The 141,216-nt window shown below is 53.5% G+C and overlaps 1 protein-coding gene across 2 annotated transcripts; it reads left to right on the top strand.

The window, feature by feature from the left end:
- Positions 1-64,219: 64,219 nt before the first annotated feature.
- Positions 64,220-127,771, top strand: ADARB1 (adenosine deaminase RNA specific B1; the record flags this gene model as incomplete). 2 transcript variants are annotated; one of them, XM_080696207.1, is made up of 10 exons in its annotated part: positions 64,220-64,266; positions 80,999-81,066; positions 85,035-85,972; positions 89,043-89,157; positions 90,855-91,023; positions 92,261-92,409; positions 95,627-95,795; positions 103,720-103,905; positions 123,188-123,359; positions 127,592-127,771. In XM_080696207.1, the coding sequence occupies 9 exons, from the start codon at positions 81,039-81,041 to the stop codon at positions 127,769-127,771; spliced, it is 2,106 nt and encodes a 701-aa protein (XP_080552333.1). The 2 variants fall into 2 exon arrangements, with proteins under 2 accessions (XP_080552333.1, XP_080552332.1); XM_080696206.1 differs by lacking the exon at positions 64,220-64,266 and having other exon boundaries at positions 81,039-81,066; positions 92,261-92,421; positions 95,609-95,795.
- Positions 127,772-141,216: the final 13,445 nt, after the last annotated feature.

Here is a 141,216-nt window from a genome sequence, read left to right as displayed (position 1 = left end):
GGGCACCCTCCTCCCCGGGTTCACCGTTAGGCAGCCCCAGCATGGGCACCACGGATACTTCACAGGTAATGGACACCCACCGGGATGTGGGGTAGCCCAGGAGGGAGCAAAGGGGAGGACAGACAGACCAGCCACAGCTCTGCAGGGCGTGCACCTTACTGTGAGGCCAGAGACGGGGAGCTGAGTGAGACCTGCGCTCTCGTGGAGGTAAATTCATGTCCCACCCGGCCACGGTTAACCTGAAGCTACGTCGGAGGTCACGGCGTTGAGCCTGGGAGCAGGTCCCTGGGGGATGAGGAGAGCCCGATCGTCCTACGTGGGAGCCTTCACAGCTGAGGAGGGGAGGCGATGGGGAGGCGTGTGCGTGGAATCGGGTGTCAGTGTGACCCGGAGGTGTCGGCACCCGCGCGTGCTCCAGGCACAGAAGCAGACGCCAACGCATGTGACCTGGAGGTGTCGGCACCGCGCGTGCTCCAGTCACAGAAGCAGACGCCGATGCATGTGTGCGTACACCTGCTTCCTGACCGTCCCTGGGGCCTAGAAGCTCGACCAGCTACAGCAGGCCATCCCAGCACCCTGCACCCGGGACACAGCGGCTGGGGAGGGGTGCTCAGAAAGGACGGTGTGTAGGGAGGGCTCCCGAAGACCACAGGAGGACGGCGGAGACACTGGGGGCTTCCAGTGCCCAGGACAAGATGGGTGCCCCGCTCAGCCCGCTGACGCCAGGAGGCAGCAATAGACGGCAGGAGCCAGGTCAGTGTGCAAGGAGCAGGTGCAGCCAGTCCCCGCAGGCAGGTCCGCACCACAGGCGGCATCTCAGGATGGTGCTGGGACGAGTGGGCGAAAGTTGAGAAACAGGATATTTGCAGAGTACCTCTTTTCCGGGTTGTTTATTTATTAAAAAGGGAAAAGTAGTAACTTGAGAGTGGAGAGGGCCGTGGACACTGCCTCTGCTCGTGTGAGCCCGCTGCCCGTGCGCTGAGCAGGCTCCTGGTCTGAGCAGAGGGGACCGTCAGTACCCGGCCAGCACCCCGCACAGAGTCCAGGTCAGGGGAGCCAGGAAGCCGGGAGGCCTCAGTGCAGCGCGGGCGGGAGCACCCGGGGGCAGGTGGAGTGGCTGGGTTCGGGTGGGCTCCAGGGTGCTGACCACGGTGCTGGCCTCTCCCAGTGCCCACGGCACAACACTACTACTCCCCGGGGAAGCGGTGAAGAGGGGGGGCTCCTAGATCTAAAAAGATAAAAGCCGAGGCAGGCAGAACAGAACGTGAGGAGGTGCCCAGAGCCTGTGGTGGAGTGGAAGGCCCACCTCTGCCTCCCATCTGCAGGAAGCCTTGTCCCTGCCCGGGAAGGTTAAGAGCGCCTTCAAGGTTCCTATGAAGGTCTGTGCGCCTCTGGCTCCGGGCACAGCTCTGCAGAGGTCCTCCTCTACCTGGCGGGGGGCAGGCACAGTTCTTTCTCTTGTTTTTGTGCGTGTGTGTGTGCGCGCGTGTGTGGTACTGGGGATGGAACCCAGGGGCGTTGTGCCTCCGAGCCACATCCCCAGCCCTATTTTGTTTGGTCTTTTTAGTTTTTGAACTGGTCTCACGGAGTTGCAAAGGGCCTTGATAAGTGGCTGAGGCGGTCCCTGAACCGCGATCCTTAGGTTTCCGCCCCCTGGTTCTTAAATAGGTCCCCAGGGGCAGGGGGCTTCCCGCGGAGGCGGGAGCCTCAGCTGAGCAGGGTACCAGAGGTGCCTTCGGGCCTCACACCCCCAGCAGGGCATGAGTATTTGTTTTTTTTTTTTTTGCGGGTCTGGGGATGGAACCCAGGGGCATTCAACATCCAAGCTACAACCCCTGTTCTGTTTTTCATTTTTGATTTTGAAACAGGGTCTCGCTGAGTTGCGGAGGGCCTAAGTAGCTGAGGCTGTGAACCACGGTCCTCGGGTCTCAGCCCCCCGAATGCTGGGATCACGCGCCGCTGCCCCAGCGGGGATCACGCGCCACCACCCCAGCGGCCTGAATGTTCGCTAGCTTGGCTCCTAGCTAAGTTCCTTGGTCTTTGGAGTTTCTTTTTTCTTTTTTTTTTTCCTCTAAGAGATGTTTTAAATTTTGATGTAGTGCCGGGCATGGTGGCGCACGCTTGTAATCCCCATTCGTGGGAGGCTGAGACAGGAGGATCACACAGGTTCGAAGCCAGCCTCGGCTACTTAGTGAGGCTCTCAGCAACTTAGTGAGGCCCTGTTTCCAAATAAAATATAAAATAGGTCTGGGGGTATAGCCCAGTTAGAAGACCCCTGGGTTCCACCCCCAGTACCACAAAAAAACTATTTTTTGACGTAGCCAGATGTTTTACGTCTGAGGTGTACGTGCTGTCCTCGGTCAGTCGCCATTGCTTAGTTTCTTCTAGTGGTTTTGTACTTAGTTTTCAGTTGGCTGATTGGTCTGCATGACACTAACTTTTGTGTGGTCTGAGGCCGGCCTGTGTCCCCGCCGGCTGGCCTCTGCCTCAGCCGAGTCTGTTCTGCGTCCGGGGCTGGCGGCTGCGGCGGTGCACTGAGGTCCTCCGGGTCCCCGTGCGCTGTGGTTTCCGGTGTGCGTGTGGCGCTGCCTGTCGGCGGGCCCGTGGCCTCAGGACAGAGGGCCCGGTCGTGGCCACAAGCTCCTCTTTCAGGTCGGGGCTTCCCCTCCTTCCTGGCCCTGAGCTTCTGGGCCCCTGCGGAGGGTGGCTCTTGGAGACGTGGTGCCAGCGGCCTCGTCTCGGGTCCTTCCCCGTGCTGGGCTGGCGCTAGCTCTCTGCTGCCAGACGCGGTGTTCTTGGGGTCGCCCACCTGTGTTCACCATGTCACCCTGTCTTTCTGGTTCACCACGGACGGCAGAGAACCTAGAAGATGGCCAGCGTCCCCTCCAGTCTGCCAGCACGGCAGGTTTCCTAGGAGGCTTCTTGATGTCAAACATCCCTGCCCTCTGAGGAAAGCCCTGCACTTCACGCACTGCACGGTTGCTGCTGACTTCAGCGCCTCTGGGTCTTCAAAATGAGCTCCTCCCCATTCCCCAGCCCAGGTGTCTTTTCTTTTTCACGAGCTACGTGTTACAGACAGCAAGATGCGCGCAGTGGTGCAAATGTTTAGCCGCTGCGCTGGGGGAGTGTGAGAGCTCCGACTCGTGGCCCGGCCAGTTCCAGGGGTATGAATACTCACGGTCTCTATTTCGAGCTGTGTGTGTGCTCAAGGCTGGCTGGCAGGAGCCCTGACAGCGTAGCTGCTCATAGGTGGGGGCAGTAGAGCTGGCCCCCGGCCGCTTGCCTGTCCCTCCCCTCCTGAGGCTTCACCAGGCCAGGCCCTCGTGTGGGCACCCAGGTGACCCGGGGTGGCCGGCCGCGCCCTCCAGTGATGACCCGGGCTGGCCTCTGTCCCCTCCATGCTCACTCCGCTCTGAGCACCCACAGCCCTGCCCTCTCTTGGCAACCCCTGTAGCCTCCTCAGGCGCAGGCAGCGGAAGGGGTCGAGAGAGTGACAGCATAGGTGCAAGGTGAGGGGCGGTCACCTGGGGCGCGCCGCGCATCCCCGCCGCTCCCTGTGCTAGTGGAGGGTGGACCTTGCCGCGGCTTCTTGACTGTCTGCTGCCTACTCTGCACCGCGCACCTGCAGGGGCAGCCCCGCCCCTCCCTCCTGGCCAGCTTCCAGGAGCTACGTCCCTCCCCGGTGGTACCTGACCGCCCCTGCCAGGCTTGTCCTCACCCAGATAGCCGCTTCTCCGCCCCTGGTATTGTGTCAAGCCGACCCTAAATGGAGCGGATTTCTTCCGCTGCTTTGGCTTTGCCGGTCCCTGCTTTGATGCGGGCTGACGTGTGGCCCCGCTGTTATGTAACTCCACTCTCCCCGCATCCTTGGAGGGGAAGGGCAGGCTGCTGAGCCCAGCTTTCCTGTCTGTCAGGGAAGGCCAGCCTCCTCAGAGGCGCAGCAGTGCGGTGGGGGGCTTTGGTGATCTGGCATGCCGCTGGGCGAGCAGCGGGATCCTGGTCCGACTGCAAGGGAGGGAGAGGCATGGTGGGTTGCTTCCAGCCTCCCCGTGACTGCCTGCCTTCTGGCAGCTCCCAGCTCCAGGGCCTGGTGCGGTGGTGTCGGAGGGGAAGGAGCCTGACACTGGCAATGTGGGCTTCCCCAGGAGGGGTGCAGAGGACCTGGGGGGGCTGGGCCAGCAGAGGGCTGGCTGGAGTTTGCCTGCAGCCACCCCCAACACACGCACGCACGCACGCCATCTGCTCAACTTTTGGCCATGCTCAGCGCTTCCGCTGTCTCGATCCTCTGCAGGACTGATTTGTCTTTCATTTAGACACCAGTATTTTATTGTGATAAGGGACCTGGCTTTGCTTTACTTATTCCCATAACTTGGGAGAGCCTAGAGGTCAGCATCCTCCTCCTGCCCTTTCTGGAGGAGGGTGTGGGGGACAGTGTGTGTCATGCAAGGCTGGGGCTGACATCTGAGGGGCCCTGCAGGAGTACAGGCACGCCCCTGCCCTCCCGTGTGCCTCCCGCTGCTGTGTGTGCATGTGTGTGTGTGCGTGGTGCCTAGTGACCGGTGACCTGACCTCGAGACCCTCGTTCCCCACCACGCTGCGCTCCGTTGGTGAGAGGGATTCAGATTGCGCATAGACACGTTTTCTCCTGCACGTGTATGTGTTTTCCGGCTTGCATTTTGGAATTGAGGCTTTGGAGGTTTGCCGCTGTGAGGAGCAGCCTCGGCCCGCAGGCCCAGTCCCCCGTCCAGGATCCGCGAGCCCCGTGGAGAGTGCCGGGCCCCGCTGCCTCCTGTGCTCTCACGGACTCACACAGCTGTTTTGTGTGTGCCTGGGCATGCAGGTCACCTGACTACAGCCACTGCGGCAGCAGCTCCATGCAGGAGCCGCAGCTCCATGCAGGAAAGCAGCGTCTCCGAGTCCTGAGGATTCTCCTAGCAGCAGCCCGGGGGGCGGGCAGAGCCAAGGCCCAGGGTCTGACTCCCACCCTTTACCTGAGTAGTCAGTTCACATGTGGTCTGTAAAGCGTTCCCTCCTATCAAATAGGAGCTGTTTGTCACACATATTTTCATGTTTTATTTTTTCCTGAAGATAGGGCCCAGGTCCTGTGGATGTCAGAACATAGTGTCACACCTAGATTTCTAAGGTTCATCTTTTTTTATTTTTTATTTTTTTAAATTTTTTGGTGGTACTGGGGTGGAACCCAGAGGCCTTCTACCTCCAGGCTATACTCCCAGACCTATTTTATATTTTATTTGGAAACAGGGTCTCACTAAGTTGCTGAGAGCCTCACTGAGTAGCTGAGGCTGGCTTCGAACCTGCGCGATCCTCCTGTCTCAGCCTCCCAAGCGCGGGGATTACAAGCGTGCTCCACCACGCCCGGCTCCACCTTTTTTATTTTTAAATAAAAATAAAGGCTTGGTGCCTGTGGTGGGCTTGGTGCCTGTGGTGGGCTTCCCCCGCTCTCTCCCCACTCCCCATACAGGATATGGAGACTGACCTGGGTGTTCTCGCATAGACACATCGTGGATGGAAGCGCGGTCCGCCCTGTGCCCGTCCCTCCTTGCCCCTCCCGTCCCTCCTTGCCCCTCCCTGGCTCCCCGGCTCCTCCTCCATCATCTGGAGCCCCTGGTGTCCCGTGACTCCCCAGTCTCTGCCGGCTCGCGGCGAACGCGGCCCTTCAGCCTGTGCCCGGGGCTCTTGTTCAACACAGTGCTCTCGGGTCCTTCCATTCTTCCTGCAAATGGCATGTCGTTCTTTTTGACTGCGGAGTAGGATTCCGTTGGGTGGATATCCCATAATCTTGTAATCCATTCACGTGTCGATGGACACCTAGGTTGGCTCCATAACTTGGCTGCTGGGGACTGCCGCTGTAAACACGGGTACGCATGGATTACTGTAACATTCTGGTTTCAGTCCCTTTGGAATGATACCCAGCTAATTAGACACTTCAGATAGGAAGAAATACGAATAGCCAATAAATATTTGAACAAATATCAACATCATTAGCCATTAGGGAGATGCAGTCAAAACTACGCCAAGATCCCATCTAGCCCGCCAGAATGGCAGTGCCCAAGAAGTCCAGCCACAGCCGTGCTGGTGAGGGCGTGGGACTGGAACTCCCCTGCAGGCCGGGGAGCGCTCTCGGTGCTGCCATGGACCAGGGTGGATCCTCCGCACACCGACCGCTCCACCGCAGACCCAGACACACTAGGTTGTCAGTCCCTCGGCTGCCGCGAGGGCACTCTGATCGTGGGCCACTGGAACCTTCTGAGGAATCTGGATCATCCCCTGTTTACACAGGAGGCACAATGGGAACCAGGAAGCCGGATGCTCTGGAGCAGGTCACCGAGGAAGGAAGTGGCCCAGCCCCGCCGCGGGCCTGTTCTGTCTCGGCTCGCCTCCTCTCCTGGCCCGGCCCTGTCTGGCGCAGCCCAGTGCTCGCGGCCCACGGTGGCACCGGGCTTTTGGTGGGGCTCCTGGGGCTCCCTGGGCAGTGGAAGACTTTGCAGACCCAGGGGACAGCAGAGCTCTTATCACTGCTCTCTCTCTCAGCCTCATCTTCCTCCTTTGGGGTGGGGTGTCTTCAGGGAGGGGCCTGGAGAATGCCGGGTGGTGTCCAGCTCCACCGAGGGGCTGGGGCCTCCTGCACTGCAGCCCAGGGGCTGCTGGGACACAGCCTTTTTTCGTTGTCTTTCTTTAAGTATTTTATTTTGATACTGGGGATTGGACCCAGAGGCATTCTACTCCCAAGTTCCACCTCCAGCCCATTTTATTCTTTATTTTGAAATACGGTCTTGCTAAATTGCTCAGGCTGGCTTTGAACCCACGACCCTCCTCTCTCAGCCTTCAAAGTGCTGGGATTACAGGCATGTGCCACCATGCCTAGTGATTTTAATATTATAAAAATGCTCTTTTCATGAATGGCCTTCTGATGATTTCATGTTGGAAAGTGAGACTCTTGAGAAATAGGTCAAATTTTTTGTTCCTAAGTACAAAAAGTAGTTTTAAAACCTCACCAGTAGTGGGCCTCAGCGGTGCTCGGTGTGGGTTGGGGTCTGCTGAGGACCTGTAGGTCTGGTTTCTGCCAGGTGCTGGTTGGTGTCTTGTCACAGCCTCCGAGGGTGTGAGGGCCGTGAGCGCGCTCATCTAGAGATGTGTTGTCTGAAATCACCTTTCAAATGAAAATATTCGAAAGCTTTGGTTTCCCAGGACGTCCTTGGATCTCAGGTTGTGGGGGTGGGCTATAGACTTGTCCATACAGGGTGGGCTGTATCCAGCACCCTCCAGTCACCATGGCAACCTCTGCAGGTGGATTCAGCTGGGGACCCTTGCTCAACCATCCTGGAAGAGAAGGCAGCTCCTAGGAGGGAGGCCGCAGTCCTGGCCTTCCTCGCTGTGTTCCCTGGGTCTTCTGCTCCCTCAGCCGGGGCCGCTGCCCTGGGCTTTGCGAGGCTGCTGCGGCCTGTGCTCGGGCCTCAGATCTGACGTGGCTCCCTCAGGCCTTCCCTCTGTATCACTTTCCTGATGTGCAGAGGGCCCTGTGCGTTGCCTGCATGGGCTGTTCCCTGTCGGGCTGAGCTGGGCTCTACAGCAGGATTGTTTGAGGTTCTGTCCCAGGCCTCCTCTGCTGTGTGCAGGTCGGGGTGGTGTGCTTCCAGCCCCCCAGGGACCCGGGGCTCCTGCTGTTCACGTCTCAGGGCCTGCGCCCACTCTGCCATTCCTGATGCAGGCTTCCTGTGATGCTCCGGCCCCAGGGGTGGCCGTAGCCCTTCTCCCTCCAGCCTGATGTTGCAGCAGAAAGAAGGGGAATGGAGAGGGGCCTGTGTCCATTAGGAAAGCCCAAGCCCCCATTGGCCACAGGAGTACACCGGCCACCTCTGCACCTTTGGGTGTCAGGGCCGGGCTCTGTGCCCCGCACTGGGGCTGTGCGTGAAGATCACTGCGGGACAGCAGGAGCCAGCAGCGAGTCCTGGTGCCTGATGAGAGACGTAGGCAGCGGGTGCTGGGCGCCCATGTAGCACCCACTCCCAGGACTTGTTGCGAGAGGCACACAGTGGACAGACAGCAGAGATCTGGTTGTGGGCCCTCTTTCAGGAAAGACCCTTTAGAAAACGTGGCTGTCTGAGGCTGGCAGAGCGGAGCAGAGGGGCCCAGGGCTGGGCCTGCAGGGGAGGGGAGTGACTGGGCTGTCCCCAGGACCCAGAGGGAGGAGGAGAGGCCCCTCCCTGCTAAGGGAGGTTTTGGGCATCTGGTGGAGGAAGCAGGGCGGTCTCCGGGCATCAGCAGCCGGCCTCGCTCGCTCGCTCGGGTGGGGCCTCTGCCTGCTGCTGCACCTCCTCCTGCTGATGGACACCCTTCCTGTGAGGGCTGTGGCTTGGGGAGAGCTGGGGGGGGGGAACTCCGGGAGGCCCTTTGCCCCTTCCAGGGAGGACTCATGACAGGGAGCCCTTGGGGACTTGGGAGGAGTCCTTCCTCCTTTTGGGGGCAGGGATTTGGTCCCCTGGCCCCTCTGTAGCGCCCTGCCCTCCAGGGCTGAGTGGCGAGTTTGGCCTTCTGGGAATTTAAAGAGAACTTGTCTGTGGAGGGTCGGTCTTTCTCTCTGAGAACAAAGCAAGCCAGCTCTCTGGGAGTGTGTGGGGCTGCTCAGCCCTGGAGTCCAGGGTCCTGTGGACTGTGCCCTCCCAGCTCCAGAGCTAATGGAGGTGCCCATACATTTCTGAGAGGAGAAGCCCTGGCCCCTGGTGGGAGTGAGCTGGACGCTGTGCTGCGGGACCCTGCTGGAGGCCTGGTGCTGCCGTGGGGGTGGGGTTGCTGGGACAGAAAGCTGTGTTCATGGCTGCACAGAGCTAGCAGGGCCCTGGCTGCGCCCGGCAGCAGGAGGACAGGCCGGCGGGCGGGGCTGGTTGCAACCGGCCGACTTGGGATGCTCCAGGCTGCACCGCTGAGTTTGCTTTCCTGTCCTGCTCTCCTGTGCCCCTGGCTGGGGGCTCAGGCAGCGCCTCTGGCCCAGCTCTCCAGGCTGTCCTACGACTTCTCTGAGTTTTCCCTGGCTTCCTCCTCACAGCAAGGGTCACTCCACTCCACTGCGGGAAGCCTGGTGTCGATGGCCGCCTCCCCAGATTCCCTCGCTGCCACACAGGCCCCTTGCACCCGCCCAGGTATCTGCAGGACAGGCACCACCCTGCCTGCACTTGGTGGCAGGTGCTTGCCCCCCCCCCCACTCCCAGGTGCTGTCTGCTCGGCTGGGGGTCCTTCCTGCCCCTGCTTGTCAGAGGACCCCTGCTGTCACCAGCCCCCACTGTTTATACAGAGGTGTCCTCTAGGCTGTCAGTGAGAGGCGGCCATGGGAGGGGCTGGTGGTCTGCCCTGAGTCAGACTGCTGGATTTGAATTCTCTCCACCTGCCTCCGACTAGCTGTGTGATCAGCCTTTATTATTTAACCAGCTGGGCCTCAGTTTCCCCATCTGCAAAACAAGATGCCTGTACCTACCTCATCACCATGAGGATTGGGTGGCTGTCTGTGGCAGTGTCCAGTAGGCAGGACCTGCTCGGTGAGTCCTGTAGGACAAGAGGCGTGACGTTTCATCACACCGGAGAGCTCCTCCTCACTGACTGCACACTTGTGTACGGTGTGTCCCTGGGGCAGACTTCTCCGGTGTGGACGGGGCCAGCTGGCAGCTTGCTCCTGACCCTCACTGCCTCTACCTAGGAACCAGAGGGGCCAGGGTGTGCCTGGCCAGTGGGACCAGCGCCCAGAGTCCGCTTTCCCTGCAGAGTTGAGCCCTCCCTGCACTGGGCCTGCTGGCCTGCCCGCGGGGCTCGTGCTCCCTGCAGGTGGAGGCCCCGGGATGCGGTTGGAATGAGATGGAGCATCCTCACTGGCGCCCTGGCTCAGGTCCCTGAGGTCTTGGAGGGCGTGTGCTTCCTGCAGGGCAGCCGTGTCAGCACCACCTCTCCTGCCAGGTGATCAGACGATCATGACCGTCCTGGGTACCTAGTATAGAGCCTGTTAAGTCTTTTTACTTCACCCAGTACGCCTCTGTAAAAGGCAGCATGCCTCTACGTGGCTGCAGATCAGCACCATAGCATTTTATTTTTGGGGGGTGGTACTGGGGTTCCTGGAAGCCCTTCTACCTCCGGGCTACACTCCCAGACCTATTTTTTTATATTTTTATTTGGAAACAGGGTCTCCTAAGCCAGCGCGCGCGGCTGGCTTCGAACCTGCGCGATCCTCCTGTCTCTGCCTCCCAAGCGGGGATTACAGGCGTGCGCACCACGCCCGGCTCAGCAGCATAGCATTTTAAGTTCTATCAGTCAAAGTCCGTCACTGCCGCAGTGTGCAGCTCACCAGAGACCGTGAGAGGCGCTGGGTCCCCCACCCCGCGGGTGTCTGGTGTTCCTGGGGGCCCTCCCGGTGTGGGGTGTCTGCAGAGGGGCCGGCCCCCATGGTCCTGTGGGGTGGGCCATCTAGAGCCCACCTGAGGCTTGGCCCCACCTCCAGCGTGGACGCAGGAAGATGGATACCTGTAGAAACTGTGGTTTGTGTGTCCTGACTTGCCTTCTTTCCCCTCACATCCACCTCTTAAGATGTTTAGGAGTTCACTTTTAACTTGGACAAACAGTTCCGCGGGCAGATACAGTGAGGGTCCATGGGAAGTCAGGTGCGGGGAAAGCTCCCGGGCTTCTGCGGGCGGGACGCCTCGCATCCTCTCTGCCTGAGCGCGCGGCCTCCCCGCGACCCCAGGCGTTGCAACTTTTAAGTTTAATGAACTAAAGCAAATGTCAAAATGCCTTCCCTTGACTCCTGAGGTAGAGCCGCGGGTGCCCAAGTTCCCACGCCTGTTTCTAACCCAGTAGGACTCCACTCTCGGTGTCTGGGCATCCCAGGAGGCCGTGGCCGGCTGCGGCTCCTCTTTCCCGGCCCACGGCCCCGGGTGCGGTCCACGGCGGGAGTTGCCGCGCGGCGCCGTGGCGGGGCAGGTGCGCGGGAGCCCAGCGTGTGCGCTCCGCGCCCGTGCGGGGCCTCGGGCGGGAGGGGTCGAGGCCCCGCACCTCGCCTCGCCTCGCCTCGCCTCGCCTCGCGGGTCGGCCGGGGGCCAGCGCGCTGCCCGCGGCTGCAGAGCCTCACCCCGCCCGGTCCCGCGGCTCCACGATCGCTCGCTGCACCTGCACGCGCGTTGCCGGGTCCTCCATCAGCTCCTGCCCCTCGGCAGCCCGCTCCGCGGCTGCCGGTCCTCTGCCCAGCTTGCGGCCGCCCTGCCCTCCTCCCACCCCCCTCGCCGCCCCAAGGCCGGCCTCGTGCGAGCGCCCAGGTCCCGGCGCCCAGGTCCCAGCCCACCCGCCCGCCCAAGGCCGCGTGGCCGCGCTGCTCCTCCGGCCGCGTTCCTTCTCCTCCTCCGGCCGCGCTCCTCCTCCTCCTCCGGCCCGCGCTCCTCCTCCTCCTCCTCCTCCTCCGACCGGACTCCCACTCCTCCAGCCACATTCCTCCTCCTCCGGCTGCACCCACTCCTCCTCCTCCTCCTCCTCCTCCTCCTCCTCCTCCTCCTCCTCCGGCCGCGCTCCTCCTCCTCCTCCGGCCCGCGCTCCTCCTCCTCCTCCTCCTCCTCCTCCGGCCGGGCTCCTCCTCCTCCTCCGGCCGCGCTCCTCCTCCTCCTCTGGCCGCGCTCCCACTCTTCCTCCGGCCGCGCTCCCACTCCTCCTCCGGCCGCGCTCCCACTCCTCCGGCCGCGCTCCTCCTCCTCCTCCTCCTCCTCCTCCTCCTCCTCCTCCGACCGGGCTCCCACTCCTCCAGCCGCATTCCTCCTCCTCCGGCTGCACCCACTCCTCCTCCTTCTCCTCCTCCTCCTCCTCCTCCAGCCGTGCTCCTCCTCCTCCGGCCACGCTCCTCCTCCTCCGACCGAGCTCCACTCCTCCAGCCGCACTCCTCCTCCTCCGGCTGCGCCCACTCCTCCTCCTCCTTCTCCTCCTCCTCCGGCTGCGCTCCTCCTCTGGCTGCGCCCACTCCTCCTCCTCCTCCTCCTCCAGCCGCACTCCCACTCCTCCGGGCGCGCTCCTCCTCCTCCTCCTCCTCCTCCTCCTCCTCCTCTGGCTGCGCTCCTACTCCTCCAGCCGCGCTCCTCCTCCTCCTCCTCCTCCTCCCACTCCTCCGGCCGCGCTCCTCCTCCTCCTCCCACTCCTCCGGCCGTGCTCCTCCTCCTCCGGCTGCGCTCCTCCTTCTCTGGCCGCGCTCCTCCTCCTCCTCCCACTCCTCCGGCCGTGCTCCTCCTCCTCCGGCTGCGCTCCTCCTTCTCTGGCCGCGCTCCTCCTCCTCCTCCCACTCCTCCGGCCGTGCTCCTCCTCCTCCGGCTGCGCTCCTCCTTCTCTGGCCGCGCTCCTCCTCCTCCTCCTCCTCCCACTCCTCCGGCCGTGCTCCTCCTCCTCCTCCTTCTCCGGCCGCACTCCCACTCCTCCGGCCGCGCTCCTCCTCCTCCGGCTGCGCCCACTCCTCCTCCTTCTCCTCCTTCTCCTCCTCCTCCTCCTCCTCCGGCTGTGCTCCTCCTCCGGCCGCCCTCCTCCTCCTCTGGCCGTGCTCCCACTCCTCCAGCTGTACTCCTCCACCTCCTCCGGCCCGCTCCTCCTCCTCCTCTGGCAGCGCTCCCACTCCTCCTCCTCCTCCTCCTCCTCCTCCTCCTCCTCCGGCCTAGCTGCTGCAGGGGGTGGGTCCTTCCCCTGGTGCACCCAGCACAGACCGGTGGCCTCCAGGCCCTGCTGGCCCCCAAGGGGACACCCCCCCCCCCGTAGAGCGTGTGCTTTGGCCTCTGCGGAAGTGAGCGTGTTGTGTGTGATGGTAAATCCGATGCTTTAGTAGAATCTTCCTTACTTTGGCTTGGTCCCTACTTGTCAACACAGGGTTAAGATAATTTAAAAATTTTTGGAAAATAATGCAAGCAGTCCAGTCCCACCCCCTGGCCCCCAGCTCTGAACCTGGGGACACCTGTTCCTTGAGCGTGCCTGGGAGCCACCCTCAGGAGGAGGCGGTGGAGTCCAGCACGATCACAGGACCACTACCAGTATATCTTTAGTGTCTTAGTGATATAAAATAACTTTAATAATTTACACCTACAGAACACAGCTGTTAACTTTAGAACAAGGACTCCATAAATGGCAGACACTGTCTTCTGGTCAAAGACTTCTTCAAGCAGGATACATGTACTGTCGCTTCTATATACAGTGACGTGAATGGAGCCAGGCGTGGTGGGCACTCGGGAGGATCCCGGCGCACGATATCCTCAGCTGCTTAGCGAGGCCCTCTGCCACTCAGTGAGACCCTATTTCAAATAAAGAATAAAAATAGGACAAGGGGTGTAGCTCAGAGGTCGAATGCCCCTGGGTTCCATCCCAGACCCGCACGCACAAAGTAATGTGAAAGGTGCTATCAGTATTTTATGTCTCCGTCACTTACCTACAATTGGGTTTTGAAACCATTGTGTTGGTCACTTGCCAAGACATAGTGTTCAGGAGGAAAAGTCAAGAAAACATAAAGACCTTGAGTCACATTTCCTTTAAAATTGATAACATAGCCAGGCACAGTGGCATATACTTGTAATCCCAGTACTTGGGAGGCTGAGAAAGGAGGATTGCGGGTTTGCATCCAGCCTCAACAACTTAGTGAGGCCCTCCTTAAAAATATATGGCAGTGGGTGTAGCTCAGAGATAGAATGCGTCTGGGTTCAATCCCCAGTACCACAATAAATAAATAAAATTTATAAAATGAATTCTTTGCAACATCTTTACATCAATCAGATTTAACATAGATATTTTCACACTGTTAGGTGTTAGGTAAATACACTGATTCAATTCCCGCTCTCCCCCTTCTCTCTGTGTGATACTGGGCATGGAACCCAGGGACATTCGACCTCTGAGCTACATTCCCAGCCCTATTTTTTAATTTTTTATTTGGGAACAGGGTCTTACTAAGTAACAGAGTGTCTCACTAAGTTGCTGAGGCTGGCCATGAACCTCCGATCCTCCTGTCTCAGCCTCTCAAGTACTGGGATTACAAGGATTCACCACCATGCCTGGCTTCAGTTTTCTCTTTTTCTAAGATTAGTTTTAAGGATATAACAGGATAATTTGTTGACTTGATTCCCTATGCAATGAATGTCCCATATTTGTTATATAGTAAGAAATTGTACTTTCATAAAATTGGCTTATTGTAAATGAACAAGAGACAGATGTTAACAATATTAAAAATATTACAGTTAAGCATAATAGTTTAGTCATGGCAGTCTAACACCCAGTAATTAAGAGAAACATTTCAGATTTTTTTTTCCAGTGGAAGTGGAGGTAGGGTCTTACTCTGCTGACCGTGTGGACTCAAATTTGCCATCCTCTTGCCTTGGCCTTCTTAATCGCTGGGATTACACAAATACATTTTGGAAATGTGCGACTGTATGCCCCTAAAAGAGCATATAAAACAAAGAGCAAGGACTCCTTGGAGAACGGGCAGGTGCTAGGACTGGGCAGGAACACACAAGGTACCCCCACAGCACCAGCTGTGCCAGAAACGGGGAGTGCCCAGAAACAAAGCCTCAGCCCACCCTGATGGGCACCCGGGTGGGAGCGGCAAGGAGCCGGGTGTCCCGGGAGGACAGCCTGGAGGTGCCGGTGTAGCCCTCCACGCTTCCAAGGCCGAGGGTGAGGCAGCGAGTAGCTCCCGGCCGGGAGGAGGCCGAGGAGACGCGGCGTCAGGTGCCGTCCTGGGGGCACCCAGGAGCTGACTAGCATGGGTTTCAACATCACAATGTCATTGCATTTCAACTAAAAGAATAATATTGGTTCATTAATTATAGCAAACATACTGATAGAAGACTTTAATAAAAGAGAAACTGGATAGAAGGGTCTGGGCGTGGTCATTGTTCTTTTTAAGATAAAGTGGAGCAGCGTTTAGGGGCAGTCAGCTCCCAGATGCTTTCAGTGTCCTCACCTTCTGCTGCAAATGGAGGTCATCTGACTCGTACGTTTCCCTGGTTTCCTGGGTGGGTTTATCGCCCTTGGTCTTTGCCTCAGCAGGATATCATCTGGCTTTGCAGGCTGAGTGGGAGTGTGCCGTTCCAGTCAGCGTTCCCGAGGTGGCAGCGTGGGACACCTGACAGCCACGGTCAGAGGAGGAGGGTTCGTTTGCTCACACACAGCCCGAGAGGTTGCTGAGGCTCAGTCCACGTGAGGCCAGGTCACCTCTGCAAGCTCAGGGCAGGACCAAGGGAGCAGAGCAAGGGGAGGGGGTGAGGGATGTGTGAGCCCCAAGGCCACACCTCTAGTGGCCACGTCCTTGAGCCACACCCTACCACCCAGTAAGCCCCTTACCCCGGGGTGGACTTGTGCACAGATGACGCTGGACCCCATGTGATTCATCTAAAACATTTTGCCCTGTCAACACATGAGCCTTTCCAGGGGACGTTTTATATGCAAGCGATAACACACACACACACACACACACACACACACACACACACACACACACTTAGTATACATGCCATACATATGTAGAGAACCAACAAACAACAGAACCCAGCACATCAAGGCCCAGGAGCTTCACGTGCATGGGTGTGTCCTTGAGCAGTGTATCTGCCAGTTGATATATTTTTATACTTTGCGTGAGTGACTTCCATTCACTACAGTCAATTGGGACCACCACTGTCTCCTCTTGTTTCCTTGAGGCTGGAGGCCTCAGCCTGTCTTGGGTGGCCTGGACACAGCCTCGGAAGGTTTGGGTGGCCTTTGTGTGGTTGTGCGTGGCCCAGAGTGGCTTACGGTGGCCTTGTAAAGCCTTGGAAGGTCTTAGGTGGCCTTGGACGTCTGGGGTGGCATTGGGCGGGCGTGGATGGTCGTGCGTGGTCTTGGAGGCCTTGTGCCCTTGGTTGACTGGTGTTGGGTGGCTTTGGGCAGTCGTGGTCGGGTTATACAGTCATTTTTGTGCTATCAGGGATTAAACCCAAAGACATTATTCCTCACACCTACATACCTCTGGCCAGCCCTATTTAATTTTTTTTTTTTTTTTTAATGTTGGAACAGGGTCTCAGTAATTTACAGAGGACCTTGCTAAGTTGCTGAGGCTGGCTGCGAGCCTGGGGTCCTCCTGTTCAAGCCTCCAAGTACTAGGATGACAGGTGAGTCCCTTCGTGCCCGGCTCCTGGGCTCCTGTGGGTGGCCTTTGGCAGGCGTGGGCATCTCTGAGCACTCCTGCTGGCCGTGGGCAGTCTTAGGCAGCCTTCAGTGGCTTGGCAGACTGCAGATTTGAGCGGGTGGGGCGGTCTCGGCAGCCTTGGGCGGCGCTCGGTGGCCTCTGCTTTGCAGTCTGGCTGAGAGGATTCGTTTGGTCCCAGTGGATGCACTTCGTAAGAGCTAGGTGCTGCGCTGTTGGAGAAGCTTGGAGTCTGGAGTGCTCTGGGCAGAGGGCACCTATGAAGGAGCACGGCCAGAGAAGCTGATTCCCACTGTACACATTTGTTTACTTACTTTTGTGGCACCAGGAATTGAATCCAGAGACATTCTACCTCCAAGCTATACCCCTAGACTGGGTTTATTTGTTATTTGGAAACAGGGTCTCACTAGGTTGCCGAGAACCCTGCAAAATTGCTGAGGCTGTCTTCGAACCTGCCATCCTCCTCTCAGCCTCCCAAGTACTAGACTTACACGCGTGCGTCACCACACCTGGCTCACTGTGTGCCTTTAACTGGACATCTGGGATAGAGTTAGGTCCCAGGAAAGAAGTGGGGAGAGTGTGGCAGTGGAGGTGCACCGGGGGTCAGGGCACCCCTAGTGTAGCTTGGAGGTACAGAGGATGGGGGCTGGGAAGGGCTGGGGGTTCCTCAAGGGAGAGTCCTCGGAGCTTTAGATGAAAGTCCTGTCTTTGCGGACCGGAAGCTCCAGCACAGCCAGGGCGGTCTGCTTGCGGGGCTGCGTCGGGAGTGGCACTGGGAGCTCTGGAGAGTGGGGCCTAGCCTGGCCGCATCTGGGTCCCCTGGCCACCCACGCCACCTGCTCTCCCGGAGAGCTGCCCCCAGACACTCGGGAGGACTCGGGGAGCCAGCTCCTCACTCCCGAAGCCTTGGTGGGGTGGCTGCTGGCTGCGGGGGCCTGGGCTTCAGTATAGAGCAGCTGCTCTTTTCCCAGAGGGAAAGACTCTCGGATGGACCACCCCCCCGCCCAATCCTGTGAGTGCGGAAGACGCGTCCATAAGGTCAGAGGGAAGCTGGGCAAGGCCGCGGGTCTGGCCTTCCTTCCTGGCTGCGGCTTCTGCGATGGTGGAGGCGCCTTGCTGATGGCTTGGACTGTAATGTGGGACCGTGTGCGCTGTGGTGTTCTAGGGGAGCGAGCGTTTAATTTGGCCTTTTAAGGGAGATGGAAGAGGCAGAAGGCCTGGTTTCTCTGCTTCCTTGAGCTGCTCTCGGTTGGTCCCCATCTGTTCCCGCTCAGCCTTGGAGGTTCTCAGATCATAGTTAATCGATTATATTTAATGAAACAGCCCCTCTGAACGGGCCCTCAGGACATACTGAATTATTTCCGGCGCTGCAGAGATCAAAGCATTCTGCCGTTGTGTTGCTGTTGCAGTCCGTCTTAAAATCTGCCTCATACGTACGAACCTCGTCCCCTCACCCACGGGGGACCCTTCCAAGACGTCGCACGTGCGTGGAACGTGGGTGTGGGAGCCCTGCCGACGTGCCGCGCGTTCTGTACACACCTACGACAGGGTTCAGTTTGTAAGGCAGGCGCAGTGAGACGCCGACAGCTGTACTGCTCATGAAGTAGGGCAGCGCGCCACGCACTGCAGCCCGGCCCCGTGGGGGGGCCTCCCTCCATCCCGCCAGTGTCTCTGTCGCGCCCACCTTCCTGTGCTGATGGGGTGAGGTCGCAGGGCCTGCATGGTGGGGCGCGCGAGGTCAGGGACGTGGCCGTGACGTTGCCGAGGCTGGGCCCGGGGTCACTCGAGCACCTCCTGCAGCCGGCCATGGCCCTCTGAGCCCAGGTGGTACTGGACGACGGGCAGGCGGGTGCGCTGGACAGAGGGGTGACTGCTCCCGGCAGGGTGCGCCAGAGAGCGCGAGATTCCCTCCCGCTTCTCAGAACAGCGTGCGATTTAAGATTTACGACTTGTTTGCTCTGGAACTTTTCATCAATGTTGTCAGACCGTGGCTGACCTCGGGTGGCAGGACCCCTGGGAAGCCGCGGCTAGAAGGCGGGCATGTGTCTGAGTGGACGGGGTCGGCCGTAGGCCGGCGTGTGAAAGCGAGTGGGCCCTGTGGGAGCGGGCGCTGAAAACACACAGGGAGCCCTGCCCTGCTCACGGCCTGGCCGGCTGAGGCCTCGCCCCGTCGGGATTCAGGCTAGAATCATCTCTTTGCCATGCTGATCGGCTCGTGCTCTGTCGTCCTGCTCTGGGACACCCGGGAAGGACGTTGAGCGAAGCGGAGACTCTCCTAAGATGTCGCTTCTGGTGCAGGACCGCTTGCTTCTCAGCAGGCTGTCAAACGTGCTCTCAGACTCTCATATTAATAGGATTTAAAGCTTTGGGAGCTGTTTGCTTTCTGCCCCCGCCCCAGCAGTGTTAATGCCGTTCCTTCCCTTGCAAGCGTACCTGGAACAGGCTCATTAAGTTCCACGGGCGGTCTCATACAGGTTCCTTTCTGTGCTTGGCCGTGTGGCCTGCTGAGTGTAAGCCCTTTTGTGATCTGTAAGAAAGCTCCGTGTTCAGTTGTGAGGTTGTGCTCAGCGTCGCTGCCTGGACTAGTACCTCACATACGACTGTAGCCTTCACACCGTCCTCAGGGTCCACCCTCACTCCCTGAACCACTCTCAACACCTGACCTTCAGTCAGCAAAGGCAGCACTCGCCCATGCCGAGATGCCCGCCACTGCCGTGTCCGGGGCCTGGGTCTGCACTCAGGGCCCAGGAGGATGCTGGGAAGGCACAGGCCCCTGTGTACCTCCTGCCCCCTTTACCTTAATAAGGAACAGCATGGGTGCTTGGGAGGCCGAGACAGGAGGATTGTAGGCTCAGTGACAGCCTCAGCCATGTAGTGATACTCTTAGCAGCCTGGCAAAACCTGTTTCAAAACAAAAAAAAACAGCCGGGCGTGGTGGTGCACGCTTGTATTCTCTGTGCTTGGGAGGCACAGAGTGACAGGAGGATCACACAGGTTCAAAGTCAGCCCCGTTGGCTTAAGAGACCCTGTTTTCAAATAAAAATATATATAAAAATAGGTCTGGGAGTGTAGCCCAGAGGTAGAAGGGTTTCCAGGAACCCCAGTACCACCAAACACACACACATACACACACAAAAAAACCATAAAAAGCCTGGGGGTGGAGATCGGAGGTAAAATGCAATACCAAAAAAAAAAAAAAAAAAGCCAGGCATGGTAGCACACACTTGTAATCCCAGCATTCCAGAGGCTGAGACCAGAGGATTGCAGTTCAAGGACAGCCTCAGCTACTTAGTGAGACCCTTTGCAACTGAGTGAGACCTTGTTTCAAAATAAAGAATAAAAAATAGGGCAGGGGGTGTAGTTCGGAGGTAGAATGCCCCTGGGTTCCACTCCCAGACCTGCAAAAAAAAAAAAAAAAAAGGAAAAGCAACAGAGATTAGTCAAAATAGCTAAAAAGGAAAAAAATTCCAGGCAGGACTCCAAAAACGCCTGTTGCTTCACTTTTCACACCACGTCAGTGCTGTCTGTAGCGGCGAGGGGCTGTGGGCAGGCACGCTTGTAATCCCTGCGCTTGGGAGGTGGAAACGGGAGGATCGCGCAGATTTGAAGCCAGCCTCGCTGGCTTAAGAGACCCTGTTTCCAAATAAAATATAAAATAGGTCTGAGAGTGTAGCCCGGAGGTAGAAGGGTTTCCAAGAACCCCAGTACCACATACACACACACACATACAAAATCACATGCAAAAGATATTGGCACAGAAAACCTTGTATATGACCAAAACCCAAACAACGAAACACTTTAAGATCAAAAGACAAAAATAACCGTAGTGAGAAAATCTTTGTAAATGTTTATGAAATCTGGGGAGAAAAGTCCAAGTCCTGGCAGAGGCGGGAGGAGCGCCCCTTCCCCGTGGCCTCCTGAGCCAGTGCCAGCCCTCGCACAGTGACAGCAAGGGGACGACTGCCCTCCCTCGGCTGGGAAGAGCCCGGGCCCTGGCTCTGTGCCTGCTCCGTGTGCTTTCATGGGCTCTGTAACCACAGCAACGGTGGCGGTGCCCTGCGCTGCTCAGGCCGTGGGCACCAGCCATATGAGCCCTGGTGCTTGGGGACCTGATTCTCCCCAAGCACCTGCGTGCTCAAGCTGCCATGGGCTGCCTCGCCCTCACCCTCACCCTCGCCCTCACCCCTCTCTCCGACGCCTGGGCCTTGCTCCCAGAGCTGGGCTGAAGAGTTCAGGAGTTTCTCCTCCACTACCTTTCTTTAGGACGGCTCCGTGTGTGTTGTGGATGCCCGCACACCTGACCTGAAGGTGTTTGGACAGATCAAAGGTGGAATCGGTTAGAAGGGCGTTGTGGTGACCTCAGCCCTGGACTGCCCAGCTGCAAGCAGTGACCGCCCAGGCCCGCACTCCCCGAGGAGCTGGGCCTCGCTCAGGAAGACTCGGGCACAGCTATGGCCTGCAGAGCTGGCGCCGCAGCAGCGCGTGGGTGCTTGGGCTTGTGTGCAGTCCCTGGAGGCATGGCATCTCTGGCGCCTGCCAGCCTGCGTGTCTGTGCGTACCAGGACGCCGCAGATCTGTCACGAGCTCTGCGCCTTGGCGCGTCGTGGGCAGCTTCCACCTGTAAGCTGCTCTGGGGGACCTGGCTCAGACTCAGTTCCCACCTCGCCTGTCCACGGTGGCTGGCCTGACTCCGCGTGTCCCTCAGCGCGCTCCGGCTCCCCGGCACAGAGGCTCTGCGTGGTGGGGCACTGGGGCAGGACCTGCCCTCCTTGCCCCGAAGATTCCGAGCTGGTTACAGAGCTGGTGGACGTCTGGCGGAGTGTGTTGTGGCGCCTTTGTTGGCCGTCCAGTTCTGCATGAAGAGCAGCGTTTTGATATGCCTCTCAGCACACTTACGGGCTTTTTGTTCAGTGCTGGAGAATGAACCCAGGGACACTCTACCTCCGAGCTACAACCCCAGACCTTTTTATTTTATTTTATGTATTTCTGTGGTACTGAGGTTTGGACCCAGGAACATTCTACCTCTGAGTCACAGCCCCAGCCTTTTTTATTTTTATTTTGAAACAGAAGTCTCACTAAGTTGCTGAGGCTGGCCTTGAACTTGTGATCCTCCTGTCTCAGCCTCCCAAGGACTGGGTTTAAAGGTGTGCACCAAGCTGAGGGTGGTGGCGTACACTTGTAATCCCAGCATTCGGGAGGCCGAGACCGAAGGACAGCCTCATGGACAGCCTCATGGACAGCCTCATGGACAGCCTCAGCTACTTAGCGAGGCCCTTTACAACTCAGTGAGACCCTGTTTCAAAAAAAAAAAAGACTAGAAAATAGGGCTAGCCGGGCGTGGTGGCGCACGCTTGTAATCCCTGCGCTTGGGAGGCGGAGACAGGAGGATCACGCAGGTTTGAAGCCAGCCTCACTGGCTTAAGAGACCCTGTTTCCAAATAAAAAAATAAAATAGGTCTGAGAGTGTAGCCTGGAGGTAGAAGGGCTTCCAGGAACCCCAGTACAAAAAAAAAAAAAAAAAAAAGAAAGAAAAAGAAAAGAAAAAGAAATAGGGGTAGGGAGGGGTGTAGTTCGAAGGTATAATGCCCTGGATTCCATCCCCAGTACTACCAAAAAAAAAAAAAAAAGGTGTGCACCACTGCACCAGGCTTGCCTCAGGTTTTAGTTAACAGAAAGCCAACTCATCCTGGCTCTAAGCAAAAAACATCCATTCGCCCCTGCGGTTTTCCCCTGGAATTCTGCCCTAGTCACCGAGGCCTGGGTGTTGGGCTGTGCGGAGGCTTCGGGGATGGTTAGGGAGTGTCAGCCCCGGGGCCGTGTTCGCACAGTGGGGTGTGAGCACGCGTGCACCCCTCAGCCGCTCTTGGAAGCCTGGCCTCTTATTTTTAGCTTTCGTCCTCTGCCTCACGAGCCAGTGCGGGGAGGAAGGAGGCTCAAATTAGCTGGCTCGCCTTGTACTTACTTCCAGTTGACCTTTTCATTTCCAAAACTTGAGAAGAAGATGGAGACTCTGCCCCGGGTCCTTTTCTTCCTGGCTGAGAAGTCCTGGCTGCGGAGGGGCTGGGGCAGCTCGGGGCGGCTGAGCTTGAAGGAGGCCGAGAACAGCGCTCTGCACCCTGGGCTCCTATTCCTTCCTCGTTTCCAGCTGGTTTGGAGAGCAGCACAAGCCGCTCGGGCTGGGCTGGAGGTGGGCTAAATAACGGCCGCTGCTGGGAACCTGGATCCCTGAGATGAAAGTCTTGGCGATGGCCACGTGGTGCCTGCGCACGTGGATGGACCTGTTGGGAGTTCTGGCCGCGGGCGGCTGCTGACATGGGCGGCAAGTTTAACGTTTCTCCTTACCGTCACCCTCAGGAGCCTCGCACAGGTCATTGCTTTTTGCCATTGTTTAAAAGATCTATCTGTCAGTGCGTGTGTGGATCAGGCCTCGAGGGCGGTGTTGTATTGACGAAGGCTCCCTCCTGCAGACGTGCCTCTCTCCGGTGACCCTGCGTCTCTGAGGACCTGGCCTGGCTTCCCAGCAGTGACTGCCGAAGCAGGTCATGTTTGGGAGAAAGTGCCCAAAACACAGGCGTGCAGCTCGGGGAGCGTGGAGAGCAGCCCCCTGCCCCCGCCCGGCCGAGACACGGACTGCGTGGCCCAGGCCTCCCCAGGCTCCATCAGCACTGGCCCTGCCCAGTGGCCTCTGTGGCCACAGGGTTGTCACTAAACTGCATCCTGCCACCGGCCTGTAGCTGTGTGTGTGTGTGTGTGTGTGTGTGTGTGTGTGTGTGTGTTACTAGGGATTGAACGAAGGGCATTCTACTGAGCTATACTTCCAGCCCTTTTTACTTTGAAACAAGGTCTCGCTAAGTCACTAAGTTGCTGAGGCTGGCCTTGAACCTGCAGCGTCAGTCTCCTAAGTACTGGGATTACAGGTGTGCGTACCGCGCCAGCCTGTGCTTGTGTTTTATTACCTCAGTAGACTTTATTTTGTCCAGCAGTTTTAGAGCCACAGCAAAGTCGAGCAGAATGTCGAGACCCCATATAGAATCCCCACCCAGACACGCACAGCCTCCTGTGTCTGCGCTCCACTCGAGAGTGTGTCTGTGTGGTGCCAGGACGAGTGTGTCTAGGCTCTCCTCGGCTCTCGGCCTTCCGTCTGGCCCCCAGGCAGGCCTAGAAACTGGCTTGTGCCCTCCGAGGCGAGTTATAGGACTCCTCTCCTCTCCTTTAACATGCCATAAAGAAATACTGTAATGGGACCTTGTGGGATACAACTCCCAAGATCCTCTTCATTCCAGGGGCTCCTCCCTGCACCCAGGAGGAAGTTGGCCATGTTGCCTGTGAAGGAAGTCTGTGTAAACGCTATGGAGGGGCGGCCTTGGGAGCTGGATCTGGGGAGCCAGGTAGAGAGGCCGCAAGAGGGTGGTCCTCCCTGTCCAGGCATGGTGCATACAGGCCGGCTTGGCCTCTGTGGTCTTCATGGGGCTGGGACCTGAGTTGAGAGTTTTTGAAGGTTTGATTACACTGGAGGGAGGTCAGGCTGTCCTGCGTGGGCCTAGCTTTGTAGGTTGGGTGTGTCTGGGTCTCCTCGGCTGAGTGGCTGCTGGCTTTAGCAGCATCGCTGGTAAAGCAACCTCGTCCCGGGGTGGCTGATACTGTTGGGAGGGAGCATCTCTCTGTAGGAGCTGAGCTGAGCTCCCCCTGGGTATCTACCCATTGAGACTGTGAGGCCCCCGTGGCCGGCACCACAGTTAACCCCTTCCACAGAAGCCGACATGCTGTCTGGGGAGATGGGCCAGCAAGCTTTGGTTCAGATAGCAGAGATCAGAGCAAGAGGCACTTCCCAAGCTTCGGAGCTGCCGGCTCCTTACACACAGGCGCTGTGTCCAGGAGAGCCGGAGGTGACCATCTTCCAGGGGCACGCAGCATTCGAGCTAGTCGGTCCCTTCCCAAGGTCACGTGGTGGTCTGACACTCATGGTGAGAAGGGGCCGGTGCTGCCGCCTGGGGATTCTGGGTGGGCCGTTGGGCTGCATTCAGCCCGCTGCTGTGGGCCAGTGGCAACCTGGCTTCCTCTGGATGCTGCCTGGTCGGGAGACTGTTGGCGCTGTGCTGATGCCGGTTCACCCAGCTCATCCTGAGACACGAGGAGTCAAAGCCCGGGAGAGGTCACAGCGGGAGTGTGGGGACCCCTCGCACCCTCGCCTCTTGATGGAGTCGGCCATCGGGGGACATGTAGGTGCATGCTATCGAATTCAACACCCCTCCCCTCCTGCACCCTGGGATCTCAGGTTTTACACGTGCGTAGACGGAATGGTTGTGACGCCCCTTGGCTCTGTACCAGTCCAGCCCAAGGATTCTTGCGGAAGGCCTTGCCGTGTGTGCCCGCTCCATAGGTGCAGGTGTGTGAGGAGCCATCTGCTCTGACACCCAGAGGTGCAGCCCTGCGGCCTGGTGGAAGACACCTTGTCTCACAGTGGTGGGCCGTGGGCGAGTGCCTCCCTGGAGCCTGGGCCGAGGGTAACCTCCAGATGGGTATACATTAGCATTTAAGGGTTCAATGTTTCATCCCCCGTACCCCCCAAAATATATAAAGATAAAAATATTTTATTTTCCCCAGCAAAGTCAGGTGCTGGAGAGGAGAGGATAGGAGAGGAGGGAGGGAAAGAGAGAGAGAGAGAGAGAGGGCGAGCACGTGTGCGTGTGTGTGCGTGTGTGTGCGTGTGCCTGTATGTTGGTTCGTTCCAAGGCTTTGCTTCTGTCAGCCTCTGTACCTGAAGAACTGCGTGGGTATCTAGGGGTAAAGACACCGTCCAGGAGCGCCCTGTCTCCAAGCTACACCCCCAGTCCTATTTTATTTCACTTATTTTTTGTGTCACTGAGGATTTCCCCAGCCCTGTTTTTAAATTTTATTTGGAAACAGGTTCCCGCCAGGTTGATGAGAGCCTCACTACTTGATGAAGCTGCACCTGATCTGGGATCCTCCTGTCTCCACCTGATCTGGGATCCTCCTGTCTCCACCTGATCTGGGATCCTCCTGTCTCCACCTCCCAGGTGCTGGGCCTAAAGACAAGCGCCACCACGCCCAGCTCCTATTTTATTTTTATCTTTTTTTTTTTTCTTTTTTGGTGCTGGAGACGAAGCATTGAACCCAGAGCCATTTTACCTCCAAGATGCACAGTCAGCCCAATTTTTTTTTTCCTTGAGACAGGGTCACACTAGATTGATGAGAGTCTCATTACTTGCTGAGGCTGTCCTTGAACCTGTGACCCTCCTGCCTCAGCCTCCCAAGTACTGGGATTACAAGCCTGTGTCACCACGCCAGCCATCGAGGAACAGGCTTTTGTTCATCTTGTAAATGGGTGATCTTGGGATTGGCCTGGCCTTGGCTGGGGGCCTGGACAGGGCCGGGGCTGTGCTCCCAGGCGCTCTCCCTCCACCATGTCTGGCCTTCGCCTTGATGGCTGTGTCTTGGGAGAAAGCTTCCTGATTCCCGGGTTCCCTCGAAAGCCTCTCCACGCCCCCGTGAGCTGCTAGTCCTTCATACCCGGCGTGTCACCTGCCGCACAGGACCTTCGCAGGTCATCCTTTTTTCTTCCACAGTGACAAATAGCTTTTATTTTGTTTTGTTTTTGTGGTACTGGGGATGGAACCCAGGGGCATTCTACTTTCGAGTGACACCCCCAGCCCTATTTTTTGTTCTTTATTTTGAAACAGGGTCTCACTGAGTTGCAGAGGGCCTCATAAGTAGTTGAGGCTGGCTGTGAACCTGCGAGCCTCCTGTCTCAGCCTCACAAAGGCTGGGATGACAGGCGTGCGCCACCATGCCTGTTTCACAAATAGCTTTTTATAAATTCTGACTTTGTATGCAGTCGTACCCGGATTCCTCCACATCTCCCCGCCACCCCAGCTCACTGAGGTGTGGGTGATGGTACTCGGTCTCCACTCTGGATGACTCCACCTCACCAGCACTATTCCTCCCGGGCCGCTCACCTCCTGTCCTTTGTTGTTTAGTAAGAGCGCGCCCCTCCTACTTATAGAAAGACTTGCTTTGTGAAATGGTGTGTCTGCTGTGCCAGCAGCAGCCTCAGGCATTTGTGTTAGTGTGTCTGTCGTCATCTGTCTGTCTGTCTCTATCTCTATCTCTCTTTCTGTAGTACTAGGGATTGAACCCAGGGGCATCCTACCTTGGAGCTATATCCTTAGCCCTATTTTAAATTTTCTCTTTTATTTTGAAACAGGGTCTCCCCAAGTCACCAAGGGCCTCACTAACTTGCTGAGGCTGTCCTCGAGCCTGTGACCCTCCCGTCTCAGCCTCCCGAGTACTGGGATTGCAGCGTGCATCCCACGCCCAGCTCGGTGTCCGTGGATCAAATCACTTTCTCTCGTGTTGGATCCGGCCTGGCGTTTTGTTCCTTGGGGCCCTGGTAGCTGAAGGCGATGCTCCCTGTAGCTGCGGTGCTTGGTGGGCGGCACCACCCAGGCCTGTGGAGATACGCCTGGCCTGTTCGCACCGGCAGGGAGTCGCCCACGGTGCCTTTCTCGGGGTGTCCCGTCGGCTGTGACGAGGCCGGGCTAGCACTGCTTCACCATGATGGGTGTACTCGTGCTGTGCTCTGGGCCTTCTGCTCCTCTTCAGCAGTCCTCTGCTGGGGAGAGTGCTCCACAATGAATAAATAAAAAATAAACTATCCAAAAGCCTGAGTGGTGGCAGTCAGTCGTAAAGCACATTCCAGGAACCAGTCTGCGTGAATTGAGCTAAGATTCCCCCTCTCAAGCAGGGGGTGGTGACACACGCCTGTAATCCCAGCACTTTGGAGGCTGAGACAGGATCGCAGGTTCCAGGATAGCAGCTTAGCAAGGCCCTCAGCAACTTAGACACCGTTTCAAAACTGAATGCCCCAGGCCAGCCCCAGTGGGCCCCAGCTGTGGCTGGTGTCTTTCCGTCCTCCGGTCCCTCTCGTGGCCACCAGCATGGCTTCCCCTGGCGTGCCTGAGTGTTGGCTCATGTGGACATCAGCCCAGCTCCGGCTCTCAGGTGTTCTCAGTGGTGTGTTTATATTTATATCAGCAGGGGCTAAAATATTTGTAGTCTGTTTCTCATCTGTCATTTGGTTTCCTGAGCTTTCTTTAGAAGTTTAAACATTTTACTATACACAGACAACAGACTATTACGATGATGCGAACGTGCCCTACCGTAGAGCCACGTGCCGTGAGTGTGGTCCTGAACCATGGCGCCCTGGCCGCCAGAGAGGTCCCCGTGGCAGCCCGTGGCGGCGGCTGCTTCTGTTGCGACGGTTCCTCATCTCTCACGGCATCTGCTTCTTGGGTTCTGTTTCTCTTTTGCTGGAGCACCTCCTTGGCCAGCATACAAGTGGAACCAGGGCCGGCGGGCTTCTTGGGTTCTTGTGTCGAGTTTCAACTTGCAGATTTTTGTTCCTGTGCTAAACTGATCACCCGGCGGGGGCTGGAATTCTAGGTTCATGTCATTTTCCCTTTGAACGTAGAACGCATTCTCTGTTATTTTCTGGAGTCTTGTGTTGCAGACAGGAAGTTGAGGGTCTGCCTTGTTCTCACATGGGCGGGCCTCCTCTGCCCAGCTTGGCCCCGCCTCTGGGCATGGAGGGTTGGATTTCTCCTCACCCTGACCTGCTTCTCTTCTAGGCCTGAGTCTGCACAAGAGGTCTCCTCGGGGATCCTCAGTGTTATAGTTAGATACACACTGTCCCCTGAAGAGCTCATGAACTAATGCTCAGGGCTGATGTATTTAAGTCAGTTATATTCTGACCAGTGTGTAAATCCATTGCGATGGATTCCTGGGTTGTCACCGGGTCTGCTGGGTGGGGTTGGAGAAGATGGGTCTGAGGTGAGGCCGTAGTGACTGTGACCTGAATCCCTTCCTTGCTGGCTCTATGGCTTCTGGTCCCCATGATGTGAGAGCAGAGCCTCGCTCTTTCCGTCTGATTCCTGCTGCTATGCCCTGGGCTCCGCAGACCCCACCTCACATGGACTGAACCCGAAATGTCAAAAAAAAAAAACTGTAAGCAAATAAATCTTCCTTCCTCTCAGTTGTGTGGTCAGTCTTTTGGGTTATAGCAGTGAACGTGTCGACGTAGACACTTGGCTTTCCTTTGATACTTCTCAGTTTGCATGCAGGAGAGGGAGCCCCACCCCACAGCCGCTGGTGTCCTGGAGGAGCCCTTCCTGCCAAGGTCTGTCCTGGCGCTCTGCTCTGTCCCGTCCCTGTGATTTCATGGGCTCTGTGCCTTCAACACACGCTGAGCTTTCTTGTCCACAGCTGAGATGCGTTCATAAGTTTTCAGCACGATCATGGTTTATTCACTACCATAAAGTGCCAGGTCTTCAGCAGAATAGAAAGAAGATATGCCCCTCACCACCACTCTGAATCCAAAGCCTTTAGCTGGCTCCTGGAGGTTCCGGATATTGGGTCCTTGATGGTGGCTGTTCTCTTTCCAGCAAAAATGCTGCTCGATATTATCCAAGAACTGAGGAGAAGAACACAAGCGGTTCCTGTGGATTTGTCCGAAGCACATATAAACCCTTTAGGAGACATGGTGTGCTTTTACGTGTAATTTCTAGTTATGTAAGAGTACTGCACAGACTTAAATATAGCAGGGTAATTTTGTTACGCTTGCTTTCATAGTTAACAAGTTAAATTTCCTATGCTCTTGGTCAGCTCATCTCCAAGAAACTCAATGTTATTACCTCAGCAAGAGTGGAGTGGGGCCGGGCGTGGTGGCGCACGCTCGTCATCCCAGCATTTGGGAGGCTGAGACCGGAGGATCGCGACTCGCAGACAGCCTCAGCTACTTAATGAGGCCCTCCGCAACTTAGTGAGACCCTGTCTCAAATTAAAGAATAAAAAATAGGGCAGGGGGTGTAGCTCGAAGGTTGAATGCCCCTGGGTTCCATCCCCAGACCAACCAAAAAAAAAAAAGTGGAGTGGGATCTGCATGCCTGTTCCACAGGAAAGATGACTCAGGATACACGTTACTGAAGGGTTATGGTGGAGCCCGGAGTGATGGCGCAGGCTGCAATCCCAGTACTTGGGAGGCTGGGACAGGAGGATCGCAGGTTAGAGGTCATCCTTAGCAATCTGGAAAAGCCCTCAGCAACTTAGTGAGACTCTGTCAAAACAAAATAGGGCTGGGGGTATAGCTGGGAGTTAGAATGCGCTTGGGTTCAATCCCTAACACACACACACACTCACACACACACACACACACACACACACACGCACGAGCGCGCGCGCGCGCACACACACACATGCACCCGCGCGCATGCGCGCACACACACACACACACACACACACACACACACTGCTGTTGGCAGACATCCACGCAACCCACTTGACCCTGATGAGGCTGTGGTTAAGTGATGCGCTCACGGCCGAGGTGGCAGGCTGTCCGTGACAGCGTGAACAGTCCTTGGCGAGCAGGTGTCCTCTGCCCTCGTGGTGTGACCTGCACTGGGCACGGCAGGCCTCCATAGCTCTGCTTGGGAAACCCGCTTCCTGGAGTCTAGTGGGGCCTGTGACTAGTACTCCAGGTGCGGTGAGTCCAAAGCACAGAACCTCACGAACCTCACGGCTCCCACCACTGGCCCTCAGGTGTGCTCCAGAGAGCAGGGCAGGAGATTTCGCCGTTCAGCACTGGGGGCTAGGTTTCAGGCCAGCCTGGGGCCGGCTGGGGCTGGAGGCACGTGGGCCACGGGCTCTTTTGAGCATAAAGCTGAGTGCGTTTCCCCTTGACAGGCGCTCCTGGCACATGGACGAACGCCCCACTTTGCACGTGACTGTTGTCTTCACCAGCTTCCCGAGGCCTGCCCTGAAGCCCCGTCTCTCGAGGACGCGGGCCCTCGCTGGCAGAGTGGGGCGCTCTCCCGGGCCTCCCTGGGGCGAAGGCGGTGTCTCCCCCTGCTCCACTCTCCGAGGACTCCCGCAGTTCACAGCTCCGCTGAGGGAGCTGTGAGGGGGGCTGGGTGGGCCTTTAGTCTTTAAAACAAACCTTTGGCTTTGTTTTTATCAGCACTTCATTTTCTGTTTCTCTCTTTTCAGTCATTTCTCCATAGGTAGCATGTGTATGTGTGTGTGTGTGTGTGTGTGTGTGTGTGTGTGTGTGTGTGTGTTTGGTACTGGAGATGGAACCCAGGGGCATTCTCCTCTGAGCTACACCTCCAGCCCTGTTTTTTATTCTTTATTTTGAAACAGGGTCTCACTGAGTTGCAGAGGGCCTCACCAAGTAGCTGAGGCTGGCCATGAACTGCAATCCTCTGGTCTCAGCCTCCCGAATGCTGGGATGACAAGCGTGCGCCACCACGCCTGGCTGCACGTATATTTTTGAGAAAACGGCTAAGTTGATCGTATGATAGAAATTTACAAAAACACTGGTATGAATTACTGAGGAATCTGGAAGGATGCTCGCTCGGTAGAGATGTCACCGTCAACATGGCACCTCGTTGTTCTCCAAGTGTCAAGCCAGCCGTGCGTCCTGTGCATACAGTCAGCTTCCTGTCGTGCGCTCTCTCTCCTGGTTGCTGGGTTTAAACTTGCCAGTTTCAGCCTGTGGTTCTCGTGTCTGTGTGCATAGGGCAGCTGGCCACTAATCTTCACCTTCTGGGAGGCCTGGGACAGGTTTTACCAGGGGCGGCAGCAGGCTGGCACCAGGCCCTGCACGCCTGGCGGGCGGGCGCGTGAGCCCCATGCCCTGTCAGACAGGTGCGCTCTTCTTCAACTCACTGCATCTAGCATCTATGTATCTCTGTCTGTCTTCACAGAGTAAGAGAAAGGACAGAGGTCGTGTGCCTGGGGAGGCTGAGGTCCTGCGAGGTGGGAGCCGGGGGTGGGTGTGCTCAGCCCCAGGAGGCCTGAGGTGGGGTGGCGGGGTGTGTCCCCAAGGCAGGAGAGGCCATGAGAGGGCTCAGCCCAGCCAGCGAGGCAGGAAAGAGAGACAGGGTCCTCTCTCCTGGCCTTTGGTTCTGCCCAGGCCCTCAGGGACTGGTGGATGGAGAGTCTGCTGAGGTCCACCCGGCTTGCAGCCAGGCCACAGGATGACTTCTCTGTCTCACTTTCTGCCTTCACTTCTGTTCTTCCAGAACAGCTTCAACCTGAGCCCGAGCGGCCCTCTCAAGTTGGTGGAAAGTTAACCCTCACGCTGATGTTGGAAACCGCAAGTGGCCCTGCCCGGTGCTGTTAGCGCGGTGGGGATCTCGGGCCAGAGTGCCTGCGCCTGCCCTGGCCGGGCCTCAGAAGCTTGCCTCTTGTCCTTGTTTGTCACTGGAATTGGGTGGAAGGAGCTCAAGGTCTGTTTCTAAAAGCAAGAAAAAAGCCATGGTAAAAATAATGTAGCTGCCAGGCATGGTGGGGTATGCCTGTAATCCCAGCCTGTGGGAGGCTGAGACAGAAGGATCACAGGTTCCATGATGATCTCAGCAAGACCTTGAAACAAAAACACAAGGGCTGGGGGTGTTGCTCAGAGATAGAACGCCCCTGGATTTAATCCTCACTACACACACACACACACACACACACACACACACACACACACACTAGCTGATCATCCCTTTAATGTGGAGGAAATTGGCCCCGTGTAACTTCATTAATTATGTAGAAGGAGAGCCTCAAGCCAGCCCAGTAAGATTCATTGACATCTGTTAGCATAAATGGCCTCTGTGCAATAAACCACCTGTCAAGTGTGAGTTAGAGGCCAGGACAGAAGCCCACCTCGCAGGCCGAGCCCCCAGGCCTATGCACCTGCCCAAGGGTGGGGGCTCTGCAGGGGGCGGGACCTGAGGGAGGAGAGGCCGGGGCTCCAGCTCCCCGGCACAGGCTCCCTCTGTCCACGCCTCCCTGCACCCGGCTGACCCGGCTGACCCAGGTGTGTGCTGCCCGTGGCCTGGCCGTGCCAGCCTTCACTCAGTCAGCCTGTCCCTGCGTCCCTCCGCGTCTCTCTGTGTCCGTCTCCTCCTCCCTGTCTGTCTGTCTCCCTCTCTGTGGGAGTTTGGAGCCCATTTCTGGTGTTGGGAGCTTGCAGTCCCCAGAACTGATTACGAAACGGGGGGCTGTGGCCAGGTAGGGACCATCCACCTCTTCACTGAGATGTTTTTAATGCTGGCTGAAGCTCTAACTTCCTGGGAAGCATCAGATTGCTGAAAGCTTGAAACGGTGTGTTTTCTCAGGCCATAGATACTTCCAGTAATGTTCACTAATCCACTTAAAAAAAAATAGGATGAGGGTGGGGCTTGGCTTAGCCACAGAGCACTTGCAGGCTATAAGTAAGTAAGTGAGAGGCTTTAAAATATAAAACAAAGTAGTCTTATAAAGTGATAATACATGATGCTTTATTGTGTTTGGAGGCATAACCGACAGAGCTGCATGTACACACATCTGTTAGCATCTAGTGGACAGTGCACTCCCCCCGGCCGGACGGCGAGAGCGGAGGCTGAGGGCCAGGCCCCTGCCCACCTACCTGCCCACCGCACACCCGGCGGGCCTGGGCTCCGAGGCCTGGGCAAGAGCAGCTGGAGCTCCCTCTGCAGGCTGGCGCGCTCGGCGTACTTGCTCTGAGACCCATCCGTGTTACTTCTGAGCATCTTCTCAGGAGGGAAAAGTATGTCATTCTTGACTGCTCAAAACATAAAATGCGTGTAATTCAGTCAGCGGGACAAATGGCAAAATATGCTTCTGTGGGTCTGTTCAGACCAAAGTGCAGGGAAGGAGCGGCTGGCCAGCAGACGCGCAGAGACCCAGAGGCTCGGCAAGGTCAGCCCAAGGACACGCCACAGAGCGGGGCGGGTCAGGTTCCTGGACCTGCCCCACGCTCTCCAACGTCTCGCAGCCTGTTGGGAGCACAGTCAGATGGCAGGGACACCACACGCAGCCCTTTCCTGTCTGGAGTTACATCATACTAGCAGTGCTGCGTCGAGCCCAGGGGTGCAAGGAGCCTTTTGCCGGGGAGACCCCTTCCTCCATCCTCTTCCGGTAGGACGAGTGATGGGCAGGCGGACACCGTCCCCCCTTCTGCTGCCGTGGCCCAGGGCACCCTCCCCACGTGGGGTTTGTGAACCACCTGCCCCTCTTGGGCCTCATGTTCACTGACCTCTACCGCGTCCAGACGTCACCCCTCCGCCTAGTTATGAAGCGACCCATCTGGCTGCGGTCTGCTGTGCCGAGGGCGGGCCGTGGCCTGCAGCGACCTGAACCTGGGGCTGGCCGGCCCTGCTGATGGGCGAGGCCCCTTTGCGGCCACAGTCCTTCCCTCGTGCAGACTCCTGGCCACTGCGTCAGGTTTCCGCTTCAGTCCCTGCTGCCATGTGCCCGCCCTCCTGGCCTGCACCCCACAGAGCTGCCGGGGTCTCTCTGGAACCACACGCTCCTGCCTGGGCTTCCTTGCCTCTGTGCCTAGCACCTGGACAGTCCCTCCGCGTCTGCCTCTGCTGGACTGGCCTCTCTGCATCCCTTCCCCGGCCGGGGCTGCACCCCCTCCGCTCGGCCCTGGCCTTCTGCCTTCCTTTGGAGAGCCAGGAGACCTCTTGGTCCTAGAGCCCTCCAGCGTCTGCTGGTTTCCTGTCCTCAGCTTTGAGCAACGCGGGCCACCTGGAGAGGCCTGGCTCTGCCCGGACCTGCGTGTTAATCACACACTCGTGACAGAATTGGTTCTGTGTCCCTGCAAGATAGGACATGAGGGTGCTTAGTGTTTGGCAGAGTAAAGCCCTAATTTTCCACCGCCTAATTAAATTATAATGATAAATATCACTTTAAAGGGAAACACGATTGCTTCATTTAATCAATACGATTATCTCTGGCACCGCAAATCCCTTGAGAACCGTGAGCGATGGGTTGGTTTAATGCCGCCTGCTCTGAGCCAGCCCCTCGGGGAAGCGCGTGATGTCTCACGCGGTCCCACATCAGCAACATCGCAGGGCCTGGGCTGTCCTCCCTGTGGACGCCCGTCAGCACAAGGAGCGTGGAATCACGCTGCCATCAGGATGCCTCCTGGGACCAAGAACAGCCACCGGAAGACTCCAGCAGGCAGGGTGCAGCCCTGGGATGCCGGTGGGCTGTCCTCCACCCTCGGTCCCCGGGTTGCCGCCTCTGGCCAGTTCCACGTGGCGGCTGGAGGCAGGAGAGGAAGGCACAGGCCCTGACCGCCCAGCCCCGTGCCGAGGCTCCAGGCCTGGCCTCCCTCTCGGTGCCGCTGCCTCTTTGCAGGGAGCCGGGTGCTCGGGTGGCCTGCCCTGGCTTGCCATTGCCCATGCCTGTCCCGCCCTCTGCACTGTGCCCGTTGCCCGTGCCTGTCCCGCCCTCTGCACTGTGCAGGCTCGGTGGGGCGGTGGTGGGCGCCCTGCGGCCTGCCCCGGCAGACCTGGGACCCTGTGGGGCCACTGTGGGGCGGTGGTGGGCGCCCTGCGGCCTGCCCCGGCAGACCCTGGGACCCTGTGGGGCCACTGTGGGGTTTTCAGCCAGTGCCTACTTCTTCCTAACACATTTTATTGCGAGGCCATCTTTTGCGCAGGACATGTATATGGCAGAATGTCTTAACTGAGTGGCCATGGCAGGCACCTCAGAGTGTCCTTCCTCTCCTGCCTGAAGGCGTCTCCTGCACTGTATTCTCTAACAGTCAGTCATGGCTGAAAGATTGGAAATAGAGTTAGGGAGTTTAGGAAGGAGGTAAAAACACCAACCGGGTTATCAGAGACCGCAGCTTTATTCACACCCAGCCCCTCCGGAGAGTCAGCCGGCCGTGGGGGACGGGACTGACGGGCCACACATCTGGAGAGTTGCGCATAGTCCTGATCGGCCGGCTGAGTCACGTGGCGGATCGGCGGCACCGATGTTTTATAGGCATGCCGATTCTCTCGTGACATCTGTAGTCTCGTGATCTCAGGTATGTCTCACAGCACTTGAAATCTCGCGGTATCTCCACTTCTGGCTTCCGGGATTCCGCCTCCTGTTCCCGCTGCGCGATCATGTTGGGGAGGGACCTGACTTATCGTCCCGGCGTTTTGGTGATCATGGGTGGAGACCAAGTCTTAAGCTACTTCCTGCTGTCAATGGTGTCGTGGGGGCCCCTTGGCTGGGAGAGGTCAGGTTCTCTGGAAGTGGGCAGGTGGGAGTATGGCTGCAGTGGGAGTGGGAGGTTACCCTGGACAGCTTGGTAAGGTGCGTTTGAGGAGACTTTAACAGACGAGGAACTATTAAAAGAAAAAGCAAATCATGAGAGCAGGTCCTGGGAAAGGCAGGAGCCCATCAGCTACTGGCCCTTGCCTGGAAGGGAAGGAGCCCAGCAGTCCTGGCCCTTGGAGCCCTTCCAGATATGAAGTAGATTGTAGATGTTTTGGCTAAAGTGACTTGAGGAGGACTTGATCCCCTGGCTTAAGGGCCTCGACTGCCAGGTGTGGAGCTGCTTCTGCAGTCCCAGGTTGGGGAAGATATCGGTCCTGTAAAAGAGGAACTGTGGTGCGTGGGCAGGAGAGCTTGCCGTCAATCCCCTCTACCAAGATCAGAAAAGGAAAACTAGGACCTGAAAGGGCGGAAGGACTGAGCAGGCAACCAAAAAGGAGACTGGCTTGCCCACTACGTGGAGAGTTACCCTGGGCTGGCAGTGAGGATGGAGGTTGAGGGGTCCAGGAGCCGACAGTCTTCGGCCAGGCTGAGTAGGGCCAGCGGCGGGGCCTGGCCTGGAAAGGTGGTCCCCTGTGTTGAGGCACCGGGGGCTCACCCTTTTCCAAGGGCACTGTTCCAGTGGCCCTCCTGGCCACACGGCGGGCACGGTCTGGTGGGCGTGGCCTTGCTGCACTTGAGGCAGGCTCCTGGAGATAGTCATCGTTGCTGTCCTCCACCTCTAGGTGGCGCTCCAGAGGGCCGAGCCGCCACTGCCAGCCTCAGGGCAGCTACCAGGGATCTGACTTTTGGCAAAGTCGGAGTGTACACTCCATCTCCACCTGTTCCTCTCTGGAATTAAAAACTTTAAATGCCATGTTCACCAAATCTCGGGTAGGGCTTTGAGGACCTTCCTTGGCCTTTCTTAATTTTTTCGAAAAGCCTCCTGAGTTGGTTCCTTAAGGGAGGAAGGCAGGGGGAATGGAGTGGGTTAGAGTGGGAGGCTGCCCCAGAATAGGATGGTGGCCATAGTGGTGAGGCGAGGTCTTGTGGATCAGGGTCCTCAGAAAATGGGGCCTGTAACTCGGCTGGGTCAGACTCCGGCATCTACGTGTCACTAAGAAATGGCGACTGTGCCTGTGAGTCAGCAGAATCGCAGGCTGGCGCGAGCCAAGATGGCGACTGTGACATCACCAGATAGCGACTACACACCGTCACAAAATGGCAGCTGACGGTAAAATGATGGCTGAAGGGGGAGAGCATTCGGAGGGAGGGGAGTGCAGGAAAAAGAAAGCCTGGACGTAAAGGACTTCCAGCCATGTACTGGACTGCTTACAAAAGTTGCTAACCATTCTTGGGCCACTGCAACCCATTACCCAACTGGTATCGAGGCCAGACAGGCGCTCAGGGCATAAGTCTCCCGCTGGCCTCCCATAATTGTTCCATGGGTGAAAACAAAGAGCAAGAAACAGGCGTCCCCATTTTTCTGATCAATCGTTAGGAAACGGGGATTAAGACATCGGGAAAGACGTCTCAATCCCTTCTCAAAACCAGAGGATGACCCGGTCATGTGGAGGGTAGTCCCAGTGGACCAGGGGGCAGTGGGTCACCAAGTGCTTGGATTTTGGGGCCCCAGTGGACCAGCAGAAAGGGAGGACCCAAGGCCGGAGAGGAAAGAAGCCGGAACCCCCTGGCCAAGGGAAGGGGAAGAGGCGTACTGGAGTGAAGTGTTGCCAGCCAGCGCTGGCTGTGGGAGAAGCGCTGAGAAGCTGCTGGGGGCACGGTGGAGCCAGGGCGCATGGCACCTGTGCCTGGTGTGGGCATCACTGGCATCTGGCGTGGGCGGAATCAAACAGTGGTGCATGGGCAGCGTGGCTTGCTGGGCTCATGGCGTGGAAACAAAATGGCTGCCAGGAGTGTGGCAGACACTGAGACCAGGCCATGGGGTGCACCACCCAGCGAGCCTAGCTTGGGGTGGGTAGAATGGAGCAGCAGCAGCAAATGGAGCTATGCCTGCCAATCAAGCCTGGCGTGGGTGACTGTGGCGGATGCCGAGGCCCGGCCGTGCGCGGCCCAACAAGCCTGGCTTGGGGTGAACGGAATGGAGCAGCCAGAGGTTCCAGCAGCGACTGGAGCCAAGCCAGAATGGCGGTTGTGGAAGGTTCAAGCGGTGGGCGGATGGTAGGCAGGCAGAGCAGGTGCCAGTGGCCGTGGGGTGTGCACCTCCCAACGAGCCTGGCTCGGGGAGAGTGGAACTGGTGGCCTAGTGGCCGTCAGAGCCTGCAGCAGCTACACGGAACCTGCAAGTGGCGGCGGCGGGATTGGAGCCTGCACTCCACGGCGATGGTGGGCGGAACCACGCCTGCAAGCCAGGCGCCGGCATGAGTCCTCAGGGTTGAGCTGCTGGCAGGTCAGAGAGTCCGGGGCTCAAAAAGAGAGGAATAAAAAAAGGGTGAAAAGCCGGGTGTGGTGGTGCACGCTTGTAATCCCTGCGCTTGGGAGGCGGAGACAGGAGGATCGCACAGGTTTGAAGCCAGCCGCGCTGTCTTCAGAGACCCTGTTTCCAAATTTAAAAAATATATAAAATAGGTCTGGGAGTGGAGTCCGAAGGTAGAAGGGCTTTCAGGAACCCCAGTACCACCCAAAAAAAAAAAAGAAAAAGGGGGGAAAACCCCCCAAATCTTCCCCAGTTTTGGACCAGATGAAAGGTTGAAAATAGAGTTGGGAGTTTAGGAGGGAGGTACAAACACCGACCGGGTCACCAGACACCGCTGCTTCATTTGGACCCGACCCGGCCCCTCCGGGGAGTCCGCCGGCCGTGGGGGACGGGACCGACGGGCCGCAGGTGTGGAGAGTTGCGCACAGTCCCGTTTGTCCGGCTGAGTCACGTGGCGGGTCGGAGGCACCGATGTTTCATAGGCATGCCGATTCTCTCGCGGCATCTGTAGTCTCGCGGTCTCAGGTATTTCCCACAGCACCTGAAGTCACGCGATATCTCCACTTCTGGCTTCCGGGATTCCACCTCCTGTTCCCTCTGTGAGATGGTGTGGGGAGGGGAGGGACCCGACTTATCACTGGCCACGTAAGCACATGCCCCCAGGCAGTGCAGCCCAGGCTGGCCGAAACGTGAGCGCCATGTGAGGTGGCACCCAGATTCCTCCACATCTCCCCGCCACCCCAGCGCACTGAGGTGTGGGTGACGGTACTCCATCTCCACTCTGGATGACTCCACCTCACCAGCACTCTTCCTCCCGGGGCCCGCTCACCTCCTGTCTTGGGTTTTTACGTCCATGTTCTTAGGACCGGCCTGTGCCTCCTCTCCTCGTCTTTGGGGCAGACGTGTTCTTCCTGGCGGTCGCCTCTAACTTTCTGGAGAAGCAGCTAGTGTGGAAACCTCTGTCCTGACTGGTTCTTTTCTTGTTTGTAGTTCAGTCTGATTTCTTGTTTCCTCCTGATAAGTGTCTTTTTTTTTTCTCAGACTTTTACCTAAGTTTATAAAGTCTAGGGAAACAAGTACATTTCGAGTGTCCGAATTTGAAGTGGGGTTCTATTCTGGTTCTTTCTTGCTGCCCAACAACCCACTAAGAACTTGGTGAGCTGAAACAGCACGCCTTCCAGTGCTGGGCCTGGTCTGGCCGGCGTTCCTGGGGCTGGACTTCCCCGGCGCTCTGCTGATGGCGGGGCTGCCAGCTTCTTACCAGGTCACATCCTGGAAGGCTTCTTCAGTGGGATGGCCGGCAGCTGTCAGCCGGGTGTCTTTCTCTCCACGAAGCCTCTGCACTCAGCTGACTCCGACCTCTCCCCACATCGGGGCCAGTGTCTCCGGAGAGAACCAGGACGCAGGCTGCTGCATTGAATAGGCAGAGCTGTCACCTGGCCGTGGAGTCACGCGGGCCCTTCGTCGCAGGGCCAGGCACGCGGCCCACTCTCCTTGCTCTCCCACACGCCCTTCCTGGCTCTGCCCTGTGTGTTGCCGATGCAGGCGGGGTCTCCTGTTGTCCCTTGTGTATTGAGGTGGGACCCTTATTTTTCATTCCCACCGCAGCATAAGCATCAGGCGGCATCCCTCCGAGGCACGCTTGATCTGCTCGCAGCGCGGCTCCATGTGCTGTGCGGATCATTCAGGAGCGCATCCTTTGACTCTCAAGCCCCTGGGTCTTTCTGGCAAGCTCGGGTCGCTGGCTCTAGGCCTCTTGTGCTGTGGTCAGGGAAGGAGCCTGCCTGAGTCTGGCCGCTGGGAGCGTACGTGCTCTGTGTCGCTCGGGTGTGTCTGTTTTGTGACGGCTTCCCATGCCGTGGACAATGTGTGGCGTTCCTGTCACGAGCAGGGTCCTGGCGCGGTTGTGTGTAGTTAACTGCGCGGATCTGTGTCTGTGCGCGTGGTCTGTGGGCTGCTTTGTGCACGCTCTATCAGCTGCTTTTGAGGCAGGAGCCTTTGGAAGTGTTTGCTGCCCTTTGCCGTGCCCTCAGCATGGTTTTGGGGCCTGGGCAGGGCTCAGTCAGCACGGGTACACCACGTCACCTGCTCCCTTGGGGCAGCTGGAGGGCCAGTGAGCTCGCTGCCGGCCCAGGGTGTGGCCCGGAGCCCAGGTCTGTGAAGCCTGGGCTCCTGTTTTCTCTAATGTTTTCTCTGGTGTGGAGAGCAGGCTGTGCCCTGCTCTGAGTTCCCCTGGGGTGTATGCACAGCCTCAGTTACTCCATTTTATAAAGCAGCAGTTTGTCATGAGTCATTTTTTTTTGTACTGGAGATTAAAGCCAGGGGCATTCTACCTCTTAGCTACACCTCCAGCTCTATTTTTTTTTCTCATTTTGAAACAGATCTCACTAAGTTGTTAAGGCTGGCCTTGAACCTGCGACCCTCCCAAGCACTGGGATTATAGGTGTGTGCCACCACACTGGCTTGAGTCATTCCAGTTGAGTCCAAGTGCTGAGGCAGAGGGCTCTACACCTTGTTGGTACAAGTACGTAGCTACCCCTGCTCAGCACAAGCACACAGCACCGACCCGTGAACAAGTTACTCATGCTGTCAAAAACAGGACTGCCTGGGGACTGTTCACATGAAGTCAGGAGCTCCTGGCCATTCGCACATAGCAGATCATACCAGAGATGCGACTTCTCAGTCATGCAGATGTTACCCCACCCCTGCCATTCTTCCTGAGCTGCCCAGAAGAGCCCACGGCTGAGACGCTCCGTGGGTTTCCCCTGCCTGTGCTGCTCAGCCCACTTGGAAACTGCCTGCCCTGGGACTCTCGCCTTGCAGCTCCAGGCCAGGCTCGTGAGCCTCACCTGGCCGCCGGCAGCGACTCAGCCTCTGAGAAGGCTCCTTGGCTTTGCTTGTCAGGCCTGTAAATCCTGTGGCTGTCTAAACCCTTTCTCAGACTGTGTAACTGATTTATCCTTTGCTAAGTGTGATGCGTGACTTCAGCGTCACAGGTGTAAGTGAGGGAGATTGAGCTGGAATAAAAGAACCATCATGGCCACCGGGGAGACCAAGAGTGCTTGGTGAGTCAGAGCCGAGGGAGCCACGAAGCCCGGGCAGGTGTTGCCGTTCCTTGAATTGTGGCAGTGGCAGGACACAAGCCTGCCCTAGGTTGATGGGGTCACGGCCTCAGGGAAGATTGCTGAGACTGCTCTCAGCCAGAGCCCTGGGGAGCTGGTCGCCAGTGAGGAGGGCCAGCGCCTGCCCCAGCCCCGGGCTGGCCTGGCGCTTGGTGGAGCTGCTGGCCTGGCGATGTGAGTGCAGACAGTGAGGAGCCTGAGGGCCCCCGCCCCAGCACTGCCCTCGCAGGTGTGCTGACGCAGGGCAGGAGGGGCGGTCTCGCCCCTGGGCCCTGAAGCCGTACGGGACTGCAGGCTACATGAGCATGGGCCCGGACAGCACAAGTGGAGCTGAGGTGCGCTCCCAGGCACCTGGCCTTTGCCTCAGGCCTTGTCTTCTGGCCACAGGGGGCCCACGTAGCCCTGGAAGCCGCTTCAGGGTGTCTGCTCAGGAGGCCTGTAGGGAGAAGCCTGCTAAGCAGTCTCCAGCTTGAGGCTGGAGGCACTGCACGGAGTGGAGCCGAGCGCCGGGCAGAGCAGGACGGACCGTTCCTGTGTCTGCTCACGTGTACGTAGGTGCACACATGTAGGGTTTTTTTTTTTTTTTCGGTACTGGGGATGGAACCCAGGGGCATTCTACCTTCAAGCTACCCATATGGGGTGTTTTGTTTTAGAGATTAGTATGTGCTCGCTGCCTCTCTGGGGCTGGAGATTGATGCTTCTGCCCAGCTGGGCCAGTGAGGTCTGAGTGTGGACGCTGGCCGTGCACTCGCCTGCCACCGGCAGCAGGAATGCAGGCTTGCTTGCGCTCTGTGGAGCCCATTACAATACACTAAACATTTATTTTGTTTCTGTGTCTTTGTTTTGCAGTACTGGGGATGGAACCCATGGGCATTGTACCTTCGAGCTACACCTTCAGCCCTAATTTTTAGTCTTTTTATTGTAGAAATAATAACAATATTTTATTGTGGAAGTAATAGTAATAACTCAGGGTCTCACTGAGTTGTGAATAGCCTCACTAAGTAGCTGAGGCTGTCCTCGAACTGCGATCCTCCGGTCTCAGTCTCCCGAATGCTGGGATTACAAGCGTGCGCCACCGCGCCCGGCTCACAGGACACATTTAAAATAATGTCGATTGTGTTTGGGAAGAGGGCTTTGATCATGAGTGTTTGTGTTGGAGAGTTCTGGAGTGGCGGGAAAGCCTTTGATAGTGAATTAAACAAATGAAAGTAACAGAGTCGTCTTCCTACAGCTGAGGTCGTCCCGGCCAGCCGTGCAGAGTGCGAGGGCGGTGAAGGACACCCGGTCCAGGAGAGCTGCACCCGCCCGCTCAGCTCCTCAAGCTGTTTCCCTCGCCCGCAGGAGCCGTGCCTTGGAATCGAGCAAAGCTGAAACAAACCAAATTTCAAGGTATGAGAAAACCTGTCAAAAACTGATCAAATCCGCCCGGCAGAAGGTGCCTTTCTTTGATGTAAGCTGCTTAATTAAGCCTTGGGCGTGCGTGCTGAGTCACCCCCAGCCGACTCCCGCTGCTGTGGGCTCCTCCTCCATGGCTGCCGACCACCTGCGAAGCCCCGGGTGCCCCGGCTGCTGCTGAGGACTTGAGGCCCCACCGCGCAGGTGTGCCTGGTGGCAGCGCGAGGAGGCCGCGGGAAGGCAGGCTTTACCACGGTCGCTCTTACCTTTGAGGTGGTTGTGAGAACATCTCTCTAGTACTCAGTTCCGGCGACTGCATGAGTCAGCGCCTGCTTCTGAGAAGACTGAAGATAGAGATGAGGGCTTCAACAGCAGTGCCTGCCTGCGTGTGTGCGTGTGCCTGCGTGTGTGCCTGTGGGGGTTGAGTCGCCGGCTAATCCGAGAGCAGCGAGGCTCGTGTTCCTGAGGGAGCTTCCTCCTGGGTTCAGAGGAGAGGAGAGCAGCCGCAGACGCAGCGCCACGCCCCTGGGTTCTGCCCCCACCGTGGACGGGTGATGGGGGCGCCCGGGTGTCTTTGCGTGGGGCGGCAGTGTAATACTCTGTGTTAAACCTGTGCAACCTCTGGGTCGTTGCTTTGTTCAGAAAGCCCGCAAAACTAAAAGGGAGGGCCGCCCACCCCTTCCCCTGCTTCCAAAAACAGGAAGCTTTCTCTGTAATTGGCTAAGTTTAAGATGACCCCACAAATTCTTGTGCTTGTACCTGGGGTTACCATATATCGGGGTCTGTGAGCTAACAGGGCTGCTGTCATGTTTTGCCTAGCTGGGAGGATGGCGGCCCTGCGTGGAAGTAAACCTTCTGGCCTTTTCTGCTTGAGGTCTCGATTCCTTTGTTCTAGGCTTATGGTATACGAGCAGTTCCCACGCGAGGTGCTCTCTGAGTGTTGATGGCAAGGCTGGCCTGTGCTGTGGACTTGGGGCCATGGTGGCGTGGCGCCTCCCCTGGGGCATGATGGATGGCAGGGGACAGATGGTAGTTTCCAGGGGCCACCGTCTTTGGGGAGCAGAGACATAGCCTCCCTGACCACGGGGCTTCGAGCTGGTGCCAGGAAAGGCCCTTCCTGTTATGTCTGTACCAGTGAACGTCACAGGAAGGAAGCTGGCCCCCAGGGGCCCCTCCTGCCTTTGTCCATGCTGCCGGGCTTTTGCACTGGGCACTTTGGGTGCCAAGGGCACAGTCAAGGTCACTTGTGCGTTGCTGAGCAGGGTGGGGTGGGGTTGCTCATGGTCACGGTCTGTGAGCTGCATTAGGGACGTGGAATCATTCTCTCTGTAAGCACGGGCTTGCGAGGCGGCGAGGGTCCTGGAGCGGGTGAGTCAGGAGAGACAAGTGGTTTTACAGCACCACGCCGAGTGTGGTTCACGACTATTTTTAACACACCGTAGAAGCACGAAGCGTTGCATTAATCATGTTGTGTATGTGAAGGAGCGACTATTTTTATATACTGTAAGCATACACTAGAGGTGAATTATTTATAATCCTTTGTGCAAATAAATTGTCCCTAAAGGCATAGAAAAAAACCAGGCCACAGGGAGACGTCCGAAGCAAGCGGCGGCCCGGTGCCGCGGCTGGAGCTCACGGGGCGCGTGTAAATGTGAGGCGGCCCAGTGCCGCGGCTGGAGCTCACGGGGCGTGTAAATGTGAGCTGCAGTGCGGGCACTCGCTGTCTCTTCTTTCATAAGCTGAGAGCTAATTTTGGCACGCAGCAGTTTGGTGTGTTCTTCCCGCTTTTCAGGCTAGCTGAAGCAAAACCAATGTGAGTGTCCGGGGCTGTGGGAAGGCCTCACGGGGCCAGGCCTCACTGCGGGTCACGCCCACTGGCCCCTGCCGGTTCCGCCAGGCCCGGGCCGCTCTGGGGCGGCTTCACCTGGGCCGGCGGCGGCTGGCTGCCCTGCCCGCTGCTCCCGGAGGCGGTGTGGCGTGCACCTTGGCTTCTGGAGTGTCCTGAGGCGGGATGCTGTGCGGCCACACCGTGGTCCAACGCAGGGATACCCAGGCGTGTGAGCGGCAAGGAGGAGCCGGGGGCGCTCCCCTGGCTTACGCCCCGAAGCCTTTTCTGAACGTTCTTCTGCACCGCAGGTTTGCTGTTCTTCTATAACAAATATTAATTTCCCTTTTTTATTTTATGAAGTTCTTGGAACATACTACCTTATATAATGATAGCTATACAGTTTAAATAAATAGTATCAAATGTGTGCCCAAATGAGCATAAAGAGAATTGCTTTATTATATTATTTCATTAATTATAACATGTGCAGTGGGGTACTTCTCATGTTACATGTACACAGTGGGACTGTGTGTGTCAGCAGTGTGTGCCAGCCCAGTTCAGCCTGGGATACCTGAGCGTGGCCCTTGGTGCCGAGCGGGGCCCTTGGTACTGGGGCCATGGTGTTGAGCAGGGGCCTTTGGTGCTGAGTGGGGCTTTTGGTGTTGAGCAGGGCCCTTGGTGCTGAGCAGAGCCCTTGGTGCTAAGCGTGGCCCTTGGTGCTAAGCGTGGCCCTTGGTGCTGAGCAGCGGAGCCCTTGGTGCTGAGCAGGGGCCTTTGGTGCTGAGCTGGGCTTTGGTGCTGAGCTGGGCCTTGGTGCTGAGCCGGGGCCTTGGTGCTGAGCCGGGGCCTTGGTGCTGAGCAGGGGCCCTTGGTGCTGAGCCTGGACTTTGGTGCTGAGCCGGGCCCTTGGTGCTGAGCAGGGGCCTTGGTGCTGAGCAGGGCCATTGGTGCTGAGCGGGGCCCTTGGTGCTGAGCGGGGCCCTTGGTGCTGAGCCGGGGCCTTGGTGCTGAGCCGGGGCCTTGGTGCTGAGCAGGGGCCCTTGGTGCTGAGCCTGGACTTTGGTGCTGAGCCGGGCCCTTGGTGCTGAGCAGGGGCCTTGGTGCTGAGCAGGGGCCCTTGGTGCTGAGCAGGGGCCTTGGTGCTGAGCAGGGGCCTTGGTGCTGAGCAGGGGCCTTGGTGCTGAGCCGGGGCCTTGGTGCTGAGCAGGGGCCTTGGTGCTGAGCCGGGGCCTTGGTGCTGAGCAGGGGCCTTGGTGCTGAGCAGGGGCCCTTGGTGCTGAGCCTGGACCTTGGTGCTGAGCAGGGCCCTTGGTGCTGAGCAGGGGCCTTGGTGCTGAGCAGGGGCCCTTGGTGCTGAGCAGGGCCCTTGGTGCTGAGCGGGAGCCTTGGTGCTGAGCGGGGCCCTTGGTGCTGAGCGGGGCCCTTGGTGCTGAGCGGGGCCCTTGGTGCTGAGTGGGGCCCTTGGTGCTGAGCCCGGGGCCTTGGTGCTGAGCAGGGGCCCTTGGTGCTGAGCAGGGCCCTTGGTGCTGAGTGGGGCCCTTGGTGCTGAGCAGGGGCCCTTGGTGCTAAGTGGGGCCCTTGGTGCGGAGCAGGGGTGGCGGATCTCTGAGGGCCCTTGGTGCTGAGCAGGGGTGGCAGATCACTGAGAGCTAATGCTGAAAAGGACATGGCGTGAGAATTGTGTGTCTGGGAAACCATTCCAGGGTGGACACACAGTGTGATGTGTATAAAGCAAAGTTTTATGGCAGTCGGCGGGTGCCGGGCATGGCTCTCTGGATGGCCCTGCTCATTCCACAGAGCTCAGAGGGCCTGCGCCACTGGCCACCAAGCTGCCTCACTTGCTCATGTCCTTGGCCACCACTGGGCCGCCTGCCACCACCAGTTGAGTCAGACCGAGAGTGCACGGGGCTGGGGTCTGCACCTGGGTAGCTGTTCTTCCAGGCCCCAGGGCCCACCCCAGGGAGGAGGCCCGGTTTGGCTGTGCTGTTGCTGCCCTCTTCTGGTGTCGGTGAGGCCTGTGAATCTGTGAAGTTTACTGCCAAGTTTATCTGTGAAGATACCGCCAAGAATGCTCCGGCCCCCTCCTCTTTCCTGGCAGGCAGCCCTTCAAAGTGAGGCCTGTGTTTTATGCTAATGAGGTGACTGCGGCTGTCCCCCCAGCCCCCCAGGTGGCTTTAGGGTTGAAGCTGGTGGCTGGGAAGGCCAAGGTGGGATTAGAGGGTTGGAGCTTTCAGCCCCAGCCCAACCTCTGGGTAGGGGAGGAGGCTGGAGGTCAAGCTGATCTATCTCCATGGCCAGCAGTTTCATCAGTCCTGCCTGTGTGCTGAGTCTCCCTAAACATCCCAGCGGTCAGGATTGGAGACTCAGAGACAGCTGAACGTGTGGGGTTTCCAGGGAGGTAAACAAACACTCACCACGTCCTGGGGAGGGGCGCACCGAGTCCCACAGGGGTGGAGCCTCGTGCTCAGGCCCCGCACGGCCTCTCCCTGTCCATCTCATGTTTGTGTCCTCTCAAATAGCCTTTGATAGCCGGGCGTGGTGGTGCACGCTTGTAATCCCTGCGCTTGGGAGGCTGAAACAGGAGGATTGCACAGGTTCAAAGCCAGCCTCAGCTACTTAGGCTCTCAGCAACTTAGTGAGACCCTGTTTCCAAATAAAGGATAAAATAGGTCTGGGAATGTAGCCTGGAGGTGGAAAAGCCCCTGGGTTCCACCCCCAGTACCACCAAATAAATAAATAAGTAAATAAATAGCCTTTGCTGAGCCAGGCACATCTCTAATCCCAGTACGTGGAAGGATGAGATAGGAGGGTTGCAGGTTCAAGGTCAGCCTCAGCAACTTAGCAAGGCTCTCCCCAATTTAAGAGACCCTGTTTCAAATTTTAAAAAATAAAGTGAAATAAAATAGGGCTAGGGGTATAGCTCAGAGGTAGAGCGCCCCTGCGTTCAGTTTCCAATCACACACACACACACACACACACACACACACACACATACACACACACACCACTTGCTAGAGGAGAAGATGGCTGGTTGGAGAAGCCCATAGCAATGTAGCAGCTCCCCAAGGGAGGTAAAGACATCATTCTTGACCACCGGCCTGAGGGAAGAAGAGCTTAGGAACTTAAGAAACCGCGTGGGACGCTCAGCAGTAGCCGACGGGTGCAATCAATGAATCTGCCTGCTCTGTCGGTTGGAGGACTGATCAGAGTCTACACCAGCATCGTGGGGGTGTTAGGAAGCTACTTGCTTGCAGTGGCTCAGTGCAGGGGTTGGGGACACTCTCTTCTCAAAAAGCCTAAATACAGTTAGCCACCAAACGTAACAAAAACAGAAGCTACCCAACATACCTGCAGTCTGGAAAAGGTGGGACAAGCCTGGCCAGGGAGAGTGCTGGAGCCTGTGAAGGAATCATCCAGGGAGTCTCAGCCTGCAAGAAGCAAAGTACAAAACGCCAGGTGTGGTGGCACACGCTTGTGATCCCCGCGCTAGGGAGGTGGGGACAGGAGGATGGCGCAGGTTTGAAGCCAGCCGCGCTGGCTTAAGAGACCCTATTTCCAAATAAAAATATAAAGTAGGTCTGGGAGTGTAGCCCGGAGGTAGAAGGGCTTCCAGGAACCCCATTACCACCAAAAAAATAATAAATAAATAAAAATAAAAATAAAAAAAAATAAGAAACAAAGTACACCCAAGTGATAGTCATGAACATGCACACAGCTTGAAAAGACTGCTCTCAGGCAGCAACAAAAAAGCCTTCTTTCCTATTTTCTTTTTTCTCCCTGCCCCTTTTATCTTTCAGCAAGTGAGTGCCCACTTGGAACTGATATTCTGGCCTTTGGGGTGGGAAGTATGTGCGGGGAGCACATGCTACACGCCTCCCTCAGCAGGCTGCCAGGAACTCTGGGGCCAGGGATACGATTCTACTGCTAACTGTAGTTACAAAGTTTGAACCTGAATAGGTAAAACCCTGAGCCCATCCCCTGGCCTAGCAGCGGAGGCTGAGGAAGGGGAGAGGTTGATAACAGCTTATGGAATAAACAGAAAGTACCATTTGCATCATAGAAGAATCCTCAAAGTCAGTATCTTCAGAAAGAATATTGATCACCTACATGATAAGGATCACCTGAACTCTGACACTGACTGCCTCCTATCGTCCCTACGATTTGTGCGGTATCAGAGGCATATTGAACACCTTGGGACACCCCATCCTCCCTGCGTTGCCACACTCAGTCCCCACCCCCCCTCCCCCTCACTCTAATTTTTGTCTCTTATCCCTCCCTCCTTCATCATCCTTGTCATTTTTCTTTTTCTATATTTCTTTATATTTTCTTATTTTTTATTTCATCTCCCAAATCAATTTAAGACACATTTATTTCCTCTTAATCTAGTCAGACTGTTCTCTATATAAATCCCACTGTCATTTCCTCCTGAAAAAAATAGAACAGTAGACAATACTAATAATTGCTTTTATATATGTGTTAAGAATTGTTTTAATCCCAGCATTTGGGAGGCTGAGACAGGGGGATTGTGGTTCGTGGACAGCTTCAGCTACTTAGGCTCTTTGCAACTCAGTGAGACCCTGTTTCAAAATAAAAAAAAAAGGGCTGGGGATGTAGCTCAAAGGTAGAATGCCCCTGGGTTCCATCACCAGTACCACAAAAAATTTTTTTTTTTGCTTTTAAGCCATCATTGTTACTTTTGGGTACTGTATCCCATTAAAGATGTATTGGGAATCACACTTAAAATCCTGATTACGTGGGACAAATAATCTGAAGTTAATATATACCCCCAGCCCAGGACCCTTTTTATGAGATAATTATTAGGTATAAAACTCTCACATAAAAAGAAAAAGGAAACAAAGACAACAGAGGTGAAAGTCTAATACCTGAAGACATGAGAAAAATGCCAAGACAATAATAAACCCTCACAACCCCATAACAATTAAACTCACCAATATAGAGGTGCAGAAAATACCAGGAGAATTCAGAATATTTATTACTAATATGTTTAAATAGCTTAATAATGAAATCAGAGAGAGTATACAGGATGTGAAAGAATTTGCCAATAAAAACATTGAAATTCAGAATAGAACCAAACAGAAATCCTAAATTAAATGAAAAACATTATAAACCCAATAAAAAGTCAATAGAGTCGGGTATCTATCATTGTACATATAATCCCAGTACTTGGGAGACTGAGATAGGTTCATAGCCAGTTTCAGCAAATGAGTGAAGCCTTCTGCAACTTAGTGAGACCTTGTTTCAAAATAAAAGAATAAAATATGGGTGGAAGTCTAGCTCTGAGGTAGAATGCCCCTGAGTTCCATCCCCATTACAACACACACAAGAACAAAATTTAATAGAAAGTATCACCAGAAGACTAGACCACATGGAAAACATCCATAGGCTTACAAACAGTGTATTTTAACTTGAAAAGTTAGTTGAAAAGATGAGACCATGACCAGAGCATTAGGGGATCTAGGACAACCTCAGGTGACCGACATAAAGATAATAGGTACTGAGGAAGGTCTGGAGATGCAAACCAAGGGCATAAATAACCTCTTTAGAGAGTAGTGTCAGAAAATTCTTTTTATGGCACTGAGAATTGAACCCAGAGGTATTCTGCCTCCTAGTTACACCCTCAGCCCTATTTTATTTCTTATTTGAAAACAGGGTCTCACTAGGTTTCTGAGAGCCTCGGTAAGTTGCTGCGGGTGGCTTTGAACCTATGATCCTCCCGTCAGAGTCTCCCAAGTACTTGGATTTTAAGTGGGCACCACCATACACAGCTCAAGTTTTTTTTTTTTTTTTTTAACTTAGAAAATAAGATGGACATTCACACACAGGAAATATTCAGAACTTCAAATAAACAAGATCAAAAAACCTTTCCATGCCATATCACAATAAAAATGTCTAACCTAGAGGTCAAGAATAGAATCCTAAAAGCATCAAGAGAAAAGGGGCATTTCGTACTCAGAGATAAACTTAGACTAATTACTTCACATTTCTCAACATCAACTCTAAAAGCCAGGAGGACTTGGAACACATCATAGACAGTAAATAATTTCTCATCAAGATTGCTATAGCCAGTGAAGCTATCTTTCAAAATTGACAGAAAATAAAAATCTTCCAAGCTAAGCAGAAACTAAATGTACTAATGACTACTAAGTCAGCACTAGAAAAAATGCTTTAAGAAATAACACACAAAGAAGAAATTAAAAACAATCTCTGGAGCCAGAAAAGCGATGAATTCTATTGCACGAGCAACTAAGTGAAGGATAACTAAAAATGAATCAACAGAAAATATAACTCCAAATTATAGGAAATAAAAACCCCAGCCGGGCGTGGTGGCGCATGCTTGTAATCCCCGTGCTTGGGAGGCGGAGACAGGAGGATCACGCAGGTTCAAAGCCAGCTTCCCTGGCTTAGGAGACCCTGTTTCCAAATAAAAAAAAGTATAAAAAAATAGGTCTGGGAGTGTAGCCCGGAGGTAGAAGGGCTTCCAGGAACCCCAGTACCACCCCCCCCCAAAAGAAGATATAGGCTGGTTAAGTGGATTAAATTCAAAATCCAACTATATGTTGTTTAGAAGAAACTCATAGGTAAAGATATACATAGTCTAAAGGTTAAAGGATGGAAAAAGGTATTCTAGGCAAATGGAGGCAGAAAGCAAGCAGGGTAGCTGCTCTTATAGCTGACAAAACAGACTTCAATGCAAAAATCGTCAGAAGAGACAAAGAGAATCACTTCTTACTGATAAAAGGAACAATCTAACAAGAAGTTATAATAATAGTAAACAATTATGTACCAAATGTCACCATACACCCTTACATAAAACAAATATTACTTGACATTAAGATGCAGATAGATCCCCATACAGTAATACCAGGAGACTTCAACAACCTCTTTTAACATCAAATAGATTATCTGGACGAAAGATGAGTGAAGCCTCTTCAGATCTAAAGGATACTGTAAATCAAATGGACCTAACAGATATTACAGAATGCTTCATCCAACAGCAACTGAATTCATATTCTTCTCAGCTGTTCATGGAACCTTCTTCAAAACAGACCATAGTCTAGGCCACAAAGCAAGTATTAGTAAATTCAGAAAATTTGATATGCTTCCTTCCATCTTTTCAGATCATAATGGACTGAAAGTAGAAACAACAGCAAGAAGATCCGGAGGGACCAGATAAATACATGCAAGTGAGCAATACACTTTCAAGCCCACGGTACCCAGGTGTCTCCCAGCCAAGTACTGGCCAGGCCCAACCCTGTGCAGTACACTTTTAAACCAGGACTACATCATAGGAGAAATAGGAGGAGAAATTAAAAATCTGTACAATCAAATGAAAATAGAGACACAACTTACTACAATCTCTGGACACCATGAAGATTGTTTTAAGAGGAGATTTTATAGCATTGAGTGCTCACATAAAAAAAAGAAAGATTTCAAAATAAAAAACCTAATGATGCATCTCAAGGCCCTAGAAAAACAGAAATAAGTTAACCCCCAAATCAGTAGGATGTGGGAAATTATTAAGATCAAAAATTAATAGGCCAGGCGTGGTGGCGCATGCTTGTAGTCCCCGTGCTTGGGAGGCTGAGACAGGAGGATCGCACAGGTTCGAAGCCAGCCTCAGCTATTGAGTGAGGCTCTCAGCAACTTAGTGAGACCCTGTTTCCAAATAAATATAAAATAGGGCTGGGAGTATAGCCCACAGGTAGAAAGCCTCTGGGTTCCACCCACAGTACTACCAAAAACAAAAAAAAAAAAAGAAAGAAAGAGAAAGAAAGAAAGAAAGAAAGAAAGAAAGAAAGAAAGAAATTAATGAGATAGAGAATGAAAACAATTCCAAAGGAAGGACCAGTAAAACTAAAAACTCATTTTGAAATAATAAGTAAGATCAACAAGCCCATAGCCCATCTATTCAGAGGAAAGAGACTGACCCAAAGTATTAAAATAAAAGAAGAAAAAGGAGATATCACCACAGATAGTGTAGAAATCCAGAGAATCATTAGGAACTACTTTGAAAACTTATATTCTGATAAATTTGAAACCCTTGAAGAAATCTACAAACTTCTAGACACATACATTCTATCTAAATTGAACCAAGAACATATAGAAAACCTAAACAAACCGGTAACAAGGAAAGAGATTGAACTTGTAATAAAAAGCCCTCTAACAAAGAAAATCACAGGACCAGATGGATTTCCAGATGAATTCTGCAAGACCTTTAAAAAAGAACTAAGCCGAACACCCTTCAAACGACTCCATGAAATAGAAGGAGATGGAATACTCCCAAACTCGTTTTATGAATCCATTATCACCTCGAGAGGAAAAGTGATGCAGAGGACCTTGGCGCTGGTGGGGAGACTTCCTCAGTAAGGACCTAAAACCGGGACACGAAGCTGAGGATCGTAAGTGGTCAATTACAAAGACTCGCAACAAGAAATGCAGTCAGGAGTCTGAAGAGAGAGCCTGCAGGATGGGAGAGCATCTTTGTCAGGCAGGTACTCCAGAAGTCTAGCACCGAGAATATATAAAGAACTAAAAAAATAGCACCAAGAACAAACTAGTTAAAATGGGCATTTGAACTAAGCGGGTCCTTTTAAAAAGAATAAATGCAAATGGCCAACACCAGACTAATCAGGGAAACGCAAACTAGATCTACACCGAGCTTCCATCTGATTCTAGTTAGATGGCAACCATCAAGAATTTGAACAGTAACAAATGCCGGTGAGGATGTGGGGAAATACAAACTCTTGTACCCCGTTGAGGTTGCCAGTGAGTAATGCCACTCTACAGACGTGCATGGAGAGTCCTCAAGAGACTGAGTGGAGCCACCACATGACCCAGCGGCCACCCCTCTCTATATGTCCAAAGGAATTGAAGGCAGGGCCAGGTGTGGTGGCACATGCATGTAATCCCAGTATTTGGGAGGCTGAAACAGGCGGATTGCAGGTTCAAGGACAGCCTCAGCAATGTAGAGGGACTCAACAACCTAACAAAACCCTGTTTCAAAAGCAAAATATACAAAGGGCTGGGGGCGAAGCTTGGCGATAGAATACCCCTGGTTCAATCCCCAGTACCACAAGAAGAAGAAACTTGAGTTACAATACTGTCGTGATATTTGCATATCCGTGTTTATAGCAGCCCAACTCACAAAGAGTCAAATTATGGAGCCAACCTGGGTGTCAACACAGGAATGGATGAAGAGGGCGTGGTATGTGTATACCGTGGCATTTTACTCAGCCAAAAAGAGGAACAAAATGATGTCATTTGCAAGGAATGGATGGGACTGGAGATGCTAAGTGAGATGGGCCAGGGCGGGAAGTCCAGGGTCTTGTGGAAGTCAGAGAGAAAAGAGGGGCAGAGACTCGGGATGAACAAGGAGGGAGACCAGAAGAAGAGTGGAAGGAGGTTGGGAGAGGGGGAAGGGAGGATTTGACAAAAAGGAGGAAATAAACAGTTCCAAAAGTGAAATGTCCACATATGAAGGTATCACTGGCCCCTCCCGACCGCGCTCCATGCGGGAAAGCCGGGATGGCTGCGGGCACGTTCGCGGGTCTGCCTTTGAATCTCACTCTGATGTATATCAGAGTGCACTAATAAGCTATAAAACAGCCTCTGGTATGAATCGGCACACACTAAGTGTCCGCTGAGTTCTCTGAGCTGCACACGGGGCATGCCCGCCGTGTGCCAGCCAGTCAGAAGCATGGCTCCAGCACCTGGGCTTGCAGGGGGGCTTTGTTGTGGGGACCGCACCCCCGGCCGCAGGGCCTGGAGGTCCAGGAGGATGAATGGTGTCTGCCTGAGTAACAGGAGGCCGGGTGGCCGCAGAGCTGGCTGCGCCCTTGCCGGCGGGAGGAGCCCCGTCAGCCTGGGGTGCGGAGCAGCTGCGTTGAGCGCACAGCAGGAGAACTGGAGCCCGTTGGCCGCCAGCCGGACGCGGCAGCCCTACGCCTGTGCCGATGCAGGCCGCGGCTGGGGTCGGCCACTGTTTCTGTCTCTAGCCTCGCGGAAGCGAGCACAGCGTGTCCGGGAGCCTCCAGTGTGTGCTAAGACAGCTTTCACCCGCTGCTCTGCCGGGACCTGGCGCCAAGCCCAGGGGACAGCCACCCCAGCTCGCCCTCGGCCAGAGCCTGGGGACTTCGTTTCGAGGCCCTCGAATGGCCCAGCAGGAGCTTCCCGCAGGGCTGGGAGGCCGTGGCACCATGGCGGAAGCTCCCGTGACCAGCAGGGAGAAGCCTCTCCTCCTGGTCTGACTCTCCAGGTGTGGGCTTGACTCCGTCACTGTCCATTTTATCTTGCTCACGGGGAGGGGAGATCCTTACGGGACTCATGCAGTGAGCTACAGTGTCAGGAAGAACGTCCAGCAAGAGGGCTTCAGCGCCCTGGATCCTGAGGGTCAGGAGGGAGAGGCGGCGTCTAAGCAAAGTTCGTTCTCTGTTTGGAAGTGTAGCCTACAAATTGGGGCTGGGAAAGATGGGAAAGAAGCGTCTGCCGTGTGCGGCGCCAGAAACCAGGCAGCAGAGGGAATACGGAGGCCCGGCCTGCCGGTGGCGGGCTCTGGCGTCCTCCGCCCTGTGCAGTGGAGCCTCCAGTGTGCCGGCTGCTGTCCCGGTGCCACCTGCGGTTATTAGCACGCGGGGGAGGTGCCATGCCAGCTTCCTCGGCTGTGGCATGGGGAGCCCAAGCCCTAGGCTCACCGGTCCTGTGGCCACTGTCCAAGGCATGGAGGAGCCCCAGGAGACTGCTGCTGTGCGGCCGCGGGGTCTGGCCGACTGCCTTCCTGTTGCCGACTAATCTCAGTTGGGTCGTTATTGTCAGCTCCCGGTCAAATCCTCAGAAAGATGGGGCAAAAGGCAGGTGGAGTTCTGCAGAAACCTATCTGCAGCGATTCCTTTCCCTCTATGAATTCCCTAAGTTTTTAGGTACGACGCTTTGGAAAGAACCTGAGATGGACAAAGGCTTCTTGAGCCAATGACACTTTATTACAAAAACCCCAAGAAATTTATACCCTTCACCAGTAAAGTTAATAGTAAGAGGAAAGGAAGTGAATGTAATCACTGTGAAACAATAGTGAATGACACGTAAACAGAGGTAAAAAAACTAGTCCGGTTTTCAGCTGGCTTTTGGCTTTCAAGGGATTAACTCCGGCTCTCTCCCAGATCTTGCAGTCAAGCAGTTCCAAAGGGCAATCTTTCAGAAGAAAACGGGCACACCCAAGGCTTGGAGGCTTCTTGGGGAATCTTCTTTAACTTTCCTGGAACCTTCCATCTTTTGTGCTCAGTTCCATATAGCAAGTGTGGGGAGATGTGGTGATTCAGGTGGATGTGATAGAGTTTCTCCAGGTGTTGGCATTTTACCTTCTAAATCTGAAAGCTTAAGCAAACTCACAACACAGTTTGGTAGACAAAATACCACAAACAACACCACAAAGTTCTTGGTTTTAACTGTCAGATGTATTTCCTTAACTGCTGAACACTCTTCTTTAGACAACGAGCCTATTAAAAGTCTAACCATCTTTAATAATCCATTTCCCTGTCACAAGCCCTCTGCAACCTGCTCTTAACCTTCTAATTCCTTTCTTTCCCAGTTGGGACTTTCTTATGATAAGCTCTTCTTCATGCAAAAATGCCTTTTTTCTTCAGGAATATTTACACTGGGCGTAAAAGTCAACAATCTTTTTCCTTGGCTCTATTGTATTTGGGCAACTAAGTTGTTCATCAACTAAATTGCTTCGAAGTCACACACAAAATTTTATCTTCTCTGTCTCTAGGCAGGATCTCAAGGGTAAGCAAAGTTTCCTTAAACTGAGCTACCGGTTACCGGAGTTAATAGCTTAACCTAGTGATAGGAGTGAGGGTCGGAGACCCTTTGTGATTGCTGCAGCTGGAATGCTTATCACAGCATCTGAGTTCTGGCCAGTTTTTTCATTACTATTGAGCAAAGCCAAGGACGTTTAGACAAATTATTAGAGAATTTATTTCCACAGACTCAGTTTCTTTTTATAGTTCTAATTTCACATCACTGGAGCAATTCGTGTAGAAAGTTAAAAGGAATAATAGTGAAGGGTATCTAAAAGTGGGGGGTACTTTGGCCAGAGACGACATCTCCTTCTCGGGGCTTTTTGCAGAATTAACTATGTGGAGTGGGGTCTCAACACATAGATGCCGAGGCAGCAGGATGTCTTGGCACCTTCCAACACACCCATCCTCAAGTGCTCACCTGAGCAGGTCAGGCCCACCCAGGACAGCTGGCTTCCCATGAACCCCGTCAGCCGACTGGGGACCTCCGCCACATCTGTGGAACCCTTGACCTTGGCCCCATTTGTTCACAGGCCACCCCCTGCACCGGCCAGGAGCACACCAGGCGTGCACCACCGGCGGGCTGCTCCCCGCAGACTGCAGAGGTTTACCCACCTTACCTGTACCTGGCGGGTGTGCCTGACAGAGTGTGCTTGTGTCCGGGTGTGCCTGCCTGGGGTCTCACTGACAGGTGTGTGTGCCTGTCATGGATGTAGAGTTAACACTGGGTTTTATGTGCATGACACAGATGTATGTACCTGAAGTGTGTGTACACCTGGCAGAGATGTGCATACATGACACAAGTTTTTACCTGATAGCTGTATATGTGTGACACAGGTGTGTGTACCTGAACAGGTATGTATCTGACAGGTATGTGTGCCTGATACAGGTGTGTACCTAAAAGAAGTATACATACCTGACATGGTTTTGTGTGTGTACAGCACAGGTGTGTGCCTGACAGGTGTTTGTGCCTGAAACAGGGTATGTACCAGACATGTGTACCGTGATACCGGGAGACTCCCACAGGTCCATAAGGACCGGCAGTATGGTAGAGTCAGAGCAAAGGCTGTGCACAGGTTCTTCTCAGCAGCTGGACCCCCGGGGCCAGCAGCACATGGACGAGTTCTTACTCATCACTCTGATGGGCGAGACCCGTGGGGGCAGGGCCCAGCACGAAGACCAGAAGATGGTCACTGTCCCTTCAGGGTCCACAGTGAGGGCCGTGTGTGCCAAACCCGATAGCGGTGCCTCTGCAGCAGGGTCCAGGTGCTGGACCTCCCTGGCCAGGTGGTGGGTCCCAGGTCCCGAGGGCAGGGAAGGTCCGCCCGCGGGAGGCGTTGTGAAGCAGGTAGGGCAGGGGAGGCCCCGCAGACCTTCATGGGAACATGCCCTTGTGCTCGGGGAGTCGCACTGGGGCCTCCGCTGACTCTGGAACTGGACAGTGGAGGAGGCGGTGTGGTGGGCTGGGCTCCCAGACCCCAAGCACCCTGGCAGCAGCTGTGTTTAAACTGCACGCAGAGCCCTGCTCTCTGCAGCGGCTTCCCAGCCGCAGAGCTGACCAGCTTTCTGGTCAAGCCTTGCCTGGGGGAGCCTCAGCCGTCACAGGCACAGGGAACAGGTCTTCCACACTGAGTGACCTTGAGCAGGAAGCTGAGATGAAAGCCGAGGGACTGGCACACAAGAGGCTGCGGAGGCCCCGGGGAGAGGGAGGCCAGGGCAGGGGAGGCCTCTGGGGCTGAGGAGCCATCATGCACTCAGGGCTTGTCAGGCCATTGGAAGGAGGGATCGGTGTGCCAGGCGGGCGGCTCAGCACCATCTCGGGCCGGGGTGAGGCCTCGAGGGTGGCCGCTGGACACACCCTGGAGGGCCCTCAGGGACAGGCTTGGTGATGCCAATTCTGCCCCGAGGATCCTGACGACCCTCCCCAGCCCGCACCCAGCCGAGACAGCATCACTGCCGTGCTGGCGGGCCTGCCTGGCAGCACAACTTCCATGAAGGCGCAGCTGTTTGCTCATCATTTTTAGAGACTTTGCGTTTAGTTCATGCCAGGCCAGGTCTGCGGGGCTCAGGGTGTGAAGCAAGGGATTCAAAGACAGGAGCTCGGTCCTTAAGACCACCTCCAGGACACACCTTCTCCAGGCAGCCCCACGTCCTGGGTTCCCACCCAGTAAGCCCATCGCAGTGGACCCCTGCACTGATGAGATTGCATTCCCCGTGACTTACTCACATCAGCCCTGAGCAGCACATGAGCTCTCCAGCAGACATTCTGTGTCTAACTGTAACAGCCCCTTGCAGCTCTGCCGCCCACCCCTGGCCCTGATGCCTGGCCGGGCTCCCTGGTCTCCAGGCGTGATCTGCGTAAATGGGCAGGGCCCCCGTGCACATGTGTGGGGCCTTACCCCTCTTTCCCCTCCAGGTGAATAGACTGGATGATGATTTGGAAAAGGTACTGGGAAATGGCACAAGGAAATAGAATTCCTATGTGTCAGGTGGGTGTGGGGTTTGGGCCAGTGTCGCTCCAGGAATCGCAGTTCTAGAAAGAACTGCGCTGCACCTACACCCACTTTGTCTTTTACCCAGAAGATGTCCGTTAGCCCTTGGCTGACTGCAGCCTGGGGTTCAGAGGTGGATGAACAGCTGGACCCTGCCTGGGAGCAGAGCACCCAGGGCCACTGCAGACCGTGCTCTGTGCACAGCATGACAGGCCCTTGTGGGGAAGGCGTCTGGGGCTGGCCCACCCTGGCTGGTGCACGGAAGCTGCTGTGCCCGGGTGCCAGGGTCGGGGTCGCAGCCCTGGCCATGTCTGCCAGTCAGGGAAACTGGTAGGTAGGACCATGAGGTTAGTGATCTGGGATCATTAAATTAAATTTAATTTAAATTTAAATTATTATTTTTTGTATGTGTAGTGCTGGGGATTGAACCCAGGAACATCTTATCACCAACCTACACCTCCAGCTCTTTTATTTTATTTATTTGTAGTACTGGTGATGGGACCCAGAGGCATTGTACCTCTGAGCTGCACCCCCAGCCCAGTTTTAACTCTTTATTTTGAAACAGGGTCTCACTGAGTTGCAGAGGGCCTTACTAAGTACTGAGGCTGTCTGCGAAGCGCGATCTTCCTGTCTCAGCCTCCCGAATGCTGGGGTGACAAGTTTGCCACCATGCCCAGCTTTATTTTGAAGCAGCATCTCACTAAGTTATTGCACGTTGGCCTGGAACCTACAGTTCTCCTGTATCAGCTTCTCAAGTACTGAGATCTCAGGCACGCGCCGGCACACCCGGCTTTGTTTAAACAATTTAAAAATATGCTGAGCGAAGCCCAATTTAAACAGCCTCAAGTTTAAAAACGTTCTAAAGTGGTTGGAGTCCCAGTTTTTGTGTGTGGTGGCGTTAAGCTTCCAAGTGTGCACAATTAGCCACTGGGTTATTGTTTACGTATCATAAAGCTGAACTTCAAAGCACGCAGTTTGACGTGTTCTAGCAAATGTGAGGGGGCTCCCTCCACCCGAGCCTGGCCCGCCCACGCCTGCACCCGTGCCTGTGGGTGTCCTGTTGGTCCTGGCCACGGCGTGGCCTTGTCTGATGGCGAGGCCTGCACCTCTGTCCGTCTGTAACAGCACTGAGACCAAGCGCCCGGGGTGGGCAGCTCCGAGAGCCGCTGGAGGTGCAGGCACCAGGCCCAGTTGGGCGGCCCGGCCACGCTGGGCTGGGTCTTGAGCAGCCTCTTCTGGACGGCAGGTGGAGCTGTAGGCCCACTTGGAAGACGAGGCGGCCGCTGGTGGTGTCTAGTGCATCCTGGGAGCCCGGCTGTTCCTTCAGAGGGCTGCCGGTTTGCTGGCCTTGGTAACCTGGAAAGGCCCCGAGGCACCAGGAAGGAGACACAGCTGTTGTTCCTCTGGTCTGGGGTGGAAGCGAGCCCTCGCGCTAGGCAGGCGCTCTGTCACTGAGCTCCACCCCGCCCTTGCTGGTGCTGCGGGTTTAATTCAGCGAGTGATCAGACCTGCACATTGTTTTGATCAGATACTTTATCAATTTAACCCTAATACATTGTGCTGTGAAGGGCTTCCTGTTAACGGAACTAGAGAGTGCAGTTGATACGCTCTTCTGACTTACGAGAAGCATGCTTTTTTACTGCCTTAGCTTAGTATTTCAATAGGCAGTTGTTAAGTTAAAAGGCAAAACATCTTAGCCTGCACTACCCGGTTCTAAGTGGAGTGGAGTGAGTGCTAGTTTTAGTGAGACTTGGGTGAGGTACACATCGAGCCGTGCCTGGCCCCTGGAGCCGTGTTGGCCACAGCAGCCGGGGCGCCGGCCTGCCTAGTGGGTCTCGGTCAAGCTTTCCCATGCCCGCCGTGCCCGCCGAGCTGCTCCCGCCAGGTAGGATAAAGCCGTGCCCGCCCCTCCTACCCTCCTGCTCCTCCACAGCGGATAGAGCAGGGTGGCTGGTGCCTGAGCCGCCCCCGTGCACCAGAAGTCAGGAGTCTGGCTCACATCTACCCACGTGTTCCCTCGGAGTCAGGGATCTGGGGGTACAGGGTGACTTCTGCCCTGCGCAGGTGAGGGGTCTGTCCCGAGCCTGGCCCAGGCCAGCACAGGGCCCTGCAGGATGGAGGCATGGGGAGCGTCACCATGGGGAGCTTAGGGTCTCAAGGGTTTGGCAGTGGAGTGCCCAGCACCCCTGGGTGTCACGGTTGGACAAGAGCCTGGCCGGATGGAACCAAGGCTGGAGTCGCGTCTGCCTTTTCTAGGCAGCTGGGTCCGTACCACTGCTGGCTTTCAGTGGACTTTCCTGAGAGAATTCGGATATTTGGTTTGGGCCCAAGAGATGAGGCTGCGCCCTGCATGGCGCCAAGTGAGTGGCGGGGGTCGACGGAGCAGTGCACTCCTCTGCTCGGCTCGCGGCGCTCTGGTAAAGAAATAGAAACGCCAAGAGGCATGCGTGTGCTATTCTGACTTAGTATAATAGGAAATCGTAGTATGTCCAGGAAACAAGGTGGGCGCGATCGTGTTTGGCTTTGGTGGGCCGGGTTCTAGCAGGTGGGGCCTGGGCTGGGTTGGCTGCCTCAGTCTGGCAGCTCTGGCACGCAGTCACGTGTGCTCCCCGAAGCTGCTGGGTCTGTGCAGGGCCGGCGGAGGCCGTGCACACCTGCTGGCCCCAGCACGTCCTCCTGAGTCCTCCCAGCGAGACCAGGGCATGCCGGTGGACTCCTGTGTGATCTGCAGGAGGAGGAACCCGGAGAGAGAGGACTTGGGCAAGGTGCTGGCTCACATGGGGTGGAGGGGGCTCTGGACCCTGCTGTTAGAGCCCTGCTGTGAGCTTGGCCTGTGTACAGCTGTGTGTTGGCCGCACCACTCCACTCTCAAAGGCCGCAGCTTGAGTGGCACTCCGGATGGTCAGGAGACAAACGGTGGCCCCCATGCCCCCGTGGAGCCGCTTCCAGCCCCCTTTGCTGAGGCCCAGAGTCCTCACGAGTCATGTCTGTGCGGTGACTGACGGTGGCGGGGACGGTGACTCTCGCCGCTCCAGGCCACTCTCCGCCGCCTGCGTGCACCTGCCGGGCGCTTGCTCTCTCCTGGCCACGGCGAAGCTGGTTCCTTGCGTCCCCTCTGCAGGCGAGTCCCACCCGTGTCTCCTCCACCCTTCCTGCTCCTGGATTCCAGGCCCCCTTCCCGGGGGCTTCATCTCCGAGCTACACCCCAGCCCTATTTTTTTTATTCTTTAACACAAGGTCTCACTAAGTTGCAGAGGACCTTACTAAGTAGCTGAGGAAGGCCATGAACCCAGGCCCTCCTGCCTCAGCCTCCCAAGTACTGGGATTAAGAACGTGCCACCACGCCCGGCTTACAAGACCCTGTTTCAAAACAAAAAAAGAGCTGAGGGTATAGCTCAGAGGTAGAATACCCTTGGGTTTGATCCCCAGTAACAATCAACCAGACAGAAAACAACCAAAGCAAATCCCTTTTTAGTTTTTTTTTTTTTTGAGAGACGGTCTCACCAAGTTGCCTGGGTTGACTTTGAGTATATGATAGTCCTGCCACAACTTCCCGAGTAGCTGGGATCACAGGCATGTGCCACCACACCCGGCTGAGAGCTTGGTGTCCTAAGGATTTAATATTATTATAACTATTGTTATTATTGTTATTATTATTGGTACTGGGGATAGAACCCAGGAACATTCTACTTCCGAGCTACACCCTCAGCTCTTTTTTTTTTTTTTTTTGAAACAGGGTCTAAATTGCAAAGAGCCTCACTAAGTAGCTGAGGCTGACTGCACACCTGCAATCCTCCTGCCTCAGCCTACCAAGTACTGGGATTACAGGTGTGTGAGGACTTATTATAAATAAAAACAGACAAAATATGCAGCAGAGACATATGGCCATGAAATCTAAAATACATATCACCTGGCCCTTTACAGAAAAAAATTTGCCAACCCCTGACCTACAGGACTAAAAAATAAAATATGTAATTGATTTGAACATATACAAAATTTACATGTATTTTAATAAAAAGTTTTGTACCTAAATAAATGCCAAAGTAAATAATCATGATAGTTTTTTATATTTCAGAAAATTATTAAAATACTAACAGTTACAAAATATGAATAACAGTTAATATCAGTGTTTAAATCAAAATTACTTAGGTGAAGCTGAATTTTTCAGTTTTACACTTTGAAAATGTGGAGGGTTGGAGGTGTAGCTCAGTGGCAGAGTACTTGCCTGCCTTGCGCGAGGCCCTGGGTTCAATCCCGAGCGCCACAAAAAGAGAAAAACTGCAGTTAGGTCATGGCACCGGCACCCACGGTCGCCCAGGCGAGGCTCCAGGGTCGTGCTTGCCTGGACTGCGGTCAGAGCTGGGAAGGAAAAATCACAATAGACACACTGCTCTCAGCACCCGCGTGCGCTCACGCACATCAAGCCGCGTGGGGCGGGCCCTGGCGCTCTGGCCCTGGGCACACGTTAGCAACTCCTGGTGTGGAATGTGACTCGCTAGTTAGGTTTTACCTGCGTGTTTCTTCCCTTGACTCACTCCCGACAGCCTGCTGCGGGCACCTCCACACAGGTGCTGTGTTCCGGGGCCTGAGATATGGGGACGCGTCCACACCGGGAGGCCCAGGCCAAGCCGTGCTGTGGCGGCTGCGGCTGTGGTGCTGAGTGACAGAGGTGCCCAAGTGCGCCTGCGTGCGCCTCTGTGGTCACCTGTGTGCATATGTGTGGTGTGCGTGCATGACTTGTGTGCATATGCTTGTGCCTCTAAGTGTGCGCTTTTGTGGTAGTCTGTGTGTGTGGTGCGTGTGCATATGTGTGGTGTGGGTGCATGATTTGTCTGTGTACATGCACGTGACCACATTTGTATGTGTGTGCCTGTGTTCGCCCTCTGTGGTCTTCTGTGTGTGTGATGCTTGTGTGCATATTGTGGTGCGTGTGTATGGTGCGTGTGCATATGCGTGGTGTGGGTGCATGATTTATACATATACATGCACGTGACTGCATTTGTGTGCGTGCCTGTGTGCGCCCTCTCTGTCGTCTGTGTGCGTATGTGGTGTGCGTGTGCCTGTGTGTGCGCGCGTGTGCATTGTGTGAGCCTGCGCCCTACAGGCCAGCGGCCGGCTGTGTGTCAGTGCCCAGCATGGGAGCGGGTAGAGGCAACGCTTCCCGGTGCCTGGGTACTTAGCGTGAGCAGGTGTCTGCTGGGCGCGCTCGGTACTCCCCCCGCAGGGCCGGCTAGTCCGGACACCTGCACTGAGCGGAGGCCGGGAGGGCGCGTTGGACCGTGGCAGTTTCTGCCTGTCCCTCGGCCCGCCCTGCGTGCAGGCGCTGGGTGTTCTGCCGGCCGGTGCCCAGCAGAAGCCTGCTTTTTGCAGTGTTGCTTTTGGAGCGGAGCTGTCCCCACCCTCCCTCCCTCCCATCTCTCTCTCTCTCTCTCTCTCTCTCTCTCTCTCTCTCTCTCTCTCTCTCTCTCTCTGCTGCTGGGGCGGGTGCTGTGGGAGGTCCTCCTCCCCAAGCCCGCAGGCTCTGCTCCTCTACTCCTGGGGCTCTGTGCCCGCATCAGAGAGTTAGCTGTCACATGTCACTCCCGGGTGTGTGCTAGGAAGTCATTGTGGCGTTTGGGCCCCGTCCAACCTAATTCTGCCTAATTCTGCGGTTTGAGGAGTGAGGCTGAGGTCGGCCGCCGGGTCCGCTGCGGGGGAGGCTGGCGTGCTGAAGGATCCTGTGTTAATGCCGGCGGCTGAGGGATGCTGAGTGCGCCTGGGCCGGCCAGGAGGGCGGCCGCTTGACCCCATGGCGTCTCTGGGCTCGGGAACTTTGAGCTCCGAGGCCCTCCGCAGCCCCGTGGGGCGCCGGTATAAGCGGAGGCGCAGGAAGCGCTCTGAGAGGAAAGGTGAGCGGTGTGGTCGTCTCGGGTGGGGACTGGGCGGCCGCCCCTTCCCCCTTCCCTGCTGTCCCTGCTTGTGCGATGCTAGGAGGGCAGGTCCAGAGGGAGGTTGAGACTGCCCACTCTGCCCAGAGGCTGAAGTTTGCCTAGAAGTTGGCAGCGTGGCGTGCAGGAGGTTTGGGTCCTAGAGCAGGGGCTTTCGGATGCCGAGTCTTCTGGGCCAGCCTTCCTGAATGCCTTCCCACTCGGAATCCGCTCTTGCTGTGGGAAGCAAGGCTGTAGCCAGTGCTGCAGGACGCCGGGCACAGCCCTCCTCCTCAGCACCCCAGGCCAATTCCAGTACGTGGTTCAGCTTAACACCGAGGACATGGAGAATTTTTTTCCTCCAAATCAGATTCAAAAGTTGCCTGTAAGTGTAAAGATCTCAAACGACCGGCCTTTGGAGGTGACGCGCTATATGAAAGCTGAGCACAGCTGTTTTGTTCGTGTATCTGAAATAATTAAAAGAGCGTCCTGGTGGAAGGAGGTGTGCAGCCGGTGGTTTTCTGCCTCTGCCCACCTCCTGGGGCCACCGAGCACCAGCACCCACAGGGCTGTGCTCCAGGCTCCCTGGGTACCCTGCAGGGGTGACAGTCCGTGCTCCGTGTTCCCTGGGTACCCTGCAGGGGGGACGGTCCATGCTCCGTGCTCCCTGGGTACCCTGCAGGGGGGACGGTCCGTGCTCCGTGCTCCCTGGGTACCCTGCAGGGGTGATGGTCCGTGCTCCGTGCTCCCTGGGTACCCTGCAGGGGTGATGGTCCGTGCTCCATGCTCCCTGGGTAGCCTGCGGTGGGGGGGACAGTCTGTGCTCGGGCTCCCTGGGCGCCCTGCAGGGGTGACGGTCCGTGCTCCATGCTCCGGGCTCCTTGGGTACCCTGCAGGGGTGACAGTCCGTGCTCCATGCTCCGGGCTCCCTGGGTACCCTGCAGGGGTGATGGTCCGGGCTCTGGGCTCCCTGGGTACCCTGCGGGGGTGACGGTCCGTGCTCCGTGCTCCCTGGGTACCCTGCAGGGGGGACGGTCCGGGCTCCATGCTCCCTGGGTGCCCTGTGGGGGAGACGGTCCATACTCCATGCTCCCTGGGTACCCTGCAGGGGTGACGGTCCGTGCTCCATGCTCCGTGCTCCCTGGGTACCCTGCGAGGGTGACGGTCCGGGCTCCGTGCTCCCTGGGTACCCTGCGAGGGTGACGGTCCGGGCTCCGTGCTCCCTGGGTACCCTGCGGGGGGTGACGGTCTGTGCTCCATGCTCCATGCTCCCTGGGTACCTTGCGGGGGTGACAGTCCGTGCTCCGTGCTCCCTGGGTACCCTGCGTGGTGGCGGCCACACCTCCAGGAAATAAAGTGCACTGTGGTGTTTCAGTGTATCTTCTTAAGAAGAGGAGGAAGAAGTTGATTTCAGTCCGCAGTCTTAGTAGCATTTGCAAACTATAGCAAAGGCGAGTCGCCCAGGTGCTGGGTGGGGACGCTGTGGGGTGTGTCCAGGCAGGGGCGCGTTGCTGACGGTGCCCGGCACCCTCCCATTGCTATCACAGGCCGGAGGGGGCCTCGGAGAGCTGCCCTGCGTTCACTTGGCTCTCCAGGGCACCCTAGGGCCCACCTGGCTTTGCTCGGTCGGCCGAGTGTTAAAAAGCAGGATGGTGTGAAGCTGGGTTGTGGGAAGGGAAAGGCCAGTGCTCAGGCTGGCCCGAGGCCTGCCCGCCTCCCGTGGGCCCGGTGGGCGGAGCAGGAGCACGGCTGCCTCTCTCCTGGACCATACCCCTCCGCAGCCTGCACCCACAGCCACCTGGGGCAGCTCTGCACCCCTCTCTGGGGCAGAAGCACCTCCGTATGGGCTGCGCTTGGACGAGCGAGCGTCTTGTGTCCGGGAATCCAGAGCTGCTGGGCTTGGCAGTGAGGCTGCGTAGGGAGCAAAGAAACTCATTGCGAGCGTCTTGGGCACAGGCAGTGTGTGCAGCTGGCGCGCTTGACCGCCCATACTGCGCGCTGTCTTGGAGTGAGTGGAGATGCCCTTGGGTTCTTGGGTTGTTAAGACAGCCCATCCCACTTTATCCCAGACTGGCAACGCTTTGTAAGATGTGAAGTGTCATCTTTTTTTCTGTGCGTGGTACTGGGGGTGGAACCCAGGGGCTTTCTACCTCCGGGCCACGCTCCCAGACCTATTTTATACTTTATTTGGAAACAGGGTCTCACTAAGTTGCTGAGAGCCTCACTAAGTAGCTGAGGCTGGCTTCGAGCCTGTGCGATCCTCCTGTCTCAGCCTCCCAAGCGCGGGGATGACAAGCGTGCCCACCACGCCCGGCAAGTGTGGCCTTTGACTTAGCATAACCGTAGGGCGCTGTGGGTCATGCCCATTGAGTTCTGTTTCTTCTAAGGCTGGCGCCCACATGCAAGTGTGCGTGTGCCACCTAGGGTTGAATTCTTTGTTGAGACAGGCTGGGAGGTGCTTGTTTCTGTTGGCTGCGGCAGTCCAGTGGCGTGAAGCTCCCTAGTCCTGGGTTCCCAGGCGGCAGCACCCCGAGGGCAGGTCGCCAGTTGGACCATGAGGCCAGGGGAACAGCCTAGTCATCAGAAGACACAGCCAAAGGCCAGCCGTGTACACCTCATGCATCGACCAGGACCTCCACCCCGCAGACAGGCTGCCGGCCCCAGACCCAAGGGCGGCCTGCAGTGGGTAGACTGCGGTGGGAAACTCGATCAAGTCTGCCAGGGGCCCTGCAGCCGCCAGCCCCTCCCAGCTCTGCTGCCCGCTGGGTGGCTGGTGGGGCGGGGAAGCACAGCGGCCCTCCCCCACCCAGCTCCCCTGCCACTTTGCAGGCGTGAGGCCCGCGTTTCCAGCTTAAGGACTTGGTCCAGTGTTTGCTTCACCCCCAGTGTGATAACACCCTTACTGTATGCCTGACCCTCTGCACACGTCACCCGGGCAGCACTCTGAGCCGTGCTTTGGTCTAGACCAGGTGTCCCTACCCTGATTCCAGGGTGGAGAGGTGAACGAGGTTGGGACCTTTGTGGAAATGGAGATCCAGACCTGTAGGGGCATGCACCCTCTGAGCACTGCTGGAGGACAGCCCTGGACTTGAGCATCTTCTGTTCACTGAGTGAGGGGCACCTGAGGGAGCAGGCAGCTGTCACGCTGGTCCTCCCTGGTCTTAGCTGTGGCTCTCACCTTGCAGTGGGAGCACCTCCCTGTGAGGATCAGAGCGCGGTGAGCCCTGGAGGTGTAGGGCAAGGTGGCATCCACCCACCTAGCCATGCCCATCCGCCCATCCTTACACCCACCTAACAATCCTTCACCCATCCACCATCTACCCACCCCTCCCATCCATCCATCTGTGTATCTATCATCCACCCATCCATCATCTACCAGCCATCCATCCATGACCTCCAACTGTACATCCGTCCAGCTATCCACCCTATGCCCACACATTAATTCTCTCACCCACCATCTACCCACCCAGCTACCCACATATCCACCCACCCATCCTCTCATAACCCGTCCATCCATCCATCCATCTATCCACCCACCCATCCATCATTATCCATCATCCATCCATCCACCGAGCCAACCACCCTTCATCATCTGCCAGCACACACACCCATCTATCCATCATCTGTTCTTCCACCCACTCACCCATCACCCATCTACCTGTCCATCCACCACCCACACATTCACCCACCTACCCATTCGTCATCAACCTGCCCACCTACCCATTCACCCACCCATGTATTCATCTGTCTACCATCTATCCATCTACCCATCCAACTACTCATTCATGCACCTGTCCATCCATTCACCCGTTTATGCCCCATCCATCCATCCATCCATCCACCCACTGTTTCATCCACCCCTCCGCCCTCTGTCCACCCATGTATTCATTATCCATCTGCCCTCCAGGTGTTTGTTTGATGTTCCTCTGTGCCCCAGAGGCCGGGCATTTGCAGGACAGCTTTCAGCTTGAGGTTGGTCTGGAACAGGCACCTGCATTCCCACTGGCGGCCTGAGGCGGGCGCTTTATGTGATCTGTGGCTGTCATGCTGTGCAGATAGTCTCTGGGGAGACTGAAGTACGCTTCTCCAGGAATGTCCACCAGGAGAGGATACAAGATGGAAAGCTGCTGACCCCCTGGCAAACAGATCCATTGTGGAGAGGAGGCTCCAGTCCTCTAGAACCTTCTGTGTTGATACAAGGGTATGCTTCACTGCAGTGCGCTGGTGGGCCTCCGTGCACAAGCAGAGCCCCTGCCGGTACGGGAGCACCCCTCAGCTGCAGCCAGCGCCGAAGACAGGCAGTGCATGCGGGGCGACAGTGAGATCCTACAACAAGCCTGTACAAGTGCATTCGTGAAACCATATGTGAAATATTACGGAAATTGGATCCAGAACCCATCACAACAGTGGCGATTCTCTGTATAATCACAAGTGCTAATATTGAGAATAGTTTACATGGTTGTCTCTTTTCCTTTGATTCCAGAAAATAAACTACTTTTTACATAAGCAGGAGCACAGTGAGGCTGCGTGATAGAGCTGGTGCAGGCAGTCTCCGCACGCACTTCCCGTGGGTCCACTCTGAAGGACGGGCACCCTGACGACAACGTCTCGTGAAGGTTTTGTCCGGCTCTGATCAGCTCTGGGCTGGGAGTGGTGTTTGTGGTTTGTGCAGCTTTCTAAAGGTGGATGTTGCCGGCCGTGCTGGGGACCAGGCTGGTGGGCATGTGTGGGAGCACAGGCTCACATGTTCCCTGGGCAGGTGGCCCAGGGAGGATGAGAGGGCAGCAGCCAGGCAGAGGGCATGTTCGACCCTGGGACACACCTGGCCTTCACAGGTGCCCGGGACGGCAGCGCCCTGCTCTTTAGCGGCAGGTTCCGTAGTCCGCGGAGTCACTGTCGAAGGCGAGGAATACAGAGGGACACGCAGGAGGTGTGTGAGCTGCCAGCTGGGAGCCCACCTTGCTACAGGTAGCTAAGTCCCACCACCTGTGGGTGCACGCCCTGCTGGGCCAGAGCGTCTTCCTCATCTACACCCGCGTTCTTGTCTCGGGGACGTTCTCCTCCCTTGTCCTCTTGGCCACTGGCTTCGCCATCAACAGAGCATCTCTAGACAGGACGTAGGAGCCAGTGGGGCGATTTGGTGGCACTGGGGTTCCTGGAAGCCCTTCTACCTCCGGGCTACACTCCCAGACCTATTTTTTTATATTTTTATTTAGAAACAGGATCTCTTAAGCCAGCGAGGCTGGCTTCAAACCTGCTCCATCCTCCTATCTCCGCCTCCCAAGTGCGGGAATGACAAGCGTGCGCCACCACGCCCGGCGCCGGTGGGGCGATTTGGATGGTCCACTGCGGTTATTCTACATGTGTGATTTCATCTGAGTGCACATATTTAAAATAGTATGTGTAATAGTGGTAATAGAGTGGGAAAATGCCTCAACGGTCAAAGAGTTGGGGGACCTGGTGCCCTCTGTCAGCGTCATCCTCTTGTGGTGGCTCGCGAGGACCCGCCCACGGCCACTGTGCAGCAGCATGTAGGGCGGACAGGTCCCAGCCCCGCCTATCGTCAAGGTGCCCTGAGCCGCAGCACCTGCCTGGGCATCCCACACGGCCGCTGGCCCCCCACTCGGCGCTCTGCCGGAGCCGAGGTCCGCGGCTGAGGTCCGCGGCACAGGGACCTCCATTGGTTCCTTGGTCGATGGTGGTTACAGATAGCGCAGGGGTGGACAGTCTGTATGGACAGCTTTTATGTAGGAGAAAAGCTCACAGCAAACTTGATTTTTTTTTATAAAAGCAACATATGTTCTTTGTAAGAATTGAAGATATAGGTACAAAAGAAACTTCCTGAGAAAGCAAAGGTGGTGATCCTTACAGCTGAATCTTTGAGCAAGGCCTCGGTCGTTTTCTTCCAGCCCCTCGGTCAGGAGCGAGAGTCTGAAGCGTATCACCATGGAAGGCTTTGCATCTGGGTGCGGTTATGGCCGGGAGCCCAGCCCTGCCTCCTCCTGCCCGGGAGAGTCATGCACTCGGTGCCGAGGGAGCGGACAGCCGCGCCCCGCACCTCAGCGCCCACGGCCTCCACAGCAGCGCACCCGGTGCTGCCTTTGTGTTCTAAAGGAGGAGGAGGAGCTTGGAGGCCACCGGCTCGCAGCCCCCGTGGACCTGCTCCTTCACCAACTCCACCCCGGCCTCCCCACCACTGTTCATTCAGTATTTATTTGTCTCTATAGCACTCGTTGTGGAGGGTGATTGGAAGATTGACCAAAAAATCATGGCTCTTTCATGGAGGCAGCGGTCCCCCTGTTCCTGGAGGGGCTGCCTCCTGACCAGGTCCCTCTCAGGCAGGACTGGCGTCTGCTTCCCCAGAGCCGGGGTGGAGGCCCTGGAGGGACCGCCTCACCCGCGCTCTCCGCGGTGGGTGGCGGCAGGTCCCCGCCGGCCTTCTCGCCCCATGAGGGCGCTTCAGTTTCTCATGGCTTCCAGTAGCTTCAGCCACACTTCTGAAGCTGTTTGTTGTTGTGTTTGTGTGTGTGGTGCTGGGGTAGGACCGGGACCTCGTACAGGCTAGGCGAAAGTTGCCCAGGCTGGCCTGGGCCTGCGGCCCTCCTGTCTCCGCCTCTGGGAGCCGGGGTTCCAGGCGCGCGTGGCTGTGGGCAGGGTCCCGCGACGCCGCCTGGCTTCGTGGTTGGTTCCTTCGCCGTCGCCCCGGAGCACTGAACGATTGCGTTGCTGAGAGCATCCCGTGGCCTTGTTTTGTGTAGTCAGTGGGAGCGTGGTTAACTAATTAAATACAGGCAGACCATTCTAGGTGTGTGTGTGTGTGTGTGTGTGTGTGTGTGTGTGTGTGTGTGTGGTACTGGGGATGGCACCCAGGGGCATTCTACCACCAAGCTACACCCCCTGCCCTATTTTTTATTCTTTATTTTGAAACAGGGTCTCACTGAGTTGCAGAGGGCCTAAGTAGCTGAGGCTGGCCACGTGCCACAATCCTCCTGTCTCAGCCTCCCGAATGCTGGGATTACAAGCGTGCTCCCCCACGCCACTCTAGATTTATTTATTTTTTTTTTGAAGAAAATCATTCATTTTATTATTTGTTCCACTCTAGATTTATGTGTTCCATGTTCTCATTTACTAAGTCTGTCCTGTATGACTTCAGCTCCTAACGTTACAGGTGTTCCTCTTAAACCACGTAGTTTTCTTTTCTGACGTATCATCTGGTTACAGCAGGCGTCCTTCCAGAGGGAATGTGCCGAGTGAGGTCTCGCCCCTGTGTGAAGGAGCTCAGTGCAGCTGGCCTGTCCTCCCAGCCGAGCCTCCTGCAGGCCGGGGTGTGTGCTGGGGCGACAGAGGAGCCGGCCTGCCAAGCTCACAGCCCACAGGGAAGGGCAGCCATAAGCCATAAGCAGAAGAGAGTCCCAGATTATAGCCTGCCCCGTGCATGGACTGGGGCCTGCTGGGGGGCAGCGAAGGAGCTTCTCTGAGCAGGTGGCACGTGGCTGGCTTGAGCAGGAGGAGGCGGGAGGCTGCGGTGACACCCCCAATTTAGAGACCTGGCATCTAGCCGTCGTGGGGACCCAATGTCTTGGGAAAATCTGATGTTGTAAAAGAACTGGCCACTGTAGGCAGAAGCTGTCCAGAGACCAAAAGAGACCGACAGGCCCAGGGCACAATTTGGGGGCCTTACAACAGGGGTGTGGGCAAGGGCAGCAGCATGACTGGCGGACCCTCACAGCTTGGTTCAAAGTGAGGGAGCTCACATAGTTTTGGGGACAAGGTAGCTTTTGTCTAAGCTGGAATGAGCCTGGTTTGCGTCAGGCTAACATCAAAGACAGCAGGGCACACGTGCTGGTGCTCACAGAGTCCCGGGCTCCACGGCCCCCTGAGGTTTTGTTGAGCTGTAGTGTGCTGGGAACTCAGGGCTTTGTGGCGATGACCATTCAAAAGCGCTGGGTCAGGTCACGTGGGGTCCTTCACCCCAGGACGGGGCATAGCGAGGGAGCCCAGGGAGAGAGCTTGGGAGGGCTGTGGCGAGACCTAGACGTGCCCTGTGTGGTGAGGTGTGTGCTGGAGGATGCATCTGGTTCACAGAGACCTCCTGGCTGCTGCGAGGGTGGGCTGTCAGGGTCACCAGCAGGCAGAGCAGCCTTACCCACCACGGCTGGCGGAGGTGGACAAGCAGGGCCTCGATCCTGGCCCAATGCTGGGAGCAGAGCTGCTCTGGGGCATGGGGTGAGACCCAAGGAACCAGGCGGGCTGCAGGAGCGGGGGTGGGGGGGACTCCTGTTGGCACAGATTTGCACACATTTGCATCGGCACAGCTGCTGCCCAGGTGGGCACTGGGCTCAGGGTCCGGCTTGGCCCCTCCAGCCCGACCTTCCCTGCACTGCCTCTGCTGCGGCTGCCTGTGGACAGCGCGCCAGGGCCGCCGTGCCTCCTGTGTGTGGCTTTCCCTTGACACTTGCTTTGATGATGAGGGAACTAGACCCCGCCCCCGTGGGAAGTTTGCCAGCCCCCTTCTAACCTCTCTGTGTCCTCTCTGCTCCTGAGCCTCTCTTCTTCCCAGGTGTGGGTAACTCGTACATGTCTCCTGAGCTGCCTGTCTCTTTGCTGTCTGCCTTCCATGGGTTTTACGTTCCCATCCAGTGGATCACCCTTCTGGCCGGAATTTCCCACTTAAAATAATGAGTGTTGGGCCTTGCTGTGTTTACTTTAATTATCCCACTTTGCATCGCACTAGGGGAAAAAAGCTTGCTGAAAGGCCACACTCAGATCGTGTGTGCCGACACCGCCTTTCGTACCCTATTCAGTGGCACAAAGCCTCCAGGGTTTCCTGAGCAGCGCACCGTGGGCCATCTCCTAGAAAGCTAAGTGTCTTGTTGTAGAACTAATCCAGTGAATATTCTTGAAGCCCGTTGTGGTATTATTTTATTTAGATAGTATTAGCAAAATCGGAATCCCGACGTGCCACGTGATCTGAGTATATGTGATGGACGTGTTCAATTTCAGATTGCTTTCTTCCACTGACACAAGGTTTACATTGTCAGTAACTGTCATCAAATAATCAGTGTTATCTCCCGTTCGTTTTTTGTTTTTTCTTGTTTGTGTTTTTGCTATGGCTACAAAATTATCCTGGCCTTTGGCTTATTGCTTAATTTATAGAAAAGAACCCAATTCCTGCTTTAACGCTTTTCCTCTTTTTAAGTTTGTGGCTTATAGCTTAAAATGAGTCCCATAACAGTCATAAATACATAAGACTTTCCTTAAAAATCACCCTTTCTTGAAGGAAAAATGGATTAAATCCTGTAATGTTTGTTAAAATATTAATCAACTCTATCGCTTGTCTTGAGCATTTTTTAATCTGTAAATTTTCAGTGGACTTAAAGATAGCATTTTCATTAAGACAATAGATTATACTCCAGTTCTGTGTGTTTTTAATATGAGTGAGCCATCCCGGTTCTTGGGATTTTATTCCAGAATCTCTCTTCTCACTAGGGAGGGGAGGGGAGTGTGCTTGCTTCTTCTACTGTTGAGATGAAGGGTCAGAAGTTGACAGGAATGTATATTCCCATAAGTTTACACATTATATTTATGTGTTTATATTTTATGACGTAAGCATCTATAAAAGCTATAAAGAAGGCAGACTCAGTCATGAATACCTATAATCTCAATACATGAGAGTCTGATACAGGAAAACTGCAGGTTCGGGGCCAGCCTGGGCCACTTAGTGAGCCCTGGTTTCAACATAAAAAAATAAAATAGGAGCCAGGCATGGTGGCGCACGCTTGTAATCCCCGCGCTTGGGAGGTGGAAACAGGAGGATCGCGCAGATTTGAAGCCAGCCTCACTGGCTTAAGAGACCCTGTTTCCAAATTTAAAAAGTATAAAATAGGTCTGGGAGTGTAGCCTGGAGGTAGAAGGGTTTCCAGGAACCCCAGTACCACCAAAATAAATAAATAAACAAACAAAAAAACTAGGGCTGGAGGTGTAGCTCAGAGGTAGAATGCCCCTAGTTCAGTCCCTAGTACCACACAACAGAAAAGATATAAAAACTAGCAGAAAAGTAGCCACTTGCCCCACCTACTTTCCCATCCATCCTGCTGTGTCCTTGTGGAGAGGCACATAAGGGCGCCTGTGCGGCAGCGGCCCCCACTCCTCTTTTCCACATGGCCACCCAGCATTTGGTTCTGTGGATCAGAAAGTGTTCTTGGGCATCTCTGATGTAATACGCCCATTCTGGCCAGCATTCTTGCAGCTATAATCTAAAAGACTGACCATGTAACTTAGAGGAAAGATTTATTTTCTTATGGTTTCGGTTCAGCCTGTGTAAGGCTGGGGACAGCAGCTCTCAGGACATGGTAGTGAAGCAGAGAGAGGAAGAGCACACGCGCTGCACTCACATCCTGAAGGGGTAGGAGGAGGCCTGTGTAATCTCCAAGGCCACACCCCCAGAACCACACCCTACCAGCCCACTGGTAGCACTCAGGCGTACTCATTGTACAATAGAATGGACTTACCCACTTCTGGGATTACAACCCTCACGACTCAATCACACCAGCCCCATACATTAATAACTGAGTGCTTTATGGGAAAATTCATATCAAAGTATAACGTTCTGCTCCCAGCCCCTAAGGAGCTCCAGCTCAGAATGCAAAATGTATTTGGTCATCTCCAGGCATTCCCAAAGTCTTAATAGTTCCAGCATCGCTAAGAAGTCCCAAAATTCAAAGTCTCCTCTGAGACTCAAAGTGAACTCTGTGTGCCCTTGTAAAAGACAAAACCAAAATAAAAAACAAGTTACATGTATCCAATAAACCAAAGCAAGGCATAAACATTTTCATTCCCAAAGTGAACACTAGGGCTATAGGAAGAAGGGATGAGACCAAAACAGTAACGAAATCCAGCAGGGCAAGCATTTCATCTTGCATGTCCAGTTCTGGCATCCAGGGGACATGTGGTGAGGCGTGATCTCCAAGTGGCCGTGGCAGCTCCACCCCTGCGACCTGGCTGGTTGCAGTAGGCGGTTCGCTGCCTCTTCCAGCCTGGCTCCACGGCTCGCAGTTAGCAACCTGTCCTCGCAATTGTTCCATGATTCTGGCAATTCTAAGTCTTGGGGCTTTTCTTGCAACCTTGGCTTCACCCTCATAGTTCGACAGAGTGCCCCATTTGGGCCTGCACGCAGGGATTCCAACCCTGTCACACATTGCCGGGCTTCCTTTGAAATCTGGAGGGAAGGCTCCATGGCCCCCCCTTTTTTCTAGCAAAGCCAGCATTATATGGGCTCCAAAATGGGCCGCCAGCAGAAGAAGTCATCATGGTCTCCTTACTTATTGCCGTTGGGGCCTTTTTAATCACAGCCCCTGGGCCTGCCCCATCCAGGCAACCCCCGGCCCCAAGTCCATCTGGGCCATCCCTGGCCCCAGCTTCATCTGCCACCTCCATCATGGCCTCCCTCACAGCCACCGATTCCTCCTTCTTTCTAGCTAGCTTCCTTCCTTCCATGAATTATCTCTCTGAGCTCCAGCTTTACACATTCCTTTCTGGCCAAACCGCACATCTATAAATTCTCTCTTTACTTTCTTCTTTTGAAATTCAGTGTACAATTTGCTGAACGAGGACGTCAATATCCAGATGCAGTTTGGATATTTTGCTGTTTTGATATTTCCTCCGCCAGTTTATTTGGCTCATCTTCTTTACATTCAGCCTCACACAAAGTTTCAGGACATGGGCAAAATGCAGGTAAGTTTTCTGCCAGAGTGTAACACATGTGGCCTCTACTCCATTTCCTATGAAATCCTCTTTGTGTTCCAAAATCTCCTGAGCACAGTCTCTACCATTTGTCTCTCTAGCCACATCCTGGCTTTTCCAACTTCCTCTCACAAACCAGTTCCAAAGAGTCACAAACAACATGGTCAGATGTAGATACAGCAGCAACCCCACTCCTGGTACCACTTCTGGTTCTAGTCGACATTCTTTCAGCTATAATATAAAAGACTGACCATATAACTTAGAGGAAAGAAGATTTATTTTAGAATGGTTTCAGGTTCAGTCCATATGAGGCCAGGGACCACAGATAGAAGGGCATGGGGACGGGAAGCAGAGAGGGAGACCACGTGGGCTCCGTGCACATCAGGGAGAGAGCGGCGGGGGAGGAGGAGGCGTGCGTCATGCGGTAAGGCTGCACCCCCGGGGAACCCTCCCCCAGCCACACCCTGCCAGTCTATATTACAATGAACTTATCCACTTCTGGGATTACATTCCTCCTGGCTCAATCACATCAGCTCCACACGTTAATTAAGTGAGCTCTTTAAGGAACATTGTATAAGGTACTATAACGATGCCCCTCACCAAGTGCCCCATTTCTGGACGTATTCTGCTCTGCTTCTGGACTTTGGTTCCCGACATGATCTTCTGGGGGCCTTTGAGCCATGGTGTATCCTTTTAGGCACTGGGTTCTTGGGGTCCAGTCTGGACACTTGCCCCACTTAATTGTCCCTTGAGTTCAGCGTCTCCTGATTATTCTAACCTTTTCTCTCTGCATACAAATGTTAGAACCAGCTCATTCTTTCCTGTTAAATAAAAGTCCTGGTCGCTGCTGGAGCCGAGAGCACGTTTCTCTCTGGGCTTCTGCTGCTGAGTCCAAAGGTCTCACCATCTCTGCCCCTGCTGGAGTGTACCCCTTCCTGGCCGCGAGGCATCCTGAAAAATGAGGAAGTTATTTTGAATGTGGCTCTCAACTAAGTCCTTTCTTTAACTGCCCATTCCTGGAATGTTTTTGCATATGGGATTTTCAGCAGGGTTTCAATTCTCGTTTGTGGTTGAGGCCCCGAGAGGTCCTTTCAGGGTGTAAAGAGTGCGGCCGCTGAGCCGCTGTGAGGCTCACCCCTCTCTCCAGCTTTGTTCCATGACCTTTGGTGCGGGGCTGGCATTTGCAGAAGCCAGGCGCTCCAGCTGCTGCCCTGCAAGAGATCTCCAGCTCCTATTCTAACCCGCAGGCTCCCACCCAGCAGCATGCATGGGGTGATTGCTGTCCACTGTGAGACATTTCCCTGCCCTTCGCCGAGTGTTTGATGTAAGAGCAGGACGGCCAGGAGAATTGTGCTGCCGGGGGGCTGCCCCGAGGCCTGGCCCTCTCTGCACCTCGGAACTCGCTCAGCCTCAGTGCCACGCTTACTCTTCTGCTCCCAGATGTTGGAGAGAACTAGCCTTCGCCGCAGACTATTGACTGGTTACACGAAAGAATTAATTCAGCCTCCAGCATGCCTTCCGCCTGTTGTTGAATTAAAATTTTTTTTTTTGTGTGGTACTGGGGATGGAACCCAGGGGCCTTCTACCTCCGGGCTACACTCCCAGACCTATTTTATATTTTTTATTTAGAAACAGGGTCTCTTAAACCAGCAGAGGCTGGCTTCGAACCTGCATGGTCCTCCTGTCTCTGCCTCCCAAGCATGGGGAGTACAAGTGTGCGCCACCACGCCTGGCCTTTCCGTTTTGTTTTGAAACAGAGTTTCACTATGTTGCTGAGAGTATCCCTAAATTGCCCAGCTAGCCTCCAACCTGTGATCCTACCATCTTCCAAGTACTGGGGTTACAGCATTGTGGTTTACAGGGTTCTTTTTTTTTTTTTTTTTTTTTTTTTGCAATACTGGGGATGGAACCCAGGGGCATTCTACCCCCAAGCTACACCCCAGCTCTATTTTTTGTTCTTTATTTTGAAACAGAGTCTCACTGAGTGGCAAAGGGCCTAAGTAGCTGAGGCAGGCCATGAACCGAGATCGTTCTGTCTCAACCTCCCAATGCTGGGATTGCAAGGGTGCGCCACCACGCCGGGTGATCTATTGAGTTCTTTCCTTTCCTGGATTGTAGTTTGGCTGTCAAACCTAAGAACTCTTTACCTTGCCCCAAATCCTGAAGATTTTCTATTTTCTATTATCTTCTTTTTAGCGGGGGATACTAGAAATTGAATCCAGGGGCATTCTACCTCTGAGCTACTCCCCTAGCCCTTTTTATTTTTAGTTTTGAAACAGGGTGTTACTGAGTTGCCAAGAATTTTCTTCTGAGATTTTCCTACAGTGTCCTGGTCCTGTGTTTTGTGTTCAAGCCATGACCCATTTGGAGGTAGCTTTGGGGTGTGGCATGGCATGGCTGCCTTTTGGCCCGCGGGTCTCCACTGCGGGCTGCTCCTGCCTGTGGCCCAGCCGGCCTGGTGTGGCTGTCCTCGGGTTTTCTGCCCCGCATGCTCCGTGTGTCTGTCCCGTCTTGCTGAGTCTGTCTCTCCATGTGTCTGTCTGTCCTGTCTTGCTGAGTCTGTCTCTCCGTGTGTCTGTCCTGTCTTGCTGAGTCTGTCTCTCCATGTGTCTGTCTGTCCTGTCTTGCTGAGTCTGTCTCTCCGTGTGTCTGTCCTGTCTTGCTGTCTGTCCCACAGTGCTGTCATCGTAGACTTCCTTCTACTCCACCCTCTGTTGTGGAAGGCCACTTTAGGCTTGTGTCCATCTCCACGCCTTTTTGGGGGGTACTAGAGATTGAGCCCAGGGGCATTCTACCTCTGAGCTGCACCTCTAGCCCCTTTTGTTTTTTAGTTTGAAACAGGGTCTCACTAAGTAGCTTCAATCCTCCTGTCTCAGCCTCCAAGTACTGGATTGTAGGTGTGCACCACCACCCTCAGCCACTGTACAGCTATACCACCCTGAAGGTGCCTGCTCTTTTCTAGTCTAGAGACTCCACACCTCTGTTCTCTCTGCTTGCATCTGTGGACTCTCTTCCGGCTTCAGGTCTCTGGTTCTTTGTGTGATATGAAATTTCACTGATGCATGTTACATCAGGAGGCTTGGAACCTGGCTTTCCCGTGCCCCACTCTGGAAGGGGACCAGAGGATACCCCTTACTGCGGGTGGGGTCAACCCTGCCGGGCCCCACTGCCCCGGCCTGCCAGGAGGCCCTCTCTGCCCATTTCAGGACCTCCAGTGACTGCTGGGTGACCTGCTCCTGCCTGGAGGCCCGGGAGCCAGGGGTTGTTACTGACTGGTGGGAACAAGTGGCCTGGCTGCCTGGCGTGCTCCTGCTGGGCTTGCCGTGTGTGTACACACGTGTGTGTGCACGTGTGCCACACCTCTTGCTGCCCCTTCTGAGGTCCCCTCTTGTGGCCCGAGAGCATCCAGGCCTTGATCTGTCTGTGCTTCTTGGTGTATAGGTCCCAGTTCCTCCAGGCCCTGGCCAGGATATCAAGGCAGAAGGAAGCAAGGCGCTTGCCCTGCACCTGGCTGCGGCCCCGGCCCCGCCCCCTGCCTTTTTGGACTGATGTCCAGTAGGACTTACGAGGAAAAGCAGGACGATGGCTCCTCCCTCTCCCCTTGAGCAAGCCCTTCTGCCTGTGTTGAGCCAGTTTCCGCGGGCAGGACAGGGGACCTGGGATGGGTGCAGTTGTGGTTCTCGGTGGCACCTGGTGCTGCCTGCACCACCCACCCAGTGCCCCCGCCTGACCTCGAGCCTGAGGCTTGGTCCAATCCTGGTTCACGTCCTCACATCCTGAGCCAACCCCTCCGCCCAGAGGGCCCGTAGCACCCACCTGTGCCTCCGCACCACGCGCCTCCTCCGACCTCTTGTCTGACACCACCACTCAGGCAGTATCATTAAAGCTTTCTATCATGGGTCTGCTGAGACACACAACAGAGCTGTGTGAAACACACAGTCGTGTTATGCGCCTGCGTGCCGGGGCCACCGACCGCGGCCAGTCTGTGGTCTCTCACCCCACCACTCTTTCCCCGCACTGAATTATTCTGCAGAAAATCCCAGATATTGTCATTTTGTCTATAAACACTTCAGTATATATTGCCAAAAGAAAACTAGCAGGCATGGCCACACCTAAAATAATTAGCAAAGTTCCTCAGGGCCTGGGCTCCAGGCCACGTTTGCATTGGGAATCTGACGGCTCACTCAGGCTCTGCTGGTGCCTTGTAGTGCTTCCCCGAACAGACGCTCAGAAAATGTCCCCAGAGTGATTAACAGTTACAGAGTAATGACGCTTTAAAACTATCTGGGAGCCGGGCGTGCTGGCGCACATTTGTCATCCCAGCATTTGGGAGGCTGAGACAGGAGGATCGTGGTTCGGGCTGCTTAGTGAGGCCCTTTGCAACTCAGTGAGACCCTGTTTCCAAATAAAGAATAAAAAATAGGGCTGGGGGTATCGCTCAGAGGTAGAATGCCCCTGGGTTCCATCCCCAGTACCGCAAAAAAAAAACAAAACAAAACTGGAAAACATCATTGAATACAGGGTTCTACATAGAAACTCAATTAACTTAGCAACACATTTGTCAGAAATACAGTGACACTTAAAGTCAGATCAGTGGTGGGCGGGAGGCCGTTTCCCTGCACATGTGTGTGAGAGTGTCTGCTCCCGGGGCTGGGCCGCGCTGGCTGAGCTGCTGCTGCTTTACTTGGGGCCGAAGCGCGCGGCTCCCAGGACAGAGGCCGGAGGGCACACGGATTGCACTGAGCCTGGGCTCCGCCATCCTGGGGCAGCGCCGGGTGTGAGGCCGTGTGCACTGGGCTGAGCCCTCCCTGCAGGAGTCCTTGGGTGCTCTGGAGCTTGCCGGGGAGAGGCGGGAGCGGAGAGGCCCGCGGGACGGCTCCCCTCGGATCTGTGACGGCGTGTGCTCGTTCCTCGGGCGGACGTGGCTCGCTCGCTCCTGCGAAGGCACTAACGCTGCTTCCCTGCTGTCTTTCAGACAGGAGTCTCTGCCAGTCCAGAAACCCTCAGAAGTGTTGGGCCATGGATCCGGAAGATGAAGAGAACATGAGTAAGACCTAGGCCTGTCACGTAGTGTCCAGTAGCGTCTCCACGGAAACCGTAGCTGTTCCGTAGATTGGATCCTGGGCCGGTTCGCTCCGCCTGGCCGTGGGAGGGCAGGGCTTTGCTGGCTCTCACCGGAGGGGCCGACCTTCCCGGTGGATGTTTTCCGTGCAGTCACCTGGCTTGGGTGTCATTCTCGTTTTATCCTGGAAATATGCCTCTAGGCGCATATGTCATAAATCGGCGTGGTTTACGTGAAGCTGTAATAAAGCTCTGAACTGTTACCTGTGCAACTTGCAGTTCACCTTTAGAACGACTCTCATACCCGGTCTAGGGGTGAGGGTGCCTCGAGGTCCCCTGCGAGGCAGAGGCTCCCCTGCACTTGAGGGAGGGGCTCACACACCTCAGGTTCTGGAGGCCTCGGGGGATTGGGCCGGTTTGGGCCAGAACTCTCTCGGGGTTTTCCTTCCCTCGCCGCCCTCCCGGGGCTGGGGCCCTGGTCACGGCTTTTCCTCACCGTGTTGCTGTCTACGAAGAGCTCGGGGCATGTCCTTTGGGCTCCCGCCTTGCCCTCATGCCAAGAGCAGCATGTCCAGGTCAGCTTTCAGGCTCCTGCCCAGATGGGCGTGCACAGCAGGGCGGACACGCCGACATACAGCACACACTCCCCTTTGTCTCAAGGAAGAACACAGTTCCAAGTGCTGAACCCCATTTCCCGGAAGTGTTATGATCACTAGAACCTGATTCCACGCCCCTCCTGGAGTCCACACACAGCCTAGCCGTGGGTCCTCAGCCCTGCCATTATCCCACCAGAATCCAGTGGCCCTGGACCCCACACATCATGCTGCCCTCGTGATGTGGGCGCGGTGGCTGTGGGGGCCAAGCAGGTGGACCACTAGGTGCTGCTGGAAGCCAGGTGCCCAGCGTGACCTGCAGTGTAGACATGTGCGCCACCCACCGGCGTGGGCCGTGTTCCCCCATCAGCCCTGCTCTGAGACCTGTAGAAACAGCCGTAGGTGTTTGCTGGGCGGCTCCGCTCACCATTCCAGTTTTGCACAGCTTTGTAGAGGGAGAGTGAACTTCCTCATCTCAGAACGCATGGCCAGTGCCATGCTGGCGATGGGATGCCCGAGGGGCACGAGCAGGTGTCCCCACAGCCCCCTGCCGGGAGGGCCTGTAGACTGCTCTGGGGCCACTGTCATCGTGGCAACCTCACCATGGTAAAGAACCCTCCCGAGCACTTCTCCTGGAGAGAGAAGCTGCTGGGTCTAGTGGCCACACTTGGGAACACCCGCCTGCGCTTCCTGTCATGGAGAAAGCCGCTAGACGCTTCATTAACACTCCTCAAGTCCAGGAGTGAGGTTAATAGAGGAAGCGTCCTCGCCACGGTGTCCAGGAGCAGGACCTCTCCCATCTTACTACTCTGCTCCACGTTACTTAGTAACGCTTTCACTGGGTAGAAGGTGACACCCTCTCACCCCCGTGATTCTGAAGTGGGTGGGAATCTAGAATCCATGGGAACGTGTCTCCCTCCTAATCTGGAGACTGTCAGTCCAGTGCTACTTATTGTCCCGTCTGCAGAGGACATTGCTTATCCCGAGGTCGTGAGTATTGGTTTAATGCGCGCCCTGCGCGTTGACAAGGACTTGACTTCCTGTGCTGATGACTGCTGGGCGGCGTGGTTCGGCTGGCACAGCACTGGTGTGTGACTTCTCCCTGCCTCACTAACCTCTCCGTTGTCTTGTCTCCAGCTCTCTGGCTTTGTCCCCTTGAGTACCTAAAGGAGTAACCTACCGGCCTTTTGCTGGAGGATGTTATAAATGAAAATTTAGAGCCTATTCCGTCAGCTTTGTCGACTGGGAGAAGTGGTGTGTGTGTCAGGGTGCTGGGGGTGAGGCCTTGCAGGGATGTCCCCCAGCGTGCTTTTTCGGGCCCACGCCGGGTCTCACTGACCGCGAGCCGGGTGCCACGCTCGGCCAGCAGCTGCATGCAGCCTCCCTGGCGCGCGGGTGGCACCCTGGACATCTTCAGTTCCGAGCATCTGCTCCACGCCACGGCAGAGAGAGACCCGCACCACTGTGTGGCGCCTGTGTGCGCCACCGGGACATTTTATCTGAAGGACTTTTGGAAGCAAGTTGCACGGGGTCTTTCAGTACGCACACACCAGCAGCGCGGCCAGCCCCAGGCCGGGCGCGGCAGGCGGCCCGTAAAGCTAGATGATAAAAAGGAATGATTCCGCTGTCCTGGTAGAGCACGTACCGTCCCAGAGCTTAGGAGGCGAAGTCAGGAAGAGTGCAGCCAGCCCCACAACTTAGTGAGGCCCTGCAGTTTCAAAATGAAAAATAAAATAGGACCGGGAGTATGGCTCAGAGATAGAATGACCCCTACTCAAACCCTGGTGCTAAACACACACACACACGCACACAATTTTTTCTACTATTTTTAAAAAAGCTTAATAAGCCCAAAGGGAGACCCAAAGCTTAACACTTTTTAATTTCCCCTTTTAAAATCAAAATCATAGCCAGGCATGGTGGTGCACGCTTGTACTTCCAGTCCTTGGGAGGCAGAGACAGGAAGTTGCGGGTTCGCACCCAGCCTCAGCTACTTATAGTGAGGCCCTCCACAACTTAGAGACCCTGTTTCAAAGTAAAGAATTAAGCAGGCATGGTGGTGCATGCTTGTAATTGGGAGGTTGAGACAGGAGGATTGCGGTTCATGGATAGCCTCAGCTACTTAGTGAGGTCCTCTGTTTCAAAATAAAGAATAAAAAATAGGGCAGAGGGTGTAGCTTGGAGGTTTAATGCCCCTGGATTCCATCTTTAGACCCTAAATAAATAAATAAATAAGTAAATAAATAAAATCATGTTTATTTTGCAATTAACTTTTAGAATTTTAAAACTACCTTAATCTTAAATATAAGATAACTTTAAAATGTAGGATAAGTTATTCTAGAAACCCATCAACTAATTGTTTTAAAAGACAAAATTGCCAGAGATATTTATGATGTTCAGAAGTTGTAGCCTGCTTACAGCTTCAGTTTATATTTTATTCTTGTATTTTTTTAATCATGGACTGTAATAGGATTCTGAGGGAAACCGTCCCCATATGTAACAAAAATATCTTGAATACCAGAAATAAAGCTTTCAAAAATAATTTCTAAAGAGTCATTAAACTTTACACACTTTCATAAGCAATTTTCTTCAATCAAATCATAAGCTAAGTCAAATAACTTTATATTTTGGTTCACTATTTTAAACCTAAAAAGTTATTTGACTTGCAAATGTATGATCTTACAGTGTCTCTCCTCTTCTGAGAAGGGCTGAAATTCAAGACTTGTAGACAGCAGGGCGCCTGCTCGGGCCACCCGTCCTCTCTCTGAGTACTGAAGTGTTTCATTAGGCTTACTAACGAGAGGTCTCTCTGGATTAACTTAAGTTCAACATTTTAATCAAACTGGACTAAATAACTTTGAAGGATTCCGAATATTCTCGGTAGAGCCAGACACGATAGTACACACCTGTAATCCCAGTGCTTGGGAGGTTGAGACGGGAGGATTGCAGGTTCGAGGCCAGCCTTGAAAACTTAGTGAAACCCTCAGTAACTTTGATCATATTTCCAAATAAAAAGTAACATAGTGCTGAAGGTGCAGCCCAGAGGTGCAATGCTTCCAATCCCCAGTTCGCCCGACCCACCCCCAAAGAGATCGTTCTCAGTAGAAGAAAGTTATTGAAAATGTTGACCCTTGGATGCAGAAGTAAGGGTTGGGCGAAATAGAAGAGATTAGCACGTCCCTTCTTTGAGCGAAGGCCGTAGCTCTGTGGTCAGAGGTGCCGCCCCTCACCTTCCCCCGGGGGACAGGGCGCACACACACACACACCACTTACCAGCGGCAAAGAGGTGAAGGAATCTATAAATTTTGCATTTACAAGATCCTGCAACGAAGGCGTTGTAAGTTACTCTTTCTGGGCACCGCAGGTTCCAGCAGCACTGACATTAAGGAAAACCGCAATCTGGACGGCGCGCCCCCCGGCGTGGGCCCCGGGCCCGGCGAGGGCGCCCCGCTCTCCAGCGGGGGGGGCGGCGGCCCCAGCCGGAAGCGGCCGCTGGAGGAGGGCAGCAATGGCCACTCCGGCCACTCCAGGTACCGCCTGAAGAAGCGGAGGAGGATGCCGGGGCCCGCGGTGCCCAAGAACGCCCTCATGCAGCTCAACGAGGTCAAGCCCGGCCTGCAGTACACGCTGCTGTCCCAGACGGGGCCCGTGCACGCGCCTCTGTTCGTCATGTCCGTGGAGGTCAACGGCCAGGTCTTCGAGGGCTCCGGCCCCACCAAGAAGAAGGCCAAGCTGCACGCTGCCGAGAGGGCCCTGCGGTCCTTCGTCCAGTTCCCCAACGCCTCCGAGGCCCACCTGGCCATGGGCAGGACCCTGTCCGTGAACACGGACTTCACGTCCGACCAGGCTGACTTCCCGGACACGCTCTTCAACGGCTTTGAGACCCCGGACAAGTCGGAGCCGCCCTTCTACGTGGGCTCCAGCGGGGACGACTCCTTCAGCTCCAGCGGGGACCTCAGCCTGTCCGCCTCCCCGGTGCCCGCCAGCCTGGCCCAGCCCCCGCTGCCGGTGCCGCCGCCCTTCCCGCCCCCGAGCGGGAAGAACCCGGTGATGATCCTGAACGAGCTGCGGCCGGGGCTGAAGTACGACTTCCTGTCGGAGAGCGGGGAGAGCCACGCCAAGAGCTTCGTCATGTCCGTGGTGGTGGACGGGCAGTTCTTCGAAGGCTCGGGCAGGAACAAGAAGCTGGCCAAGGCCCGGGCCGCGCAGTCCGCCCTGGCCACCATCTTCAATCTGCACCTGGACCAGACGCCGTCGCGCCAGCCGGTCCTCAGCGAGGGTCTGCAGCTGCACCTGCCCCAGGTGAGGAGACGGGTGTGCGGCGAGGCGAGGCCGCTTCTGCTCGGTGCCGGCAGCACGCTTAGTCGCTGCCCGGACTCCCTCGTAAGTCACTGAGCACGCTCCGGTGAGTCCACCTGCGGGGAATCCCTTTCTTGATTTCCTCGGTCACGTGGTCACGGGCGAAGCCGCTGTGGCCTCCTGGTGCGCGCTGGGGCTTTGAGGTGTAAGACCAGGGACACCTGAGGCCCCTCCCCGGGACAGTGTTGCAGGCACAGCACAGCCCCTTCTTGCTTAGCCCCCACCACAAGGCCCCATCATAAGCCTTCGCAGGAGCAGGAGAGGGGAGCCCAGGCCTGGAACTCTGCCTTAGGCCAGCGGAGGTCAGGGTCGGCCGAGAGTCCTGGGCTGCCTTCCTCAGGTGAGGAGCCCAGATTAGCAGAGAAGGAGCTGGGATGGGGCAGTGGCAAAGCACGCTAGCATGGTGGGACTCCAGAGCCCATCTGTCGCCTAGGGGTCTGCACCCCGAGGTTCCTGCATGGCACTCGTGAGGACTCCCCCTCTAGGCTGAGCCCCCAGCCCAACACAATCAAGGTGAAGAAAGTGGGGCTTCGGGGGACTCCGGAGGGAAGCGACTTTCATTCTTCACACCCTGTCTCGTTTCTCTGACCGCAAACCCAAATTCTGCTGGTCTGCCATAAAAACAGTTCTCATGAGTCTCTTCTGCATTGATTCTTTTTGTCAAAGCGGTTCTCCAAGCAAGGGGAATGCTCACCGCATTAGACAGAATGAGCGCGGCTGAGTCTCGTGGCCCGGAGGCTGTGTCCCCAGCGCCCACTTAGGGGTGTCTCCAGCAGCCGGGGTCTTGGGGAACCAAGACTTCTGTTTTGCTTAAAGCAACCAAACCTTACTACTGTGTAAAATAATACATTCAAAGTATTTTACTTAGTGTGTGTGTGTGGTATTGGGAATTGAACCAAGGGAAAATCTACCTCTGAGCTACATACCCAGTCATATTTTATTTTTAATTTATTTAGCAGTACTGGAGGTTGAACCAAGAGACTAAGCTACACTCCAAGTCCTATTTTTTTACTCTTTATTTTGAAACAGGGTCTCAGTAGTTGCAAGGACCCCACTCAGTTGCTGAAGCTGGCTCTGAACCTGTGGTCCTCCTATTTCAGTCTCCCAGGTACTGGGATTCCAAGCGTGCACCACCACACCCAGTGTTTAAGTGTCTAAGGCTCTTGCTAAGTTGCTGAGATGGCTGGGAACCTGCTGTCCTCCTGTCTCGGCCTCCAGAGTACTAGGATTAAGAGCGTACGGCACTCCGGCCGGCTTATTTTACTGATTTTTTGATGAGCCAAGAATGTTAACTCCTTGTTAACTCCCGTTGCTAATGCGCGTAAGGATCACCAGTCCACTGCCGTGGGACAGGTCAGTGGCCCTGGGTCCCAAGTGATTTTTTCCCCGCACTTACTACTTGCTAAGATACTTTGGCCTGAGTTAAGGGTTTTTGCTGTGGCTTGCCTTCCCTTGGTGTGGACAGAGTGGCTGTGGACCCTACTTCAGAGGCCACGGGCCGCGGGGCCTGGCTGCAGGGCCTGGCTCGGCAGGGCAGACGGGAGCAGCTGGGAGCAGCGGGAGGCGTGTGCATGGGGCACAGCCTCAGCCCTCTCGCCTGGCTGCGCCTCCGTGTCTTTTGTGTGGGAAGGACCATACTTCCTCCGTGGTGGTGTGGGGGGCATCTGTTAGGGCACTGCGTCGGGATGGGGCTGGGCTGCTGAGACCGCGCATGCACACGCGCGCGCGCACACACACACACACACACACACACACGGTGTCCTCCGTGCCCAGCAGCTACAGATCACAGTTCCTGGGCCTCTGTGGCCCTGTGAGTGGGGCAGTGATACCTGCATGGGGTAGAAAAGCCCCGGAGCCCAAACGCTTGCGTCCCACGGCGCTGGATCTGAGGGCGCTGGCCTCTGGTTTAGCTCTCGGGCTTTGTCCGAGCACAGAAGCCTGCCCATCCCTGTGGCTGTGAGTCCCTGTGCCCTGCCAACTTGTGTGCACGCCCCGGGCTTCTCTCTGCTCCTGCCGCCTCACCTGGCTCACGCCGTGTGCCAACGCTCTCCGAGGATGCCTGCCAGGGCCTCGGCCAGGGCCCCAGCCCACCTCCACCTGTCCTGCGGGGTGCTGCCCTGGGCTCGTTGGATTCTGCCGGCGCAGTGGTAGGAGGAAACACCATGCCCAAATAAGTCATCCTCTGGAAGGAGGACGTGTCTGCGCAGTTAAGGCCGGGCCGGGACAGTGGGTATGCCAGTGCCTGCGTGATGGTCTGGCTCAGAGGGGTGGTCTCTGTAGAACATGGTTCTTGATGCTCCCCAGCCGGTCCCCCTCACACTCCGGGCTCATGGTGTCCCAGGCAAATCCCAGCCAGCCATAGAGGCAAGACCGTCCTCAGCTCCGACAAGGCGTCTCCTCTGAGCAGAGCTCCTCCAGCAGCCACGCGCCGCCCTGCCTGGCGCCCCTCCTGCCTGGGCATCTCCCTTCCGCACCCTTCCTTCCCCGGGCATCTGAGCATGGTGTGCCCAGTGTGGCTGAGCTGGCGCACATGCCCGCGGATGCCACAGTGACAGAGGCACTGTGGCGGCTGCACCCTGGGGAGCCGGGCGCCCTGTGAGGCCCAGCGTGTCTGTGTTCAGGGCCATCTCCCAGCTGGCCAGTCTGAGCTGAGCCTCAGCAGAAGGGCTGGAGGAGCTGTTCTCTCCCTCTGAAGTCCTGCCAGTGCTGAGGTCTCTGCGGGCCGGGCAGTGTGGGCAGGGTGCAGGCGGGTGGCACTCGCGCCTCTCTGCGCCTCAGCTTCCCCATGTGCGGCAGGGCTGTGTGCGAGGGTGGAGGAGGGCAGGGGTGGGCTTCGCCTCCCAAGTTCCTTGACAAAGCCCAGCTGGGCTCCGAGGTCCTGGGGCGTCGGTGGGCGAGGAATGTTCTGCAGGAGGTGCGCGGCGTGGCTCCGGGGGGAGGTCGGTGGGCTCTGCGTGAGCTGTGCTGATGTGGCGGTCTCCAGGCGCACCCTGACCTGGCTCTGCCCCCCCAGGTGCTGGCGGACGCCGTCTCCCGCCTGGTCCTGGGTAAGTTCGGTGACCTGACGGACAACTTCTCCTCCCCTCACGCGCGCAGGAAAGTGCTCGCGGGGATTGTCATGACCACAGGTAAGAATGCCTCCCTCCTCCCGCTGCCTGTGCCCATGCTTGAGGGGGTAACCTGACGCCTGTGGCAGCAGCGGCTCCTTCTGCTCCTTCAGTCTTTGCGTCTACCCTCTGCAAATGCAGGAACCGCCCTTGGGCCCTCCTGTGCCCGGGCTGGCACAGCTCAGAGGCAGAGATGGTGCTCAGCGCACCTGGGCGCCGTTGCCAGCACAGCCCCCCTGTGCTCACCTGGCCCCCAGCTGAGGCAGAACCCAGGGAGGCCCTGTTGGGGGCTTCTCTTCTCCAGCACCACGTGCCCAACCTGGACCACCAAGTGCAGGAAGCAGGCCAGGGAGGCCGGAGCGGTGGAGCCGGGAAGAGCTTACGTGTGGCCACTGGCTACCAGGGAGAAACGCAGCCCCATGCGGTGACGTGTGTCCCCCATCTGGCTGTGGGACGTGCGTGTACCCGATGCCCTCTCTGTGGTGAGGGTTAGAAAAACTGGGCTCCTTGGCCACTTGTGGGTGGCTCCCCCAAGGCTCTGCCTCTCAGCAGGAGAGGCTGGCCGCCTCCTGGGCACATTTGCTTAAAGCCAAAGTTTACACCTGAGGTCAGTCCTGTGCAAGCTCCCGCGTTCTACCTGGGGCCCGGCCCCGTTTTGTTTCTTGGTGCCGGGTCACACATGCGGAGCAAGGCGCTGCACCCCGAGCCTCCCAGCCCCTGTGTGGACCTCTGCGTCCTGCCTGGGCCAGTGGTCTGCCTCCCGTGGTCCATGCCGGGACGAGCCCTCATGAAGGTCACCCTCGGGAGAGCTGAGCATGACAGCCCTCGCAAGAACCCAGGGAGCTGATTTGTTTTCCCGCTCATTCCTCTGGGCACCTTAAGTCCATCTGCCCTGCCTCTTCAGAGCTTCTGTTCTGACGTCAAGGCAGATCCCCAGGCCCACAGTGCTCCCAGCCACCTTCCAGGGTGGCCTTCAGGAGGGGCCATTGCCAAGGCAGATCCCCAGGCTGGCCGTCCTCCAGGCAGTGCTCCCAGCCACCTTCCAGGGTGGCCTTCAGGAGGGGCCATTGCCAAGGCAGATCCCCAGGCTGGCAGTCCTCCAGGCAGTGTTCCCAGCCACCTTCCAGGGTGGCCTTCAGGAGGGACCATTGCCAAGGCAGATCCCCAGGCTGGCAGTGCTACCGGCCACCTTCCAGGGTGGCCCTTAGGAAGGGCCATTGCCAAGGCAGATCCCAGGCCCTAAGTGCTCCAGGCAGTGCTCCCGACCACCTTCCAGGGTGGCCCTTAGGAAGGGCCGTTGTCAAGGCAGATCCCAGGCCCTAAATGCTCCAGGCAGTGCTCCCGACCACCTTCCAGGGTGGCCCTTAGGAGGGGCCATTGCCAAGGCAGATCCCAGGCCCTAAGTGCTCCAGGCAGTGCTCCTGACCACTTTCCAGGGTGGCCCTTAGGAGGTGCCATTGCCAAGGCAGATCCCAGGCCCTAAGTGCTCCAGGCAGTGCTCCCGGCCACCTTCCAGGGTGGCCCTTAGGAGGGGCCATTGTCCCTGCACTGCAGCCGTGGCGAGCGGGTCCCCAGGAACAGGTCATTGGCTGGTGCCAGCTGCCAGGTTGAGCCAGGCGTGGCCAGGTGTGTGAGGATGCGTCCAGGAGAGCCTGTCGCTGCAGCGGGTACCCAGCTGGGTCTCTCCGTGTCTCCCACGCCCTTCTCCTGTCTCCCAGGCACTGACGTCAAGGACGCCAAGGTGATATGTGTTTCCACGGGGACCAAGTGCATCAACGGCGAGTACATGAGCGACCGCGGCCTGGCACTCAACGATTGCCACGCGGAGATCATCTCCCGCAGGTCCCTGCTCAGGTTCCTCTACGCGCAGCTGGAGCTGTACCTGACGTGAGTATGCGGCCTGCAAGCAGCGCCTCACTAAAGCAGCTCCCGTAGACACCGCGGCAGACCCTTCCCTTGTGTCTGTGACCACTCAGAAATGCTCCAGGTAGTGACAGTCATACAGCCGAGGCTGGGTCCCTGTCTCCCACAATGCTTGGTTATAAGATAGAGTCGCCTTGCTGGGAGTGGTGGTGCACACTTGTCATCCCAGCACTTGGGAGGCTGAGACAGGAGGATCTGGGTTCTAGGCCAGCCTCAGCTACTTAGTGAGGCCCTCTGCAACTTAGTGAGACCCTGTTTCAAAATAAAGAATAAAAGCGGGGTGTGGTGGCACATACTTGTAATCCCAGCATTCGGGAGGGTGAGACTGGAGGATCGCAGTTTGCAGACAGCCTCAGCTACTTAGTGAGGCCCTCTGCAACTCAGTGAGACCCTGTTTCAAATAAAAAATAAAACTAGGGCAGGGGTTGTAGCTTGGAGGTCGAATGCCCCTGGGTCCCATCTTCAGACCCGCAAAAATAAATAAAATAAAGAATAAAAAGTCAGGCATGGTAGCCCATGCTTGTAATCCCCACACTTGGGAGGCCGAGACAGGAGGATCGCACAGGTTCGAAGCCAAACTCAGTTACTTAGTAAGACCCTTTTTCCAAATAAAATATAAAATAGGTCTGGGAATGTAGCCCAGAGGTAGAAGGCCCCTGGGTTGCATCCCCAGTACTGGAAAAAAAGAATATAAAAACCAACCAAGCTGGAGCCATAGCTCAGGGGGTAGAAAATAAATAAATACATAGATAAATACATAAATAAATACATAAATAAAATAGAGTTGGCTAAATTATAAACACGCACCTGTGTGAGCACAGAGTAGCCGTACATTTCGAGTGTGCTTAAGACTGTGTTATTTTGCTGTGTGCAGAGTGGGTGGAAAACAGTGTGGTCATTTTTGGTTTGGGCACTCTGCTTGAGCCTGACCCCTGTCCTTCCCAAGGCCACTTCGTACATGTCTTCTGCTTTGAAGTCACGTGTGAGGAGCTAGAGCCACTCTGGGCTTGATGACACACTGTCCTTGAGCTGGCCCGAGCTATCAGTGACCACAGATGTGTGCCCAGGGACTCGGTGAGGCCTGCCTGGCCCCTGCTGACGGCAGGCGTCTGACGGCCACCTGACCCGCGCAGGGCTGCCTGTCTCGTCCACACCAACTGCGCGCGGCCTCTAGTGTCACCTTCGATCTCTTTCCTTGCAGTAGCAAAGAAGACCAGAAGCGGTCCATCTTCCAGAGGTCGGAGCGTGGCGGCTTCCGGCTGAAGGAGACTGTGCAGTTTCACCTCTACATCAGCACCTCGCCCTGCGGAGACGCCCGGATATTCTCTCCACACGAGCCTGTGCTCGAAGGTGCGAGGCCGCGTCATGCCCCACGGGCCGGGGAGCGCACCCTGGTGACAGCAGAGACACAGCCTCCCCGGGGTCCTTGTGATTCTGGAGATCCCAGCCTGGGCTGTGGACCTGATGGCAGTCGCCCTCAAAGAGGCCTCTTTCTCCACAATTAACAGATTGGTTAGGAAATTCTAGAGAACGCAAAATGCTGACTAAGTAAAAAGAAAGAAAAATGTTAGTTTTGGTTAACCAAGTGTTGGTGTGGAGTGGAGGTTTTAGGTCCGGGTCATATCCACATGTGATTTACCTCTGTACCGTCTGGCTGTGGCTCTCCGTGTTTCTTTTTTTATTTTTGTGTGGATCATATTGAAAATGGCACATATTCAGACGTGCTTGGTGCCCTCCCCCGCCTCCCCCCAACAGTGAGTGTCTGGGCTGACCACGCTGCGTTCACACTTATACACATGTTCGGATGTAGCTCCTCCATCAATCAACCTCAGCCTTCTTCCTCTCCTATCCTTCCATTTCAGCTTTGCTGAGGCTTCCCCTCCTTTATCTGGAGTCCCTCTGGTATCTCCAATACTCCCTAGTTTGGGCATAATAGAGGAAACATATGTCCCTTCTCTTTCTGTGCTCGGCTGATCTCACTTAACATAATGTTCTCCAGGCCTCTCCATCTTTTTGCGAATGACATGATTTTGTTCTTCTTTATAGCTGAGTAGAATTCCATTGTGTGTATTTCCCATAGTTTTGCAATCCATTCATCTGTTTATGGAGACCTGGGTTGGTTCCGTATTTTGGCTGTTACAAACTGTGCTGCTATGAACATGGGCATGCAGATGTTGCTGTAGTTCTGATTCAACCCCTTTGGAAAGATGCCCGGGAGGGGTAGAGCCTGATCATCTGGTGGGTCCATCCCTGTTTTCTAAGGAATCTCCACACTGATCTCCATAGTGGCTGTTTCTGATGTTCCTGGTGTTTCTGATGAGCTACGCTAAGCGTGACTGATGGGCAAGGCTGCTCTGCGAGCTGCAGGTGGCGCTGCGGCGAGTGGGGCCTCTGTGGCCGTCTCCGCCTTCACCTTCCCAGGCCAGGGTCACACTTTTGTTTGACAGTGGGTTGTATCCACTTATTCCTGCTTATGCATTATTTTTTCCAAATAGAATGTTTGATAATATTTTTATTACAAAAGCAATATACAGCCAGGCATGGTGGCACATGCCTATAATCTCAGTACTTAGAGACAAGAAAGAGCATAGGTTCAAGGCCAGTCTCAGCAAGTATCAAGACTCATCAACCTAGCAAGGCCCTTTTCTTTCTTTTTTTTAGTGTTTTTTAAATTTATTTTTATTGGTGCATTGTAATCATATATCACATTGGAATATAAGACTTGAGAGGATATACAAGCACACATCATCCAATTAGCCCTCATCCAGTCCCCATTACATTCCCTCCCCCTCCCTCAATCCCATGCTTGTTTGGTGATTAACTTTGACACATTTGTTTATGTACCTCCTGCCTTTTAAAGAGGCTCCATCCTCCCCTATTCCATACCCTCTGATTGGTCACCTTAGTTGCTTCGCTATAGGGCCCTTTCTATAGCTCGACCTCTTCCTGTTGCCCCTTTCCTCCTAGTTTTTGCTGATTAGGGGAAGCATCTGATTTTTATTTTCTGCGATATTTCTCTGCATGCCACGTTGCAAGTACCCATCCCACTCTTGACGGCCCCAGTAGTGGCCTGGCTACCCGGTGGACTGATCCAGACCTCGCTGGCTCAAGCAGCGGCCTTGCCTCATGGGAGGCCCCAGTTCTGGTCTCGCTGACCCCGACACCGGCCTAAACCCTCGGCTGGCTCCGATCCCGGCCTGGGTGGCCCCAGCACCGGCCTAGCCTTAAGGCAGGCTCTGATCCCAGCCTCGGAGGCCTCAGTAGTGGCCTTGCCTCATGGAAGGCTCTGATGCCGGCCGCTGGCCCCGGCACCATCCTAACCCCTCAGCAGGCTCCGATCCTGGCCTCGGAGACCCCAGCACCAGCCTTGCCTCACAGCAGGCTCCGATCCTGGCTTCGCTGGCCTTGGCACCGGCCTAACCCCTCGGCAGGCTCCAATCCTGGCTTCGGAGGCCCCAACACCAGCCTTGCCTCACGGCAGGTTCCGATGCTGGCCGCTATAGCAAGGCCCTTTTCAAAATTAAAATAGAGCTAAGGATGTAACTCAGAGGTAGAATGTCTCTGGGTTCCCTCTTCAGTAACACACACACACACACACACACACACACACACACAAACACAGCAATATACATACTTCTGTAAAAAATTGCTAAGTAATTTTAAGATGAGAGAGAAAATTAAAATCCCATATATCACCTTATGCAGGACTAATCATTGTAGATTCAAACTTTAGCGTACGTCTTATGAATTTATTTCTGAATCCATCTACAGAAATGTTTTTAGCCGGGCGTGGTGGTGCACGCTTGTAATCCCCGCACTTGGGAGGCAGAGACAGGAGGATCGCGCAGGTTGGAAGCCAGCTGTGTGCGCTGGCTTAGGAGACCCTGTTTCCAAATAAAAATATAAAAATAGGTCTGGGAGTGTAGCCTGGAGGTAGAAGGGCTTCCAGGAACCCCAGTACCACCAAAAAAAAAAAAAAAAAGGAAAAAAAAAGAAATGTTTTTAAAGTACTCAGGTAAGATAGGCCCCCAAGCGCCCAAAGTTAGCAAAGCACGGTGTTTCTCCTGCTTGCTTCTGAGCATTCTTCACAATAAAAAGAAATCATTTCAGTGCTGAACGCGGTGGCGCACACCTGTAACCCCAGCATCTGGGAGACTGAGATGGGAGGATCGCAGGTTCAAAGCCAGCCTCTGCAACTTAGGTAGAGGCTCAACGCAACCTAGTGAGATTCTGTGTCAAAACAAAAAACAGGGCTGTAGGTATAGCTCAGAAGTAAAACACCCCTGAATTCAACCCCACCACCACCACCCACACACACACAGAAATCATTTCAGTAAAAATGAAAACCCCTTTCTTTGACCCAATCCAGAGAGACCACCTTCTCAAATCTGGTTTGTGCTGTGCTCTCTGATCAATTCAGCAGTTCATGTTGTATGTGTATTTCCTAGAGAAAGCGTACACGTATGCATATGTATACATAAATTCTCTTTTAACTTTAGGAGGTGTGGCTGGATGTGCTTTTCTGTAAACCCAATGATGGGTTTCAGACGCCCTGTTTCTCTCCTAGAACCAGCAGACAGACATCCAAATCGTAAAGCGAGGGGTCAGCTGCGGACGAAAATCGAGTCTGGCGAGGGGACAATCCCCGTCCGCTCCCACGCCAGCATCCAGACGTGGGACGGCGTGCTGCAGGGCGAGCGGCTGCTGACCATGTCCTGCAGCGACAAGATGGCCCGGTAAGGCCGCGGGCCGCGGCACCCTCCGCCCTCCTTCCCTGTTCCCAGCCTTTGTCTTTGTCCTGTCCCTGCTCGGGCCTCCCAGGGTCCTGGGGACAAAGTTCTGAACAGGCGCTCCGTGGGCACAGGGAAGTGGTGGGGGCCTCCCACACCGCCCTCCTCAGAGCGAGCATCGGGCCTTCACCCGGCATCTGGTTACACTGGAGCGCTCCCCGTGCTGCCGGCAGTGGCGTTCAAAACCACCTGCTCCCAGAGGGACGCACAGAGGACCTCCTCCCCGGTGGAGGCCTGGGCCTCCACGGCCACGGTCTTTACTGCCTGGCGGCGTGCGTGATCAGCACGCCCACTTCAGGATAGCTGGACACTTCCACGGCGTGTTCCACGCACACAGCGCTGCAGCCGTCTGGCCCCGCGGGTTGGCCCACGACGCGGCTCCATGGACAGGCTGCCCTAGTTAGCCGGCGATCAGGAATGGCCTTCTCTCTCTCTCGGGAGCTTACATCCAGGTCATGTTTTAGAAAACATTTCTCCAGGTGCTGGTGTAGGTCCAGTAGCTCTTCTTTGTTTTTATGTTTCAATAAATGTTTATTTGAAAACAGAATTGCATGGGCAGATTTTGAAAGTATTCCGAAGAACAGAAGCAAGTAACCTCGAACCCTCCCTTCTCGCAGGCGTGGCGATGTGCACTTGGAAGGTTGGGACAGGAGGGTTCTAGGTTTAAGGACAGCCTCTGCAACTCAGACCCCGTTTCAAAATAAAAAAGGGCTGGGGGCTTCACTGGAAGTAAAATGCCCTGCGTTCAGTCCCCAGGCCCACACACGACATATAAAACCCTCCTTTCTCAGACCCCCACTTTGGTGCCAGGGTGGGTGGCCCTGGACCGCCCCCACACAGGCTTCCAGAGTTGATATACACTTACCCGCACCTCCCTCACACCTGATGGTGGAGTGCCCTGTGGTAGTGAGGTCCAAGGGAAGCGCGTCTCCCAGCGGTGTGGAAGCCCATGCGTGTCCACAGGAGGACCTGTGCACACGTTTTCAGTTGCTGTGAGCCTTGTGTTGACTTTCTGAAATGGGTTCCAGGGAAGGGGAACGCTCAGGCACTCAGGACTAGATTAATCATACACTCAGGGCTCTTCTCCCCAAGAGCACGTCACGGTTGAGTATCCGTCATCCAAAAGACTTGGGACCAGAACTGTTTTAGATCTCAGAGGAGTTTAGAGTTTAGGATATTTGCTTAGAATTTACCAGCTGAGCATCCCAAACCTGAAAATCCAAATTCCCAAACGCTCTGAACTCTGGAGCTCTTTAGGGATGCTGGTCTGCACCCCTGTGGCATAGTCACTTTATTATATGTCCTTCCAGCCACTGTCTAGAGGCGCGTGTGTGTACGCGTGCACGCACGCATATGTGTGTTCTTGGAAAAAGGCAATAGTATCATTTGGGGGTATTTATGTGTGTGTTGTTATCTGTAGAAATGGCATTGTTATAAATCTTACTGTCTCTTATATTCTAATTCAACTCTGTGCATCTGTTCAGCACTTCCGGGGTTTGCAAATATTCTGACAGTCACAGGCTCTTTCCCTCACAGTGGACCCTTGCACTTCCTCTGGCTTCCTTCTGTCCGACATGGAGCTCTTTGTAGGCCTCTGCTAGACTTCTTGCGGTCTGGATCCAGGAGATGCGTGCATGGACTTTCACGCAGTGATGTCCGGTTGCAGCCATGCGTTCAGTGAGCCCCCCTTTTGTAAATGGGTGTCTCGGGCTTTAGTTTGAATTCCTCTTATGACCATGAACACTGAGCGTTTCTCTAACCGGGTATTAACCGTCCTGCCACTTCTTTTGACTGCCCTTTGATACGCTTCCCTCGCATCTTTGGGTCATCTTTTCCTCTTGATTTTCAAGGTTCCTGGTATTGCTGTAATCCTCAAGGCGAGGGGAACAGTCAGCGTCTTCCCCGGGTCCTTCTCTCACTGAGTGGTCTTTTCCCTGTACTGACCACTTGTCCATGGGCGCGAGGGCCCTCTGGGCTGTCTCTGCTGTAACGCTGCTCTCTGTGCCTGTCCATGTGCCGGTTTCACACTTTTGATTACTATTAATGTTTGTCCCGTTTAGAAGTCAGAAGGCATATATACTTCAACTTTATTTTTATTTTTGCATAATTGTTTGGTCTATTTAGGTTCCCTTGGGACTTAATTTTTGGAAGAATTTTTCTGTTTCTCAAAAAATGCCATTGTCGGCGGGGCGTGGTGGCGCACGCTTGTAATCCCGTGCTTGGGAGGCAGAGACAGGAGGATCGCGCAGGTTCAAAGCCAGCCGCAAGCGCTGGCTTAGGAGACCCTGTTTCCAAATTTTAAAAAATGTAAAAATGGGTCTGGGAGTGTAGCCCGGAGGTAGAAGGGCTTCCAGGAACCCCAGTACCACCACAAAAAAAAAAAAAAATGCCATTGTTAGGTTTTTTTTTTCTGTTTTTTTTTCTTTTATTGGTGCACTGTATTCATACATCCTAGTGGGATACAAACTTTTGTAGACATACATGCACACATCGCCCAGTCAGCCCCCACCCGATCCCCACCCCATTCCCTCCCCATCCCTCCTTCCCATGCTTGGCTTAGTGGTTGACATCTAGTATTAGCAATTTATCCAAAATTAAAAATGATAATCTCACATAACAGTTTCATTTGTCTGATACCAAGCTTTTGATAATTTAAAGATAACATTTCAGTATTTCTTTTTGCATTCTTTCTTACCAGAGAATATTTTTTTCTTTTTTTTTTTAGGTGAAACTATCATATATTTATATATTTATTTTTCAGAAAAAAATCTATCCTGATATGGAATATGGACTCTAGATACCCAAAATGATCTCAAAAAAGAACAAAGCTAGAAGATATATATTTTCTGATTTCAAACCATATAAAGCTACAATAATTGAAACAGTGTAGTACTGTTATAAAGGCAGATATATAAACCATTGGAGTTAAATAAAAGCATAGAGATAAATTCTTCCATATATTGTCAAGTTATTTTTGACAAGGTTTCCACGAACATTTGGTGGAGGAAATAATAATCTTTTAACTAAATATTGTTGAAAATAATAATTACATGAAAAAGAAAAAAATTGGACCCTTACCTAATCCCATATACAAATATTAACTCAAAATAGATAAAAGACCTAAATATAAATCTTAAGACTATAAACTTTTAGAAGAAAATCTGGGTCATAAAACCTCACAACATTGAAATTGGCAGTGATTTCTTGGATATGATTTCAATGGCACAGGCAACAGAAGGGTATACAAACTCCCTAAAAAATAAAAAAAATTGTATATCCAAAGACAACGTAAACAGAGTTAAAAGTTACTGATAGAATGGAATAAAATATTTTCAAATGCTATATCTGAAGGTATATTAATATTCCAACTAGAAATCCTAAAAATTAACAACAATAAAGGCAAACAATACCATTTAGAGATAGGTAAAAGACTAACATAAATAATGAATCTCCACAGATAACTAATCTTACTTGTCTGTTGGATGGAAAATCTTGTTTCTCTGATTCTGGTGTGTGTTACCTATTTCTTCTTTGTAGTTAATCTCTTTGAGTATTTTCTCTAGTGCTGGTTTTGAAGACATAAATTCCTTCAGTTTTTGTTTGTCATGGAAGCTTCTTATTTCCCTATCTAATTTGATAGAAAGTTTTGCTGGGTAGGAAATTTTTGGCTGGAAGTTGTTTTCTTTCAGAGTTTGGAATATGTTACTCCAAGCCCTTCTGGCTCTCATGACTTGGTTTGGGAAGTCTGGAGTGATTCTAATTGGTTTGCCTCTGAATGTCACTTGGCCCTTTGTTTTTGTTGCCTTTAAGATTCTCTGCTTGGCTTCCACATTGGTCATTTTGACAATTATGTGGCATGGGGATACTCTTCTCCGATCCTGTCTAAAGGGAGTTCTATAAGTTTCCTGGACCTGTGTATCGACCTCTTGCTCTATGTTTGGCAATTTTCTGCTATTACATCCTTGAAGAGATTGTTGATCCCTTTGGTTTCACCTTCTTTTCCCTCCTCTATTCCAATTATTCTTAGGTTAGCTCTCTTAAAATGGACCCATATTTCTTCAATGTCAGATTCCTGCTGTCGGATATTTTTTTCTAGATTAGAAACTATGCATTCATTTTTGGATCGATCATCTTCTAAGAGCGAGATTCTATTCTCCGTGTGGTCTAATCGGTTGTTTGTACTTTGAATTGAGGCCTTTACTTCATTAATTGCATCCTTTATCTCTTTTTGGCTCTCTCTGAATTCTTTTCGAAACACCTCTATTATTTCTACAGTTATTTTCCTGATTTGATCTTCTAGAAATCTCTGAATTTCTGTTTTATTGGGTTCTGATGTTGTGGGGTTGTGGGCATTCATTGCTCCATTGTTATTCCTCTTTCCCATGATTTCGGAAGTTTGTGCCTTCTCTGGGTTCTTCCCTTGGGTCACTACAACTTCACTTAAGGTGCTCTGGATCTCGAGTCTGTGGTATCTCAGACCCCACTACTCCTTTACTGGGTTGTATCGCAAAGTCTCAGACCCAGGGAGTTAACAGAGGCTGCTTTAGACTGTGGGGGGTGCCAGGTTGGGCGTTCTCCTATGGTGTGATATCTCTGCCACCGCCACTCCCCCACTGGGTCAAGTCCCTGGGAGTGCAGTATTGAGATTTCTCCTCCGGGGCCCTCTATTTGACTCACTGTTGTTGAGTACGCAGATGGAGCTGTAGTGGACTCGGTGAATTTGCTGCTGCTGCCACTGGTGGCAATATGGTGCTGCTGCCACGCCCTCGGCCGTGAGGCTGGCGTATTTCTTCTCTGGTTTTGAGCTCCGCTCTGAGTCCCTGCAGCGTGTGTTGAGCCCAGCCACTGGGAACTTTAGATGCTCCCTGCACCGAAAAATCTGCCGAATCCCGCCTGGCTGTTCTGCAGCCGCTCACGTTGGCTCGTTGTCCGCTGCTTCTCTCTGGAGCCTGGTGGGCTGTTGAGTGCGTTGGTCTGTAGCCATAGCCATCCAGTGAACTTGCTGCTGCTGCCGGCAGTAAGGTGCTGCTGCCATGTTCTCAGCCGTGAGGCCGGCGTATCTCCTCTGTGACTCTGAGCTCTGTTCTGAGTCCCCCTCCTCTCTGGGGCCTGGTGCTGCAAGAAAAGATGGCGCCCGCCACTCCGCGCCGCAGCTCTGGCCGCAGCACTGCAGTCTGGTTTCTTTCTGGTGTCCTGTTTTTCCAGCCCTCTTTTTTCTGTCCCTTGTAGTTACATTTTTTTGTTTCTCTGGTGATGGTGTTTTCTGGCTATGAAAGGCGCTGATTTTGTGGTAATAGAGATTGGTTGTTAGCGGGGCTCTTAAGCCCCGCTTTTCTCGGTCGCCCCCATTGTTAGTTTTGACAGGGGTTATTTTGAATGTATACATTGGGAAGTATGGATGTCTTAACAAGACTGTCTTCAAATTTGTGTGTGCAGGTTATATTTCTATTTCTTAGTATCTTCTCATCTTTTAGCTTGGTTTTGCAGTTTTCAGTATATGAGGCTTTCTCATCCTTGGTTAGGTTTATGTGCAAGTATTTTTCTTATTATTTAAATGAAGTTGTTTTCTTAATTTTCTTTTCAGATTGTTCATGTTAGTATATAGAAATGTAATTGATTTTGCATATTGGTTTTATTTTTGTTATTTTGCTAAACTTGTGTGTTAGTTCTAACAGCTTTTAAATGGAATCTTTAGAATTTTACATATATGAAATGTCATCTGCAAACATATAATTTTCTTATTTTCCAGTTAGGAGGCCGTTCACTCCTCTGTATTGCCCAGTAGTGTGCTGACTGTGGGCAGGACACTGGGCGTCCTGGCCCTGTTGCTGATTTTAGAGGAGAGCTTCAGTCTTTCACCATCAAGGCCAAATTAGGCTATTGGGTTCTCATAATCGTATGCACTGTGTTGAGGCGACTTCCTTCTGCTCGTGTTCCTCGAGCGTGTTTATCATGGAAGGCAGTTGAATCTCATCCAGTGCTCTTCTGCATCAACTGAGAGGATCACATGCTTTGTGTTTCATTTACGTTAATCTGATTGATTGCACTGAAGGGCTTTTCAAATGCTGAACTGTCCTTAAATTCCAGGAAATAATGCTACCTGGTTATGGTCTATAATCCTTTCGTTGTGTTATTGAGTTTGATATGCTAATATTGTGAGAAGGATTTTTGCTTCAATATTCATCAGAAATATTTGTCTATAGTTTTCTGACTTGGCCTGGCTTTGATATCAGGGTAATGCTGGCCTCATAGAATGAGCTCAGAAATGTTGCCTCCTCTAATTTTTTGGAAGAGTTTTAGGAGGATTGGTGCTTATTATATTTTAAACAGTGTTTAAACATTTGGTGGAATTCTCCAGTGAAGTAACCTGGCTGTGGGCTCTTCTTTGCTGGGGGAGGTTTTATATCATTACTGGTTCCGTCTCTCACTTGTTAATGATCTATTTAGATCTTCAGTGTCTTCATGACTCGGTCTTGGTAGTTGTATGGTTACAGGAATTTATGTTCCTTTAGGCCATCGATTTGTGGGTGGCAGTTATTCACGGCTCCTTTCCATTCCTGTGGCATCAGCCGTAATATTACCTCTGGCATTTCTAATTTTGGCTATTTCAGTCTTCTCTGTGCTTTCATAGTTAATATAGCTAAGAATTAATTTTGTTGCACTCTTTTTAAGAAAACTCTTATTGATTTTTTCTGTTATTTTTCTGCTGTATTTTATCTATTTATACTTTCATGTCTTTCTGCTAGATTTGGATTTAATTTGTTCTAGTTCCTTAATTTGCTGTTAGATTATTAATTTGATGTATTGATAAGTGATCTGTGTTATCTTTTACTTCATTAAGCATCTTTATGACAGTTATTTTAAATTCTTTCCCAGGCAGCTGATAGATCTGCATTTCTTTTAGGATTAGTTTCCAGAAATTTATTTTTTGGTTTCCTGCTTGGGCTGTGTTTCTCTGTTTTTTGTATGCCTTTTAATTTGAGGGGAGGGGTTTTGGATTTAAGCATTTGGAAAAAAATTTCTTTCACAGCCTTTGCATACCGGCTCTGTGCCGGTAAAGTTTGCTTTCGGATTTCTTCTGATCTCTTGACCCCTGGTGTCCGTCTGCAAAACCGTAGCCCTGTGTGCTGCTTGCCTCTGTTTTCAGCAGCTTCCAAACTCTCAACATTGGCTCCATCACTGCTCTGAGTCAAGCAAAACAGAAGCCAGTCGCCGGGCTGACTTCAGATGAGCCGGGATGTTGGGTACAGGACCCAGACTTGTTTCCATCCTGAGGGAAGAGCCTCGGTCTCGGGAGTCCTCGTGGCTGCTCCTTCTTTCTGTCTGTCTATCATCTATCTAGGCACTGGGGATTGAGTCCAGGAGCATTCTATCTCTTAGCTACACCTCCAGCCCCGTTACTTCTTGTCTTGAAGCAGCTTCTTGCTAGGTTGCTGAGGCTGCCCTCGAACCCACACACATCCTGTCTCAGCCTCCCGAGGACTGGGATACAGACGCGCATCGCTGCGCCGGCTCAGAGCTATCACCTTTATTGCACGTAATACAGCGGAGACGTGTGTCCTGTTTGAAAACTTCCCAAGTCTTTCACGAGACGCACGTGTAGATCACCAGTGTCTTTTTAGGTACAAACTCCAGTGTTGTCATGTGAAACATAACGGCGAACAGAAAACACTCCCCAGTTTAATGATTTTCAAGTGGGCTTTCCTGTGAATTTTGGTCTGCTGCTCCAGCTCGTCACCTTTCCCGGCCGCGTGCTTGCCGTGTGGCAGCGCTGGGCGCAGCTGTGCAGCCGCGTGAGGACGCTGGCCTGGCGCTTGGCCCTCCCCGAGGGTCCCGCTTCCTCTGAGAATGTGCCTCCTTCTCCCTGCAGCTGGAACGTGGTGGGCATTCAGGGCTCGCTGCTCAGCATCTTCGTGGAGCCCATCTACTTATCCAGCATCATCCTGGGCAGCCTGTACCATGGGGACCACCTCTCCAGGGCCATGTACCAGCGCATCTCCAACATAGAGGACCTGCCGCCGCTCTATACCCTCAACAAGCCTCTGCTCAGCGGCAAGTATCCTCGTCACCCCCATGGGCACAGGGTGGCTGCGGGGCGGGAGAGCCTCCCAGGAGGGCACGCGAGGAGGGCCTCCAGGGCCGTCCAGCGAGCCTCTCTGCAGGGTGAATGCCTTTCCCTATCGCAAACCTGGCCATCCGAAGGCTGAATTGCAGCCAGCCCGGCCCCGTGTCTCCTCTTCCTCACATCACGGTCATTCCTGCCTTGGGGGCAAAGACGCGTAGGTGTCAAGAAAATCACTAAGCACTGGCTTTCCCAGGCTCGCTGGGCCGGGTCTGCCGAATCCGCTTCCTTGCATGGAGCCTCCTGGGTGTCCACACAACAACAGGCTGCCCCAGGGTGCCCTGACGCCCACCAGGCTCACCATGGGAGGCTGTGGCGGTGCCACGGGCATGCTCATGACGGGCGTCATGCTCGGCCATCTCTTCTCCTACTTTTTACGCCCTGCGTTACTGGTTTCTTTTCTTTTTTTAGAATTTCAGTGACTAACAGTAAAGTGAACAGGAGCTCTTGAATTCAAGGTTCTTAAACTCTAAGCCTACCTTTACTTAAAAGGACACAGAAGGTATTTTTTACCCTTTAGAAAAATAACATCGTACTAATGTTTTTGAAGCTCAAAACTAAACCCTGACCCTAACTGAATCCTGCTTCCTCTGGTGTGTGTGCACTCTTCCTCCAGTGTACGTGCACTGTTTTCCTCTGGTGCACATGAGTGACTTCTGCTGTGTGTGCACGCCTCCCTCGGTGTGTGTGTGTGTGTGTGTGTGTGTGCTCTGCCATGGCCGCTGCCCGCACACCTGGTGAGGGCAGTGTGGTGTCTGCCCAGCTTATAAAGTAAGCATGGCTAGGGAAAGGCAGGAGTCGTCTGGGGTCGAATCTTACAGCTCCCAAACTCTGACCTCAGTCTTGAAGAGAAACACACTTGACTGAGGACTCTGGGTGGGTGAGTTGAAGCTGGACCGTGGCCGTGGTTTGGAGCACTCTGTTTTATGTTGGCATGTGAATTTCTCACAGCTCAGAAAGTAATTTTCTCTCTTTGCCTTCCCTTGAGGTGAGAGTGCTTGATCAGTCCATTTTGGTTGCTATAACAAAGGACCGGAGGCTGGGAACTTTACAGAGAAAAGAGGCTCATTTAGTTCACAGTTTAGAGGCTGAAAGCCTGTTTGACCTCTGGCGAGGGAGTCGCAGGGACGCGAAACCGTGGGGCGGCGGGGTTGCGCAGAGGTGACGGGTGGCGCCACGGAGTGCAGGAGCGAGCGGGTGTGGGTCACCCCTGCTGTAAGAACTCGCTCTGAGGAACTGACCAGGGTCCAGGAAGACCTGCGTTAATCCTCCCCAGGGACACACTCAGTGACCGAGCCGCCTCTGACAGGTCCCCGCCTGACACCCCTGCATTGGGGACGAAGCCTCTGGCACAAGAGCCTTGAGGTCGCACACACAGCACAGCCAGGCTGACCTGCAGCCGCCACCATAGACACTTAGCGTAGCGTGTGAGACCTGCAGCCAGAGGAGCTGCCCCACCAGCCGTCCATCAGGGCCTCGCTGAATGGTGCCGGAGCCATCGAGCGGTGAGCCTCCCGAGCTGAGTCTGAACAGAAAGGGTCACTTTGCTGAAGAAGCATTCTGCCGGGCGTGGTGGGCACACTTATAATCCCAGAGCTTGGGAGGCTGAGACAGGAGGATCGCACAGGCTCGAAGCCAGCCTCAGCTACTTAGTGAGGCTCTCAGCAACTCAGGGAGACTCTGTTTCCAAATAAAATAGAAAATAGGTCTGGGAGTATAGCCCAGAGGTAGAAAGCCCCTGGACTCCACCCCCAGTACCACACACACACACAAAAGAAATATTCCAAGAGATCGACAGTAGGGCTCACTTCCAAAAGTCAAATGTGTTTTTATCAAGTTCTGTATGCGTCAAGTACACATGTATATAAAAAAATAATAATACTATCCGTGCACTAGACTTAAAGGTCACCACTGTACTATATGCGTATCTATATTGAGAATAATTTATTTTAGCTTATTTTGTTTTATTTTTGTGGTACTGGAAATTGAACTCTGAGCTATACCCCTGGCCCTATTTTATTTTGGAACAGGTCTCATTAAGTTGCCTAGGCTGGCCTTGAACCTGCAATCCTCCTGTCTCAGCCTTGCACGTACTGGGATTAGAGGTGTGTGCCATTGTGCCCAGCTTATACATTGAGAACACGAGGCATATCATAAAACATAAAGGTCTGTTCTTCCCCCCTCCCAGTAGCCTCCCTGCTCCTCAAGGCCCCACATGCCATTCATTTTGCAGTCTCCGCCTGCCCGCCTTCCTGAAGGCTGCAGGAGGAACAGGACTTGTGACCCACCTGCAGGGGGAGGGAGCGTGCCCGCTGCCCGGGGGAGCCAGCGTGGGGGTGAGGGCAGCCGCAGGCCGCCCTAGCCCCGTGTCTGCAGCAGCACAGGAGGAGGCCCGCCCTGCTCTGCCTCTTGCACACCTAAACCTCCCCACTCTATTTGTTAGACTGTCTTGTCTTTTTCCCACTGGTGGTTTGGAAGTTCTGAGTCTGATTTCTGTTCTACCTTTTGGCTGCCTTTATTTTTTTACACAAATACATTTAAGCCACTTAAAAACGAAAATCAGCCCCAAGAACTAGTGGGATCCAGAGAACACACCTGGGGAAGCTGGTCTTGGCTGGTGTCCACAGCCGCCCTCCGCCCTCCGCCCTGCTCCTGGCTCTTTGGTGACCTTCGGGAGATGGAGAAGGGCTCTTTCTCACCAAGGTCATGCTTTTCCTGTCACCTTACCAACAGTCCTGATGCAGATCAAGGAGCCCTTCTCTCCTGGCCACGTCTTCCCACCTCGAGCCTCCCGCTCTTCGACCCCTAGGCAGCGTGGCCCTCGCTCCTGGAGTGTGTCCTTCACTCCTGGACGCACGGCGTGCTGGAGCATCCTGTGGCAGGTTGCCGGCCCTCCTCTGTGTGCCGGCGGCTCCTCGGGCTCCCTCCCGAGCACACGCTGCCCTCCAGCCTTCTGCTGTCACAGACCCAGGTAGATTTCCTCTCGCTTTCTAGGAAGCCATCCCAGAAAGGTGGGTCTGAAGCGTTTCCCAGAGGCCCTGGTTGAAGTGGCAGGCCCCAGCGTGGCCCTGGGAGACAGTGGGGCCTCAGGAGGTGGGAGGCCCTTAGTCATGGAGGGTGCTCTGGCCTGGGACTGTGAGGCCCCGGCCACGCTCTCTTCTCCTCTCATCTCTTCTCGTCTCTCTGTTTCTCTTTTTCTTTCTCTCTCTCCACCTGGCTGTGAGGAGAGCGGTTTTGCTCCACACCCACCATGATGTTCTGTAGAGCCACAGCCCCAAAGCCATGGGCCAACCAATCAGGCACTATAACCTGTAAACTCGAGCCAAAGAAACCTTTTTTTTTTTTTTTTTTTTTTTTTTTTTTTTTTTTGGTGGGAACCCAGAGGCTTTCTACCTCTGGGCTATATTCCCAGACCTATTTTATATTTTATCTGGAAACAGGGTCTCACTAAGTTGCTGAGAGCCTCACTAAGTAGCTAAGGCTGGTTTTGAACTTGTGCAATCCTCCTGTCTCAGCCTACTAAGCACAGGGATTACAAGCGTGTGCCACCACGCCCGGCTGAAACCTTTTTTCTTTATAAGGTGGTTGCCTCAGGCATATGTTGTAGTAACAAAAAGCTAACTAATGCACTCACTTTATTTTCTCTCTGATAGGGTCATTTGTGTTTTTCCTTTAAAATTCAAAGGTTTCCGTCAGGCCTGGTGGTGTATGCTTGTAAGCCCGGGACTTAGAGGGCTGAGGCAGGAGGCTTGCCATTTGAGATCAGCCTTAGCAACCTCGTAAGACCCTGTTTCAAAATAAAAAGTTAAAAACAAGCTGAGTATGTAGCTTAGTGGCAAAATTCCCCCTGGATTCAATCCCCAGTAACACACACACACACACTCACTCACTGTCACACACTCACTCACTGTCACACACACTCACACTCACTCTCACTCACACTCACACACACTCACTCTCACACACACACACACACTCACTCTCACACACACTCACTCTCACACACACACACACACACACCAAAACAATCGAAAAGTCTTAGCAAATCTGGCCTCCGTGTGTGACAGGCTTTCCTTCTACTCCTTCCTCTGAGCCCTTTAGTTTTTTGTTTTTGTGGCACTGGGGACGGAACCCGGGGGCATTCTACCTCTGAGATACACCCCCAGCCCTTTTTATTCTTTATTTTGAAACAGGATGTCACTAAGCTGCAGAGGGCCTCACCAAGTAGCTGAATCTGGCCACAAACCTGGAATCCTCCTGCCTCAGCCTTAAGCACTGGGATTACGCGCGTGCCTACCACGCCCAGCTTCCTCTGAGCCCTTTGACCTGGATCGCTGAGTCTTCCTTCAGCCTGAGTTTTCTTCCCTGTGGCTACATTTTTCTGGCCGCTTGATCCCTGGAGGTCCTGATGACAAAGCTCACAGCCTGTGGCCCATGTCCTCTCCCGTACCACATCCTCTTGCCCATACTAAGCCCAGGCCACCTGAACACCCAGAGCCTGCGGGAGACCACCGTGCTCCACGGCCTGGTCCCAGGACAGCCCTGTCCCTCGGCAGACTCCCCGGCATCCTGCGGAGCAGGGCTGTCTGGGTGGGACTGGCCCTGGCACCGCAGGCTGCCCGGGATGTGCTCAGCGGGCTGCAGCGCACACTCGTCCAGGCTCTGGCCCCCAGCGGCCCAGGTCTCCTGCTCCCTGAGGGCCTTCCCATGAGTCCATTGACTGGCGCAACTCAGAGGGAAGGCCTGTGTGGCTCATGGTGCTAGAGGTCAGTCCACGAGCTGGCTCCAAGGTGAAGCTGCATGGTGGAAGGCTGTGTCAGAGTGGAGCTGCTCGGTGTGTGACAGCCAAAAGAGAGGCGGAGAGAGGGAGAGAGGGGGGGGAGAGATGGAGGGAGAGGGAGAGGGAGGGAGGGAGAAAGGGAGAGAGAAAGAGAAAGAAAGGGAGGGAGAGAGGGAGGGAGAAAGGGAGGGAGAGAGAGGGAGAGAGGGGGAGAGGGGGAGGGAGGGAGAGGGAAGGAGAAGGGGAGAGAGGGAGGGAGGGAGGGAGAGAGAGAAGGAGAGAGGGGTAGAGGGCAGAGAGGGGAGAGAGGAGGAGAGAGGGGGACAGGGAAGGAGAGAGGGAGGGAGAGGGGGACAGGGAAGGAGAGGGGGAGAGAGGAGAGAGGGGAGAGGGGGAGAGAGAGGAGAGAAGGGGAGAGAGGGAGGGAGAAAGAAAGAGAGAAGGAGAGAGAGAGAAAGAGGGGGGAGAGGGAGGGAGGGAAGAGAGAAGGAAGGAGAGAAAAGAGGGGAGAGAGGAAGAGGGAGGAGAGAGAGGAGAGGAGAGAGGGAGGGAGAGAAAGGGGAGATAGAAGAGAGAAAGAGAAGCGAGAGGGAGGGAGGGAGAGAAGAGAAGCGAGAGGAGAGAGGGGATGGGCAGAGCGGAGTCCTCAAGGCGCCATCCCTAGTGAGCCACCTTGCACCTCTCCTAGCCACTCCACCTCAGAACCTTGTTGGGGGGGGGGACCTTGTTTTCAACCTGTGACCTTGGGGGGCATTTCACATGCAAAGCATAGCACCTACTAAATGGGTGGGATCTGTTGGAAAGTATCTTTAAGGTGAAAATAGGGGGAATGTCAATGTCAGTGCCCAATGCTGGCTCTTCTGATTTTTTGCTTTTATCCGCCTCTAGGACAATTCAACATTTCTCTGTAGTTTTGCTCTAAAGCTCTGATTCAGCAACTTTGCCTGCAGCCACGGGGCCCTCATTACAGTCACGTGGCTCCCGCTGTTACTGGTGTCTGCACCGTGGCCTGTGATCAGCTCATTACCCTAGTTCTTGCTTTGCAGTCCCAGAAAGATAAGCTGCTCCTCGGTGTGGCCCCGGGGACTTGTGTAGATAGGCTCTCGCAGCCATTTAGGGGCCCTCTGCCCCAGAAAAACATCTGCTTAGCACTGGAACCTCGGGCTAGCTGCTTTCTTTTTGCCCTATTTATTCCGTTTTTGCTAAAGATGGCACTTTATTTAGCTTGAAATATTTTTTTAAATTGTCCTTTCCGGATTTTACTTTTTCTGTTAGTTAATTGACCATCTAGCTTTAGCTAGAAGCACATAATCCTAAGGCCGAGGCATCCCAGGGTGCTGATCCTGTTCCGGTTCTGTCACAGAGAAGCAGTGAGATTGCAAGGCAGGAGACTGAAGCATCAGCCTTGTGCTCGTGAAAGAGCAGGCCCACTGCCGCAGAGCCCACGCCATGGCCTGGGCCCCCCGGTGAGGCTCCCTCGCCCACACCCACGTGTGTCCAGGCTCCACACACACACACAAACACACACACACACACACACACACACACACACACACACACACACACACGACAGCCTGGCGAGTCGGGGCTGGACCCCTGGGCCCTGCGAAGGGGTGTGGTCTTGGCTGATTGCTTCCCTTCAGTCTCTGCTTGAAGGGCTATGCAATGAAGCCAGGCCACTAACGATATTAGTCAATTGAAAGCCTGAATGAGCAGCCAGCTATTATTGAGCTGCCTTTTTTTTTTTTTTTTTTTTTTTTTGTACTATGGGTTGAACCCCAGGGCATTCTACCTCTAAGCTACACCCCAACCCCATTTTATTTTTTATTTTGAAACAGGTTCTCACCAAGTTGCAGAGGGCCTTGCTAAGTTGCTGAGGCTGATTCCAAACCTATGATCCTTCTGTCTCAGCCTCACAAGTACTGGGATTACAGGCATGCACCATCATGCCTGGCTGTTAGTAAACTTTTGAGGACCCTAAACAGCACTGAAGAGAAAAATATATATGAGAAAATAGAAATAATTCCGAGAACAGAAGAAAATCTAAATGATGGTCGACCTGTCTAGTATGTGTAAAGCGTTTAGCAAATCACATATTGAGGCTTTAGGTTCCCAGCAAGTGCCGTGTGAGCTGGCAGGGGCCTGAGGGTAGAGGGAGGCAGGGTCTCAAGTACGTGGGACAGAAGGACCTAAGTAACAGCTGAGAGATGTGGGATCCAACCCCGAGAGCCCCATATCTATCTAGTAGTACTTCAAAAATAGGAAACAGGAAAGCCGGGCGTGGTGGCGCACACTTGTAATCCCAGCACTTGGGAGGCTGAGACAGGAGCATCCCATAGGTTCGAAGCCAGCCTCAGCTACTTAGTGAAGCTCTCGGCAACTTAGTGAGACCTTGTTTCCAAATAAAGTATAAAATAGGTCTGGGAGTATAGCCCAGAGGTAGAAAAGTCCTAGGGTTCCACCCCCAGTACCACCAAAAAAAAATTATATATATATATATATGTATATATATGTATATATATGTGTATATATATATATATATACATATATATATATATGAAATAGGAAGATATAACAAGAGAAATTTGTTGTGGTGAAGGAAACCACTTGTATTAAAATTGAATAGGTACCATGAACACTGAGCCGGATTACTGAAAGACCTCCACGCTCAACACATGCTTACTGGGTTTCAGAGCACCAAGGATAAAGATGCTAGGAGCTCCTGCTAACTCTAACAAGTGTCAGGTTTACATAACACCTAGCAGGACACCGGAAGCCAGAACGGAGTCATAAAATAACTTCCCAGTTCGGAAGAGAAACATCTCATTGTGGAATTTCCTTTCCAGCCAAATGTCATTCAAACATTGGGACAAGGTGATAACTTTTAGATACTCAAGATTCAGAAAATTTATCTCCAACATAGGATTTTGTAGGTTAAAAATAAAGCTTGAGGATATTCTAGGAAAATGGAAAAGATATCTAAAGTTGAAGAAATATGGTCCAGGAAAGAATGCCTTATAAACCCAAAGCTTAGCCTGGCAACAAGCCAAACAGGAACAGCTCCAGATGAGAATAGAGAATCCCAAGGGCAATCACTAAAAATACTGTTTTCAGAAGAAAATGAATTTACTTTCGCTAATAGCCTGAGAAGCTGGATGGCCAGACTGGTGAGCTGAAAGCCACACCTTGTCTGTGATGGAGCAGAAGAAAGCAAAGGAGAGGGAAAACTCCAGGAAACCACAAAGCTGCTTGGGGACAGGATGGTTCAGATACGGAGCCAATGGAACCCAGGCCAATTCCGAGCGGGCGGCGGGAGCTGGGCCAGGGACCCTGTCCTAAGTGTCCGCCTGGAGTGATGGCAGCCTTGGCACTTTCTTTGCAGGCCTGGCCTGTGCTCTGCAGTGCTCCACAGGGTCACATCGCAATGGCTCTGTGTGTGTGTGTGTGTGTGTGTGTGTGTGTGTGTGTGTGTGTGTGTGTTTTATAGGGAATCGAACCCTTCCAGAATCGTCAGTTGTATAGGTCACATTATCTGACTTCAGGCATTGAGACTTTAGCCCTAAAAAGCATTAAGATAAAAAGCAAAAACTTGGCCAGTGGAAATTAGACTCTTGTAAAAGACTTTTTGAGAAGAAATCAGAACATAAGCTACTACCATTTATACAAAGCACACGTAGGACAATGTGAGTTGGAGCCACAGTTTTACTGGGAAACAGCGTAGCTTGTATGGATGGTCTGAAAAGAAGTGAACGACGCTTTTTGTCCCAGGAATCGGGAGGGAAAACAACAGCAAAGCTCGGCAGAAAATATAGGAATAAAGAAGAAAATAGAAGTGATAGGGAGGGAAGGGAAAGAAAACAAATGGAATAGGAGGCAGCAAAGAAGATTAAAATTAATAAAACCAAGAGGCTCAAAAGGGCAGTAAAATAGATGTAGCAGGCCTAATGAAAGTAAGATGAAACAAAATTAACAAAGTAGGGATTGTACTACATCTACAGAAATGAAAGCGGATCAGAATATCAGGGGCGTCCCTCGCCCAACTTCAGTGCTTGTAGGTTTAAAAGTCCCAACAACAAAGCATGAGGGTGACCTGTGAGAGTATAAATTGTAATCATGTACACTGTCAAGCTTAACCCAAGAGGACTTTCTAAAACTCTGGCAAAGGAAGCTTTGGGGAAGATAAGGTTGTTACCAAATAGAAAACCTTATGAATGAATGACCTTCCAATACATTTGCAGACCCTTCTTAGACACTCTAAGAACATGTAGTTCTACTCTGTGTGAACGTTCCAGGCTATATGGAAAAGGGCCATGGCCTGATCCTAACATCAAAACGGGACAAAACACAAAAAAAGCCACAGAACAATATAACCCCTAACCATAATCAAAACTAAATGAAGTACTAGGAAGTCATATTTAGCAGTATACCCAGGGATCTGAGTATAGTTCAATTTTGTGTAAAGGGCCTATTACTGTGAGTCTATTTTAAGAGGACCCACACATTTCAGTGCATTGAAGAAGTCAGCGTGTGTTCAGGGGTCCGTGTGTGCATCCAGGCATGTGTGTGCTAGAAGGGTGTGCTTTCCAGTGCCAGGGCTCGTGTGGAAGGAAGAGTTCTTTGGGGAGTGTTTAAGAATATTTAGCATCTGTGAATGGCTGTGTGTGTGTTTTACAGGGAACCGGACCCAGAGGCATTCTACCTCCAAGCTATATCCTCAGTCCCTTTTTTATTTTTGTTTAGAAACAGGGACTCGCTGGTTTGCTGAAGGTGGTGTTGAACCTGCGATCCTTCTCTCTCTTACAGCTGTGCTCCACCATGCCCAGATGTTGTTTTTTTTTAAGACAGTGGCCAGGGCCCATCCTACCTAGTTGGAACCTCAGAGGTGAGACGTGAGTGCTTATTTTTAAAGCTTTCCATCTGCTTCTGTTGCACATGCCTTCTTAAGAACATTTGTGAAGAAACACCTTCGCAGAATCATGGCAGCGGCCCTTGGGATTTGTAGCTCGAATTTTCTGCTCCAAGGTTTGTGTGAATTTTTGGCATTTGCCACAGTAAGAAAATGTTACCTTTTAATGAGAACAATTGTTTTTCTTTTTAAATTATCATATCGTGCCAGGCGTGATGGCTCACACTTGTAATTCTAGTACTTAGGAGGCAGAGACAAGAGAATCGCAGGCTTGAGGCAGGCCTGAGCAACGTAATAAGGACGTCCTAACTTAATAAAGACCCTGTTTCAAAGTAAGATATGGCTGAGGGTGCAGCTCAGAGGTAGAAAGCCCCTGATTTCAATTTCCAGCACCACGCAAAAAATTAGTGTTTGCAGCATTTTTGAGGTATAGTTAACATATAATAAAATGCATAAAATAGATAGTACTTTGATAGTTTGACCCGGGTCTGTATTTGTGTAACCATCACCACAATAAAGATAACAGATATACCCATCACCTGAAGCTTTCTTAGTGCTCCCTGGTCATCCCTTCCTCTTTCAGCCCCAGCCAACCACTGATATGTTTTCTGCCAATGTAGACTAGTTTGCATCTCTTAGGATCTTACACAAATGGAATTAAAACTGTTGGGCAAGTGACCGTCAGCAACTGAAACGCTTGGGAGTCGCTCAAGCAAAAGTCGCTTTTGCTGATGTTTGCTCAGCAAAGCAAAAAGAGTAAGAAGAAGAGAGGAGGGAGGGGAGGAACGGGAAGGGGAGAAGAGAAGAAGAAGAGGAGGAGGGGGAGGAAGGGGAAGAAAAGAAGGAGAAGAAGAAGAGGAAGAGGAAGAAGAGGAGGAGGAAGGGGAAGGGGAAGAAGTGAAGAAGAAGAGGAGAAGGAGGGGGAGGAAGGGGAAGGGGGAGAAGAAGAGGAAGAGGAGGAGGAGGAGGGGGAAGAAGTGAAGAAGAAGAGGAGGAGGGGGAGGAGGAGAAAGGGGAAGAGAAGAAGAGGAGGAGGGCGACGATGGCGACGACGATGACGTGGTAGTAGTTGTTTTACTTCTGCAGGAGGGTGTGCAGCTGACAAAAGATCTGATGAGCAAGTACATGGAGAAGGGAATCGCCCGGTTTTCATCCCTGCCATGATCTCATGATCTTGCCTCTTGCCCTGATTGCCGGGAGCTTGGGTCTACAGCTCTGTGCAATTGGCTTTTTTTCTTTTTCTTTTTCTTTTTTAGCTACACCCCCCCCAGCCCTATTTTGTATTCTTTATTTCGAAACAGGGTCTCACTGAGTTCTGAGGCTGGCCGAGAACCTGCGATCCTCCTGTCTCAGCCTCCCAAGTACTGGGGTTCCAAGTGCGCGCCACCATGCAGGGCTCCGTGGGCTACATTCCAAGACAGGAATTCCGAAACAAAGTTTGGCAAGGAAACAAAGCTCAAAATACAGCTCTGCGGTGATTGGCTGGCCTCTACAACAGGCAAGAGTTTTGAAACAGTTGAAGATTCTGAAAGATTCTGGTCAGCCAAAGATTACGTGAGCTAGGCAGGCTGGTGTCTGGCAACCTGTGCGGCAGGAAAGACTTTATACTTCTTACATACCGTGTGTACATTTTTATCTAGTTTATTGCACTCAGTTCACCTCTTCTGAGATTGAGCCGTGTCCGTAGTTCCTTTCTTTTCCCGGCTAAGTAATGTCCTGTATGGCCGAACCCTGGGGCTCAGCTGCCGGTGGACACAGAGGCCACTCCCAGTCTTACTGTTATTACAGCTGCTGAGAGCGTCAGTGTCCAGCCTCCGCGTGGGCAGCCCACGAGTCCATTCTGGACAGGTTTCTACAGCATTACTTCCATGTCTCTTGGTAAATACCTGCGAGTGGAAGAACTGGTCATGAGACAGAGGTCTATGGAGCTTCTTAGAAAGCTGTTAAGGAGTGTTTAAATGTGTATTTCTCTGACAACTAATGAAGCTGAGAATCTTTTTATAGGCCAATTTGCCATTCCGATGTCTTCCTCAATAACTGTTCAAAAGTTTTGCACATTATCATTGGGTTGTTTCACTTCTTATTACTGAATCTTGAGAATTATTTTTACATTTTTGGGATAAAAATCTTATATCAGATAAATTATAAATGATTAAAAAATATTATCTCCCAATCTGTGGTTTGTTTCTCAGTTCTCAACAGTTATCTCACACAGACTAAATCATTTCAATTCTGATAAAATCCATTTTTTTAGTTTTTCTTTGATATATTATGCTTTTGATATTTTATGTCTAAGAAATGTTTGCCTACGTCACCATCACGGATTTTTCTCTTATGTTGTTTTCTTGGAAATTTTGCAGTTGCAGTTATACAGTAGGCCTCATTCCATTTGAGTTGATATTTGCACAGGGTGTGAGTGTGAATTACACTTCTTTTTGTTCCAGTCTAGAGGTGTCCTCCCTCAGCCCCCACCCCCACCTAATATGCCGTGAATGCACAGGAGCAGCCCGCAGCTCAGGACCCTCCCGCCAGCCAGTTCCCATCGAGGGGGCTTCTCTGGGGGGCAGCAGTGCTTCAGCTGAACCGGGCCTTTCTTCTCTGTGTCATCATCTTCCTTCGCACGTTCAGGTCGCTATCTCTCTTACGAGGCTTATTGCGCTCAGCATGCACATAAATTCTCCTGGCAAGAACCTTGCCCTGTTGTTTCCAGCAATGCCAAGGGCACGCTGGATGAACTGTGGCAGTGCCCAGTCTTGCCGTGGTGATGTTGGTGGTGCTCTCTCTTGAATGGCGCCCGTTCCCTTGATGCTGCTGCCTTATAGATTCATATGTAAGCGGCCAAAGGAACAACTCCATGTTTTTCTTTTCTTTCTCTCTTTCTTCCTTTTTTTAAATTGTGGTACTGAGAATAGAACCTATTTTATTTTTTATTTGGAAACAGGGTCTCGCTGAGTTGTTGATTCTGGCTTTGAACAAGCAATCCTCCTGTCGCGGCCTCCCAAGCGCAGGGATTCCAAGCCTGTGTCCCCGCACCCAGCTAAACTCCATGTTTTCTGAAGGCCTGGTGAGCCATGGGCGGGGGGCCTCTCCCGTCCCTTTTGTCACTCGGGTAGGTTAGTGGAAGATGTCGGCTGCCCCAAAGGTTGGCGTCATCTTCAACACAAGCTGATGAAAGCCTCTCCATTCTCTACTGATTCGCCTGTGCAACGTTTATGCCCTCGGCCGCACGTAGAGCGGGTTGTGATTACCGTAGTTATTTAATGCTGGCTTCAAGATCAGGTACAATTAGCCCTTCAACTTTTTACTTTTCTTCCAAAGAAGTGCCTAAACTACTTAGGCCCTTTCTCTTTTTCTTTTTGGTACTGAGGATTCTGTTGTCTGGTTTTGATTTGGTTTTTGCTGTTGTTTTTGTGGTACTAGGATTGAGCCCAGGAACAGTCTACCTCTGAGATACACCTGTGGTCTTATTTTTTGTTTGTTTGTTTTGTTTCAAAGCAGGGTCGGTCTCTCTAGGTTGCTGAGGTTGGTCTTGAACCTACGATTCTCCTGTATCAGTCTCCCAAATACTGGGATTACAGGCGTGCACCACCACACCCAGCTGGACTGGTGACTGAACCCAGAGCATCCTGTCTTTGAACTACACCCCCAGTCCTTTTTAATTTTTTTTATTTTATTTTAGAATAGGGTCCACTAAGTTGCTGAGCCTGTTTTTGACCCTGCAACCCTAGCCTCCCAAGTGCTGGGACTGCGGGTGTGTGGCACCACGCTGCCTTACTCAGTCCTTTTCCTATTTCCATAGCAATTTTTTTAATCTGCTTATCAATTTTTTGTGGAGAGGTACTGGGGATTGAACCTAGGGACCGTCTACCTTTGGGTATATGCCCAGCCCTGTTTTGTTTGTTTGTTTGTTTGTTTGTTTGTTTATTATGGAATCCAGGGGCATTCTGCCTCCGAGCTACATTCCCAAACCTATTTACTTTTTATACATTATTTTGAAACAGGGTCTCACTGAGTTGCAAAGGGCCTCACTAAGTTGGTGAGGCTGGCTTTGACCTGCGCAATCCTCCTGTCTCAGCCTCCCAAATGCTGGGATTACAAGCATGCGCCACCACGCCCGGCTATTTTTCTTTTTTCTTTTTTGAAACAAGGTTTCACCAAGTTGCTGAGGTTGCCTTTGATTGCAGAATCCTCCTGTCTTGGCCTCCCCAGTCCTGGGATTCCAAGCATAGGCCGCCATGCCCAACTGCTTATCAATCTCCACACAAAAGCCTGCTTTCCTTTTGGTTGGTATTGCTACAGAGATGTGCGTCAGTCTGGGGAGAAGCAGCGTCTTGACGATCTTGAGTCTCCGATGGATGAACGCTGTCTCTCCCTTCATTTAATGCACCTTCTGCTTCTCTCTACAGCGTTTGTTCAGGGCTTCCACACCTTACACATCTCTGGTTGGATTTGTCTCTAAAGATTGCCTATTCCTGATGCCATTTGAAAAGCTATGCTTTTATTTAGCTTTCCAAATTGCCAATTGATGGAAACATTGGCTCTTGTAGCTTTTTAACAGATCCCTGGGTTTTGTTTACAGATGCCCATGCTGTTTATTTTTTATTTCTCTGTACAACCTGGACTCCTCGGGTTTCCCCCAGGCCCAATGGGACTGTACACGACCGCTCATGAAAACCCAACGGCGGGCGTGAGAGCGACCTCCTTGCCTGGTGTGGTCTGCGGGAGAGTATTCAGTATTTCACCACTAAAGAATCATGTTAGCTGGACTTTTTTCATAGCTGCTTCTATCAGACTAAGGAAATTTCTTTCTATTCCTAGTTTGCTAAGTATATTTAATCAAGAATGGATGTTTATGCTTTTTCTCTGCTCTGAGGTGGTCATTAAATTGACTTCTTAGTTTTTCTTTAATATGGTGACATTGGTTTTTTATTTTTTATTTATTTATTTATTTATTTTTGGTGGTACTGGGGTTCCTGGAAGCCCTCCTTCCTCCGGGCTACACTCCCAGACCTATTTTATATTTTTGAAACAGGGTCTCTTACGCCAGCACGGCTGGCTTCGAACCTGCGCGATCCTCCTGTCTCCGCCTCCCAAGCGCGGGGATTACAAGCGTGCACCACCACGCCCGGCGTGACATTGGTTTTTTAAAATGTGAAGCAAGGCATGATGGAGCACACCTGTAATCCAGGGCTTGGGAATCTCAGACAAGAGGATTTTAGGTTCCTGGCCAGCCTTACCAACTTCATGAGGCTCTCCGCAACTTAATGAGGCTCTGTGCCAAAATAAAAAAGAAAATAGGGCTGGAGGTATAGCTAAGAAGTAGAATGCCTTGGGGTCCAATCCCCAATACCACACAAAAAAATGTTAAGCCAACTTTGTATTCCTGGGACACCTTTAAATGACTAACATGTACTGTTACATACTGTTGGATATGAATTGCTGGGCTTTTCTTTGGAATTTTATCATCCGTGGTATTCTGGTCTTCAGGGATATTGGTCTGTGGCTTTCCTGTCCTGACTTTGTCAGGGATAAAATGAGTAGAGATGCTATTTTTCCTCTTTAGTTTTCAGGACAAGTTTGTTTAGAGTTGATGTTAGTGTTTTTCTAAATGTTTGGTAGAATTCACCAGTGAAGCCATTTGGCCTGGGTTTTCTTTATGGGAAAATAGCGCACTACAAATTAAAATTCTAAAGGATATCAGTTATTTATGTAATTTTGTGGTGGGAATAAGCTTGGTAATTTTCTCTCATGAAATTTATCTATTTCATCTAATTTATCTTTTTACTATCTATGATTCTCTGGGATACCAACTCTCCTATTCCCTAATTGGTGATCTCTCTCTCTCTCTCCCCTCCCCTCCCCTCCCCTCCCCTCCCTCCTCCCCTTACCAGTCTAGAGAGAAGTTTATTGATTTTATTATTCTCTAAGAACCACTACTCTCACCAAGTTTTTCCTAATACTTTCTGAGTTATATTCAATGATTTCTTCTTGAATCTTAATTATTTCTTTTTTCTGGTTAATTGATGTTTCAGTTGCTGGTTTTTCTAGTTCTTTCTTTCTTTCTGTCTGTGCTGGGGATTAAACCCAGGAGCATTCACCTCTGAGCTACACCTCAAGTCTATTATATTTTTTATTTGAAGGGTCTCACTAAGTTGTGAGGCTATTCTCAAACATGTGATCCTCCTATCTCAGTCTCCCAAGTACTGGGGTTACAGGTGTGTGCCATCACGTCTGGCAGATTTTTCTAGTTTTTAAGGTGCTGGCTGATATTGTTTTTGAGACATATTTATAATTTCTGTTATGCTGTATTTTTATTTTCACTCATTTCAAAGACCTTGACCCGTGGGTTATTTAGAAGTTGGCTGTTTAGTTGCAAAATACTAAAGACGTTTACAGAGACATTTCTGGTTTTGACTTCTAATTGAGTTTCATTTTTTTAATTAGGTCTTCTAAATTTTATTGAAACCTGTTCTGTGGATCAGAATACGACCTGTATTTTAAATGTTCTGTGAAAACTTGAAAATACTGTGCGTTTCTTACCTGCTAATATCAAAGAGGCCAGGCCTGCAGCTGTGCTGTTCCTGTCTCGTATCCCTCTCGACCTCCGCTGAGTCGCGGCTCACAGAGGCGCTGAAGCCCTCTCGACCACGACCTGCGGGGCCCGTTTCTCTCCACGTTTTTACTCCCTGTGCTCTGCACCCTGTGCTGAGAGGAGTCAGCAGGCGTGTTGGTTTCCTTTATTATCATGAAGTGACCTATCTCCTAATGGTCTCTGTTCTGAGATCTGCTGCCCGGTGTCAGGGCCTCCTCGACTTCCTTCCGATGAGTGGCCGTAGTACCGTTTACCTTCCTAGTCCCCGCAGGCGTCTGCGTTCCCAAGGCCCCATAGCAAGCACAGCCTCAGTGCTGAGCTGTCCTCTGCGGGGCTCGGCCGTCTGCGCTGATCATGATTACTGACGATGCCTGGTTGAAATCTGTCCTTTGCCTCCTTTTTTCTGTCTGCACCATTCGTTTCTCTTCCCTTTTTCTTGCTTTCATACTAATCCATTGTGCTCCATGATTCCATTTTAGTTCCTTTTTGACTTTTTAGCAATGACCTTTTGTTTGTTCATTTAGCAGGGGCTGGGGCTGTGGTCTACACCTTCCCTTATCGCCTCTGAGCAGTGTTCACTCCTACTCGTGATGTGGATGGGCCTGGCAGAGATGCCCTGCCCCTCCGCCAGCCCTGTGTTATTGATGTCCGAGGCCTGGCGGTTGTCTATTAAAGATCACGCGTTATTATTTTTACATCAATGTCAGTTTTTGTCTTTAGCGTTTATTTTTGTGGTTCTGGGGATTCAACCATGAACTTTCTATCTCCAAGCTACACCCCTAGACCTATTTTATTTTTTTTTACTTTGAAACAGAGTCTTGCCAGGCACGGTGGTGCACACTTGTTATCCCAGTGCTTGGGAGGCTGAGACAAGAGGATCGTACAGGTTCAAAGCCAGCCTCAGCTACTCAGTGAGACCCTGTTTTCAAATAAAAATATTTTTAAAAATAGGTCTGGAAGTATAACTCAGAGGTAGAAAGCCTCTGGCTTCCGACCCCAGTACTACCAAAAAAAACAAACAAAAAACCAAAAAAACCCCCAAAACAGTCTTGCCGAGTTGCTCAAACTGGCCTTGATCCTGCGATCCTCCTGTCTCAGCCTTCCGAGTACTGGGATTACAGGTGTGTGCCACTATGCCCCACTCAATTAGCTCCTAAAGACATTTAAATAATAAGGAAAAAATCTCTCCGATGTCTGCCCCCAAGCTGCCATTTCCAGGCCTTTCTTTCCTTTGTCTGCATCCAGCGCCATGAGCCTTTGGCCTGCATCCGACGCCATGAGCTATCGTTTTCCTTTGGCCTGAAGGGCTTTCTCTCCCCGACCTTGGGTAGTGTACATCTTCTGGTAATGAGTCATTTCTACTTGGTCCAGAGAGTCTTCATTTTGCCTCCATTTGGGACATGTTGTGGGCAACTGTATTTTCGCGTGATGGCGGAGCTGTGCCTTTCAGCACCCCGCCTCCTCTGAGAAGCCGCTGCCCCGCCCTCGGCCCGTGTCTGGCGCAGGCGAGCGGCGACCGCGTGCTGAGCGACGCTTTGCCGCGCTGAGCGTGCCGTCCTGTTGCTCGTGCTCCTCGTGCTTGGGCGCCGCTCACACCTTAGCTCTGCGGGTGCGTGGGTCTCGTGGGATTTGCCGGATTGGACTCCCTCTTCTTCCGCTCTGCGTCTGTGTGCTCATTTCTCCCCCTCCTCCAGGAGTCCGGACCACACATCTGTGTGGCTGGCTGGCTGTCCTCTCCCCGAGGCCTTCGCCTGGCGTTCCATCCTGGGCGGCCTCTGTCTCTTCTTCTGCCTTTCTGTTTCTGTCCCACCAAGGCCGTCCTGCTCGGCCCCCTCTCTCGTCCTGTGCGGGCGTGGCTCCGGCCCCCTGGTGTGTGAGTGTGACAGTGGGCAGTTCTCCCCGAGGAGCAGCACGCTGCGGTCAGTGCGGTAGTGGAGGACACCCTGCGGTCCTGGGTTCCTGTCCCGCGTGACCATCCCTCTGCCCTCTCTCCTGTGAACTCCAGCCTCCTTGGTCCCCCTGGACCCCCACTCGGGGTTCTGCTGCACCCTGCCTTGGCTCCCGCTCTGACCCGCCTGCTGTGAGGTCCTCTGGGTTCCTGTGCTCCTTTGGGGGAGGGGTGAGTGAGTAGGGGGCAGATGGAGTGCGTGGAGAGCCGGGCGCCTGGGGTGGTGGCAGGAATCTGTCCAAGACCTGGGCACCAGGCAGGCGGGCTACAACCAAGGGCGGTCCCGGTTCTGCTCAGCATGTGCACGGCCATATCTAAAGTGTGGCCACGTTACTCAGAGGAAAGAAGCTTTACTTTCTTACGGTTTCAGGCTCAGTCCCTGTGAGGCCAGGGACTGCGGGTCTCAGGGCAGGGCGGAGGGAGGCGGAGACTGCGTTCTCCAATTACAGGGGGGGAAGCCAGAGACTGAGCAGGGGAGGAAGAACCACATATGTAATTCCTGAGGCTGCGCCCCCACTGGCCACCATTATAATGGATTTATCTACAGCTGGGGTTACATCCCTCAAGACTCCATTATATCAACCTAAACACCAATGTATGAGCCTTTCAAGGGACTAGTCTAACATCCCAGAGTGGCTCACCCACCTGTCCGTGGTGTCCATCTCCAGGGGCCCCAGAGTGCTCCAAGATGTATGACCAGAGTCCTGTGAGGCAGGCCTCTGTCAGCCGCCTGCTGCCTGCCCCATAGACAGGCAGCTTCCTGTTGGTCCGTCCAGCTTCTCGGCTCTCTCCTTTCCTCTGCCGGGGCTGTGGCAGTGGAGGGCGTAACGCTGCTCCCCGTGGCAGAGGCTCTGCCCGTGTGCACCCCTCAGCAGGGGACTGCCGTCAGCCCCCCTCGGGCCGTGTCTGGCACTTGTGCTGTGCTGGGCGCCTCCCCAGCTGCAAGCTCAGCCCCCGTCACCTCTGCGTCTGCTCCGTTCCAGGTATCAGCAACGCAGAAGCGCGGCAGCCGGGAAAGGCGCCCAACTTCAGCGTCAACTGGACGGTGGGCGACTCCACCATCGAGGTCATCAACGCCACGACGGGGAAGGATGAGCTGGGCCGAGCGTCGCGCCTGTGTAAGCACGCGTTGTACTGTCGCTGGATGCGTGTGCACGGCAAGGTACTGAGGTGCCCTCCCCGGCCGTGCGCCGGCTCACCTCCCCACAGCCTGTCCGTCTCCACCCCTCCTGCTCCTCCTATGTTGTTCATTACCATACCATCGTGCACAACGCCCTGAAGAGGCCATGTCAAAGCCTTTCTGTTCCCCCTGGTTGTTTTTAGTTTGAGAGTGGAGCCCTGGCTCTGCAACTCTTAAAGCCGACTTAGAGGCAATATCCTCCTTCTCTGCCGCAGAATCTGAGGCCCACTGCCCCCAGGGCCACTGTGGGAGTGTCAGCTTCCTGTGGCTGGGACAAAAGTAGCTGAGATGAACCAACCTAAAGGAGGGAAGGTGTCAGAGGTGTCAGCCCATGGTCACGTGGCCCTGTTGCTTTAGGCTGTGGTAAGCACCATGGGTCAAAGCTGCTCACCCCCTTGCAGCCAGGAAGCCGAGGTAAGGGGAGGAGGGCGCAGGGCCCAGGCCCTCAGAGGAGCACTCCCAGCGGCCTCATTTCCTTCAATGAGGAGCCGCCTCCCAAAGCTGCACCGCCCTCTAGTGTCAGCTGGGGGCCAAGCCTTAACACATGGGCTTTTGGGGGACATTTAAGATCCAAACCATCCCATCCCACCCTGACCCCAAAGTCTCATGCCATCTCACAAGGCAAAATAGATCTGTTTCATCTCGAAGCATCCCCCAAATCCTAACAGTCCCAGCACTGCTCTAAAATCTCCTCTGAGACTCAAAGGGACCCTTATCTGTGAGCTCCTATAAAATCCAAACACAAGCTGTATGTATCCAGTGTACAGGGTGGGGGATACACGGAGCATACTTTTAAAGGGATAACACCAAAGCAAGACCAAAACCCAGCGGGGCAAAAAATGTGGGGCTACACACCTGTGTAGCTCTGTGTCTGGCATCTGGGCACCTGGGCGTGAGGCCTGAGCTCCAAAGGGCTTGGGCTGCTCCGCTCCAGAGTCTTGCCTCTGCAGCCCCACGGCCTTGTCTTGGGCTGGCTGTGTCTGCCCGTGGCCTCTCCCGGTAGACGGTCCACGCTCCTGGCATCTGACTTCCTAGGGTGTCCCCTGTGGTCTTGGTTTCAATCCTATAGACGCACACACCACCCTCCCAAGGGCTGCTTGCTAAGACTGCCGCACGCGGCCTGGCCTCCCGCCTTTCTCATCTCGGTAGAAGCCTCCGTGTGAGGTCATCCCGCAGGCCTGCAAAGCCAGTATCATAGATGACACCTAGATCTGCCACAGTCTTAAGTAGCCACTGGGTCTACTTGGGCCATGGTGGTGGTAGCCTCTGAGTACTCAGGAAAACAAATCCTGGGGAGGGTAATAATTCCCTGGGCATCCCTGTGTGAGCAGAATGCTGGCACCTCTTCTCAAATAAAAGTCTTCAAGCCCGTGATGGGTGGGCCTCGCCATCCTGAGAGACCGCCGAGGCATCTTTCCTCTTTGTCTGATGCAAGCACTTAGCTTCTTTTTAATGGTGTGGCTCTCCTTAGCAAACACGGCCCCTTGGCTGTACCTCTCAACATGCTTCTTTTCTGCCAGAACCACAAGTGTTTCAAATGTGCTCTGTTCTGCTTTATGTTCCCAGCTCTCTCTGTAAATTGGGATAAGAGCAGCCAGCAATACCCTTGTCGCCACCAGAATGCCAGCGTTCCCTTCAAATTTTCTTTGCCAGATTAATTAGTTTATCACCTTTAAATTCAGCCTCATGGCTGGGCATGGTGGCGCACGCTTGTAATCCCCGCGCTTGGGAGGCGGAGACAGGAGGATCGCACAGGTTCGAAGCCAGCCTTTCTGGCTTAAGAGACCCTGTTTCCAAATAAAAGTATAAAAAAAATAGGTGTCTGGGAGTGTAGCCCAGAGGTAGAAGGGTTTTCAGGAACCCCAATATCACCACCACCAAAAAAAAAAAAAAAAATCAGCCTCACAGAAAGTCCCAGACATGGACAAAATGTAGACAAGTTCTGTGCCAGAATTTAATACAATGGACTGTAGACCAATTCCAGGAGAGCCCTTGTTCCCATCTGAAACCTCATGGGCAGTTTCTAATGTCTTCAAACCTCATGGGCAGTCTGCATTCCTATCAGCATTCCACTTGTCTTTTCTTTTTTCTCTTTGAGTACTGCAGATGGAACTCAGGGACATTCTACCTCCAAGCTACACCCCAGCCCTATTTTTTGTTCTTTATTTTGAAACAGGGTCTCACTGAGTTGCAAAGGCCTCACTAAGTAGCTGAGGCTGTCCGGGAACCGCACTCCTCCTGTCTCAGCCTCCCGAGTGCTGGGATGACAAGCGCGCCCACCACGCCCGGCTAGCATTCTGCTTTTCTTAGCTCCCACCATAATTACCCATTAAGCTCTGCTTATAACATTTTTAACTTTTTTTAGTCTGCTTCTCCAAAATTCCCCAAAGTATTCCTGCAAATCAGTTTCACCGCAGTTAGCCCACTTCTAGTGCCAGTTTCTGTGGTAGTCTGCTGATAAAATGCTTGAGAAAACTCACCTGAAGGGGGAAAGCCCTGCTTGCTCCTGGTTCAGAGGATCTGGTCTCTGGTTGCTCGGGCCTGTTGCCATCGGCCTGTGCAGGGCAGAGCGTCAGGGCAGGAGAGCCTGGTGGGAACGCTGCTTGCTTCCTGTTAGCCAGGAAGCAGGAGGGAGAGGAGCGGTGCGGTCCCAGCCTCTGGAGGGCACCTCCTCCAGGAGGCCTTGCCTGACGTCCCCTCCGACTCCGGTAGCGCTGCGGGCTGGGGACCAAGCCTGCGAGTGACTCCTGACCTCCAGGGGCCTTGAGGACCAGACCAAGGGACGCGCGCTCCTCTAGCAGCCTTGCGGGGCTGTGAGGGGAGGCGGCGGCTGCCCTCCCTGTCTGTCTGTACATGTTGCTCTGCATTCAGCCAGCACTTCGTGAGGGCTTGGAAAATTGTTGTTTTAGCCGCAGGACCCTTTTTCCACCAAAATAAAACCTTTCATAGTCAGTCAATATATCATTAGTTTTTGTTGATTTTGTTTTGTTTTTGTTTGTTGCAGTGCTAGGGATTGAACCCAGGCACTCTACCTCCAAGCTACACCACCAGCCCCTCCCCCTTTTTGTGGCACTGTGGATGGAACCCAGGGGCATTGTACCTCCAAGCTATACCCCAGCCCTATTTTTTAGTCTATTTATTTATTTATTTATTTATTTATTGTGGTACTTGGGATGGAACCCAGAGGCTTTCTCCCTCCGGGCTACACTCCCAGACCTATTTTACACTTTATTTGGAAACAGGGTCTCACTAAGTTGCTGAGAGCTTTACTAAGTAATCGAGGCTGGCTTTGAACCCGTGCAGTCCTCTTCTCTCAGCCTCCCAAGTGCTGGAATACAAGCGTGCGCCACCATGCCTGACTTAGTCTTTTTTTTATTATTATTCTTTATTTTGAAACAGGGTCTCACTGAGCTGCAAAGGGCCTCGCTAAAGTAGCTGAGTTTGGCCATGAATTTTATCTTCCTGTCTTATCCTCCTAAGTACTGGGATTATAAGCGTGCGCCACCACACCCAGCTTAGTTTTTATTGATTTTAAGTCAGGTCTGTAGTTTTTTTGTATTAGGCCAGCACAGAACACTGAGACAGGAGCTTAGACAGAAACCGTCCTGTTCCCAAGGGCGGTGTGCGTGCCACGCCGTGTTGAGGCCCACACGCGCTGAGCCGGCGCGCCCAGGCCCCGCCGTGCGATGAGGTGTGCACACTTGCTTCCTGCTGCTTTAGTGGTGGCAAGCCTTCAAGATGAACTCTGAGAGGCCGGGCGTGGCGGCGCACGCTGTCATCCCAGCATTCGGGAGGCTGAGACAGGAGGATCTCGGTTCACAGACAGCCTCAGCTACTTAGTGAGACTCTTTGCAACTCAGTGAGACCTGGTTTCAAAATAAAGAATAAAAAATAGCGCAGGGGATGCAGCTTGGAGGTCAAATGCTCCTGGCTTCCATCCCTAGTACCACACACACAAAGAAAAGATGGGCTCTGAGCCTGCTGTGGCTTGCCAGAAGCCCGGCTGTGAACCTGGGGCCTGAGGCTGCGCTAGCCAGCGAACTCCTTGGCAGGGACGTCTTGGCGGGGGACCCCTGCCTGGAAGGAGCGCTGTGCTCTGCGGAGCCCCTCCCTGCGGCGGGCCACCTGGGCCGCCCCAGACGCCATTGCTCACCCTTGGGTGTGTTTTTGCCATCCCTTTGCGGTGCTCTTACCTCTGCTCTCCTCCTCCCCAGGCTCCCCCGCACCTGCTGCGTACCAGGATCACCAAGCCCACCACGTACCACGAGTCCAAGCTGGCGGCGGCGGAGTACCAGGCCGCCAAGGCCCGCCTGTTCAGCGCTTTCATCAAGGCGGGCCTGGGCGCCTGGGTGGAGAAACCCACGGAGCAGGACCAGTTCTCCCTCACACCCTGACCTGGGCGGGCGCCGGGCACGGGTGCGGGGGCTGAGCACCTGCGTCGTCCTCCTGAACCTCACGTCTGGACTGGGACTGGCGCCCAGGCTGGGAAGGGCCTGGGCTGGGGAGCACTGGGCTTCCGCGGCGCCTGCCCGCGCCGGGGTGTGCTGCGGATGTGGGGTGCCGGGTATCTCACATCTGCCACTCACTTACCCTCTTGAGTTATCCAGTGACTGCTTCCAACCTCAGTTTACGTTAGAAATTGAGTTCTACTGAGTAGGGCTTCCTTAAGTGTAGGAAAATAGACATACCTTTGTGTGAATTCTTGAATAAATAATTTATTCAGAGCTAGGAATGTGGTTTATAAAATAAGAAGTAACTATGCCAGGTCACTTTATGCCACATTATTTTAATTGCAAAAAGGCATCTGTGTGTGGAGGAGGGCGAGGGGCCAGAGTTGGGGAGAAGAGCCCTGAAGAGATGGCCCCTGTCCACGCTCGCCTCTCCCCCCATGCAGACCTCACGGTTAGTTTCGCACAGTGTGTGGTACAGCCCTTGGGGCTCCCCAGCGTGATGTAGCGTGGCCGTGCGTGCACCGGGTCCCCAGCGGTGGCCCTGCTCCTGCAGGACCTGCTGCTGTGGCCACTTCTCGAAGCTTCCTACACCTGCTGGGATCAGATCGTGGAAACCTTTTCTCAGTTTACTACTAAATAATCCAAGAACAAAAACCTGTCCAGAGGTCCCGCAGTGGTCATTCCTTCGGGCGTTTTTTACAGTGCTGAAGCTTTTGCGGACTAGGAGGGCCAATGGGTGCTACAGGAGGGGGGCCGCGCACCTCTGCTCCTCCCTCGGGCTCCCCGCGTCTTACAGGATGGGAACGGTGTGGGTAGATGCTCGTTCTTGGGGCATGCCACCTATGGCATATTTTTTCAGTAATTCTTCCCAGCTTTAGCAAACGCAAGTGTGAAGAATAAGGAACATCCAGGCCAGAGCTAGCAAGAGGGCGCAGTGCTGGCACGGTGCAGGCCACGCGTCACCGTCAGGGCCGGGCAGCACCGGGTGCCGCTGGCATCAGGAATGGGAGACCAGGGTGCTGCTGGCACCCTGCGCCCAGGGCAGCCGGGGACAGACAAGCGGCCAGGCCGTCACTGCACCTGTTTAGAGACGTGCACGGGTGCCTTGCTTCCACTCAGGGTTAGAGAAGAGTCAGGGATGCTGTCTCCTTGGTTCTGGAAGTCATGCAGAAGGGCCCAGGGCCCAGGCAGGGCAGACGCAGACCACCCCACTCTACACAGCCACCCCAGGCACCGACAGCTGTGTTGTGGGCTTAGAGGCACCGGCAGGTGTGGGTGGCCTCCATCACTCCCCGACCCCACCGCATCCTGGAGGGGCACCCTTGCTTGGGGGGGTCACATGTGCCTCGTATGGGGGCCTGTCTGCCCTGGCTTCAGTGCCTGGGGTGGGGGGCTGTCCAGGCTAACTGGGGCTCAGAGGATTGAGCGCCCCTGCACCGGCCCTCTGCTGGCCAGGGGCTGGCTCCCTGGGTGTGGCCAGAGGGTGGTATCGGGCCTTGCGCCATGCTAGGGCCTTGCTGGGGGCGATACACGAGGTTTTCTTGCACCCCCCGAGGGGAAGGTCTGATGCTGCTGCTGCTGCGCGCCACACAGGCTCCTGCACACCCCAGAGGACCGAGCCTGTGGGCCTTACTCTTTAGGAATTGTATTTTTTCTAGTGGGAAATGGGAGATAGGCTTAGTTTTAAAAAGAATATGTGGGTTTGGGTTATAAAGTCCAGCAGAAATATATTCCATAAGCATTAAAAAACCATCCAGTGTGCCTGGCTCTTCCCTCTATGTGAGAATTTATGGACTGTGATGGTTCCCTCCCCTTCCCAGGGAGGCCAACCTCCCTGCCATGCGGGCTGGGACCCAGGAGCCTCCCCGGCTGGACTTGGCCTGGGCCCTGGGGCAGGGAGGGAGCAGCCTGGGCAGGGCCCCCCACCCTTGCTTTCAGAACAGGACGACTCAGCCCTCGCAGGCAGGAAAGAGAGGCGATTCCTGAGGTGGGGGATGTGCCCTCCAGGGCCACTGCGCACAGCCATGGTCCTTAATCTGGACATCACAGACTCACAAATTGGGCACAACCACGACCTTGATTTTTATTTTTTAGAAAAGTCCTGCATTTTGAGGACATTTTAACCGGTGGGGTGGGAGGGTCTGGGTTCTGTTTGGTAGCTAACCCTGAAGTATCAATTCCACAGAGACGCCGTCCCTTGGGCTGCGGAGGTGCGGCTCTGTCAGGAGGCTGGGGCTCACCTGAGGCCCGGGCGGGTGGCTGGCGTGGGCCCAGCTCCGCGGACTCGTGGCATCAGGAGGCCAGGCCTCCCAGCAAGGACGCCAAAGAACTGCAGTTTTGATGCCGAGTCTTAATCTCTGATCGTCCTATTTTGAGGGTTTGGTTTTGCTTTGTTTTGGGTAGTTAAAAGCACTTGTTCTGTGTTTAAGTGTGCCCGTTGACATCTCATAGGTGTTGCTTTCTCTGGAATGTGTTTTGTTCTTCAAGTTACTTACCTCCTGGCTCAGTTGTCTCCTCCTTCCCTGTGAATCCCCTGTTCCTCCTGGGACTTCAAGCAGGTGCACCAAGGCCGGGCGGCCACCATCAGCACCACACGCCAGACCTCGGGCTGGGTCAGCGGCGCTGGGAGAGCTGCGCATCCCCCTGCCCCGTAACTATGTAAATACCACACGGGGGGACCTTCCGCTTCTGACATGTAAACACCAGAAAAATGTCAGTTCCACCCAATCATAACTTTGGTCCAGCAAGAGAAATAAAATTAACTGACTTTTCACATCTGTTCAATTAAAGAACCTCTCAAAAGATTCCCTGATATCAACCCCAACCTATAGACGGACTGGGCAGGGACCGGTGTGCAGTGCGTGTGTCCTCGTCTCTGGCCTGGCGTGTGACGGTCTCCCTGACTCTCAGCTGGGTGCATGCTCTCTGAGGCTGCTGGGCTGCTCGGCCCATCCACACTGGAGCGCTGGGGTCGTGTGATGCCGGGGAACAGAAGTAGGGAAACCGCCGGCCTGTAGGGTCTGGCTGGATCGTGACTTTCAGCTGTCAGGGTCGCTGGCTTTTTCAGCTCCATGTGTGAATCCCTCCCCTGTCTGGCAGCACCATCTGCACTGTCTTGTTTTCTGTTTGGAGGGATGAGGACCAAGCCCAGAAGCACCTGTTTTGGCCACAGCGGAAGCTGATGGTGCGTAGGAACCGACCGGCATTCTCTGCACACGCGCGTGGGCTGCAGGCACAGTCATGGAGTGGACAGAATGAGCCGCTAAAGCTCTTTGCTTTTCCAGGCTTTGGGTTATATGCTTCTAATTGATTTTAGGATTTGGACACTTTATATGAATGTAACTCAGCCAAGAAACTTGTTGCTAAGATACAATCCTCAGTGTTCACTGTATGTATATTTATGTATATACCACATGTTACAACCTGCATGAATTCCTCTCACACTGAGACCAGCCGGAACTGAGCATGAGACGCTGTCATGTATAGACAAAGGATTCAAGATGTTCTCAATAAAAAAAAACACGAGGTTTCACTACTATAGCATTGCTGAGATTTTCTTTTCCCTCTTCTGTGTTTCTGTCCTCAGCTCCACTGACAAGTCTGGGATCAAAACCTATGTATTAGCCAGGCGCGGTGGCCCACACTTGTAATCCCAGCATTCGGGAGGCTGAGACCGGAGGATCGTGGTTCACGGCCAGCCTCAGCTACTTAGTGAGGCTCTTTGCAACTCAGGGAGACCCTGTTTCAAAATAAAGACTAAAAACTAGGTCTGGGGTGTAGCTCAGGTTCTATCCCCAGTACCACACAAAAAAAACCCCAAAACTATTTATTGATCGTGATTTGATGGACTTGGGTGGAGAAGTGCTGCCCACGAGCCACGGGTCTCACTCCATCTGGCCATGGCACCTGCCGCACGCGGCCCCAGTACTCAGTTCCCTATGGGTTCCTGCCCTCTGCGCCTCCTGGGGAGTTGTCGGCTCCACTCTGATGGACAGGGAGCCGTGGAGGAGATGCCACAGCGCCCCTTCTCCAGCCTGCAGTGGAATGATGACACTGGCCACATTGCTGGTCAGGGCGTGTGAAGGTCATGTGTCCAGGACACAGGAAAAACCTTGACCCTTAGCGCAACGACTGATGGACTAGAATGGGGTGTTCAGGACCAGTGAAACAATAGACACTAAATTGCAATGAAGAATTACATTTCAGTATTTGGGAAGGAAGTTCATAATAAGTTGGAAGTTGGCGCAAAGCAGGATCTGTATGTGGTGGTCTCAATGTGGGTGCACCACCTCCATGAGCGTGTGGGGGTGGGGGGGGAGGGCATCACATGGTCTGTGGATGATGGCACTCGTAGTAGTTTCAATTTGGTTTTCCTTTTCTAAACTTATTAATTTGGCTAATATTTCTATAATCAACTTAAAAAAACAAACTTAGAGCCGGGCATGGTGGCGCAAGTTTATAATCCCAGCACCTGGGAGGCTGAGACAGGAGGATCACACAGGTTCAAAGCCAGCCTCAGCTGCTTAGTGAGGCTCTCAGCAACTTAGTGAGACCCTGTTTCCAAATAAAGTATAAAATAGGTCTGGGAGTATAGCCCAAAGGTAGAAAAGCCCCTGGGCTCCACCCCCAGTACTACACACACACACACACACACACACACACACACACACACACACACACTGAAAAGTCCAAACTGCCATAGAAGAAGAAAGCAGCACTATTACAGATGGATAACTGTTTGGAACTGATTCAGTTGCAAAGATGTCTGACTTCTACATGAACTGAATGTGGCCCCTTATCTGCTTGTCTCTATAAAATGGAAGTCAACAACTGGCAAGTAGTTTCCAACGACCTCGTGAAGGCCAGCTGCCTCCTCTCCAGTCAGCTGCCTCCTCTCCTCCCGCCCTCCTACCAGTCAGCTGTCAGACGTGCCTCACTGCACGAGTCTCGTGGGCTATTTCTCCACTCATTTCTCTGACTTTCTGTAGATGAACTGAAAGCATTTAATACTACAAACACACATGACAGATGCTAGCTATTGGACTAATTCTTCACAGTACTCACCTTTCCTTTTCATAAGCACAAGGGCAACCTTGTCATGATGCTTAACAGAATTACTGAGGGAAGGCCTGAGGTGCTTGGCTAGTATGTAAGAGGCCTGGCTTCCACCCCAGGGCCTAAAAAAGAATAAGGAAATAAAAGAATTAGTGGTGGTTTTTATTTTTATTCATTTATTGCGGTACTGGGAACCGAACCCGGGGCATTCTACTTCCAAGCTATATCCCCAGCATGCTGTACTTTTTGTTTTTGGGAACAGTGTCTCTCTGGGTTGCTAAGAGTCTCACTAGAGTTCTGAGGCTTGCCTTGAACCTGTGATTCTCCTGTTTCAGCCCTCCAAGTACTGAGATTACACATGTGCACCACCACACTCTGCTTAAATTTATTTTTACTTAGTGTTAGCACCTGGGAGCAATAAAGACACAGACACAGTCTTTTATCATTCTCCTCACTATCATAGTCCATAACCTGAATATTTACCTGCATCTTTCATTAAGTTGTTACAAATTAAGTAAGACTCGTTTTAATGATATCAGAAACGGGGCCAGTTAGTTCTACTGGATCCACACGTTTGAAGTCCTCACTTTATTGCCTGTGGTAATTTATCTCACAAGATGGGTACTAGAATTCATTCTTCGGTGGTTTCCGTTTTAACATCCCTGGAAAAGCATGATAACAATTTTATTTCAATCGAAAAAGTAGGTCAGACTTTTTCCAGGAAAAAGTGTCTAATTTGGTTTCCTAGTTTGACAAGAAGGATTGGGTTACATGGAGGCATTTTCCATAAATAGAATGAACTAAATAAGTGACTTCAATGTTTCAATAAAAGTACATTTAACATAATGATATGCTGACAGCGTTTTGCTGGAAAAAAAACAAAACACTAAATTGGCCAAAAATAAAAACTCAACACATTGAAAAATGTTCTCACCCCTCAGAACATGCCAGGTTAAGCAAAGTTATAGAATCATGGATAAGTGATAGTCCCTTGATGAATGAAGACGAAGCTTCCCGGTAAACGTACCAGAGGCCGAGAACCACGGGGCGACACAGCCCGGGCAAACCAGTGCTTTCCAGTCCTCCGCTTTCAGAACACTTGAATGAAAAGCTAAAGAGCTGGCAGCTGATCGTTTTTAATTTTAGATCATTTTCCTTGGGGACTTTTACTTAAGAGGAGTTCGAAATACAATTGAAGGACATTGCTATAGCAACCTCCTGATCTCCAGATTCACGGGCATTTTCTAGCACTGACACCTAAGTAAGGAAGCTAGAAATAAAGCCGGGCCGAGCTCTCGCTCTGTGCTGGGAAAGGCCTCGCCCAGCTCGCTGGGAGGTGCAGGTTCAGGGAAGTTTGCTTTCAGTGTGGTAGCTGTCCATCAGTTTGCAGCCCTTTGAGTTGACAAACTGAATGGGAAGTGCTTGTGAAAATGACGCGGCACCTAGGAGATATTAACCGGCCCTTTGCTACGATACGTGTTTTAAAGTTGCTTCAGATAAGCTTGGTAGCGAAGTCGGCTGGGGGCACACTGTTTTATTGGAGGAGTGGGTCCAGGAAAGAGACCTCCGGGAGCCGGCCGTCCACGCGGGCGGGGGCGGAACTCAGTGCAGGCGGAACTCGGCGCAGGCAGGAGTGGTGCGGGCGGAAGTCATGCGCGTCGGAGGCGGAAGCGGAAGTGGAGGCGGCCATCTTGGTGCAGCCACTTGCAGCCGGCAGCCACGTGGGCCGGCTCCCTGTGAGCGTGGCTGTGTGCCCTGGCCCCCGCCCGTGTCTCACTCTCCAGGGGCTGCCCCAGGAGCCAGGACTAGGGGCCGGAGGTGGCCCGGTGACGGCAGCCGGGCCTGAGAGGTGCGCGGTGTCCAGGAGGTGGGGGGGGGGCAGCTGGAGAGGAAGTACAGAGTGGGGAAAGAGGTGGGGACGGGGTCCTGGAGTGAGGGAGCCGGCGCAGGGGGGGCTGCAAGGGCGGGGAGGGGGTACCAGGATAGGGGACAGGACAGGGAGGAGGGTAGGGCGGGGAGCGATGCTGTGGGCTACGTGGTAGGGGATGGGGCGCCAAGCATGGAGAGGGGGTACTGGGCAGGATAAAGGCTGGGCAAAGCCTGGCGTGGTGGCGCACACTTGTAATCCGAGGATTTGGGAGACTGAGACAGAAGGAGCGTAGGTTCGGCCAGCCTCAGCTCCTTAGTGAGGCCCTCTGCAACTTTGTGAAACCCTGTTTCAAAATGAAAGAAAAATGGGGCAGGATGTGTAACAATAAAGAAAAAAAAAGGGTAGGTCAAGTTTGTAGTAGCTACAGACATTGGCTATAAAGAAGGAATTCAAGGATTTTATTTTAAATATCGATATTTACATTAGACTAGAAAATGCATCTTTTGTTTAAAAGAAGCTTATAATTAAAAGATTTAGCTGCAAAGAATACGGGAGGGTTCAGGCTTCAAAGTCAGATTAATAGCCAGGTGTGTGTGGTGCACGCCGATAATCCCAGTACCTAGAAGGCTGAAACAAGAGAATTGCAGGTTCAAGGCCTGCCCCAGCATCTTACAGAGACCCTATTTCAATAAAAAATAAAATAGGGCTGGGGGTGTAGCTCAGAGGTAGAATACCCCTGAATTAAATCCCCAGTGCCCCTCCCCGTCCCCCCCACACACAGCAGAGTTAGGAACAAAAATGAAACCCTGTGAGGCCTCCTCTATGAGGACAAACCACACCTCCACCCCCACACCAGATCCTGGGGCGGACTCCAGCCAGCGCCAGGGTTCATCAGAGCGCAGGCAGGTGGCTGAATGTCTGCAGCTGTGGGGCTATTTCTGGGGCTGGTGAGTCCCCAGTTCTTGTCAGGCCAGGCCTCGCCTGCACACCTCCATCAGCCTCCTTCACATGGAGAACACGTTTATTCTCCGTGAAGCAAAAGCCCAGCAGTTGCCCTGGAGAATGAGGACAAGGGCTTATGGGGTGCGGGGATATTTTTAAGCCGAGTCAGATGAGAGCGACCTTCAAACTCTGTTTTTCTCCTTTGCCAGAACGAATCAGCTTAGCATGGATGTGTGGGTGTCCCGGTGAGATAGGGAATCCATCTCAGGCAGGGTTTACCTTTTATAAAGAAAGAAACCATTTCTTATTAGCTCATTGTTATTTATGCAAGAGCTTTCTTAAAAAACAAGTCAATGCATGCTAAGTAATCCTGTGCAGTAATTTTTTTTCAGAAAACCATTAGATTAAGTAGAAGATTCTTTCCTGGCAAATGTCAGATTTCTTGGTATTTAACTACTATAGAGATCCTGACTGTCGGTGGAATATCGTCACCTGCCAAGCAGAGAGCTGCCAGCCCGTCACTCATCCCTTCATCGTCTGTGGTCCGTGGGCAGCATATTTGGGGATCTGTGGTGGTTTCCTATCAGCCCTCATCACCTGCTGTCCATGAAAGGAGGGGAAGGCAATCTCTTTAGGCAGACTGACACATTGGCGTGGGCGCAGCTGATGCCTAGTGATGCGGAGGGTGACCCAGCCATCGATGACTAAAAGGACAGAGCTCCGTGCTGGAGTCCAGTGTGGCCACTCAACCTTGCTGTGCTGCTCCATGAAGCCGCTCCTACAGTGGAATTAGGGAAAATCTGTACGAGGGGCTGGGGAGTAAGAGGGCTCTGTTGAGAGCACCTCTGTGTAAGCCGACACACTTCTGTGCCCTGGAGAGAATGTGCTCTGGGTAATGAGCACCAAGTGAGCACAGACCCAGTGTGGCCAGCGGGCCTGGCAGGAGCCCTGAGGCCCATGTGTCCTCCAGCCCTGCAGCAGCCTCTCCCCCACCTCCTGGTGGTCCTGATAAGCTGAGTCCCTTGGGGCGAGCCCTGGCCCCAACAGGGAGGAGTGGGGTGGAGTCTTGGGAGCCACACAGGACACCCCTTCCCAGGAGGACAGCGGTACCACGACAGAAGCCCTGGTCCCAGGCCTGCCTGCTTCAGGCCTCCAGGAAGCTGCAGCACTTCTTGGCCTTGGGACAGTTTGGTGGAAAAAAGAGGCCATCTAGAGGGGCCCTGCGCTGGGTCTCCCTTGCAAAGGGGAGCGGGCAACAGTGGAAGGGCCTGTCAGAGGATCAGGGGACTTGGGGTCTCTGTGCCTCAGCCACTCTCCCCTGCAAAACAGTGCAGACCGCCCAGCCGCTTCTTACTTGGCTACCAGCAGGTCAGGATGGGACTCATGCTCCAGTCTTGGCTGAGGAGGGAGTTGGACTAAAGAGCTCGGGGAGAGCAGCGGTGGTCGTCAATTGGATGGGCAGCAGCTGAGCAGAGAGAACACTGAGGAGTTGCCTGCCCAGCTGAGCAAGGCTGTGCTGGCTTCTCTCTCAGCCCCCTCTTCACCCTGGTTAGACGCTGCTGGGAATCGGGAGGGCTCCCAGGGAAGACCACAGTATCCAAGGAGATCTCGAGTGCCCAGCAGAATGCAAACGGGCAGGGCCCCCTGTGGGACATGTGAAAGGAAGACAGAGCAGTGGATGAGAATAAAGGGCCCCAAATAGACAACACAGGCTGATCCGCTGGTCCTGATGCAGGAGCAGAAGTGGCACCACAGGGCAGGAGTCTTCAACAGATGGTGCCGGAGCCACTGGACGTCCACATGACGGTGAAGATGAATCTGCCTGAAAGCCACAGACCTGCCACAAGACTGACTCAGTGCAGACCACACACCTACACGTGAGACGCAGAGCCGTCAGACCGTCGAGGTGGTACAGGGGAAAAGCAGCCCTGGTATTGGCGGTGACTTTTAGATATGATGCCAAAGGCAGCAGCGTCCAAGAAGAAGCAGTGGGTCAGCTGGATTTCAGTGAAGGGAGAACAGCTGGGGACGGTGGAACGTGCCTGTATCCCAGTACTTGGGAGGCGGAGACAGGAGGATCGCAGGTTTGAGGCCAGTCTTAGCAACTTGGCAAGATCCAGTTTAAAAAAAATAAAGAAGTAGCCGGGCATGGTGGCACACGCTTGTAATCCCCGTGCTTGGGAGGCGGAGACAGGAGGCTCGCGCAGGTTCAAAGCCAGTGCGCTGGCTTAAGAGACCCAGTTTCCAAATATAAAAAAGTATAAAATTGGTCTGGGAGTGTAGCCCGGAGGTAGAAGGGCTTCCAGGAACCCCAGTACCACCAAAGAAGAAAGAAAGAAAGAAGTAAAGGACTGGGGATAGAAGTTCTCTGGGTTCAACCTTCAGTGCAAAAATTTTTTTAAAGGTTCTCTTTGAAAGACTGGCAAGAGAAATATAAGCTGTGGATTGGAAGAAAATATTGAGAAAAGAAACACCTGATAAAGGATTATCCAAACAAGCAAAGAATTCTTAACACTCCATAATAAAATGAACTATCTGGTTTAAAATGGGCAAGAAATCTAACAAACTACCAGAGAAGATATGCAGATGGCAGAGAAGCCTGTCAAAAGATGCTCCACGTTAAAGGTTGTCTGGGCAGTGCAGACAAGGACAGCAGGAGTGCCAGGACACGCTTACAGATGGGCCAGCATTCTGAACTGTGGTATTCTGATGAGCACGTGGGGCAGCAGGGACTGCTGCTTGCCTGGGGGAGGACAGGCAGCACGGCTCCTTGGTAAGACCGGTCAGCAGTTTTGCGACGGACCAGCTCGGCGGGAGCAACGGGACCGTTGGAAAGGGGGTCTTGGAAGGTGGGGCAAGGATTTGGCTTAGTTCTGCAGCGGCTTTTTCTGCAGCGATTTCTCCCCCTTATCAAATAAAACTCCTTCAAGTCCCTGTTCATGGCACTAAATGTGGAGATTTCTCTCCGGAACTTGGGAGGGAAAAACCTGAAAATGACTGACCCGGACAATTGCTTCTCATGCAACTGACAAAATTTATTTTCCAAAATCAAGACTCTTATACCCTTCTCCAGTGAAATTCCTAGTAGAAAAGTGTTAACACCAAAGAACAATGGTGAAGGACATGTAAACAAGACAAAAGGAAGACCTGTAACATCACTGGTCTTGTGATTAAGATTAGCCTGGATCTTGTGATTAAGGCCAGCTCCTTGGCCTTGCAGATGGGTGGCCTCAGAGGGTAAATTCCAGAAAGGACAGGAGTCACACCCAGAGTTTTTGGAGAATTTGACCTTTAGAGTCTCCTTTAACTCTTTCGGAACTTTCCGTTCCTTAGGCTTTGTCCACGTCCTCCTCTGTCTAGTAACTTCTTTGAGCTGGACGGGGACGAAGTTGGCCCCAGCTTTAGGGTAACATTCATGCATGTAGTTGGCATGGAATCAGATGGGTCCGTGCCGTGTACGTCTATGACGATCCAAAGGGCCTCGATAGATGTCTGTCAGGTCCTGTCTGTAACACCATCTCATGTCTGAAAGCTTCAAGCCTATGAGACAACACTCACAATACATTTTAGCAGACAGGGCCCAAAAAGCAACATGACAAGAAGACACAGGCGAGTTGATTCCTGTAACTGTTCTCTGATAAATATCATTGCAGACTTCGGAGTCTTTAGATTTAATTGTCAGATGTACTCCTCGACCCTCTACTATCCATAGTACACTCCTGCCGCTAAGCACTTTCCTCTTGGGAATACACAAGCGGTAGGCTTATTAGAAACCTACTCCTCTTAATAATCCATCTTAGTATGCAAATAAACATACCACAAACATTCTGCAACTTGCTTTAGCCCTCTGATTTTTATCCTGGTCCTTTCTTTCCCATTTGGGACAATCTTAGGATAAACTTTACTTAATACAAAATGCTTTCTCATTCTCACAAGATTTCCTTTCTTTATAACCATCAAAACTTTATACCTGTATACTTATTATATCTGTTTTTTGTTCTGACATACTTATTCTTTAGCCAGGTGGTGCCTCCTTGTCTCCAGACAGTGCATGTACTAAGTGCAAGGGTCAAGAATCTACCTGGCCCTCAGCTCTGTTGTATTGGGCAGTATTGGTTGCTCATCAACTAGAGTGCTTTGAAGCCGCACACAAAGTTTACCTTTCCTATATCCAGGCCGGATCCCAGAGGAGAGGAGGTAAACAGAGGCACCGGTGCCTTTCTTGTAGTTTTAGGGCTAATGGCTTCAGTTGACTCTTAAGGCTTTTACTGTAGGTTAGTGATTAGAATGAAGGGCAAAGACAGAGAGGAACTCTGCATTGTAATCACTCCCTGCCTGAATGCTCGCAAAGCACCTAAGCTCTGACTAGATTTTACACTTTGGAAATTATCAAAGCAATTTTCCAATACCAGCACATTAATACATTTTGATGCCTCTTTCCAATACTGGTACATTTCCCCCTCTGTCTTCTGTAGCCAATTTTATTACAGCTTGGAGGAAGGCAGGGGGAGTCTAGGGTTCAGACATATATTACCAGAAAATTTATCTTCCACGGAATCAGTTTCTCCCACAGTCCTGATTCTGGGACCTCGTTTTACATCACCGAGCCATTTGTGTGGAAGTTGATAGAATCAATACCAAAAGAACAATAGCTATGAAAGACCGTCCAAGAACAAGGAGCGGTCTGACCAGGGACCACGCTCCCTCAGGGCTTGCGTTCTTTAAGCATGTGCCATGTCATGCGTGCAGGGTCACGCAGACTCCAAGGGAGACAAGGCCGTGGCACAGTTTCCTGCAGAATTAAGCGTAGTCTTACCGTGTGGTCAGCGACCACACCCTGTGCAGAGGAGCTGAAATGTGTGCACACAACACTGGCTCGTGGATGCTCATGGCAGCTTCATTCAGAATTGCTAAGAATTAGGAGACACCAGGATGTCCTTCAGTGGGAGAAAAAACACATACACTCGAACATCCAGGCAGCAGACTCTTAGTGCTGAAATGCAAAGAGCTCTCAGCCGGGGTGGTGGTACACACCTGTATCAGCTCTGTACTTGGGGGCTGAGCAGGAGGGTGGAAAGTTCAAGGACAGCCTCGGAATGTAGACTCTCAGCACCCTAGAGAGACCCTGTTTTGAAACCAAAATACTTACCTTGTAGAATAGCTTGGAGGTAGAAAACTCCTGGATTCAACCCCCAGTACCATGGGTGGGTGGATCTATCAAACCAGGAGAAGACAGTCGGTTTTTTTCCAGGCCCTGGGAATTGAACGAAGGAACACTCTACCACTGAGCTACATCCCCAGCACACTGAATGGGAAGTCTATTAGGGGTTTTTCTGCAATGTGATCTTGTCCTGTGCTGATTGGTGAGGGGCCAGGTTCACAACCATGTGCAATTGGCTAGTTTAAAGACAAGTAAGAATTTTGACTTACACAGTTTGACAAACTTTAGATTCCAGGAAACCAAAAGTTATATAAGCGAAATGGGTGTTCTCTGATCAACCTGTTTGATAGAAAAGACATC

Source organism: Muscardinus avellanarius, assembly GCF_963383645.1.
Source record: "Muscardinus avellanarius genome assembly, chromosome: 5".
NCBI classification, from domain to species: Eukaryota; Metazoa; Chordata; class Mammalia; order Rodentia; family Gliridae; genus Muscardinus; species Muscardinus avellanarius.
The sequence above is the reverse complement of the archived record's forward strand: the minus strand, read 5'-3'. Positions and strand labels throughout refer to the sequence as shown.